Source organism: Periplaneta americana, chromosome 7, assembly GCF_040183065.1.
Source record: "Periplaneta americana isolate PAMFEO1 chromosome 7, P.americana_PAMFEO1_priV1, whole genome shotgun sequence".
NCBI lineage: Eukaryota > Metazoa > Arthropoda > Insecta > Blattodea > Blattidae > Periplaneta > Periplaneta americana.
This window is the reverse complement of record NC_091123.1, coordinates 55,543,028-55,687,206: the sequence shown is the minus strand read 5'-3', so window position 1 is coordinate 55,687,206 and position 144,179 is coordinate 55,543,028. Positions and strand designations below refer to the sequence as shown.

The 144,179-nt window shown below is 36.3% G+C and overlaps 1 non-coding gene across 1 annotated transcript; it reads right to left on the bottom strand.

Annotated features, from left to right (window-relative positions):
* Positions 1-46,624: 46,624 nt before the first annotated feature.
* On the bottom strand, positions 46,625-46,696 carry TRNAF-GAA (transfer RNA phenylalanine (anticodon GAA)). Its single transcript has one exon. It is a non-coding gene; the product is annotated as a tRNA-Phe (tRNA).
* Positions 46,697-144,179: the final 97,483 nt, after the last annotated feature.

Below are 144,179 nucleotides of genomic sequence, written 5' to 3'. Positions count from 1 at the left end.
TCCTTATTTCTTTCTTTGCTTGTATTATCTCCTGTCCCTTTGTTTATTTTATCTCCTCTCCAACTCTTCATTTCATTTATTTCCTTCATTTTTTTTCTGTTTCCTTTATTCCTTGCTCCTTTTTCGTTACTTCTTATTCTTCTGTTTTTCTTCACTTGGTTTATTTATGTCTTTCACTCCTTGCTTGTTTCTTTTCTTTGCTTTTAGCTCGTGTTTTTATCAACTCCTTGCTCCTTTCTTTTGTTCACTCCATGTTCCGTTCTTTTCTACAATCCTTGTTTTTTTTTGTTTTGCTTCACTGGATTATTTCTGTCTTTCACTCCTTGCTTATTTGTGTCCTTCAGTCCTTCTTTATTTGTGTTCTTCACATTTTGCTCCTCTGCTTTCCTTCACTCATGGCATATTTTTGTCCTTCACGTCTTTCTTGTTTGAGTCCTTTATTTCTTGCTTATTTGTGTCCTTCACTCCTTGCTTATTTGTGTCCTTCACTCCTTGCTTATTTGCCTCTTTCACTCCTTGCTTATTTGCGTCCTTCAGTGTCTGCTTATTTGCGTCTCTCACTCCCTGCATATTTGTGTCGTTCACTCTTGTCCTTCACTCCTTGTTTAATTGTGTCCTTCACTCCTTGCTCAGTTGTCCTTCACTCCTTGCTCAGTTGTCCTTCACTCCTTGCTCAGTTGTCCTTCACTCCTTGCTCAATTGTCCTTCCCTCCTTGCTCAATTGTCATTCACTCCTTGCTTAATTGTGTCCTTTACTCCTTACTCAATTGTGTTATTCACTCCTTGCTTAATTGTGTCCTTCACTCCTTGCTTTATTGTCCTTCACTTCATGCTTATTTGTGTCCTTCACTCTTCGAAACATTTGTTACATTTGAGTGAACTACTGAAGCAGTGTTTGAAGAACGTGCGAAACTCTGTAAGTCTTTATCACATTATCATAGCTACTACTGTCGGACTTTGTAACAAACTCGAACAGTCTGTATAATCGTACTATAGTACCACTGCAGTGTACATCTAAAACCGTAAGCAAACATCATATTTGTAGCACTGACGAATATACCACTGACTTTATAACCCATTAAGCTGCATTCTGCCAATGGTCTTCTTACGATTTGAACAAAATTTCGTTATGCCGCTATGTGAATAGCCTATTTTGCTTTCGTGGGGCGCACCAACACAAACGTATATATACACGTTTAATACACCGAATGAACAAGGAACATGAGCAATTATACAGCTCGTGTGATATTTTTATAGCGAAGTTCAATTCATCTTCTAGATTTATTCCAGCTATTTCTATGTCACGTTGTTCCTTTATTAAAACCGCTTTTGTATTTTATAGTATTATATGCTTTATGAAATCTGATAATTTCTCGTCTTACTCCTTTAACTAGGCCTAATGTAAGTTTCGTTATATGCATCATTCTGTGATACGAATGAATGAAAAATACAGACCTCCCACTTTTCCGCATCCAGGGCCTTCATGAAATTTTAAAAATAATTTACCGCCATTAGTCTTGGAAGAATTTGGGGAATAAAACATACAAGAAAATTGTATGAAATACGTGGCTGAATAATGTAAATTGTTCAAATAAGGTTTTTGTCTCTTGAAAATTCAATTGGTTATCCTAATGTTTCATATTAGATTCAGGTATAACGTCCTCACTATTCTGAAGATGGGACTGCTTTTCAAATTGATGCCTTAAGTCACTTTTGCTGACAGTTCCAAGTAAACGGCTTGTTCCGTGCGTTTATATGATTAATGATAGATGTGATATAACAAGACACAAAAACAAGGAAGAAAATTGGTGATCTCTCTGTTCACTTGCTGCTCTGATTTATGTATGGAGCGAATTATTGACAGCCATGGCTCTAACGAACCGACAATTTTGGCTGGAAAATTTCTCAAGCTAGCCGAAGTGATAGCTATAATATATATTAGCCAAATTCTGTAAGGGACGGAATGCTGCTACTCAGACCTGAGTTCGTGTGTATTCGTAGGTGAGCGAACAATGCAGACTTTCAGCCAAATTTTCATAATTATATGTGAATTAATTATTGAAATTCATCATCATCATCATCACCACTACAATTACCAGAGCCACATTAATTTTAATTAATTAAGTTCTAATTGTCTATTTCTGGCGCTGCCAGCAGAATATTTTTCTCCATCATCCTCATTATCATTATCACTTTCGAAAATTACATTCATATTTCACATATCTAATTTTTTTACATAACATATATCACCATCACCTGGATCTCATTTTTATCATCTCCATCTTCATTGTTCATGATCTCTTGATCCTCTCCATTTTTCACTTTCTCAGTTTCTCGTTCCCGCCTCCCTTAACCTCAGCCATCTCCCTCATTCTGATTCAGTCTCCCTCGTCTCGTCTCGTCTCCGACTCCTCCTCCTCCTCCCATACCTCTTCCCGTCTATGGTCCGTCCCAGAAATCTGTGGAATAAAAATACGAAACATGACCTCTGCGCAAGTAGTATGTGGGAGAGCTAGAGCCAATGACTGCTCTGGGAGAGGTACTGCTTGAACGAAGCGAGCAATCGCTTGCAGGATGAGGTAATTTCTATCTCAACTCCACTCTACCTTCTACCGCGAGCATCTTACTCCTTAGGAGACTCGAGCTGATGCTGCCCGTAATACTCTCGGGCACAGATAGACTCCGCCCCCATATGCGCGAAGTTACTCCACAGATCCCTGGGACGAACCATAAGTCTCCGCTTCCCTCACCTCATCCCGTCTCCGCCCCCGCCTCCCTGAACTCATCTCGTCTTCGTCTTCGCCTCCCTTACCTCCTTTCGTCTCCGCCTTACTCACTAACTCCGTCTCGTCTCAATCTCCGCCTCCCTTACCCCATCCCGTCTCCCCCTTCTTCACCTCGTCCCGTCATCGTCCACGTCTCCGCCTCCCTCGCCTCATCCCATCTCCGTCCGCGCCCCCCTCACCATCCATCTCTTCGCCTTCGTCACCTCGTCCCGTCTCCGCTTCCGTGTTCCTCACCTCGTTCCGTCTCAAACTCCGCCTTCGTCACGTCGTCCCATCTCCACCTGTGCCTCTCTTACCTCGTCCCATCTCAGTCTCCCTCATTTTGTCACGTCTCCACCTCTCTCCTTGTCCCGCGTTCGCCTTCCTCACCTCATCCGCGTTTTCATCTCTTCGTAAATTTTTTTCCATCTGCTTCCTTTTTTCTCCATTGCCATGTAGGCTTACTTTACCTTTTCCATCTCTCTTACCTTCTCCAACTCCTCTGTATGTACGGCAGTTTCAATATTGTAATTATTGGATTTGACTTGGGATGACTCGGAACGTTCTCTTACTGCTTTCAATACAGATATCTCGTTTAGAATCTGCTACTGTGTATGGTGAAGGAGGAATATAATTTTATAACCGTATTTCCTAAGCTTTGTCAAAGCTGCGTCTCAGCTCTCGTGTAACCCCACCGGCTAGTTGCGTAACGAGGCTGATATTACTATTATATTTTATATGTCATTATTTTTCTGAAAGGTACTTCTGATAATTTTTAATTTCCTTTGAAACTGTGTATACATTTTAAATTAGATTAATTCTACAAAGAGAAGATAGCATATTTAAATCACAAGTTTCTTGCCATTAATTTCCACTATTGGTTCATTTTGGCCGTATTGTCTGAGAGTTGTGAATAAACTTTGAAGTTTTCATAGAACGTTAAATTAGCAAAGCTGTGCGTGTCTTTTTTTCATAATACAGAGATTGGGTAGAAATGAATTGAAAATATATAAAACTTCACCCTCATCTATGTTGCTGTAATGAAATTATTTTTAAAATCCTAGGCTCAGCACGAAATTCCATAGGTGTACGTTGATTTAGAATATTGTTAGAGATAACCTGAAGCTATCAGCCGATAAGTTGACTGTATTCGTGGAATGTAATTATGCATCCAGAATTTCGGGGCGGAATCGCTCCATAATCTTGTAGTTAGTGATGGAATGAAACGAGACGATGAGGTTAGGTTTGATGGGTGGAGTTTTAATTGGAGTCCATACCGAACTTCCTCAAGGATTTTATAGGTCCCTTGAGACTTAGAAGAAGGGGCTGAGGTGGAACAGGTACATGAGCGAGTGTACATCGTTAAAAAATTAAGCCCCTACTTCTCTCGTTCAGATGTGTAGCCTGTTACATTAATTAAATTCTTTATGTAGAACTAGTTCGATGCTTGAATGCTTAGTTTCTTGCGTACATGTTAGCTTGATTAGTTTCTGACGTATGAAAATACTGTACTACTCTTAAATCTTCCTGAAATATGCTAGTTTGATATCGTCATAAATTACATTTCTGAGGTTAGACATTATTAAGGTGGAATTCATGGTCCCTGATAAGACAAGCGAGGATTATCATTAGCAGAGAAAGGATTCATTTCATTCTTATTTGTAGTTACTAAAGGACACCACTTTTGGTTACATGTCAGAGACGTGTGCACTTCTAAACAGAAAATGTGCCTAGATGGATGAGCTATAAATGAAGGGGTAGGAATGATATATTCGAAAACCACACTTTTAACAACTTTGTGCGGATTCATTCCTTAAACTTACGAAGGAGCCACTAGTAAAATATTGTATCATAACTACTGGGTGTTCATTTCAAAGTGTGTCATGACGTCACTGTTGATGAGTCAGCGATTTGAAGCGAGTTTCAGCTTTTGTGTCAGAGAAGTTGCCTATTAATCAAGGCATTCAATCTGAACTTGAGAACGTGTACGGTATAACTTGAACGTCGTAGCAACAGATGGCGGTCTATACGGTCTGTGTGCTACCATATCCTCTTTCGAACTGTGTTTTGCGCGGCCAAGTCGTACGCAGGGTATTTGTTGTCATCGGTTGAGTACATTCCACAATACAAATCAAATGCTCCGTGTCCATGATGACCGTCGAAGTTAATGTCAACAAATCGTTCGTGGGCTGCAATAGTGGCATAACTAAAAAATTCAGGTTTTGAGATAAATGAGTTTGAAGTTTCACCTTGTATTGAAATGCATCATGCATAGGATTCTTTGATGGAATAAGTGGTAAATGGTACTAAGTGGCTCCGTAAAGGTTCAATTAATAATATCATAAAAATTGTACCCCCTCACCTTCCTTGTTGTTTCCATGACTGATGTTTTGAGATGTGTCACTATTGCTGAAAGTTTCTAATACATTATGTTGGATTATCCAGGACGTTTGTGGTTTATGAAACAAATGTACAGGCAAAAAAGTAATCTTTATTAATGATGTAAACGAATTATTAATACAGTGTAATCAGTAACGAAGACAGAACACAAAAAATAATAACAAATAAAAAAATAATAATACAAAATACAAAATAAACACCAAGAAATAATATCCATATCCTTGAAATTTTAGAATAGATCTTGGAAGAGCTTTGATGTAATTCTTTTTTATTGTATTATGAATGTTCCAATAGGCCTACCACATTATTAATCTTCACAACATAAACAAGAAGCAATACCACGGAAATTCATAACTTTATGTAAGTTTCAAAGTGAAACCTATTCTTAGGATTCAAATGTTAGGTTGTTGTAAAATGTTGAATAACATCTTGGTACTGCATTGCTGGCGATCAAACTTTGTAGATCGTCGAATTTCTTCTTAGATATTGGAAGAGGTTTGCTGTAAGCTTTTTTCAGTGTTGCTTCCTGAAACAATTCCAAACTCCTTCTGGATCTTGATGCTTTGATGTTCACAGTTTTAAACTCTGTTTCTTTGAAAGAAGTTTTGTAGAAAAAGCAATCCAATGATTGGTTTTCTACCTTCAGTACAGAAATGTTGTTGAAGAGGACTTTATCATTGTCAGTGTTTACAACAAAATTATGAGATGTCCTATCTGTGAGGTCCTTTACATCAACAAAGTCATCGTATCCCATTTCGAACAGTTGGAAAGGTTTGCCTTTTTTTCTTGCCATCCTAATTAAAGTTGCATATTGTGATGGGACGTATATTGGACCTGATTTGAGTGATCGTTTAATAGTTTTTTCTATAACAGACTGAACACAATCACCTTCGTTTTGTGTGTGTCCCACGACCAAAAATTTGTGTGTTATCCTTTTAATTTGATATCTTGACACGGCGTACAAGTAGCAGGCAACAATATATTTATTTTTTTGTTGTCCGCAGCAATTGTCTGAATACAGTGTTATTTCTAATTCATTTGTTTTGCATGCAGCTGCTTTTTCTTCCAAAAATTTTAACAAACATGTTCCAATTTCAGTAGCACCTTTCTTTCCATCGCCTTCATGCCATAGGTAGCAGTAGACATCATTCAGCCCATCTTTTTTCAAGTCACAAATTGTGAAGTTGTAGGTGGACAATTTGGACTTGTAATAAAATGATGACACTTCTCCACGTGGAGTAGGCAGAGCAGCTTGCAAATCAAAACATGATACTTGGAATGAGGAATTGATACAATTCTTATCACTTTCTTTTTCTTTTCTGCTTAATTCCTTTTCTTCTATATGTCTATCAAACTCAGTTTTGGCTTTGTTTCTATCATCTTCACTTAGATTCATGTAACTTGCACACTGTTGACACTGGTCCTTTTTAGGAGAGAAAAATGCCAAATTAAATTCATAATTGAATATTCTGGTGTACATTGTTAAATTTCCGACAGACTTCCCTTCTTTCTCACAAGCCTCTTTGTAATCTCTGTACAACTGCGCTATTGTTTTGCCACCCTCAATATACTGTTTAGAGGAAGTTGCACGTGTATAGTGGCTTTCTAACACAGGAATGGATGAAATGTGTGCACGAATGCCTTGTTTTATTGTCTCTGAAACTTTAACGTGGTGTTCATGCTTTCCTCTCAAGTCATTGGCTAAGAAACCATCCGCACTTTTGGACATTACTGTTCGTATACACCTGTTGGAAATATCGAGAGTCGCTGTAAAGAAAGTTTTGCATACTCTGTCTTTCTTCATTCTTTGTGAAATGAAAGGCACTATTGAACTTTCTAATTGGTTGTCCTGTATTTAACAAGGAATGTCTATACTGCGGGCAGATTTTTTGTGTGGCCTGCAGAATGAAACTTCTTTGAATATTTACGTCCCCTAAGGCCCAGTACTTATCAAAAATGTTCATTCTTTCCTCTTCAGTAAATTTAGTAGAACACTGCAATCAACATTTAATATCACACGGAGGACGCAACCTTCTCGCGCTGACTTCCTTCTTCGTTCGCAGAGATTTGTAAGACTTACCACTATTCCTCAACAATTTACACTGATTTCTTTTCCATTGTTCGGGGGCTGCTTTTCGTTTCCGACTTTTTTGCTTCTGGTTATCATCATTTCTTTCCTCATCAGATGGAGGGATGTCTGTTGATGATGATGATGACTCAGAATAGGAATAATCCGGATCTGCATCCGAATCGTCCATATTTTCTGAAGCTGACTCGGCACTGCCTGAAACCGATGCAATTTCATTCCGACACTCTTCTCTTTTGTCAGATTGCCTAGCCTCTGAAATTAATATTATTAATAATAATAATAATAATAATAATAATAATAATAATAGTGTGTAATAAAAGAAAAAGTCATAAAATAATAATTGTTCAGAGATAGAGACAAAATAGTATGATAACTCCTCAGTTTTCGATGCCTACCTATTTCTGCAAAAGTTGTTACTGGTACTGTAGAATCATCATTTTTTTTAGAGTTTGGACTCGATGTGGCACAGGACGTTATGCGCCAGCTACCTTCATTCCCATCTTTCTGCATGCTAAAAAAAAAGCATTTACCACATTGCACATGGAAAAGTACACAAAATCAAGGAAGAAACAATCAACACCACGCCACACTTATACTCACTGTATGCCAAGCGTGGCAAGCTTCTGTTCTCCTCGGCTATTCATGTTAATTACGCCTTTTGACGGATAGAACACAGATAAATTGGGAATATTTTATCTTCATGTAAAGCTGCAACAACGGCACAATTAGAGATGTCCTGCAGAAAACTATTAAATACTTCTGCAACACTGGCACAACTTGAAAAGTGTCACTATTGACGAACAGAACACGCTCCTTCATTGCCAAGGACCGGATGCTAACTGAGAAGTGTCGGTATTGCAGCCAGTGTAAAGAACAAAGCAGACAATGCAACAGGGATACTTCTGCCATCTCGTGATGGAATGTTGTACTATAAGATATGCCGCTGTTGTTGCTAGAAGGTAGACCAATCCTCAATTCTGGAGAGTGCATTAACTCAAAATTCGTATTTTTTGAGTTGTGCCACTATTGCAGCCCACGAGCGAAATACGTAAGTAATCGTCTTAACCCTCGCCCCATATCCCGACAGTAAGAAAAAACTCACCTCAGTACATGTTTCGAAACAGTTCAGATTCCTGCCACTACCGGCTTTACCGTACGTATCGGTAAGTACTCTTCTGAATGAACGCCGTACTTGGTAGGCAACTTCTCTGGCAGATAAGTAATACACCTCTGCGGAAGTGTAGGAAGATTGAATTCTCTAGGCTCATCGACTAGCCACGTGACGGTATACAGCGAGCCATGACACACTTTGAACTGAACACCCAGTATAGTCGCGAAGCTGTTATTTCCGGCGTGACTCCTCCTCTTTGCTCACGTCTTAGGAAGTGAAGGCTCTATAAACTCTAGATAGGTAGTATCGTACGCCATTTTTGTTCTTTCGTTGCCGAGCTACCATACGAGGAATCTATTTGCCACACCGTTAAACATTATCATGTCGTAGCTCCTATGATAATAAATCAAACGCACTGTAATTCAGCAAATAATTGAGCGGCAAATAACGTCTTCGTGTGCTTTCTGCGAACGCCAACGAAAGAGCCAAAATGGCGGGCGATTATATTAAGTATTTATCTAGCCTTAAGAAATGAATAACGTCTTCCTCAGCGAATCACAAGACGCACACGTTTAAATGTAGCCGATCTGCAACGCGAATTAGAGCGACGGGACTATAGGGACCGTATTTTGTCCCATGGCGTACGGATATAAGGTTAGCTGTTCATAGAATATATTAGTGTGGCGTTATATTTGATGCGTGCCACAGTATTTTGTTTGTGCCTAAGTTTGACATTCTATTCATGATTCAAAACTAGACCTCATAGAGTGTCTACAATTCATTATATTGATAAAGTCTCATACTACGATGATGTTTTGTACATTTAAATTATTTCTTCACTTATTTAATTCATTTTCACTTGCAGAGTCAAGATCATAAGGCATTCTCTATCATTCAACCCGTATACAAATGCACAGCAAATATAAATAACAGCAACATAGAAAACAGTGGAATAATAATAATAATAATAATAATAATAATAATCATCATCATCATAATAATCATAGTACTTACTAACAAATGGCTTTTAAAGAACCCGCAGTTTCATTGCCGTCCTCACATAAGCCCGCCACCAGTCCCTATCCTGCGCAGGATGAATCCAGTCTCTATCATCATATCCCACCTCCCTCAATTCCATTTTAATATTATCCTCCCATCTACGTCTCGGCCTCCCCAAAGGTCTTTTCCCTTCGGTCTCCCAACTATCACTCTATATGCATTTCTGGACTCGTTTTACGTGCTACATGCCCTGCTCATCTCAAACGTCTGGATTTAATGTTCCTAATTGTTAGATGAATACAATGCGTGCAGTTCTACGTTGTGTAACGTTCTCCATTCTCCTTTAACGTCATCTCTCTTAGTACCAAATAGTTTCCTAAGAATCTTATTCTCAAACACCCTTAATCTCTGTGCCTCTCTCAAAGTGAGAATCCAAGTTTCACAACTGTACAGAACAACCGTTAATATAACTGTTTTATAAATTCTAACTTTCAGATTTTTTGACAGCAGACTAGATGACAAAAGCTTCTCAGCCGAATAATAACAGGAATTTTCCATATTTATTCTGCGTTTAAATTCCTCCCGAGTGTCATTTATACATATTTGTTACTTGCTCCAAGATATTTGAATTTTTCCATCTCTTCAAAGGATAAATCTCCAATTTTTATATTTCCATTTCGTGCAATATACTGGTCACGAGACATAATCATGTACTTTGTCTTCTCGGAATTCACATTCAAACCTATCTCTTTACTTGCTTCAAGTAAAATTTCCGTGTTTTTCCTAGTCGTTTGTGGTTTTTCTCCTAACATAATCACGTCATCCGCATAGACAAGCAGCTGATGTAACCCGTTCAGTTCCAAAGCTTCTCTGTTATCCTGAACTTTCCTAATGGCATATTCTAGAGCGAAGTTAAAAAGCAAAGATGATAGTGCATCTCCTTGCTTTAGCGCGGAGTGAATTTGAAAAGCATCGGACAGAAGCTGACCTGTACGGACTCTGCTATACGTTTTACTTAGACACATTTTAATTAATCGAACTAGTTCCTTAGGAATATCAAATTCAATAAGAATGTTATATAAAACTTCTCTCATAACCTAGTCGTATGCCTTATTTAAATCTATGAATAACAGATGTACTGTACCCTTATACTCCAATTTTGTTTCCAATATTTGTCAATAATGATAATAATAACAATAATAATAATAATAATAATAATAATAATAATAATAATAATATGTGGAAGTTAAGGCTGATTCACAATAAACCAGGAACGGAAACGACAAAGAAAACGAGAACGGAAATAGTATTAAAATAAATGTATTTAAATGTGAGCATACACAATAGTTAATTGTGAATGTTCACATTTAAATATATTTATTTTAACAATATTTCCGTTCTCGTTCTCGTCGTTTCCGTTTCCGGTTTATTGTGAACTAGCCTTTATACCTTTCTGTCAGATTTGTAAGCGCGGTGTTGCTGTATCCAAAGGTACGCACGATAATCACGTGACCACGAACGATAGCGACATAATTGAAGTTATTTAAAACAATCTTCACAGTGTAACTATGAGGACGAAATGTTGTAGCTATTAAATCTTTTGTTTCTGTTTTTAATCTTACCTTTTGTTTTCCACGCAAGAATTTGCCGTGTTAATCGAGAATTTCCACATCTTTCTAAAGCATGTGCTTCATTCAACTAGTTGTTAAAGCTTCTGCTTAATATGAGAATTTCACGGCATCGTAGCTTGTGAGAAGTATGGATTCTCAAGTTAGCACCAGACCTGTACGACAAGTCACTTCTGTTTTATGAACTTTGCCTTTACGCTGGAGGGAAAGAAGTTTTGTGCATTTGAAACAGAAATGGAATCCTGTTTTATATCTCGTTTTGCTTCTGCCGTACTCTGCATGTGTTTGGTTTCTGAACTCTGTGCGCATTCAGAGATAGCTTAAATCCAGCGTTGAGACCTGTCATCCAACTGTAGAGCTTGGAGTTTTGTCTACTTCCTTTATTTTGTTTTTGGTCTAGTACACATTCGCACAACTTGAGAAGCAAGCACCTTCCTCTCCCAATATGATGTCGAGGAAATGGTCGTCTCCGATGTTCAACATTTTGACGAGTTCACATGTTATGTGCGATTCTATTTTCTATGGCTGCATAAAGATAAAGATTTATCCAACCAGAATGTTCATTTGTTTTCGGTATGGCTCCGAACATTTCTGCATATTTGACTGCACATGTGTCAAGATAATATATAAAAAGTTAACTTCGCGGAAGGTTAGGTGATAAACCTGCAGAAAGCGTTCCCTATCTCGATTAATGATGATGCTGGAAATATTAGTCTACCCATATGAGTAGTTGAAACGGAATACGAATATAAATGTGTGGCAATGCCAGTGAAAATAAATGAAGGTGTTCTTGATGCTCTAATCTTCACGGTTGTATTGCGGTTATCATGGACCCGATGTTTACCAGTTAAAACCCGTTCGAGGGCAGTGGATTGTAAAGGATAATAAGTAGGGCTCCTATTTTACGGTGAATAAAAGTTCTAATTTCAGTATAAAACTTGTTTAAATTCAGTATTATTTCACACAGGATAGGGACCGATGGCGGACTTATGTGAGATCGGCAATGAACCTCCGGGTTCCTTAAAAGCTATAAGTTGGGAAGTAATATCGGTATTTCAAACCACCTTAGATGAGTTGTCAATAATAGTGAACTCAGAGTGCGAAAGATTAATTGCAATAAAAAATAATAGAAAGTATTGGTTCTGTGGCAGGAGAAAACCTTCAGTATTGAGGAAAGTTCTCATTAATTTAATAAAAAGGAGGCATAATAGGGCTTTAAGCTAGAAAGAAGGAAACCATTAAAATAGGCAATTACAGACACTAGAAAATGAATATATTTTGCTTGAGGAAGCACGAAACGTATTATATGTACACAAATTCTACGAAACAAAATTCTAAAGAAACAAAATAGGCAGATAGGCAAATTATGAGCTGTAGACTATCTATAACCTAACATGTAGCCGTCTTAACGAAGCTATCCGCTCGCTCATTTTCTGTTTCGCCTACATGACCGCGAATATTACAAGTTTATCAACAGTAATCTCACTAGAGGTTTTGATTTATCTAGAGAAAATCAAAACTCGAGTGGGATTTAATTGACTATTGCACGATTAGAAGAAAGTATATAAAGATTAGAAGTAACGAAGTACTCCAATACAATAAATATTAATTGACTTACGAAAATACAACTGTCTTTAAATGTATTATTGTACCATCTATACATTACAGATATTACACTAGATGCATGGTAGATGGCAGTGGTGTATTATGATTATGTGATGTTATCAGGTGTGCCAACAGTGCCAAGTATGGAATTTTCATTGAACTCTGTAGACCAGAGGTCTCCAAAAAGCGTATCGTCATTCGTGCTCTCGATGCTGCCCGCCGAACACAGTGTGCTGTAAGGCTAGAGAAGGGGAAGAGACTAGTACCTCAACAGACGGGAGCGGTCAGTGGGGGGCCGCGGCAACGGTCTGCTTATGTTTACAAATAATACCATCAAAAGAATAAGAAATATACGTTTGTATATTATTTTGACATACTATGAAGCTGGAGCCCCGTCTGTTGCTATTGACACAAGCCATTGCAAATTCAACCTCTTCTGTTCTATGGTGCCTTTCAGTGCCTGGAAAAGATCTTCTCCAGTTGTATTTTATAATTACATCTAGAACACATTCAAACACAGTAAAATTTTCATTAACACCTCGGATGAAAATGGCTAGGTGAACTTTGTCATTTCTATCTGTGCTTTCGTCCAGTGCAAGTAAGCTACAAACTGGTTCATTGTGGTCTCGACTTCAGATTCAATTACATTTACAATCTTGAAACTCCTTCTCTGAACTGTAATTGGAAACAATTTAATTTTCTTAAACTTTGACTTTGTTCTGGACACAATATTTTTGTAACGTCCTGTATGCACGATTTTACAAATGATGCTTCTGTAAAGGGCTTCATTGATTTTCCAATATTCCAAGCTAGAACATAGCTAGCAAGAAGCTTTTTCTGTTTAAGACTGAGGACACGTGTGTGATTTGTGTTTGTATTTCCTTGTTTTATATTTATCAAAATATTTGAAGGGCTACGCATTTCACCTAAAATTAAACGAAAAACTATATGTTTGTCATGCCGAACTGAGTGTAAACGTATTGCAATATATTGGTTATTATGTATAACCAACAGTTATGCAGATAGCCCCAAAATAAATTATTTCCATATGTCCAACTTGCCTGTAATTGTATGATAGTCTTTGTGAACAGTCGAGTATTGTCGTCGCATGTTGAATTTTAACACACCGTTAAACATTTTCGAACAAATTAAGCATTTCACATTCTCCTCACTAACATAAAAAAAAATTCCCTTCCTATTCATCCTTGAACGTACTACGTCCATGATTAGAAGACATTTTGAAACGGTGGAACACTCCGACCAACACAATGATAATGGCAGTCCGCCACTGCTCTTCGTTTGCGCATATAGATTGAGTACAGTACAGGTGGAGATGGGTGAGGCGGAGCGCGCTCATTACGTACTGACTTCGGTTCCATTCAAGGGCTTACTCGCGAGTACGCTTTTGGAGACGTCTGCTGTAGACGGTTAGTAGTCAAGAAGGCTTTGTTGATTCAATTTCATTTTTATTAAAACAGTTGCATTCCACTTCAATTATCCGGATCCCAGTAATTAACGTCACTTTACACATGATTTCAATACGTGACTATCCATAATATCATATAGCAAAAGCTATAACATAACCTAAATAATATAAACAAGTGTTAGAAAAGTTTTAATTAGGGATGATGAAATAAACAAGACAAGTTTTAAGTAACGATGATGACATAAAAAATATACATGACTAATTTTAAAAGAAACACTTATTGAAAGTACAATTTTCAAATTTGAATGTTTTAGTGGTTGGTGTTAGTGTTTTATATTAGACGTTTGCTTAAAAGAAGTGGAACTCGTTGATGTACATGGTTTATTCCTCAACTTATTCAGGATTTCCGAATGGTGCTCTTAATTTATTTCTAACTAGGATTTCAGGGAAGATGCATAGGTTTGACCAGTGATCTTTATTAATTCTTGTTCTTGAATGCCAATGCGAGTCATGTATGTATGTATTTATTTACACTGCAAGTGGGCATGCACCCGGTGGCAGTGGTATACACAATATAAACAATACACAATAAAGAAATGATAAGCAATACACAATAAATTTACAATACACAATACAATTATACAATACACAATAGGCCTACAATTTTATACATAATACAATAAGAATACACAATATAATTTAACACAATAATAATAAAAACATTACAACCTACATTATTATGTATAGGCCCTACATAAGTTTCAATAGTCTTTCACTTTACTCTCATCTCACTCACTGTAGTGGCACTATGACGCATTTCACTGACACTTTAGCACACATTTCACTGACACTATAGAACACATTTCATTGACGCTATAAATTATCACTGATCGGAACTATTCACTGCACTGTAAAACCATAACTTCACTGACTCACCTCGCTTCACTGATACAACAGTTCAAATAAGTCAAATAATTACACCCTTATGCATACTGTACTTATAAACAGAACTACATTTAAACTAAAATTTCTAGTCTAAGACCCTCTTACACGCTATTTTTAAATAATTTACAATTCAAACCAAGGAAGTAACTCGTCAGGCTAAATAAATACATGTCACCTTAAAAAAATTAACTGTTAAATGTCGCCTTAATTTTAATTTGCACTTTATACGCAACTTTTTAAATTATTCTTGAATCTCCTTAAGGAAGGACAGCCCTCAAAGACCGCTGCAGGTAGGTCATTCCAATCATTTATAGTTCTATTTAAAAATGAGAATTTACCTACATCCGTTTTCTGTTTCCTACATTTGATTTTAAAATCATGATCGTTCCTACCATAGTACGTTGGCTTTTCTAACCGAGCCGTTATGTCTACCCATGCTTTCTGACCTAGATGTGCTCTATACAATGATGTTATTCTAGTTTTCCTACGTCTGTTTTCCAAAGTTTCCCATTTAAGTTCTTTTATCGTATCGTTTCCATCTTCTCTTTTACCTTTAACAAATTTAGCTGCCCTATACTGGATTCTTTCTAAGGAATTTATCTGATATATTCTATAGGGATCCCAACATGTAGTTCCATATTCCATTAACGGTCGCACTAAAGTTAGATATGCTATTTCCCTCGGTTTGGGGCTAGCCTTTCTCAAGATTCTCATAATAAAGTGAAGTGCCCTCCATGCTTTACCCGTAACATTATCAACATGCTCTCCTCAAGAAAGTTTGGAGTTTAAATACACTCCTAGGTATTTACATTGTACTTGCGGAATTACAACACCACTGAATTCGTAATTAAGACTAGTTTCCTCTCGGGTTTTACAAAATGTTATAGATTTACTTTTAGAACCATTTACTGTCATCCTATGCATTAACGCCCAGTTATAAATTTTATTCATGTCTGTTTGAATAGCATCTACATCTGAATTATTTCTAATCTTTCTATAGATAATGCAGTCATTTGCAAATAGCCTCACATTTGATGTAATATTCTGGCATAGGTCATTTACGTTTATTATAAAGAGTAATGGACCCAGAACGCTGCCCTGTGGCACCCCTGAACTTATATTTCCAATTTCTGATATTTCATGACCTACTCTAACTCTCTGGGTTCTACCTTTTAGGAATTCTTGGATCCATAGCACCACTCTTTTATCTATTCCTAGCCTACTTAACTTATCTATTAATATGTCATGTGGCACCAAATCAAATGCTTTCGAAAAATCAATCACAACTGCATCGATTCTTCCGCCTCTATCTACCTCTTCAGCTAGATCCTGAACCAGCGACGTAATTTTACTATCACATGAGAAGCCTTCCCTAAAACCATGCTGGCGGTTGTAAAACCAGTCTTTCGCATTTAGAACATGACAAATATAATCCGATATCAAATGCTCCATGACTTTACATACGGCAGATGTAAGGCTAATCGGTCTGTAGTTTCCGACATCTAGTTTATTTCCACCTTTATGTATGGGTACCACTATAGCATATTTCCAGTCACATGGAATAGCTGCATTGTTTATGAAAACATGAAATATACGCATTGAGTATGGAATTATGGCCTCGGAACCTAATTTAAGAATCTCTGTAGCAATACTATCTAGTCCTCTAGACTTCAGACTTTTTAATTTCGTTAGTCTCTCTCTAACCCCTTTGGAAGTTATTTTGAATGTCCAATTTGGTTCACATTCACGGTCTGTGACACAACCACTCCTATCAGCGGGATTATTATTATTGTTATTATTGTTATTATTATTATTATTATTATTATTATTATTATTATTATTGAAAACCGAAATGAAATAGGAATTTAATAAGTCGGCCTTTTCTTTGTCATCAGTTATACTTTCTCCGTTTTGATTTCGTAAAAGCACTACTCCATTTTTTTCCTTTTCTCCTGCGTACATAATTATAAAACTGTCTCCAATTGTTACTTTCATCTTCTTTTAAAATGGTTTTTAGAAAATTTTCCTGAGCTATCCTTTTTTCACACTCAAGTTTCTTAATTAATTCGACATATTTTTCCCAATGCTCATAGCTTCGTTTACGTTTACTAAATGCGCGCCTTGTCTTTTTCTTTAAGTAGCGAATATAATTAGTGTAATATTCAGGGTCCGGATTTTTCTTAATTATTTTAGAAGGTACACATTTTACTAATGCCTCGAAAATTATGCTCTTAAATTTATGCCATACATTTCCATATTTCCTTCAGTCCTTAGAAAGTCATCATGCTTTTGTCGTAGAAACGTTTGTAATTCATGGACATCGGTTTTGTTGAAGTTCCAGACAGACACTGAACTTGACCTCGGATTTACTGTGTTTTCCCAGAAGATTTCTAATAAGACTTCTTTCATATTTGAAAGTGCTATGCATCGACTGGAGTGATTTGTAATTTTTTTTTTTTGACGTCCAGACCAGTGCAGTTTGAAATGTTGGCAAACAAAGAAACAAATGCTAGGGTAGTGATAAAATTAAACAAATGCTAGGGACGCGATAAAATTGTGCGATAAGCAGCCATGATTGGTTGAAATACGTCCTTTCGTACCGTTTTATTGGTCAAAAGTAGTATGACGTAGTGAAAGTGTAATAGTCATAGTAAAATGTATTGTTTCTCATTGCAACTGGAAATAATTGTAACTAAAACGTGTTAAATTGTATAGCTAATTGTATGACATACAAGCGCTACAGAATAAGTAACAAAAAGTCGACGTTTGTATTTATACTTGTTTATTGTAAAGCAAACAAAATAACATTTTTTAGGTGTTAGCTATTAGTGCTGGCACACTGTCCACTATTTAAATACATGCACTTTCACGCATGCAAATTGTAAATTGACGTGGGACCATCGTTTGACATGCCTGTACCGGAACATCTAACACTGCAAAGTGTAATCGATAAAAATGTTTTTTAGCATGGGACATAAAAAATGATACACGACGGCGCGACGGTTGTGAAGTTCGGAGTATCCTCGTTGCCTAGTAACCTGACCCCCACACACGTCTCCTCCGAGTGTGTACATGAAGCTAGTCCGGACAACACAGATTTATCATTGTTATTCGCAGATACGTGAAGCAACTGCCAATGTAAGCAGCTAAAGCTAATGATCTATGTTTCCAAAGCCGATTAGTCTCCAACCCCTGGGAATTGGCCATGTTCGTTTACTCTTCAAATCTTAACGCATTATGGATTTCCAACGTATTTAGAACTAGAATTTAAAAATGTAAATAAAACTGTAGTAGAGAGCTGAAAAGAAATCCGCAATAATTTTAATAACACACTTCGAAATAAGTAATTTGTCACAAAAGCGGACCTGTCAGCATAGAGTTTTAACTCTCAAATCTGTACAGCATGAAAGGTTTTGCATGCATTTTTAAATTTATGAAAGTGAAACGTATACATCAAGGTATATTGCATTCAACATGGTTACTGGGTGTGTTATTGAGAGATCTTATTAGGGGAAGTTTCTGCCTGCAATCGAGATACCCCACTTAGATGATATTCAGAACAAATTCCAGAACATGTTTACGAGCAAAGACAGAATCATCATAAAAAATAGTGTCTTAACTACGCATCGGAGCTCTTACTTCAGAATTGTCTGCAGTGTAATGGTTATCATTCCAGTCTGGCGCTTGTGATATACATAATGATGCAAGTTTCAATGTTAATTCCTTATATCTGATCAGAGTTGTTATCGGTTTGGTTTACCGATGGACCAGTGCGCGGGTCCCCGACGAGGACTGCAGTTGCGGCTGCCAGAATTAGAGCCGTAACAGCGTAATTAAACTACAACACAATTACTTTATAACAGATGCTGAACATGTCGACCATCTTGCTCCGCGTAAATGGAACATCGCGTAAATACATTTTCGTTCATTCTCCTCAGATCTTCCAGTGAAATTCTTACAATTTTTAATTCAGTGTTATCTATCTTCCAGTTCCTGATATCAATTGAATCGGTTGTTTTTAAAGGGTGTAAGTCAGGAAAAGTGAATTTGTGGAAAATTGAAAAAACTATGTTAGAGGAAAACTATTTGGAAATTTAGGTTATAATACCGGACATATGAGCTGATAGTCTATGTTACAATTTAAATTAATTATACGTATTATGCGGATTCTTAAGGTTTTTATGCAGATTTAAAATATAAAAAAGTCACTCTTTAAAAAATCAATTTATAACGAGTAAAATCAAATACGACACAGATATTTGCGTTCTATATTATTTTACTGGAAATTATACACAATCAGCGAACAGAATGTGTATAAATTACTTACTTACAAATGGCTTTTAAGGAACCCGGCGGTACATTGCCGCCCTCACATAAACCCTCCACCGGTCCCTATCATGTACAAAATTAATCCACTCTCTATCATAATATCCCACCTCCCTCAAATCCATTTTAATATTATCCCACCATCTACGTCTCCGCCTCCCCAAAGGTCATTTTCCCTCCGGTCTCCCAACTAAAACTCTATATGCATTTCTGGATTCGCTCATACGTGCTACATGGTCTGCCCATCTCAAACGTCTGGATTTAATGTTCCTAATTATGTCAGGTGAAGAAAACAATACGTGCAGTTCTGCGTTGTGTAACTTTCTCCATTCTCCTGTAACTTCATGACTTTGCGTTTTCAGTATTTTAATATTTGGCAATGTTAATACCCACATATTTATTGTAATTATGCAGTCGCTTAAAATATTATTATTATTATTATTATTAATCCAGAAATGCATATAAAGTGTTAGTTGGGAGACCGGAGGGAAAAAGACCTTTGGGGAGGCCGAGATGTAGATGGGAGGATAATATTAAAATGGATTTGAGGGAGGTGGGATATGATGATAGAGAATGGATTAATCTTGCACAGGATAGGGACCGATGGCGGGCTTATGTGAGGGCGGCAATGAACCTTCGGCTTCTTTAAAAGCCATTTGTAACTAAGTAAGTATTATTATTATTATTATTATTATTATTATTATTATTATTATTATTAATATGCAATTACACACCATCATTATTATGTATAATAGATATTGCTTCTATAATTGTGATGATGCTAAAAAAAAAAAGGCGAAAACGTTCATTATTAATCATTATACCGATAAATGCCTTCATTGTATTGAAATTTGAAGAAATAGGTAAGTTCTATAATATGATATATGATATGATATTTATTCCACCAGCTTACATCGGTCGTGATGGCCCTTGACATTTCTGTATACAGTGCCATCACTCCCTTGGATACATATTCTGCTTATACGCGTTTTTAAACATCCGGCTATTACATATAAATGACACTGATCACCAGGGAACGGATTTATATGGACTAAAAATATATGAAATATGTAAATATATATGTAGTTATTTTTACCAAAATATGGAATTAAATATGGATTTTTACCAAAATATGGAATTAAATATGGACTTAAAATTATAAAAAAATGACTATGTACGTTAAATATTGGTACATTTTAATCAAACTAAACAAAAAATATAATGGACGTACCTTATCTTCCAATGTAGTTTCAACAAAACACAATTTTTATTGTCTGTTACCATAACAATAGGTTACAAACATTTCTTTCAAGTGCTGAAAAGTGAATCTTCTTCTATTGTCTCTGAGGATAGATTTATACTGACTAAAAGAGCGTTCGACGTCACAAGAAGTAACTGGTACATAATTCAATTTCACAATGTCTGCTGGGGATAAGTCCAAGTTAATCTTCACTGTTGATTCACCACTCATCACAGCAACAACCTTTTGTAGTTCTTCATATCCAGGGTTTTTTGAAAGTACAGTGTCCACCTTAGCTCTTACTGCATCTGCAACTTTACCTCTACCACGATTCAGTTGTTCCACAGTACTATTTATAATTTCAAAACTTTCAGATAGTGAAAGGTGCCTATTTTGGAGACTTTTGAGCGTTTTTATGATGCATGAAAATGTATGCTGAATGTGAGCTAAGTCATTCTTCACACTTATGTCACAGGTAACTGTTTTCGCAGTATCAATTGAGACTGCATCTTCAGAGTCCAATGCAAGGAGAACATTGTTAATAGAGTCTATATGTTCGGCATAATATTCAACTGCTTCTAGCCATGTACCCCATCTAGTTAAAATTGGCTTTGGTGGCAATGGAATTTCAGGGTACATTTCTTTCAACACGTTAACTCTACTGGGAGCTTTGAGAAATACTTTTTTCACTGATGAAATCAACAAATCTACTTTAGGGAAATTGTCTCTGACCACTTCTGCCACACGATGAAATGCATGCGCCACACAAGTAAAATGAGTCAATTTAGGATATACAACAGATAATGCTTGTCCAGCTTTGACCATATAAGGGGCAGCATCGCTAATAAAGAATAACACATTATCGTACGTAATACCCTTTGGCCACAGGATACCCATAGCTTCGTTGAACAGTTTAACTATAGTTTTGTTATTGCACTTTTCTAGAACATCACAATGTAAAAGAATTCGTTCAGAATATTGTTCACTTAACAAACCGATAACTACATTACCAACAAGTCTACCTTCTTTGTCGGGAGTCTCATCAATGGAAACCCAAATTGAACTATCTTTAATTTCATCTCTTATCTTCTGTATTGTCTCATCGTAGATGGATGGAGCATACGTCTTCCTAAGTGTTGACTCATCCGGGATTGTATGTTGAGTATATTTTTCAAGGAATTCCCTGAAGACCTTATTCTTTAGTTTGTAGAGAGGAATATCAGCAGAGATGAGAGAACGGCACAGGTCGATGTTAAACTCAGATCTTACATTCGATGTTGTTGGTTGTGTTAAAAACAATTGTCTCTGCTTGGAATTTAGTTGTTTGTTGGCCTGATGTTTACTAGTTGTAATGTGTTGTTGCACCAGGAACTTTTGTGTAGATGATACTGCACACTGACACAAATTACAAAATAATATTTTATTGTCAGTTGATAAACCATCTTCTTTAAATTCTGAAATGTAACTTGTTAGTTTTGATTTTAAATTGACTGAATGACGTACTTTTGGCATATTTACCGTCTTTATAGTATGATTTACAAAACTGAACCTATGTGTACTCTGACTGGCATTTAACTGTTGAGCTGCACAACTGAAGTCTGTTAAAAATTTTAAATTAAATTAATACAGTTTTGTAACTTACTTTCCCATTGTTGATAGGACTGCTAATTTTCAAATAACTCTGATGTTAAAGGGATTACTGAACATGTGTTTAAATCTCTATTGTTGAAATGTATTTTTAAAAGTTAATGGAATTTTGTTTTGTTTTATTGTTAAACCTAATATAATATGGACTGTTTTATATGAAATATGGAAAATATATGGAAATTAACGAAAATATGTACTAAACTCTAAAATATGGAAAAATATGGAAAATAAAAGTAGGATTTTTCAACCCTACACATTGTGAAACATAAAGATAATGCAAAATATAAATTATATTAGCTTTATAAGTAAATATGTATTTACATATAAATCCTTTCCCTGCTGATCACTGTTCTATCACTTTTCTCATCTCTGTTTCCCTCCCTTTCCCAGTTATCTATCTTATTCTTACTAATCTCATTTAACTAAACGATCACTCCTCTCAATTCCGTAGTCCTATAAATCGTTCCCATCATTGATTACATTAATTTGAACTCTTCCATAGTTGTCATCTTATTTATTCACTTGAATCACTAACGTTCACTGACCACTTATTCCCACTAATCTAATCTGTATTTTTTCAGACGAAATAGTTTCTACACTTTCATTACATTTCCATTCCTACTTTCTTTATTATATTTGTATAACTACTTACTTATTGTCACTCCCTGGTTATTACTTGTATCTTATCCTTTTCCACTATTATTCCCTTGCCTTATCGTCTTTCCTGTCACCATCACCATTTTCACTTTATCACTTTCCTAAGTTTTGCCACTCATGCATACTATTTTCACTTTATCACTTTTCCTATGTTTTTTCACACATGCACCAGCCTAAATAGTTAAGTTTTAGACTGAAAACAAAAATTGTTTATGTTTATCTATATAACTTATCGGAACACTAAACATGAATATTTCAAAATTTACTGTATAATATATTTTTAGATTAGGCAGTCAAGGCTTAGAATCCATAATGGCATAAAATGTTAAAGAAATGGCAAGTTTTTTTAGGTGTAGAGGAAGGAATGACGTAACATTGCTAATAGGGTGGCAGAGAGAGGTGTTAAGAAACAACAGCAAGCGAATTACAATTCTTCATGTACAGTAATCATAGATTCAACATTTTAATATCGTAACATAGAAAGGCGTTTATACTTTGTTGGTAGATACTAGTCTTTAAAATAATTAGAACTTGCTTTTAGATTAAGAAGTCAAGGACTGAAATCTTTAATGTCATACGACATTAAAGAAATTACAAGAGTTTTAGGGGTAAATTTTGCATGTATGAGCCAATTTTTTTACCTGTTTAATCAGTGCGTAATGAAACCAACTTAGAGCATTGGGGACAATATTTTTGTGTTAGTTTTGATCCTCGTAATAATGTCTGCAACTTCGTTCTCTGTTAACACCACTCTGTAGAAGGAGGTTTAAGGTGGTCAGATCTCTTTCTCCTTCGCACTACGTTCGAACGAAGAAGCTGACACTACTTGAACCTCTGTTTTTTTTAAGAAGTTATTTTACGACCCTTTATCAACATCTTAGGTTATTTAGCGTCTGAATGAGATGAAGGTGATAATGCCGGTGAAATAAGTCCGCGGTCCAGCACCGAAAGTTACCCAGCATTTGCTCATATTGGGTTGAGGGAAAACTCCGGAAAAACCTCAACCAGGTAACTTGCCCCGACCGGGAATCGAACTCGGGCCACCTGGTTTCGCGGGAAGACTGCCTTACCGTTACTCCACAGGTGTAGACGAACCTCTTAAAATAAGCTCATTGAAAATGTGTAATTTTCGAACGAAATCCAGTGGGTTTGCCAGAGCTTGATTATTTTATCCACAAGTTTTTTCATACCATTTTATCAGAGGTAATGGCTTAATTACGTCAGTCAGCCACAAAAGACATTAATTCTTCACGCCATTCGTATATCACCACATCATGAGTTGTTCCATATCTTAGTCTGTAACTGAGCCATACGTAAGTTAACTTTATCTAATCTTACAGGTCGGTAAGGAAAAAAAATTCTGGGTAGAAAAACCTGGCGGAGAGTTTTTACTAAAAATTACGTATAATAACACGCAAAGTTATACCCCACGTCAACATCGGTTACAGATTACCCTCGAAGTATGAGAGTAATAACTTAACTGTTCGAAAAATTAATCTTTTCCTACAGACAAGGCTTTTGTATCGATTTTATAAGTGATCAATTGGATGTTGCTAGAGTGATATTTCAAAATCTTGACAGAGAATCCTTGTAGTTACGTTCTTCTGTTTCATTTTCTCTTAATCTACCTTGATATGCTGTTCATGAGTGCATGTGATGCCTCTGTTACGTACTAAATAAAGCTGTAGTGATGATTAGGCTATGGTAGAGAATAATAGAAGTTGATTCCTCGTTTATTCTGCCCTTGTAAAATACAGGATGTATTTCAATTAGTGTCGAATATTTGTGGGCGTATTGCTGTCGACTGAACAATTTTTAAAAGTTCATGTAAACATGAATATAGAAATGCTTAGTTTTTTAAGATGGGGATTTTATTACTCACAAAAAATATCTTATTTTTTTATCTTCCTCTACACCCGAAAGCCGATAGCTTTTTGCGTGTCCATTTTCTTCAGTTTCGGGATATGAATGACATCCTTCTTAAGTTCAGTAAGTGAAGGTTTCTTTTTAAGGAAAATCCAATCGCATACTCTTTTCATTATATAATTTGATGCCCTTAATTTTGTTTGTGTTTCTTCGAATTCATTCTTCTGTCACTAATCCAAAGATTTACAAATGTCAAGCAATTAATAGGCAATTCAGTATTAGTGGGACAGTGGAGAGGTAGGTATTGGATACCGTACACTCACATACACATTAGTGGAGCAGATAGGCCTAATGAAATTAAACAAGACAAAGTTTAACCGAAACCAACAAAAACATTTTGTTATAAAATGTGTTAAAAACGGTCTCCTCCTGCCTCGATAAATTCTCCAACTCTGCATTCCATGATTAGCTCCTACTCTGTTGAATGCATCTGAAGTGTTACATTTATTCAATTCCATTTTCACTACGCTCTCTTAAACCTTAACATCGGTCTTAGCTATTGTCATGTTCACAATGGAGATATTTAGGCATGTGAGGAAGAAACTAAGCGTTTCTAGATCTACGTAAGCTGATATTAACTTATTTTAATCTTTGGTCGATAGGGATATGTGCACAGATTTAAATATACTACATATTGAAAAATCTTAATACATTATTCGAAAGTTAGTGATGATACTACTAGTATTCGAGTATTCAGCTCCCCTAGCGTTGACTATGTAGGCTGGTAGTATGAGATGGAGTGGTGCCTGATACGTGTTGTCTGTAAGTTAAAAGAGAATAATCGCATTTATATTTTATACTTTATATTTTAATAGAAGAACACTGAGAATTTAATATAGAAACTCTCATAGCCTTAATTGATTTTTTAAAAGCATTCGACATGGTGAACAGAAGTAAATTATTTCAAATTTTGGCACATAATGATATACCAGATCAAATAATTTCATCTGTCATCATTATCTACAATTACAACGAAATTGCAGTCAAAACTGAAAACCATCGAACTGGAGTCCAATAAACAAAAGAGTTACACAAGAATGTGCTCTATCTCCTCTTTTATTTACAGTCTACACCAGTCTTGCGATGGTGACTAATATTTGCGGGCGAGAGCTATTTTCTGCCCGCAGCGCGCGCGGAGCTCTTTTATCTGTAAACATTGCTAAAGGATGTACAGATCTTTAAAACACAGCGTATCATGACGGAACAAAAGCGCTCATACAATAAAGTTTCAAGAAAGAGTGGAAGATACAATATTTATGCTTCGAACATGGTGATGAAGTCCAGTGTTTGTGTAAAAAAATATCATTTGCAAAAAAAAAAAAAAAAAAAAAAAAAAAGCAACATAAAACGGCATTATGAGACGCAACATTAAAAAAAATATAGGCATTATTCAAGAGAAGAGAGAAATAAATTGATTTCGGAATTGACATCGAAGATAAATTAATTTACATTTGGGTCAGCAGATTGTATTTAGATTCCTTTTATTTCTTTATTTTAAATATATTGTTGATGTTTTGTTTGTTGCTTGTTTCTGGATATTTATTTTTATTAGACTACGTGTTTCTTTAATTTAGAAATAATATTTTATCTTTGATTGCACTTTAACTTATACTATTACCAAGCTCAAAAAGATACTATTACCAAGCTCAAAAAGCCAATTCACTTTTATTCCAATAACTATTTTCAAGATTTTAAGCAAATATGAACTAAAGTTTTGAAAACTTTGATGCAAGGAGCTTTTTTTTAGTAACGTCAACATAAAATATACTTAAAAATATAATTTCAGAACTATTAGACCTAATTGCACCAAATTTTGTACAGATATTATTATAGATCTGTTTAAATAGTTTAAATTTCACAAATTTTTGGCTGAAAAGTGTGGAAGTTTTAAAAGTCATACATATCCCCTTAAATGATTGACCCCAAAAATTACGATGGCTCTCAATATCTTAATTTAATCAATTTGTTTTTTTTTTGTGTTACGTGCATCTCACAAATCACTCTAAGAAAACTCGTTACATAATCACGACTGGAGAGTAAGGACTACATTTTCACAATCATACAATCAATATTGTCGTTATTATTTTTTCAACAGATACTCAAAATTACTTAGAGATCACCTAGAGATATCATCAGGTAGACCCTATTAGTTTCTCTTAACCAATGAAGTGAAGTATTTACATAATAAATAATTGCTTTTAAAATAAAATGGTTTACATAGCCTACAATTAACTTTTCCTATTTCTCTTTTTGTTCCTAAAACACCCTTCCCATTGCGATTTGTTTATATATGTACATGTATATTAAATAACCGAATAATTAGCCCTATTACATAGCCAGAAATTTAGTAACGCAAGTTATTGTAATAATTGCTGCCTTTATTCGCTGCATGTGCATGTACATCCCTGTTGTCTACGTTACAGTGGATGCGCTATGCGCCCGTGATCAAGGTCGAGCTCTTCTACTGTGATTGGGAGCTAATATCGTCTCATCCCCGGTCTACACGAATGCTCTCGTACAGCAGTGGAGACAAAGTTCTCATGGGAGAATAAACATCTTAGATATTATATCTTTGAACACATTACTGTACGTTGATGACCAGATAATTATAGCCAGATCTGAAGATAAATTACAGAGACCAGTGTACAATTTGCAGGGAACAACAGAAGATTCTGACATGAAAACATCCCCAATTAAAAAAAAAATTATGGCATTTCAAGGAAGTGTACCGATCAGAAGTAAAATCTGCATTAACAATATCATAATTGAGGAAGTCAATACATTCAATTATTTGGGCTATACAATATCATATCTAGAAGAGAAAGACCTGCTACTAAAGAGTTCAATATTTATTAAAATGACTTGTGTAATAAATCAAGTATTCAAACCATCACAAGTTCAACGACATAATAGGCTTTATCTACAATACTTTTAGCTCGTCCAGTCTTAGTTTGTGGTAGTGAACCATGGACATTTAGAAAAATAAATGGACGATTGACATCTTCTGAAATGCGTTTCATGAGGTGGAAAGCAGGATATGCACTTTTAGGCCCTGAAGAAATGAATATATTATCCAGGAGCTGAAGGTTTAATCAATTATAGTTATAGAACTCAATAAAAATATCATGTTGATAGAATGAACAATCTTAGATTTCCAAAATTAGTCATATCATATGCAATAAGACATCGTCGACATCCTGGAAGGTCTAAAAGGAGATGACTAGACACCGTAACGGGCCACTGAGGTCCAATACTTATACGTCATATTTTGTGATTGTTATAATAAGACTTTTACCTATAACGCCCTAAGGAAATGTCTGGCAAATACGAGTGAAGATGCTCCATTAAAATACAGGTCACAAGATGTAAACGTGCTAAGCAATATTATGAAGCATTACAGGAAGCTTGCTATTGGTAATAGCTATCATAACGCACTGTTAGTAGGTGGGAGATTCATTTCGTAGGGGAAAAAAGTGGAGGTGATAGATCAGCACCTGGCAGTGATGATAATAAAATTTGCATGTGAACGCTGTAAAGGCATTACTAGAGGAGAACCGCTGACGGACTTCATAGAACTATCCAAGGAAGATGGAATTGCTCCTCGTATAAACATTTACATACTTGAATTAAATATGAGAAACCGCTTGAATACTCATCATATTACACCTCACTATGATGCTCGTCACATGACTGCCCAAGTGGTTAGTTTATTTAACAGGTAGAACTATGAAATTCTAACGCATCCTCCGTATTCTCCGGATATGAGTCTCTTAGGCTACAAACTTTTCCATAAGATAAATGAATCACTGAAAGGAGTAGGTACATTTTAGAAATCCTAGATGGGACATTATAACAGCTGTACAGCATGGAGGCAGATTGATAACTGATAAGCCACAGTTTAGCTATTTGTCGGCTAAGAACTAAAATATGTTTTATTGTCTAACAATAGCAATCGAATATCTGGTTAAAGACGAAATGTTTATATTTTGTCTACGAATCCGTCTGATAACTGAAGAATCGTGTAGAGCCGTGAGAAGCATTATACAAGGTGATTCACGAGGATTTACCGTCACTTACGGAGCTTATTTCCGAAGACATTCTGAGCAAAGAAGTCACATAACCATATGTCCTAATCTCAATATTTTCAGAGTTACACTAATTTGAAATTGTTAGTAAAATATCTTTTTTCTTTAGTTTTAAGATTAAAAGAATATTACAAATAGAGAATGAACTATTCAGAAGTATTTCTTTAATTGGCTAGTGTTCTGAAGCTAAAAATGTGTTCTTAATTGCTTTGTACGGATTTTGTTTTCAATTTTAACTAAAATTTTATTATTATTACGTACTTACCACAAAAATTGTTACAAATCATACGACTTTAGGAACTTGATTCTTTAAAGTTTAATTGTGCATCTTAATGTTCTTTCTTGAAGAATTTACAAGAGTGGCGTGGTTTGTAACAATTGTTGTGACAAATGCGTAAGGAAAATATAATTTTGTAGTTAAAAATCGAAAAAGAAATCTGTACGAAGCAACTATGGAATTCAGAACACATTTTCAATTTCAGAATAGGCCTACTAGATAATTAAAGAAATGATACTCCTGAGTAGTTCATTCTTTATCTGTAATGTTCTTTTACCCTTAAAACTAAAGAATAATGGTATTTTACAAACAACTTCAAACTAGTGTAACTCTGAAAATATTGAAATTAGGACAAATGTTTATATGACATTTTTTGCTCAGAATGTCTTCGGAAATAAGCTCCGTAAGTGACGGTAAATCCCCGTGGATCATCTTGTATAGTCTAAAACTGAGTCAGTGGTAACTCATGCAGATTTTAGGCTAGTTTTTGAAGCTGATTTTTGTGCCACATAGCTCGTATTGGTAGCTGCTTTTGTCTGTATTTCAGCTTTTATTTGCAGTACCTGTTCATGTAGGCTACATTTACAAAGAGTTTTGACCTTATGATGATTGTGAAAGGTTCCCTTATTTTTCTTGTGCTGGAGATTTGCATTCAAATAATTACATCTGTAGAAACTTAGAACAATACTATGAATAGCATCCGTCGTCTTCCAGAGGCGTGGCGACGAATACGTAATACTGGAGGAAATTACTTTTTTAAGAACTGTATGTACTGTATGTCGATTGTGAATAAATAAGTTTTTGTTCTTAATTAAAATGTTGCCATTAATTTTCAAATGACCGACGTTTTTACAGATTGTTCAGAATTGCTTAACGTATTTATTTATTTATCGTAGCCTTAACTATAACAAAGAAATATTACTATGTAGGGAAAAGAATTGCTAGTGAGATTCCGGTGTGACAAAACGAATCGTTTTCCTGTCACCATCTAACTCAACCTTCTGCTTTTCCGGAAACGTAAATGAGGCCGATTCTACTTGTGACTAGTGATATTGGAAACTACGAAGTAGACAGATAAATAATGTAGCATTACTTTCTCTGCCACTCCGTATACCCTTCTCCTATTGTACTCAACCGTAACACGCCCTCAAAACCAAGCACCGACACTTTAAATAACGTCCCGAACTAAATCTCTCCTTTTTTTAACGACCGGTTTTCGCAACTAAAAAAATACACGGCCACTGATATACTACATACTGTATCACTAAGCCGGGAATCCCATTATGTTTTGTGTACAGATGAAACGAGGAACAAAGATAAAGCCGGTCCAGTGAATCCTAACAATTACTATTGAAAACATCGAGGAAAAAACGGAGATATGAGCTAGAAAGAATATTAAGCTTTTGGTATTCGTTACTTAGCAGGAACGGGCGTCTACATCTAAATCTCGTACACGTGTTGTACTACATGATCCAGTTTCATGTATTTTCTCATTATACGAAATTCAATTTCCAGATTCTCTGGTAGAAATACATTTTTTGTAACATGTGATACAGAAACAAGTGATTCTAATAATATCGAACATCTGCTGTATTCTTACAAGTAAGAGTACCTAGTGTTTTCTTCGAATTCTATAAAGAATGCCCAAGAAAAGATGTTACAATCTTTAACGGTAAATATACTGTACTTCTAATAAACTTAAGTCCACAAAATAGTACCTGCGGAACTACAGTCTCTTTCTTATTGCTACAGGGAGTGTTGTTAGTTATTCGTACACAATGTTTAGCCCTTCGTCGCAGAAAAGTAGGCCTATGTGCTCTTTTGACAATTTCTTGTTGCTCACAAATCTTCTGACAGACATTAAAAATCGTTGATGTAGTATCTTAAGTGTAATTGATTAGCGTAGATATTTCTTTTTTATCCCCACAGACAAAAAGTCTAAGGGTGCTATGCATAGACATTTCGCTAGCCCGAGCTACGAGTGTGCTAAACTAACCCTGGCTATCGGCTGATTACTTGTACAGGATTCATATCATATTATCGCTAACACTGGTTTATGAATACGAAAAACGATAGTTCGCTGATCACCCACCGGAAGCCCGCGCTAAGAATGTCTATGAATATGACCCTAAGATTTTGAGGTTTGGGGACCGTGGGGGCCAATTGACTGGATCTCTCACGTATCCACTGATCACTGCACTGAAGATGTCTGATGATCCTGAGAAAATTGGATAGTATTCCGCCATGCATGAAGCCATATGCTTTGTTGCTGAAGATAACATTTTTTCAGTAGAATATGTAAACACATTTTGATGAACTGTAGCTTTACGTTACTACTCCATCAAATGGAAGAAAGTCATGTAACTTCGAGGACATCGTTCATAAGACTTTTCTTACTTATTTTGGTAAACACAATGTACTATCAAACTCTGCAACTATTTTATACATTGTGTATGTAAGTACCCATTTTCATTCGTAGATATAATGTATGTTGAGGAAAGCAAGGACCAAGAAGATGAATTAATCGATGGTTTGTTTTGAGGTAACAAAAAAAGAACAAGATTATGAATAATTCTTACTAAAAGTTACTTGCTTACAAATGACTTTTAAGGAACCCGGAGGTTCGTTGCCGCCCTCACATAAGCCGCCCTCCTGAGCTAGATCAATCCAGTCTACCATCATATCCCACCTCCCTCAAATCCATTTTAATATTATCCTCCCACCTACGCCTCGCCCTCCCAACTGACACACTATATACATTTCTGGATTCGCCCATGCGTGTTACATGCTCTGCCCATCTCAAATGTCTAGATTTAGTATTCCTAATTGTCAGGTGAAGAATACAATGCGTGCTGTTCTGCGTTGTGTAACTTTCTCCATTCTCTTGTAACTTCATCCCTCCAAATATTTTCCTAAGGACCTTATTCTTGAACATCCTTAACCTCTGTTCCTTTCTTAAAGTGAGAGTCCAAGTTTCAGTTATAAATAAATAGGGCAAAAAGATGGCTTAACAAACACAGAAACAAACTTCTCCTTCCTCTCCCCCCCTACACTCAAGAGATGGATAACCAACCAAACATAGTAATACAATAACAATAAAACCATTCCGATCTCTAGTGAAAGGAAGGAGAATACAACTTAAACCTAAAACAAACTCTCAACATGAACTCTGTTCCTTAACCTCTGTTCCTCTCTCAAAGTGAGAATCCAAGTTTCACAACCGTGTAGAAAAACCGGCAATAGAACTGTTTTATAAATTCCAACTTTCAGCTTTTAATCGCTAATACTTGATAAAACAGGATTTTCAGACTGTCCTATTTATTTTCCAATACAGAAAATGACGCAACGACAAATACACTTGATCCGAAGCCCATTCCATCAAATAATTATCACAGTGGGTGCAAGACCGGTTACCGTTAATTTGGTAGCAACAGGTGGCTAACTGCTGGTGAAAGTACTGGGGTAGAATAGTTTTGTTTTTCAACGACGATGTATCAAGTACAGTGGAGGAGGAAAGACCTGTCCTATGATTTTATCATGTGCCGTGGCTATATTACCAAAGGGTATGGAGGAGGGACGCCTGCTATAGCTGCATATAAAGGACCGACCCTATTGCGGCTATCGTTCACATAATTACTCGTAATTATCGATCACCATCTGGAATTGCAGGTTTTACTCTAAGATGAACTTCCGTCTCGGTAGATTCGTATGTTAACCATCCTGAAACAAACTCTCTTTCTGATAGCTTATTCTTTCTCCTCTCGCACAGCTCACACGGTACCCAGCTTCCATGCCTGTCTCTCTTTCCAATTTCCTTTCATAAGATTCTTTTGGGTCATAATATTCATGATTCCTTGCTTCTATGTGCTCCGTAGTCGTTGTCTTCCCCTTCTGCCAGCGGGAATCCAAAGCATAATATTGTTTTACATAGTACCTCTTCGTTTATACGATTTACATCACCATATCAGATTGATTGCTTTTGCTGAATCTCTTCCATTATACTAAATTTCTTATGCACTAATTGCCTGGTGTACTCATTTCTGATCCTTTCTGAATTTTATTTCATTGCAAATCGCCTGAGATAATCCGTCTCATTTGACATAATTTCTTTGCTATTTTTTTTTTTTTTAATTTTCTACACTTCACATCCATATGTCATGGTTCTATCACAATGAATTCATAAATATGTAATTTCGTTTTTATCCTTTTTTTCCCCCCCGAAGGATTGAATATAATGCACTTATAACTAGAGATCCTTTACTGTGCATAAAAATAACAATTTTCGTTATAAAATTTGCTTAATTGCTATGTTATTTCGCACAAACACACATTCAGTGTTACTTCACATGTGAAATATATTACCTTTTTACTCTCGTCGTGCAAAATACATTAACTACCCTGTACATTCCTGTATAGGTTCTTTGCATAGTTAAAAAAAAAAGATCTTGATGGGAGTCCACCTGTAAGTAGGCAACAAGTTTCCCACGATTGTCCCCAAGTAGCATATATGCAGGCGCTCTTGTTTACGCAATGCGTTTGTAAAATTAGGCGGCCAATTTTTTTTCTACTGGAACTGTACATTTTAACCGTACTTACAATTCGCTATCAGTACATAGATGTTGTGTAGGAAAATTTGCATAACAATCTCCCATCCTGTGTGTAAAATAATACGTCCACACCTGTGGAGTAACGGTTAGCGCGTCTTACCGCGAAACCAGGTGGCCCGGGTTCGATTCCTGGTCGGTGCAAGTTACCTGATAGAGGTTTTTTCCGGAGTTTTCCCTCAACCCAAATATGAGCAAATGCTGGGTAACTTAAGGTCCTGAACCCCGGACTCATTTCACCGGCATTATCACCTTCATCTCATTCACACGCTAAATAACGTAAGATGTTGATAAAGCGTCGTAAAATAACCTACTAAAATAAAAATAAAATAGGCACCACAAAACGTTCATGCTCTTTCTATTTTAAATTTAAATATTAACTGCAAATTAAAATCTCGTAAAAAATGCAAATTCCTCTTGAACAACACAAATTTCGAATAAATTCGTGCTGAAACAAAAATTTTGCCTATTGACATAATCTCTCATTATTCCGCCGGTTTAAATTTACGATATTTTGATCTGGAATGCATTGAAAGATAACATTTTTACTTTCATCAGCTGAAATTAGTGTTGTGGGTTTTAATCGATTAATCGTCCAATTTCTGTTGCAAGATTAATCGACCAAAAATGTTAAATCGAAAAATCGAGTCGATTAAAATTAATCGGTTGTAGTTGATATTAATTATTCTGTTAATACAAACTCAAACTAAAAATTCCGACAATATTTCTCTCTCGGAAATGGCCTACTTAAAAGCACAATAGTACTGTTATCTTCTAACTGTAATAGTACTGTTATTTTCTGGGGAAACTCTTTGCACAAACACTTCGGAAAGAGATGTAGATATGAGGACAGTGACCTAGTCTACCTCTATTGAAAGTTGAAAAACAATACGAAGCTCTTATTAAGTTTTATGGTTTTCCAAGAAAACTTCCACCTTGTTTTCAGCTTATCTTCCTAGCATATGAAATGCATACTTTTCTGGGATTCATTCCTCTCATCCCTTATAAAATAGCCATGTCTACAACTGTGTGTAAATGAGAGCGTAACTACCTTCTTCTTTTCCTAAAATCTGGTAATTCGATTACAGTAGAGGCTAGTCTTCTGTTTCGACCCCTGTAGTTTTGCAATTTCTGTATTGAGTTTGTATATGAAGGTTGTGTGTTTAGTTTGATAAAGAAAAAAATCAGTTTTCTGTGATTTGTGAAAAATGTAAACTCCATTATGTCAAATGAGAATTTGAGAGGTAAACTCGGTGAAGCGTTTGGATTTAAATTGAACGATCGTGGAGTAGTGCTTGACAGAAAAAAGTTTTTTCGTGTTTAGTGATGCAGGAAACATTGTTACTAAACGTAGAGCGACATTTAATTCGGAGCATGTGAATGCACTCACATGTTTAAAATCATAGATGAGGCAATATTAACTAGGTGAGTCTTCATACTTTTTGTTATTTATGTTTGTCTCAAAAATTCCCGAAAAAATTGACACAATAAATTATAAGCCTCACAATAAATATGTTAGTAAGTAATTAAAATAGTTGTTTTGTAATATAACGATACAATCTATACAGATATACAACATTTAATACTTAGGGAAGAGTCGGGTATTATCGGACATCGGGTAATATCGGACAGTGAGTTTCTTTCATCTACCACATGATTATAGTACCTGATTGACATGGTTACGTTTCTGTGATGTCGCATAGAGAAACGTAACCATGTCATTCAAGTACTACCATATGATGGTAGATGAAAGGAACGCACTGTCCGATACTACCAGACTCTCCCCTATGCTAATCACTGAACACAAGTTAAATTTAACAATAATTGTGTATTACAGTATATTAAAACATTTTTTCAACTCTATCAAAGTCGATTAATCGATAGATTAATCGATTAAATTCAAATAGTTAATCGATTAAATATTTTGATCAATCAACAGCACTAGCTTAAATCCATATTTCGCGAATCCATGGTTTATGAAAGCTGTCTCTGTCTATAATATATCTGGCACTAAGTTATTTATTCTGGAATCTATCATTTCTTCGGATGTTCCTTTATGGCACTGTATTTACCTAGTATACGCCTGCATATCCTTGCTACTGTGATAAAATGTTTGCGGGGACACGTGTAGAAGAGGAGACACCCTAGGTAACAACTAATGAGATCCTGAGTGGACACTGATGGGGCGTTACTTGGATGACCCTGGTGTTGGACTCCAAGGAGAAGGGAGGATCTTGGCAGAACACGAGTATGACTGGTACAGTGTTACAAGCTGTATGCAGATTGCCCTTCAATATTGCCCCTGGTGTACTATAACGTTGGGCTGATCTCGTGTCTGTCCTGACATAGGCCACAACCTGACTGCAGCTCCACACCTCATTATCCCAACACCATTAGCTGGAAGCAGGGACTCCTAGACAGTGAAACTTTGCCAATATTTCACTCCCTCCCCCTCCCGCCACTCTCTCACTGCGCCATCCTCCTCCTCAGGCTATAACGATTTGTTTCACTACGTCGAGTATGCTTAAAGCCGCTTCATAACCCTTTGTCCACCGATAGTTTAACATTTCAGTGCTCTGAAATGTGCTTGCAAGAAATAATGAACGAAAAATTAAGATAAAAAACATGGTGAATAATTTCTTTTTCATCCAATCTTTTTTTTTTTTTTTTGGACTCGCAGTATTGCATAATATTCTTTTATATTGTGTATACTTACATAACATTATATGTTTTCTGTTGTTTCTTTGTTCCTCAGTTTCTCTGATTTTAAATTTTGCTCTCTGTACCACACAATTTCTCTTTACTTCGTACTGTCGCTCTCTCAATTTATATATTTTCTCAATGCAACTTATAGTTTTTATTCCCTCAAATTCTTTTTCGGCTCGTATCTTTATAACTTTGTTCTCCTTCCTTTTCTTCGCATTGTATCATTTAAATTCCTTTCCCTCTTTGTCACTTTCCTTCTCTTTTCCCCCTTTGCCAATTTTATTTTCCTCTTTGTCCCTTCCTTTTCCTTTTTATCACTTTTATCATTATGTTTGCAACTTTGTTTTTCTGTTTGCTTGGTTTGTTTTTCTGTGTGCCGGTTTTGTTTTTCTGTGTGCCGGTTTTGTTTTTCTGTGTGCCGGTTTTGTTTTTCTGTGTGCCGGTTTTGTTTTCCTGTGTGCCGGTTTTGTTTTCCTGTGTGCCGGTTTTGTTTTTCTGTGTGCCGGTTTTGTTTTTCTGTGTGCCGGTTTTGTTTTTCTGTGTGGCGGTTTTGTTTTCTGTTTGCCGGTAAAAAGAAATATTATTTATTAAGGAATGTAGTTGAAAGAGCATGATATTGTAAACATGAGTTTCAGCAATAAAATAAAAGCGAGAGAACATGAAAAAGTTAACAAATTTATGAGTTATGAGCGAAACGGTTCATCACTGCATAGGGAACTGCACATTTTGAATTTTGGAAAAAAATATATATAGGGGTTTTTCAAAAATACGGGGCATAATTTCAGGTATGTATTTCCCACATGTAGACAATCAAAATAGTTCATTACAACATGTGTCCGGAAATGCTTTATTTCCGAGTTATGGCCTTCACAACATTGAAATTCACCGGAACGTTTTTCTTTCCGCAGGTCGTTGCCGTCAAAGGAGACATTAAGAGGGCACTCTGACAGTTCATTCCGAGGCGAAGGTTACATTCAGTGTTGTGTAGGCGTTAGACTGTGCGACATGTATTCAAATCAAGAGCTGGCAGAGATACACTTCATGTACGGTAAGGTGGACGGCAATGCTACGCTGGCTCGTCGTTTGTACCAGGAGAGGTACCCACAGCGACAATGTCCAGATCGGAAGACATTTGTACGTCTCCATTACCGTCTGTGCGAGTATGGAAAATTTAACTCTCCTGATTTGGGAAGGGGACAACCAAGATCTGCAACTCCAGAAGTACAAGAGGAGATTCTGGAGGCTGTGAACATGACTCCTCCTATCAGCACACGAAGGGTAGCGTTGCAAGTCAATGTTCCTCATACGACTGTCTGGAGACTGTTGAAAGAGTACCAATTGTATCCTTATCATTTGCAACGTGTACAGGCCCTGTCACCAGCAGATTACCCTGCACGAGTTAGGTTCTGTCAGTGGTTCTTGCAGCAGTGTGGTGTAAATCCGAACTTTCCTGCCTTAGTATTATTTACAGATAAAGCACAGTTCACACGAGATGGCATAACAAATTTCCATAATCAGCATGTATGGGCGTATGAAAACCCACGTGCAACTGTTCCATCTCATCACCAGGTGCGGTTCTCCCTCAACATGTGGGCCGGTATCATTGGTGATCGATTAGTTGGACCCCATGTACTTGTAAACAGACTTACGGGGCAGGCGTACGCAAACTTCCTGGAAAACCCATACCTCATGTTTTAGAAGACACTCCACTGATCAATTGTCAATACATTCACTTCTTGCATGATGGCGCTCCTGCACACTTCAGTCGTACGGCTCGCCGGTACTTGGATCGAAGGTTTCCTGATCGATGGATAGGTAGAGGTGGCCCAATTGTTTGGCCTCCACGCTCACCTGATCTAAACCCTCTCGATTTCTACTTGTGGGGTCATTTAAAATCATTGGTTTATTCGTCTCCGGTGCCTGATTTGGAATCCCTTCGAAATCGAAATGTGGCATGTTCTGAGGACATACGCAATACTCCTGGAGTTTGGGATCGTGTTCGCAGGTCAATGAGACATCGATGTGAGGTCTGTATTCAAGCAGGAGGTGGATATTTTGAACATCTTCTGTAATGACAACGACCTGCGGAAAGAAAAACGTTCCGGTGAATTTCAATGTTGTGAAGGCCATAACTCGGAAATAAAGCATTTCCGGACACATGTTGTAATGAACTATTTTGATTGTCTACATGTGGGAAATACATACCTGAAATTATGTCCCGTATTTTTGAAACATCCTGTATATATATAATTTTTTAATCGTAAAAATATTTTTATGCTCGACCATGCCGAAATGTAGTAATTATACAGCTAGTAGCAGTCCTTTAATGCATGTCGAAGTACACGTATTCGTTTAAGTTCAGGTTTTCGATTATTCTCGTATATGCAATCGAAAGACGAGGAAAGCGTCACGCAGGGTGGAAAGCCAATACTGTCGCAGAAGGTTATGTTCTGTTACTATAATAATTAGCGTTAATTGTAAATAATGTTCAAATAAATTCAATTTGTTATCTCCTTTTTCAATTCTAAATAAATTTCCAGGTTATACATTCTCTGCATTACATCAAGGTCAATGACATTATTGTTCCTCGGAAAAAAATCAATACTTTCGCGTCTGCGCACATCTCACAATTCACGAGCTATGAACAAGGTCACTTCTGATCTTCTGTCAGATACAAATAAAGTGAATACTTCTTAAAAATTTCAAGTTAGAAATATGGTCGAGCATAAAAAGTCGTATGAAACGTGCCTATAATGGTAATTAAGATGCTCGTATGAAAATTATGAAACTCTCTTGCGCTCGTTTCATAAACAAACATACTTGCGTTTTAATTACTATCATTATAGGCTCGTTGCATAATGTACTATTTTCATACAGCAGGACAGTGTATTACACATACCAATTTCATTATTGTACAAGATACAGTAATGGAGGGAAAAATGTTGAATATTTCCAAAATTTTACTGCTGTAAGCTGTACCTAATCCCATAAATTACTCAGTCTAATAGATGATGATTATGACTTATGACGTGGTGGTGGTGGTGGTGGTGGTGGTGGTGGAATTGAAAAACCTTACAAGTTTGCTTTGCAACGTTTTAATTTTTCTGTGTCTCAAAGCATCAGCCGGGAATCGAATATCAGTTACCTCGGTGAAAACTGACAATTGATTGTCCGAGCTGCAATAAATTGAGCAATGCATAACAAGAACACGAGCAGAGGTGCATCTTATGAGTAGCAAATATTATTATGCCTATTTCCATTAATATAAGGTGATGTTGAGAACAAGTTTCAATTATTTATAATGTGATTTGTATTTATTATGCATATTATCTAGGCGTTATTGTTTTATCGCAGCGTTTGACTACAGTTCGAGTTACGAACAATTATTAATTACACGAATCGAGGCAAGCTAAGAGCAGCGCTTCTATATCGAGAACAATACTAATATTAGCTCAGCACGGTAGAAACAAGCAAAGCCTCAGCCTTCATCAGGAAATTAAACAAACTAAGTCAACTATGCGGCAATATAACTATATACAATGTTTGGCAGCCTCCACAGTATTCACCAAGTTCTCAACAGGTAAGTCTTGTGTTTGCGAGTATAGGGAACTACCACTTGTACTTCAATTAAGTCACAACCACTCCTATTCAAGTCTGACGTGATGTGTAACTTGTTAATTGTACGTATTACGCATGATAATTGAAATGCACGCATAGAATTTTAATAACTTGTTCAATTATATTTAAACGGAAGAATAAAACGTTTAATATACAAGGTTTTACCCGGCCCCGGAATAATTTTTTCCTTGAAATTATTCAAGTCTGCTTCATAGGGAGCTTTACTTGAAAGCCAGATTTACATAATAAGCAAGGCTGTTACAAGATATAAAAATGGAGGAAAAATTATTATTATTATTATTATTATTATTATTATTATTATTATTATTATTATTATCGTTATTATTTTCACCATAATTATCTGTTGTAAATATTGCATTCCTGATTGTAGTGATCACCTCCTTTCATGAAGGATGATATATACAACAACTGCAATTTAGGTATAGATAATATACTTGAAACCAATTATCCAGAATACAAAAATGAAAGACTTACGAATTTACTTTACTGTGATGTGTAGTTGCAGAGCTGAATGAAAGTAGAAAGTTGATATCTAATATGCTATGTTAAATAACTATATTCAAGGTAGACGTTCAACGTGTGAATACATTTAATTCTAATAAATGGAAATTAATATACCAATTAAGTTTTGCTATGTTTGAATTTACATTGTGTATTAATTTACTAATACTATTTCTTAGGATATAAATATAATAGTCAATTTCGTATGTTAAAATAAAAATTAAGTTGTATACAGGGTGAGAGGGGGTATCAAATATTTGATATTTAAGAAAAATGCAAGTGAAATGACGCCCTATTTACTTTTTCCCTTGCCCTTATAGTTTTTCCATAAATGTGGCACGTATCCTATGATTTATGAATGGTGGTAGGCCTACTATGAAACGCCTGTCAGTTTAGGCTATACGCACTTCTTTCGATATCATTGTTATGCTCCAGCATAAACAGTTAATGGTGAAATTCGAACGTATTACAGTACAAAATAAATCATGAATGTACGTAATCCCATATTATGCTAATGTAAAAAGCTGATTGTGTTTGGATACACGATAAATTATTTGATAACCTGCTACACCACAAAGACCTTCATGGTAAGCCTGGACAGTAGACAACTCCCACAAGCTTAGACCTCCGCGTAACTACTGAGGCTTTCGTAAAGAAAACAAATCGTCTGTAAGTGTTAACTAACCTGAAAATTTGGTATTTTTTTCATTCTAAAAAAATAACTTCGAAGATTGAGAAATTTGTTACATAATGTGGTTCAGTATACTGTCCCCGATTACCTCGAAAAATATTTATACTCATACCCCTCACATCCTGTATTACTACCTAGTTGACTAATTTCAGGTTTGTCTCAGCCCTTCTGATGATATTCTAACCTATAATCAGTGTCTTATTCCAGTGTCTTATTCCTCTGATTGAGGTCCTGGCTCATATGTACAGCCATTATCTGGCAGTACATCTCACTTGACGATATGTGTCAGAGGAAGAATAATTGTTTGTATGCATCTGAAGTCTGACTAGAGTAATATGTAGCTAGTCGGCGATATATGCAATAGAGGGGAGAAAGGAACTGGCCACCCTACCCCATAACCTCCTGGCCTAGTTGCCTTTATAACTGGTGTCTTCTTGGTATTACATGTGAGGTTCAGACCTGTCTTCGGACAGTTGACTAAACAATAACAATCAGTTTCTTCTAAAGTTTTGAGTATCACGGTCTTCGTGACGCGGTATCTTTCATGACATTTTGTATCATTCAAATTTTCAAAATGTTCGTTTCTTAAATGGTTAACATTATCTCCATCTGGCTCTTTATTTTCGAGTAGTTCCAGATATAGACCTAACAATTCTACGTCGAAACATTCCGCCATTTTGTGTTGCAACTAGTGAACTATTAAAAATTTAGACTGAAATTTCTATCACTAAACTAATGATAGATTTTCTGGTTCGTTAGGGCCAAAGATGCTTGGTGACCTCTAGAAATAATTTAATCAATCAGTAAATAAATTAATGTATCATTGCAAATATAGTGAAGCTTGGTGAAACCGGCTATATGCGAAGTCATTCTTTCTATAGATTTCTACTACTCACTTTGATAACCTTCAATTTCCTCAACGTCTGTTTTTGTAGTTAATTTTTCCCATACTCCACTGCTTTCTAATACTTTACCTATCAGTGAAACATATTCAGCTCATCTGAGGAACCTCATTTTGTGCTATTTCTGTGCGTTTTCTATCCTATTATCTTACGATCAAAAAAGTAAGCTACAAGTTTCGATAAGGCATTGTGGAATCTCGTTAATTGATACTCTATAGTTCTTCCAGAGTGCTTTCTTATTAATCCATTTGATCTGTTATAGGGCCTACTTCTGTATATTTTCTTCCAAATCTAAATTCATTTTATAACATGTTTGCTTTCCATTGCCCATGGGCCAACCTTTGTCTTAGTGTGTGAAATCTTTGTCGCACTCCTTTAGAATGCGATTATTATTATTATTATTATTATTATTATTATTATTATTATTATTATTATTATTATTATTATTATTATTATTAGAGGAAAGTGCCCAAAACCGGACCCCCATTTTGTTTTTGATTTTTTTAAAATATAAAACAGTAAAAAATTATGTTTTAAAAGCATGTAATATTTACTTTATAATGTTATGCACCATTTACATTTTACTTTTAGAAAATATAATTAAAAATTGGTATGAAAAAAATTATTTTCAATAACCTTACACTTTGGCGATTTGAAAAATAGTTGCCGAAATCGGACCCCTTGTAAAAATAATAAAAAATAACACTAAACAAATTTGGGAGAAGTATTAAATAAGAGAAAACATCAACTAGTTTCAAAGTATAAGTATAATAGTACAATTACAGGTTTTAGTTTTTAAAAAGAGATATAGGATGTATTCAAAAAAGATACACAAAACTTACGACAGAATTAAATCGTTTAGCGACAAAAATCGCAAATGTTCATGTCCTTTTCAGTCCCAGCACATAACGCAAATGACCCAACGTTCCCCTTTAGAATCCTCCGAAAATTTTCTGTCACAAAACACACATACCAAGCATCATCTTTGGATGGGAAAACTTTCGAGAAAGATCCAATTCAGATATTCCAGAGGTCACGCTGTTTTCATCTTCAGTGCTTGATTCTCACATTTTTCACAAAATTTAGACGATTTTTCACGAGCCCTTTCCCCTTTCTTGAAGGCTGTACTATACTTCTGAACCACGTCCCTGGCCGCGACTGCTTTTACGTCCTTGAGCACGATTCCGTGCTTGTTGTTCAGCTTCCATTGGTTCTATAGCTTTCTTAGCTTCCACCAATTGGGCTTCATAAGACGTAGATGTGATGATCGTAGAACTGCAGATCTTTCACCCCCTATTCGAGAACCTCTTTTTTAATTTTGGAATGGGAGTGATGTCAAACGGGCTTGTCTTAGAATATGTGGAACCCTGAGGATCCTCAAGTGTAGCTGATGACAGAGGAACATCCTGACCTACCGAAGATGTTGATCGTTGATTTGGGTCAAGCTCTACAATAACTTGTGGTTCGTTAACATCACATTCTTCTCCGTTCTCTGGAAAGCTCTGATTTTCTGCAGTTCGTTTCTTTAACACAGATTCGTAGAAAGAGAAATCTCGTTTTTTGTTTGCCTCTTCAATGTATTCGGCATCTGAAAACAGCTTCTTGTTCACTGGTTGCTTTAAATCCATTGATTGCTATTTGAGCTGTTTGAGATCTAATATAGGCTTTGCCAAACAGGTCCATTGCATCAAAAGCACTGCCTGATTTCCTTGCTGTAGTGAACTTACAGGGGAACCATGAAAGTTTTGTCCAAAGGTTGTAATTTGTGTGAAGATTGAGGTGGCAGCGACACAATTGTAACATGATTTGTTTTTGCCAAGTTGATCAGATCAATATTCTGTGTGTGGCTAAAGTGGCCATCCAAGAGCAACAGCACAGGTTTTTCCTTTGTAGGGTTGACAAACTCGAAACCACTGACTGAAGGAGTTCATTTGGATCCACCCTGAATGGTACGCTGTAAGGATTGTTCCTTCCTTCCCCATTATTCTCTTGAAATTTGGAACAGAATTCCAATAGAATAAGAGTGTGTACAAATACAAGTAGTCTTTAAACATGAAAAAATAAGGGGTCCGGTTTAGGCAACTGAAGGGAGTCCGGTTTACGCGACTATAGCCAACATTTTAACTCGATAGATTGTTAACCAAACATCGAAATTAAACGGTTTAATGACAAGCAGTAACCTTAAACCTTACCATTTAAGGATATATATATATATATATATATATATATATCTCGAATGGCTTACCTGCCAATATCTAGGAGAAATAACGAAAAATGTAGTACAATGTAAAAACTTTTTCCACTGCCAAAACATGTAATTGCGGACTGATAAGCAACAAATAAAGCGGGCGACGTGTGTGCTCCGCTACAGAGTGGTAGAAGCCTAAACTACTATTTACACTTAGTTCTGCTGGAGTTCAAGAGAATGCAGAGCCAGGAGACCGGGGGTCCACTTTAGGGGAGGAGTCCGGTTTAGGGCACTTTCCTCTATTATTATTATTATTATTATTATTATTATTATTATTATTATTATTATTATTATTATTATTTCATTCAGTGTTCTACCCAAGGGCAGGTCTTTCACTGCAAACCCATCTTTCGCCAATCTTTCCTATTTTCTGCCTTCCTCTTTGTTTTCTCATATGATCCATATACCGTATCTTAATGTCGTCTATCATCTGATATCTTCTTCTGCCTTGAACTCTTCTTCCTTTCACCATTCCTTCGAGTGCGTCAGTAGGCAGTTTCCTCTCAGCCAGTTGGCCCAACCAATTCCTTTTCCTCTTCCTAATCAGTTTCAGCATCATTCTTTCTTCACCCACTCTTTCCAACACAGCTTCATTTCTTTTTCTCTCTATCCACTTCACACGTTCCATTCTTCTCCATATCCAGATTTCAAATGCTTTTTTTCGCTTCTCTTCACTTCGTAGTAATGTCCATGTTTCTGCCCTGTACAATGCCACACTCCATACAAAGCAATTGACTAGTCTGTTCCTTAGGTCTTTTTCCAGAAAATGCTCCTTGTTTATTTAAAACTTCCTTGGCCATTGCTATCCTCCTTTTGACTTCCTGGCAGCAACTCATGTTACTGCTTATAGTACATCCCATGTATTTGAAGCTGTCGACTTGCTGTACTGCCTCATTTAAAATTCGCAAGTTTACCATTTTTATTTTTCTTTCTATGATCATGGTATTCATCTTATTTGCATTTATCTTCATCCCACACTGCACACAGCTGTCATTTAGCTCCAGTAGCATGTCCCATAGTATCATCTCCTCTGCTAACAACGCCATATTATTAGCAAATCTTATAGCCTACATTATTATTGTTATTATTAATATTGTTATTATATTATTATTATTATTATTATTATTATTATTACCTTACCTTACCTACCTTTTAAGTATTAAATGTTGGTTTGATTTTTGTCATATTTCGTTGTAGAAGTGCTGGGGAACTGTGTCAAATATGTTCACGTCTTAGGTTTGAACGTTATAAATTAAGGTTATACTTTCGTTGCCTTTAAAAAAAAAAAACTTGAAATCACTGCTTCGAAGATTTCGTACACTAACACTTTTTTTAACGAAGTGGTTTGCTGAAGACTTTCCCATTTTTGTGAATGATTTATAAATATCCAGATAACGTTTGAAGAAACGTATAAAAATCATACGTTAACAGCTCGACAAAACATAATATGAAGTCGTTTAATCCTGTAGTTTCGATCATTAAGCCTAGTAATTGTTTAGTAATATAGTATTGTGTTAATTACTGCTATATTCTGTGCTTATTGTGTCTGTGTAAAGCGCTATGAAGATGTAATGATGAGAACGTTGTTATCTAATATGCCAAGATCGATACAATAATTAGGTCGGTTACATAGTCAAGCGTATTACGCTACGCATTAATCGCTCCCACACGCCTAGTGCGTATAGATATATAACTTTACATTAGGCGGGCTTACTATCCGCAGCAGTGGTAGGCAGTGATTTCAAGTGAATTTGTTCAAAACAGGTTTTGGTACGCTTCTTATATTCTCAAAAGAAGGAAACAAGAAGCAGAAAAACACACTATTTTGAATACATGTTACACTTCCCATGGCCTTAACTCTTACCTGGTTAACCTCTTCAGGCTTGGTGTACATTATAGTTTACATTGAATGTCTTCGATACTTTTAAATATTTTGAAAAATTAAAAGTGATAGACCTGGAGAATATTATTTTTGAAACATTTCTATACCTGGATTAAAAATAAAATTTAAAATTTTGCGGCACCAAGCGTCAAAATTGTCTCCAAATTTTGATTTTCTGTCAAGACTTTATTAGGAATTTTGGATCCCCAGAATGATTGCGACCAGTTTCTTTTTTTCATTTTTTTTTTTAAATATAAATTCAGGTCTGAAGGGGTTAAACAAAACCATTATTCGATGAAAGAGTAATGGAACGGAGAAAAATTCTCTCCGGCGCCGGGATTTGAACCCGGGTTTTCAGCTCTTCGTGCTGACGCTTTATCCACTAAGCCACACCGGATTCCACCCCGGCGTCAGAAGAAGTCTCAGTTTTAGGTTCCAACTCTTGAGTTCCCTCTAGTGGCCGCCCTCTGCACTACGTCATAGATATCTATGAACCTAGAACCGAAGTCCACACATGTGCTGAGGTGCACCCGGCTTCAAATCCCGGCGCCGGAGAGAATTTTTCTCCGTTCCATTACTCTTTCATCTTATGATGACGCAGAATATCTGCATGGAAATATCATATGTACTTCGGTACATTATAATAATATATATGATATGCGTAAATCACTTCGTGATTTAAGACGGCGCTTATTCCGTCGGATCCCGGCCAACTAGTCACTCATTACGAGTGCACCTCAGCACATGTGTGGACTTCGGTCCTAGGTTCATAGATATCAATGACGTAGTGCAGAGGGCGGCCACTAGAGGGAACTCAAGAGTTGGAACCTAAAACTGAGACCATTCTTCCGTCGCCGGGGTGGAATCCGGTGTGGCTTAGTGGATAAAGCGTCAGCACGTAGAGCTGAAAACCCGGGTTCAAATCCCGGCGCCGGAGAGAATTTTTCTCCGTTGCATTACTCTTTCATCGTATGATGACGCAGAATAATCTGCATGGAAATATCATATGTACTTCGGTACATTATAATAATATATATAAAACCATTATTAATATTGTTGTTATTATTATTATTATTATTATTATTATTATTATTATTATTATTATTATTATTATAAAAAGAATACCCCTACCAAATTCACATCTTCCTTATTTTACCTTTGTTAGGTTGGTTGGTCTTGTGTTAAGTGCGTTCAATTTTTGACAAGAATGACGTAATGCGTTTAGTACAGTATTCCGCCGTGCGACTGGACGCTTGGTAACATTATGCGTGTTAGCATAAACAGTTGACAAGCGTGTGATGTTATGTAAACAGTGGCATTTGGATAAGAATGTGGTGGTGATGACGATCAGTGTTGTGTGCCCAATACATAGTCTTGAAAACAAAATTGCAATTGCAGTGTGTTTTTTTGTAAAAGTAATTGGTTTCCGAAATATTGATGTCGCCAAACTTTCACTGACTAATGGTAGCTAGCCATCTTTCTTATGGTTATTAGTTTTATTTTGTTCGCAGAAGCAACTTTTTGGTTAAAGGGTGATTACTTTCGAGTTGACTTCGACATAGCATCGAAAATGGGCTTGCCACTCTTGAGTCGCGGGATTTTCCAATGTCACGTTCATCCTTTCCAAGAGGAAGGAACGTGTCTCAGACTGTGAACATGGCACCATGGCAAACATTGATGTACTGCTAAGAGCTGACGAGAAGAAGAAGAAAGTGTGATGAACCAGCATATATAAAATGTTTGTACTGTCCGTGACTCAGTAGAAGACAAGAGCGGACTGAGGAGGAAGGGATGTGAACAGATAACGTACGACAACACGTGCAATATTTGTACTGCAGTAAGCGGAAACATTAGGTCTCCTTCTGTTCAACTTAGCTTTAATTTCAATGCGCATTGTTACTCATGTTTCCTGCACGAGTAATAACCTGGCTACTGGGATGCTTATCTGAGCGATGTTTAAAACAATCAACAGCGATAGTCAAGAAGGTCACATTCTTTCCGCTCGTCTTCTCCTGAGTAACGGACAGTACTGTTCAATAGTTCTTTGTTCCGACCACTTAGTTTCGAATCCCAATATCATATTTAAATATCACACTTTGTAAGGTGCGCCGAGTTACTCTGTGGTAGCGTGTCGCCTCCAGACTAGCCGGCCCGGGTTCGATTCCCGGAAATTTTATTGTAAAATTTCTACCTCGGGACTAGGAGAGATGACGGTGCACAACTTCTAATCACTAAATTGTGAACCAAATATGCCTGGGTTAAATCCCAAATCTCTCCGCAGTGCATATGAAGGGAAGGCATATGTTACTGTTGATAGTGATTCGTCCATCGGATGGGGACGTTAAGCCTGGAGGCCCCCTTGGTGCTATTCGACAGAAGTAACTACGTGCCGGTACCGGGTTTCCCTTTCTCCCTTCCTCACCATCATCATCCTCATTCCCTACACTACATTTACACGAATACTTAACATACACTTGAAAATGAGTCACAGTTCTGCCTCTATCCGCAATATGCGGAACCCGAATCACGCAAGTGAAGTGGGTAGGCATTGGAAACACACACACACTTTTATGTAACACACACACTGCTCCTCTGTAATATACACATGTTTCCAATATGGAACATTGTTGCAAGAACGATATCAAACTTTCTCATATGTTTCTCCGTCACGACAAATATCTTATAATTATCTACACGTTGCTTTATTATTAGGCCCAAATTCCCCTCTCGGTTCTTGAAAGCATTGTATGTATGTAGGTAGGGCAGGCTATACATTCGTGTCGCTAGACTTCCAGCTGCATATGCCTAAGGATGTAGACGGTGTACGAATGAGTGAAAGATGCCATGGATTGGAATACTACTTTATTAATGTGAGTGTACTTCTTGCATAGTATACATTGGGCTTTTCCCCATTTTGCATCTCTATAAAGGAATGTTATCTTCCAATCGGGTTTAAAACGGTTTGAAGATTTATGCTTCTCTCCTTCCATGTACAGTAGGTCCACACCTGTGGAGTAACGGTCAGCTCGTCTGGCCGCGAAACCAGGTGGCCCGGGTTCGAATCCCGATCGGGGCAAGTTACCTGGTTGAGGTTTTTCCGGAGGTTTTCCTCAACCCAATAAGAGCAAATGCTGGGTACCTTTCGGTGCTGGACCCCGGACTCATTTCACCGGCATTATCACCTTCATTTCATTCAGACGCTAAATAACGTAGATGTTGATACAGCGTCGTAAAATAACCCAATAAAATAAAAAAAAATGTAGGCCTACAGTAGTGGCAAAAAACAGGACCGACCCTTGTAGCTGATTTCAGAGCCTCGTTCACTCAGAGCACGATAGACTGGTAACTAAGACTTTCGTGGTTCGAATCTTGTCTAGGAAGGAAACTTTTTTGTTTTTGTTCCTTATTCAAATTTATTCCCAATACTTTTCGATTGCAGGGATATTTTACTATTTAATTAACTTATTATTCCCAGAACATGAATTTTACCAGCACTCGAAAAGTATTGGGAATAAATTTGAACAAGGAACAAAAAAAGTTTCCTTCCCAGGCAGGATTCGAACCACGAAAGTCTTAGCTACCAGTCTATCGTGCTCTGAGTGAACAAGGCTCTGAAATCAGCTACAAGGGTCGGTCCTGTTTTTTTGCCACTACTGTAGCCTACACCCCTTGTTAGTAGTTTTTCGCTCGTCAGGTGTGCGTATGGGGGCGCGTATGGGCTAGTGACGGACTACTACTGACTCGTGTGCAATTTGCTAATACGTGCGCGTATTGCCGTTGCTTGTCTAAATGTCCACAATTTTGATCTCCATTACTGGTGATCGCCGTTGCACTACTTATTTGCTTCAACGCTTAAGTATTGCTCTTCAACGCGTTTTAGGTAGGCCTACTCTTCCCGAATCCAGCCCTTTGGACGAAGTCTTTCTTCTGTAAAATTTATTTAGTATTCTGTGTGTAAATATTTGTATTTAGTGTTATGAATTTAATAGTTGCATCTCCACGGCTTTCAGTCTTTTAGTGAATTTTTAAAGGTCCATGTATCGGCTCCGTTTGACAACTAGGATGGCGATTGTTTAGTACAATTTTTAACTTTTTTGAGTTTTGAGTTTTAACTTTATTAATGAGTTATAATGTTTTATTGCTTCAGTTAGTTTCTAAAATTTGTGAACTTTAAGATTAACATCACTCTGTAAAATGTGAAAGCATAGTCGAAATAATAATAATTAAAAAAAAAAGATTGGAGGTTAAAATGTCCAATGCAAAATTATCGTATACAAAATTTTCCATATCTTACATGAAAATGTCCGTACTCTATTAATATTCATTCAATTAAATGTCGACTGGAAAAAATGTCAACTTATTCAATGTCCATTAATTTCATTACATAAGTGTCCAATGTAAAAAAGGTCCAATACATTTTTCACAATTTATTCAACCTGTTCTCCTGCGTCTCTGGCTGTATACGAAATTTTAAGTTGTATCTTATAACACACAAATAGCGTATAACGTCGTTGTTTTTGTACTCACTGTAGCTCCTCACTATGTTTTCTGTTCTCCTTTTGTTGGTAATATAATACATCCTGTTTATAGCAGGCCTAATGTTTACTTGTGCTGGGAATTGGGCTATCATAATTTCGTTCTGGATACTCTGTGGTTGAGTTCTATTTTTTCATCATTCTCATTTCTCTTAAGCCTCTTTGTTTCAGGAAGCCATACCAAAATTTCTTCATCTTCAATTTGTCCGATGACCTCTCTTACAATTCTGTATGGTCCTTCGTGTGCCTGTCTGCAGCCCTTTCCCTTAGTGTCGCATTGACTCGTAGAACTTCCACTGTAGAAAGATATTTCTCATGCAAATGTCTTCGTCCATCTTTCAACATCATTTGTTATCCAGATCTGAATTGCTTCTACTTAGGGGGCGGATGTTGATGGCCTAAAATCTACTTAAAATGATCATTAAAATCCTCCTAAACTAATGAAAAAATGACATAAAATTAAAATAAAATGACATTTAAATATTATTCAAAGTACTCGCATCACAACTTCTTAAAAATTAGTCACCTTGTTTCAATGACTGCCCTGCAAATGTCGGAGAGAGGAGGCAACTTTCTGGAATTTGGCTAAGATACAGGGAAAGGGATGCAAAAAAATGAAGTTTTAAGGGAAAACTATAGATTTTAATGAGGGTTTGCAATGTATTTCAATCGGTGGTGGTCCATATCATGCCTTCATTCTCTGTCTCCTCCTACTTCCTTTCTTCACTTTTGTTATCAGATCTTCCGGATGGGGGAGTGTGAATGACAAAACAAATTTTATTGTGGATGCAGTTTGCATTCTTGCAGTCTTTGTGTTAAAAATACTGTCCCTTTCCTTCCATGGGAGGACACGGTGAAAGTTTCTCCCCTTCAAACATAAATTCTAAAGACACCCTCGTACCGACAAAAGAACAGTAGCAGTCAAAGCCCTCACTTAAACTAAGCTGTTGTCAAGCATTTTATATTATTTCCGTTGTGTGAGGCGAAGCCTTCAAGTAATCAGGGATGGTCTTCACAGTTTGTTCCAAACTATAGAACTCAAACTTCCCTGTTATTCACTTATTCAGTAGGTAATTACTACTGACCTAGTTGCTTAGAAAAATATTTAACAAACCTATCGGTAAGGAAAGTAAAATGCATTCCAAATGATCTAAAAGTTCTTCAAAGTATTAAAAATGACCAAAAATACCGAAAAAAATTATAAAAATGACATATTAGTTCAAAAACGTCGAAGAATGCAAAAAATGCAATATACGAAATTAATTTTTTACTTTGATATTAACATAGAAAGGAAATCTATATTAATAGGCATCGTCCTAATGTGAATAATAAGATGACGATTTTTCATCAACATCCGCTTGAGTAATAGTGGTATATGTATCCATCTTTCACTAAAATGTTTTTTCTCTTCTGTGAATAAATGATTTGGGTAATTATGCTGAGTATAGTTTGTAATAGAAGACTTAGTATTCTGAATTATCTTTGCAACGACTATACTGCAACACAACATATTGGAAAATATTTGATATATTTTTCATGGACATTCAGCAGTGGACATTTTCCTCAGTGGATATGTTTGTTCATGGACATTTTACACATGAACATTGTTGCATGTGGACATCTTTCCCTATGGACGTTTTGGATTGAACATTATAACGTGAGCGAAAAATACTTGTTATATGTTTTTGTTGCAAACTACTGTTTTTTCCTTGATTCAATGTCTTCCTTTAAAGGCTAGTAATGTTTATTCTGTTCAATATATTATTAAAATAGGCTAAACGATCATTGAGTGACTCATTTTCCTATTGCGGATATATGCATCTTCAGCAATCTTATATGTCGTACCAACATAACTTATGAGACATTACGAACGTTTGACGCTAGTTTGCAACGTTCCAGCGGGATAGAAATTTGGTCATTTTCATATCTCAGGGAAGTGTATGGGGGTAAGAAAATGGAGTGTTATGACAGGTTAGGTTAATTTAGACTTTTATTATGCTTTGCATATACGAAACTATAGTCGACCTGGTTGGCGAGTTGGTATAGCGCTGGCCTTCTATGCCCAAGGTTGCGGGTTCGATCCCGGGCCAGGTCGATGGCATGTAAGTGTAGTTAAATGCGACAGGCTCATGTCAGTAGATTTACTGGCATGTAAAATAACTCCTGCGGGACAAAATTCCGGCACATCTGGCGACGCTGAAATAACCTCTGCAGTTGCGAGCGTCGTTAAATAAAACATAACATTTAACGAAACTGTAACAGGTTAAGTTAGGATAGTTTAGGCTTTTGTTATGCATTGTATAGGAGAATCTGTGACAAGTTAGGTTAGGTTCCTTTAGGATTTTAGTGACAGGTTAGGTTAGGTTAGGCTTTTATTATCAAGATGAAGGCGAAAGCGATTGAGTGTGGCGCTCTTGAACAGGTAGTGATTTTTTGTTTTGTGTGTTGGCAGTTCAAGTCAGTCGGTGTCTATTCCAAATTCGGCGGAAGTCACTCAACGCTCGTTTCACCTTAAAATATACTTTCACAATATTTTTCAGTACAACTACATGTTTCAGCAAATAATCCACATGTTTTCTAATTCCACATAATTATCTGCAGATATTGTATTTAAAGGAGCATTAATAATTATGGGATTTTATTGTTGGATATTGACAATTAATACTTTAATATAAAGTTTACTTCTGATTTTTTATGACTACGTTTTTAGTCATTGTTACACACGTTAACAAAATGAGATATTCTGCATTACTCACAGCACGTCTACATCACTCGGAATATGTGGTCATTTTAGGAAAAGTATCCTAGTTACAATTCCGGGTCAACCTGAATATTTCACTGTAAAATCCGCTAAAGCCAAGTTGCACGGGAAGCTAATAGCATTCACAGTGATGAGTATAACTAGTCCGCGTAATAAATTTAATCACACAAGTTGTGGATCATTCTGGGGCACTAATTGAATTTTTGTTTTGTTTTCTCATAATGACGAGGTGTACCGTGCTACATTCGTTAGTCTCATCTGCCAACCATTATATATACAGTTTTTTTTTTTAAATTTTGTTGTATAGCCGTTGTGGCTTCCACCACGTTACTATGTGTGGCTGATACATTACATTTCAGCAGGCACAGCAAATCAATTGCAGATTTTATTCATAGTATCAGTTGCGTTTTCATAGAAATCTGATATTGTTCGTTTTTACGTGAAAGTGATTTGTGTTATAGATGAGACTACGTATAGGAGATAGAGATAAGTCTTTGTAAAACAAAGAAATTGGTAATAATTACGTTGAAAGTGGAGTATTGCTTCTTATTATACTTTTAATAGACATTATGATGTATAGCCTGGTTGGTACCAATGAATTCATGGCGGAGAAATGTGGAAATTGTGTTGTGAAGTGAATGGTGGACATTTCGAGCATCTTCTGTGAACTTGCAATGTAAATAACCACGTCATTAAGCAGCACTCTCAGAAAAGTAGCTGTTGTCTTTTTCTAACTGTTCCAATCATTATCTCTCTAATGAAGCGGGCACGACCGTAAGTTTATATGAAAAAAATATATGTTTCATTTTTAGTATAGAATAATCTGCACTACTTTATAATACACAATTACAAACCACCATGTATGTTATATACTTGAATATCCATTTAATCGCGAATGTTTCTAATTCTATAGGGACATCATTTTATTTTTACTTCAATTTTTATTGTACCTGAGTTTTTGAATGTACTTCACTTCCACTCCTTCTACTTCCAATCGTCCTCCACACAGAATCAAGGCCGCGTATACAGTCAAAGTCGCCTTACGGTCATAATAAACTGTACTGAGTTAGTGAGTATAGTACGTTCCAGAAATATATTCGCGTTTTCCAGTGACGAAAGAGCTTTTAATATTGAATCATATTTTCGCACAGGTACTGTCATCCGTTTGCCTACGTCGCATCCCGGTTTCCCCCACTCGCTTCTGCTCGCCCCTCTGTAAAGACTAGTGACTGGGATGTCTTGGCTCTTTTCTGAAAACATTAATTTCTGTTAGGAATTGGACGCCTACGTAATATTACGCAACTGTTTAAAATAACTTAAATAAAAGGGCCTCGTTAAGTAAGTAACTGTCACGTGATTTCCCTCCTTTCTACGACCCTGCTACAAAATCACTTGGACGGACAGTAGATGGCATGTCTGAGTAATTTTATCTTTTCGGATCGGTCAGAAGTGGATTGAATTTACAGTACACTCTTTTATAGAGTAGGTACAAAATTATTTGAACATGAATTACTAGTACGAAGGACGAAACTGGTAATTGGAATTAGGTACAATAGTCTATAGTGCGATAATATGCACAAAAGAACTGAAGCCTGTATCGAAATGAACGGCCACCATTTTAAAAAATGTGTTTAAATATTCATATTATGATTATTTTTCAGTTTAGGTTCATTCTTTAAATTTGCGGCGGTCGTCGTTCGTTGGGGCGCCGAAATATGCAGCGGTCGTCTGTCGTCGTCGTCGTCGTCGTTGCCCACGACGCCTTTCCTTGCCCTCGGCTGCCAGCTCAGTCGTATATGGAAAGTATCTCGAGGATGGCACGTCGATGTCAATAATTAACTACGTACACTGATTAATTTGGGCGCCAGCCTCCTCGAGATTACTCCGGTAGAGGTATGAGATTCCCAGGTCAGCTGCAAAACGGTCGGGACATGGGGTTTGGGAGACGTGCTCGTAGGTTGTAATGATGTAGGCGCACACCAGAAGTTGTTGGTAAGAACTATGAAAACGTTTATTATTATTAAGTGTTCGTTTCAGATTAGCAGAAATGCGCGTCCAAGTGTATAATATCTCGCTCTCACTTCCCGCAAGTTGGTATACTAATTTCTGAGTTCACGTAATTATATCTTTTGTACTATAAAACACCAGTAATATAACGGACAGTTGATAACGTGATGAGAGGAAAGAATTCAGACTTATAATAATAATGCAACACACGACTTCTTACTACACCCACTAAAAAATTCTAAGTCCGTAAATTGTTATACTTCCGAGTTAGGTTTGCCGAGAATATGTGGAGTGCAACTTCTCCGTACGCGTTCTATATGCCTTCTGTCTATCTGCCAAATCTATCCCCTACTTTCAACCACCAAACATAGAATTTCGCCCTCCTATCTATATATCACGTGTCTCTATTAGGAATCCTGATTGGCCATGATTACACTTACGTCACTTAAGACGCGTTCTTCAAAAATTGTTCGTTAACTAGAACATCTCCTACTTCCGGCGTCCTGACAATTCTCTGACATATACCAGATCATCTCTTTTGGAACCTGGCTTGGCGTCATCTTACTGACCACCCGCAGGCAAAGTCCATACATTCCCTCATCAGTCAACTCCACGCCTGGACACATGTTTCCTGTCAGCCTGGCTTCCTTTCGGCCTTCCTGTCCACCTGTTACTTCCGTGTCAGATTTTGAAACTAACTTACACGTCCGCGCATCCTATCCATATAAGAATATTAACACGAAATACTAATCTAATCAAAACCTCCTCATCCTATACGAGGAACCGTCTCAAATTGTACGTTAATGTGCTGTAGACAGTATAATATACACTGAATAATGAATACATCCGAATAGATAGCTCACTCAGTTCGTGAGTAAAAACACTTATTGTTAATACAGTACTGTATTTTAATTAAACAAAAACCTAATGAAAATTATCAAACTCAAAATCGCGATATTTCCTAGTTTATGTAAATTAATAAACTACTTTTCTTCCCTCCTATACCTAGTAAAGTGATTTGTTTGTATTTTACGCCAGTATCATCGAACTCCAGTAGCAAACGGTATTTCCGGTTCTCAACCGTTAATCCAAAAGTATAGCCAGGTTAATATTAGAAATGTTAGTAAAAATAAAATGATGTCCCTGCACATGCCTTAGCGTTGTCACCACGTCCATTATATTTCATTGGCCTACAGTCGGAATCAAAGAAATTATGTAATGCTTCAACTTTAAGTAGGTACGCATATTGTGTGTTTTTATTACCATGCCCATTTCTGTATGGCAGATATCATTCTGCCTAGCTATCGATATAAAAGCTCGTACAGATATGTAGTAATTTTCCCATCTAAAATTTGAGTAGCCCTAGGGTAAAAGGCCGAACTCATTCACCAAACTCTTGGTCCACGAAGCGGTGATCCTGTTTAATCTACTCAGTCCTTTATATGAACCTAAATACTCCCTCGGTACGCTGCAAATACTTTAAACTGCTGTATAAATCTGCAACACAGGGCTTTGAGGCTACCCCCATGTATCATGCATGTTCAGTCCGTGGTAGCCAACGTACACTGATCCCATAACCCCTTTTTAAACTTTTAGTTTTGAGGAGAATGGATTTTATAGGTCATGATGCTTTTTTTTCGTATTAAACGTTTTATACCTATTTACAATGGGATTACATTGTTGTAAATCTTGTTCGAGCAGGAAGATAAAAAAATATGTACGTGATTATTAAGTTACCACAAAACATTTGTGGAATCATTTCAGGTGTTTCAGAACTTAATTCTGTTAAATCATTTTTATCTGAGGTATTCACATTTCGTCATGTAGGCCGATTAGTAAATCGGGTAACGCAAACTGCGATCAAATTTACTCGGTCGTTTCAATACCGATGTGTGTCAGTTTCGCAAATGTTACGGAAATGATGTACCTCTTCAATAATAATTGTTGGTTTTACGATTAAATGGTGAAGCACATTACAAGTATTCATAAGTTCATTTTCGTATATGCGTATTTCACAAATCAGAAATTCATTTTATTTTTATTTATTCATTAAAGACATCAGCTCAAAGAATTTGAGTGACCACAAGACTCCTGAACACAATAAACATGTACAATATAATGTGATTTGAAATATTAAAGAAAAAAGAAAGTTAATTGTTGAAGGCAAATATAAGTGGATTAATTGAAATAGAGATGATGATGCAATATTTGAATAGAATCCTTGAAAATATTTATAAGAATAGACATTAAATAACCAAAAGGAATGGTTAGTTCCTTAAGATAATTCCATGTGAATTTTGTAATTGAACCTCTGCTGCCAAACAGCAAACCAATGATAGACCATTGTTTAAGAAGGACGTTGTACTTTTGAGAAAGATACGGCAGACAAGGTTCATATATAGACTTCTTCTCAAAATCAATTTCGGTGGCCTGATTTAGGTTCCTTTCGAAACGAATAGTAGGGTCAAGAAGAAGAGCCCGTTTTAAGCGTCCGTTAATAGCAATAATGTCTGCCCAGCTAATAGAACCATCTGATGATACACAATGTACTTCCTCATGAATCTCCCAATTTAAAGTTTTTAACGATGTCGCCAAAGCATGTCGTACACGATGATGTCTAGCATTGATCAGCAGCTCGCCTTTAGGGCATTGTCCAAGCACGTGTCCAAGTGTTTCAAATACATGAAAATACAAACTTAAATAAGAATTGTTTAACATCTAAATATATACACATACAAATATAAGGAGAAGTTATTTAATAACACATACAAATATAAGAGTAAATAATTATAGTATGCCAGCATTTTAAAAATTACGAGATTGTACATATCACAACGCTTAACATACTACATTGGCATCGTGATTGTACCGATAGAATTTCGCAATAAAAAATTTTCGGACATGAACAATAATATTTTGAGAGACGTAGGCCCTGTGTTTTAGAATTAATACAATGTTATCTTCAGTGGACGTACGTACATTCACATATTGCATTAGCAACATGACAAAAGTATCATTAATGGTTCATAGCGTTGGCAACTGATGCATGTATATAATACAACGGCTCCAGTGTTCAGACAACTGCAAGTCAGAAAATTTAAGAACAACATTTCTGGGATCTTATTAAATTATCGTGAGACTATATAGGTCAGTCACTTCCAACTGGCCAACCTGTGACGTCGTAGCGCCTTTCCCCTCTCGGAGCAGATCTGGGAGAGCATGTGAGGGAGGGTAATGTTATGTCTCCACTATTTAAACATCTCCATTCTTTCCTCTGCCTTCTACATTGCCTTTTTACCTATACTTCCCTTCTCAAGGAGCTCGAAAGCAGAGACGTAAGACGTCACAGAGCCAGCAATTGGAAATGCCTGATAGGTCAACGTCAGCAACTCTTTGATACTGAAGCTACAATCCACTCGCTATATTCTTACACGAATGTCTCGCCTTCGTAAACGTTCTTGGGCGAATGTACAGACCGATTATTTAGTCCTGACAGCTCGGCGACTCGAAAGAGGGGAAGTAATAGGAGTAGTGGGGAGAGCTCCGTAGTAGAGATAAGGGCGAGCGGTCGGTAGAGGAATGCATTACAGCTTAACTGTATTAGAAACATACCGCTCTACCGCACGCATGACATCCGATCGCTCCGAAGGCAAGCGAGTGACTAACCCAAACACCCCTTGGCGTAACTAAATGGACTCGTCTGACCATGGCGGACATTGCCGGCGATTGTCAGGACTAAATAATCTTACTGTAAAAGCCTACACATTGCGATAAGACAGATCAGAGTGTCTTTTCTTTTTAACATTGCCTACTCGCCGCGCTAATTATCTTTGTTGATTTGAAACATTGCTTCGATGTATCAATTCAACCCGCAGAAGAGCGATGAACATAAATATTTTGTCGGATCGTGATAGGAAACATTGATTTGTTTTGATTAAATATATTGCTAATTTATAGTTCATATTGCTAAAGGCTATTAATTTAGCAAAATGTAACAACACTCATTACTGATTTCTATCAAATATCAATAATCGAATGTTATGTAGGCCTGTATGTGAAAGAGAAGACTAACCACATCATTGGACACCAGTTAGAAGTAGACTAATGTTTGAGTCTCAAAACGAAGATTTGCGTCCGATACATTACGGGCTGTACAGACTGATTATTTAGTCCTGACAACTCGACGACGCGAAAGAGAGGAAATAATAGGAATAGTGGGGAGAGCTCCGGAGTAGAGATAGGGGCGAGCGGTCGGTAAAGAAATGCATTACAGCTTAACTGCGTTAGAAACATACCGCTCTACCGCACGCATGACATCGATCGCTTCGAAGGCAAGCGAGTGACAACCCAAACACTCCTTGGCGTAACTAAATGGACTCGTCTGACCAAGGCGCACATTGCCGGCGACTGTCAGGACTAAATAATCTACTGTACTTTGTCTTTTGATTGTAATGCTCGGATTCATTTCGGTTTTTTCCCGATATAGGTTATGTAGCCTACTCCTTACAAAGAACAATTATATTCCTTAATTTTATGTATCTTAAAACTGTAGAATTTTAACATGTTCTAACACAAATTATAGACGTGCCACATCTTGCAAACAGATAAGTTTTTTTTTTAAATTTCATTGTATTTTCTTTTAGCTCTTATTCCTCTCAAAAAAACTTTTGGATTTCGCACTTGTGTCATTTATTTTAGCGTTTCTAGGCTGTGATTGATTAGTACGATTACTTTTCGGGAGATATCACTTCCTACTGTCAAGAGGGATGGATTTTAAAAGGCGGTAAAATATGGAGAGTGACTTCCTTCGGGAAAGAAGTAAAACTGGGAGACTCGTGTCGTACATTTTCTGTAATAAGACCCTTTCTCTAGTAGAGGGTTTCAGAAAAAAAAACTGACGTTTCTTCCCCGCGCTATATTACGTCTGCAGTTGAAAGCTCCGTTGAATAAAATACTACTATTATATTATATAAATTAGTCATTGTAGACCAACTCTGTATATTCAGACAACCTTAATTAATTTCTGTTTATTGTCCAACCGTATTTAAACTCCCACAACGGAAGTACGACGAGCTAAGTATAGCGTTATTTAACAACGATAACCGGTCAGGTGTTTTAGTCGTACGAAACTTTAATTAATTAAGAGTTCAATTCCGTTGACTACAGGTAGTGTTTATGACTTTCCGCATATTTTATACCATCCCATACCATAACCTTAAAAATAAATTGCACTTCGATTGCGAGGCGAGGCGAGGCGATTCTACGAGAATTATTAGGAGGCCGCTTCTCCTCATCCCCAGAATCCCGACCTTCATTTCGTAGAATTTGCATGTTTTTCTCGTGAGCAGTTGCATTTCGTTGGTTTTAAGCGTGATAATTTAATGATGTTCAGTCTAAAAATATTATTTTATGCGTCAATGATTGCCGTTATTAATGTTTTTCACCTCTTCTTCGATGTGATTGCTTAGCCATCTGGAGGAGTGAAAGTCTGGAACCCTCTATGGAGGGTTGTAATGGCTTGCGTGATACTACGTGAGTCAGAAGACTTGATATAACAGGTAGATATGCTAATAAGATAGCGAAACCTCTATAGTAATGATGCAGTTATCTTTAAATAATTTGTTACGTTCTTTTTTACTTCTAGGAATAAGTAGTAAATAATAATAATAATAATAATAATAATAATAATAATAATAATATAATAATAATAATAATAATAATAATAATACGTGTCCCGCTTAAAACACCAATAAAATAAGTCAGTAGCTCTAATGAATAACTTATTTAATTGAAACTGTTAACATTTTCTTATACCTAAAGAGTTACAATTTCAATACACTTCAACATGAATACAATTTATATCATAGTATAGTAACAGTATATTCCTGCTACAAAAAAGAGTAATTAGAATAACAGTAGGTGCCAAAGCTAGGGAATCTTGTAGGACTATTTAAAAAAAAAACTACAAATAATGCCCATGGCCTGTCAGTATATCTTTTCATTAATAATCTTCCTCTTATCTAATCGTGAAAACTTTGTAACTAATTCATTCAACAGTTCATAGCATAAATACACGTCAAAAATTGACTTTCATACTCCATCGACAAGTCTATCATGCTATCAAATAGGAGTGCGTTATATGGCAGTAAAATTTTTAATAGCCTCCCTATCGATATAAAAAATGAAACTCAAAACATAAGATTATTTAGGGTCAAATTAAAGAAGTACCTAATTTCTCACGCCTTCTATTCTGTAGGTGAATTCATGACATTCAATAACGCTTCATGAAATTGATACTAAAACTTTGTGTTGTACTAGTAGACTATATTCTTCTGTATATACTTCATCTAGATTGTGACTATAAATTAAGGGTGTTATTCATAGATATTTCGCTAGCCCGCGCTACTAGCGTGCTAAACAGGATTCATATATCATATTATATCGCTAACACTGGTTTATGAATACGAAAAACGTTAGTTCGCTGATCATCTACCGAAAGCCCGCGCTAAAAATGTCTATGAATAGGGCCCTTAGACTTTATAATAGTATTAAGTTTTTTGACTTGTTCCATATTCTAGCTGTGAAGCAATGTATGAATACCATGGAATGTTAACAAATACAATAAAATACAATACAATACAATACAATACAATACAGCACAGCAGATGACGAGCCTGTTTTTCACAGAGCAGTGTATATTAGAGAGTACCGCATTCTCGGCGGCGGCGGCCATATTTACTCCTTGCTCGGCACGGAAGCGTATGCAGTAATGCTAGAACGATGGTCATTAAAGGCGATGTCATACATGTTGCTGTGGTTTATTGAATACATGGAACATGGATTGATAAACAGTATTGTCATAGTGAAATGACTCATTAGAGATAACACTTTATTATTTATGTTATGTCCATTTCAATAGGGATAACATCAGCAATTTTCTACTGCAATTCTCATACCAATATTTCGACTGCCATATTTAGCAGATTGTTGTAGTGCATTTACTATAATATTATGACAAATTGGGAACGTATGAGTTGAAGTGTTAATGAATAAAGACTTCAAATTCTTTAGTGTCAACTCATTTTCTACCAAAGCTTCACATTTAGAATTATACCAAACACGAATTTACAAGGGTATACAACTTACATTTTTTGTACGACTGGAGAGTCACTAATGTGCTAATAAAATTTATAGATTCATCTCTGTTATCAGTTATTAGAGATGAACAGTTTTCACAAATACTATATAACTTACTTTCTTTTATTTTGAACAAAACTGATCCCAACAAATAGTAATGAGCTTGTTGTTCACTCAAGTCAATACAATATTTCTATTTTCAATTAAATTACAATTTAGCCTATATTAATTTCCTTTTGCTCACATTCCTCTTCACTAGACTTTTCTGTTTCCGGTTTGCTTACATATAGAAACTCAACTAATTGCACAGAATCGCAAACTGCGTAATTTCCATTCTTCGTTTTTGAGAAAAATTGAGAAATCGTAATTGCAGTTTCGTATTGTTTTGCATTCTGGATTGGATTTATGAAACGGACAGTAGAAAATAAATTTTCTAACGCATCCTGCGTGGATCTATCTAGCATAAGATAGGCATATTTGAAGTTCGCTTTATTAAGACAACTTTCTTGAAAATCAAGAACTGTTTTTGTAACCAATATTATACCAGTTTGGAATGGTTTCCAACGTACGCTATTGCCCACCTTGTTATTTTCAATTATAAATATTATGTCATTACTTACTTACGGCTTTTAAGGAACTCGGCAGTTCATCGCCGCCCTCACATAATCTGAAAGTTAGAATTTATAAAACAGTTATATTACCGGTTGTTCTGTATGGCTGTGAAACTTTGACTCTCACTTTGAGGGAGGAACAGAGATTAAGGGTGTTAGAGAATAATGTTCTTAGGAAAATATTTGGGACTAAGAGGGATGAAGTTACAGGAGAATGGAGAAAGTTACACAACGCAGAACTTCACGCATTGTATTCTTCACCTGACGTAGTTAGGCACAAAAAATCCAGACGTTTGAGATGGGCAGAGCATGTAGCAGGTATGGGGCGAACCCAGAAATTTATATAGAGTGTTAGTTGGGAGACCGGAGGGAAATATACCTTTGGGAAGGCCGAGATGTAGATGGGAGGATAATATTAAAATGGATTTGAGGGAGGTGGGATATGATGATAGAGACTGGAATAATCTTGCACAGGATAGGGACCGATGGCGGGCTAATGTGAGGGCGGCAATGAACCTCCAGGTTCCTTAAAAGCCAGTAAGTAAATTATTATTATTATTATTTTATTTTATTATTTTTATTTTATTAGTATTATTTTATTATTTTATTATTTTATCTTCTGCCTGACAAGTCTTAGGCCACAAGGCCTGTTACGGTCTCACATAAAATTTTCACGCCATCTCTTAGCTGGATAACCCACAGATCTTTGGTCATGTGGTACATAATTATAAATTGCCTTTGGGAGTCTACTATTACTCATTCTTTTCTATTGATGTTTCCAATTAGACTGATATTGAACAATTATTGATTATTATTTTAATTATTATTTTGTTATTATTTTATTATTATTATTATTATTTTATTATTTTATTATTATTGTTATTATTATTATTATTATTATTATTATTATTATTATTATTATATTCGTAAACAATTGCAGAAATAGTTCGTGCTTACTGAAGTTTAATACATCTTGTGTATGCCTTTATGGAAATTCCCTTATATGACAGGACAAAAATAAGAACTTCTCACTCGTCTGCATATGCTCCAGATTGAATTGTGGTATATAATATTAGCATAGCGCGAGAAGAGGCCTTTTTCCACTCGGCATCTTCCAAACAAATCGGGGTATACCTACATAAAGATCCAAGTTTTCAGAACAACTTGCGACGTCATATTTCGGCTGTGGATTACGAATCCCCGCACTATTAGAAATGTGTGTGTTTGTGATGCCACTAGTTTAGTGGCACATAATATAAGAACCGCCAGAGGCCGTGTAGTGTTGTCAGCACTCTTCTCCGCGCGACATCACAAATAACGCATTGGGTATGCAGGCGTCGTTTCCAATCTGCAGTTAGGCAAGCCGGCGCTTCCCACAGCCGCAAGTTAAGAAATGATACACATCCCGTCTCTCTCTGACCTCACAATTCAAGTCGAAATGGGATGAAGACCCGAGGAGGCGAGCTTTGCAAATAAACACTCACTATCTGGAGCGTTTTCTCAGGGAGCGAAGTGGACGGATGCATCTTCCTTGACGTCAATACATTTATACTTTCTCCTATGGGCCTACATTGCCGAAGGACAGTATTCCGATATTGAAAAGAGACGCACACACATTGTATACACACACAATAAAAGCAACGACCTCATTTCCGGAATTAAGTTCATTTTTCAATGAAATTTCACAAACACTTTGCCCCAATTGTTAAAATAAAATTTCATTTCGTCCTCTGCTTCAAGCTGTAGGCTCTCAACTCTGTCAATGATCCTTTATTTGATAGTCATCGCTTTTTGGTCGACTAATTGAAGGGTTCAGAGCCATAATGGGCCAAGCGCCATTTATTAAAAACTGAGAAAGCAAGGATTAAAGTTAAGTGAATGCCATAGTTTTATGAAGATTGACATATCATTTAGTTGTAATGTGTATACTTTATATTACATGCTATATGTTTCCAATTCTGGACTCTCAAGTTCATCGTACTGGAGAGAACACTCAGCAAGAAACTCAGAATAGAAATATTGGATACCTGCGTAACTCCTGTACTGTTATATGGGTGTCAGACATGGTCTCTCACTGCCAAACTTCGTAACAGTCTCCAACTATGCCAAAGAAAGATGCTGAGAAGGATACTAGGCTTATCACTGAGGGACAGAGTTCCGAACGAAGTGCTACAAAAGATGTCAGCAATTAAAGATCCAGCACTGCAAGCCACCAACACCAAATGGAAGTGGGGAGGCCATGTTGCACGACTTAGAGACGGAAGATGGACGCAGACAGTCACACTATGGGATCTCCGCATTGGCAAGAGATCACCCGGAAGACCAAGAAGAAGATGGGCCGACCTCTTCATTGAACGTGTAGGAAGCCATTGGTCAAGCACAGCAAGACATAGGGAAGACTGGAAAAACGTAAGAAGGCGAGTGAACAGCAACTAAAACCAGTGCGACAGAAACAAGCGAACAATACCAAACAGTGCAGAATGTGAACCAAGTGAACAATTCCAAAGTTGTAAACATCTCTTACGCGGAGTAGCTCACCGCGTGAGACAAATAGAGCTCTTCCTCTATAGGAGGAGGCCTTTGCCCTTAACGAGACATTTTTAGGCTAATCATTTCATCATTTCATATGTTTACATTGAATTATAGTAATAACTTCATCTTAGCCCTTGTTTCTACGGTTTTAGTAAATGGCGCTTGGCCCACTATGGTTCTGAACCCTTCAATTCTTCTTGTACAACCTGCTTCATGTTCGGTATTAAATACCCGGTGCCCGCCGCTCAGTTTCATCGGAACAGCCGAAATTGGTCGAACCGTGTTCCCGACGTCATCAAAGTCGACCGCCGAGAGTCATGCTAGCTGGTTTCGTATGCAGTTGAGTTTCTGCGCGGTGTTAGTTTGACTCGTTTCTCTGTGCGTGTATCATTGTACAGGGTGGACACAAAGTCCCGTTACCGCCTATAAATACCTCCCAACGCATTGTCACAGGTTGTGAGATCAGGGCTGCGAGGTGGCCAGTCGAAATGAACTGGTAAGATGGATAACCCACGACCAATCCAGCGTTGTGGAAACACTTCATTAAGGTGCGATTTCGTCAAGAGCATTGTTGCACAGGAAGGATACGACACCATTGATAATTATAGGATGCGCTTTCCAACAGATTACTCCAGCAATGCTGAGGCGAATGTCACACCGAACATGGCGACGATTTTTTTTGTGAGGAAAATGATGGAGCACTACTGCCCCTTTGCACACTTAGGACACACAGTTAATGTAAAGTGGATGTATGTCTACATTATGACCGGAATTACATAAATAGTGTGTATATTTTAGGTATTTATGGGGAATAACGGGAATTTGTGCCCGCCCTGTGTAATGTGATGAAAATTTGATATAACTTAGGACAAATTTTTTAATTTTGTTAAAAATTAATGCTGTTAAATTTCGAAATGGTAAGTGAAACAAAATGCATACCTACAGCAAAAGGGAGTAAGAAATTCATTTATAAGGGGTATATGTACCTCAAACATAGGCCTGTAAAAATGGTGTGCGATATTGAAAGACTGGAAAGCGGACACTCACCACAAAAGAAAAAGAAAAGGTACTCGGATCTCGACAAGCGGGTCGAAAGGGTTGTTGCAAAGTATCAGGAATATCGCGACGAAAACAGGACCTTACAATACCTGCGAATACTTGGGCACAATTTTGCAGTTGTATTTTGAATGGTCTCAGGAATATTTTATAAAATATCTAATACTCGCAATAGATTTATCTGTTTGTCCACAAATTTAAATAAGTGATATATTTTGTAAAATATCTAATACTCGCAATAGATTTATCTGTTTGTTCACAGATGTAAATAAATGATATATTTTGTAATATTTTGTAAAATAGGTTATCTAATACTATCTAATACAAATTTTAATGAAGTGATATATTTTGTAATATTTTGTGAAATACCTAATACTGTCAATGATTTACCTTTTTCTTTAAAAATTTCAGTAAAGTGATATACGCCATATAATAATGCTGCACATAGGACATAAATTCTGTGTGGTGTCAAACTCCCTTGATAAAGTAGCCATGTGACATTCTTCTCCTTATGACATTAATTCCGATGTGACCTAATTCCCTGTGACAACAAATCTGTGACAAGAAGTCCATGGTACTTTTTACCTGTGACAAGAAGTTCGGGAATCGCAAGGTGATATCAGCATCGGCGGTGTGCCGGAATTTTGTCCCGTAGGAGTTCTTTTACATGCCAGTAAATCTACTGACATGAGCCTGTCGCATTTAAGCACACTTAAATGCCATCGACCTGGGCCGGGATCGAAACCGTAACCTCGGGCACAGAAGGCCAGCACTCTACCGACTGCGCCAGCCAGACAGACTCAGTCCAATTATCATTAGTTTTTATTTATTTATTTATTTATTTATTTATTTATTTATTTAAGCTGGTAGAGATAAGGCCATCAGGCCTTCTCTTCCCCTCTACCAAGGGATTACAACTACAATATTAAGAATACAATTACAATTAAATTGACAAATACAATAAAAATCAAAGTACTAAAAGATTAACTGATTAATAATAGCTAGACAGTTTATTGTAAAAGTTAAGAAGGGAGAAAAAAATTTTTTTTATTAATTAAGTTAAAAGTAAACCTGCTCTACGCAGTAACAAAATGCTTAATAAGTGCGCTTTTGAACGCTACTAAATTGCGACAGTCTCTGATGTCACTGGGTAGGGTATTCCACAAGCGCGAGAGCGAGATTGTGTATGATGATGAATACGATGATGTCTTATATGTAGGTATGGCTAGTATGCGGCTATTTTGCGTGCGTGTGAAGAGATTATGATATGATGACAGGTAACTGAAACGGGAGGCAAGGTAGGTAGGTGTAGAGGTGTTAAAGGACTTGGAAAAGGAGAACAAGAGAATAAAAATTTCTACGTTCGTTAAGCCGTAGCCAGTTTAGAGTTCGTGAGCCTTGCTTGTAAGTTCTTCACGTTTAGTACAAATGGTGAGGACAGCACTAAAGGAAGTGGGGTTGTTGTGACATGCTAGGGAAGGGGGTAGGATAGGTCAGGTCTGATGACATCTCAATGAATGGGCGTAACATCAGTGTTTCGCAATCTTAGAATGGAAGTTGCCCATAGAAAACAGGCGGCGATGTATTATCTTTATCTCATGCAGTAGCAGTTCACCTTGTGTACCAGAAGAAAGTATAAACAAGAGAACAAAGATTACTTGCCCGTATTGTGAACGCTGCTGCTGTGCTCGTCAGCCATCCCGAGCTACCAAATGCTACGCGCTCGATTCACATTAGAGTGGCCAAATGGATTGGTGTGGAAAAAGAAATATTTGAAAGTCTGTTTTCAAACTCAGGGTTGCTTACTTTCTCTATAATATAGTATTTTTTAATAATCTTTGTGTATTTTTAATTGATTCCCTTTTATTCTGCTCACAACTGCTTCTATTTTCTTAAAATTCGAACAGCTGTAGCTTCTTAATTTTGATCATTGAACATATGTCCACAGGACTTCCTGTGCTCAAAATGACATGTAGAACTGATTCCCAAAGTGCTGGACATACCTCATGAATCACCCTGTATAGACATGCTCTTTGCATGTCACTCCAGGCTGTAATTAATAACGACTGCCTGTTGTTGGCTGTTTCTGGAGTGCATGGAGTTCTCCCTTCGAGTCTTCTCTACTCATCTCCTCTGTTGTACCTGAGACCTTTAATTAAGAGCTTTACGTAAGAAAATGAAATTTAACGTTCACTTAATAGCTATTTAAAACGTTTTCACTTCCCCTCTTGCAAGAGAGTTTTAAGAGGTCTGCTAATGGAATGACCTAGGGGACGTAGACAACATCCTACTACTCAAGGGGAACTAATAGAATTACGCTACAATAATTAAAGTGTGCTAGGACAAAGAATAGTTCAAAGGACGGGTGAAGAGAAGCATTCTTTCCTTTTTAAGAATGTGTTCTACTATAAATGAACTAGAAAGAGGGAATGTGCTCACAAAGTCATGTCGACTTTGAATTCTGGTAAGAATGGACCCATACTTTAGCGAAATAGAATTTTTAGCCGCTAGTAAAGGTGCATTACTTGAGAATAAAAGACGCATGGTTTTCTGTCTCTGAAAATTTTCACTTGAGTGTACGATTTCAACGTTTTTATTTAAGGGAAGTGTGCCTAATATCGCACCCATTTTGAAAAGGTAGTTTTTCAAGTATTAATATATTACATAAATTTGAAATAAATACGGATTTTTAATACGGGTTTATTATACTTATATCAGTGAGGTCAAATTTAAAAATTACTTTTATTTTACATTTGTTTTTCAAGTACAAAAGAAAAATTGCAAAAACGGTGTAAGGAGAAATAGTGCTCCTAATATCGCACCCCTCATTTTGTGAAAAATACATAGGACAAATATTAAGTTTATTGTATAGAAACAAATTTTATTACATATTTATTATATATTTGTTGTATTTAAGCACAAAACATGTTTTTTTAATAACATACGAATACAACATGGACATTATAAGATTTTCTGATACAATGTGTTTGACAGTAAATAACTATATATTCAGCTATCAAGGTATAGAATGAATAATTTCGAGGGAAAAATTGTTCCGGGGTCGGGTATCGAACCCGGGACCTTTGGTTTAACGTACCAAAGATCCCGGGTTCGATACCCGGCCCCGGAACAATTCTTCCCTCGAAATTATTCAAATAAATTTACAGGGAGTTATACCTGAAAGCTTGATTTATAAGCTATAGAATGTTTGTTAATTAAACATAATCCAGATATTTAGAGAACTTAATCTAACTTTCCAAACAATAACACAATGAAACTTTTGTAGTCATCATCCCCAGAACACTCTTCATGGCACCAAATTCCACATTTAGTGCATATGATCCATTTTTCTCCCCTCTTGTCAAAAGAAAACTTCCCGTTGCAATATAGACATTCTGCATCATTTTCGCTATCTCCATTATCAATGGAGATGTATACTGGCTCATCCAACTCTTCGTCTTCTGAATCTGAAGATACCTGACTTTGTTTTTTCTGTCTCTTCCTCTGAGTAGGTACTTTATCAGTCTGCTTCTTTTGAACGCCTTTTCGTTCATAAGTCTCCTCATTTGTGAGTAATTTCCTCTTAATCATCAGCCAATTCGTTTTTAAATTGTGAACTTTTTAGTAGAGCAGCAGAACCGTTTTACGTCCTCTATCAATTGAACTTTTTTGTTGTAAGTTATTTTAGGAATTGGTGAAATGTCAGTAGGTGTAACAAAAGATAGAGTTTGCCACTCGATTAATTTTGTGAAGTTTTTGGCCCGTTGATACTGCTAGAGCCTGGCCGAGGTTGGGAAGTGTTGGCATCATCTAATCTATTTGGTAAAGCTTCAGATGAATGATCACTTGCTTCATGGGTATTAGGAGAAACTTCTTGAAATTCAAAGTCGCTGAAGATATGGCGGTTGCAAGGAAACAGACCGATATTTCTGAAGCCATTTGTAGCTACAGCAACAGTCGCTCCTTTATTGAAAGCTTCTCCCAATAGCATACCAACCTGGTAGTGAGTCACTACTCTGCCTGCATTTTGTTTGAGCCACTGTTCAATTGCTTGAGCATAGTAAGTTTTGAAAGGTAGCATAAATGCCACATCCAAGGGCTGCATCTTATGCGTGCAATGTGGAGGTAAGCACACAATATGAGCACCATTAACACGTGCTAGCTCGAGGAGTTCAACAATTCTAGTGTGGGAATAATGCTAGAATTACTGGGTCATCTTTTGTAGGTTTCGCATTGCTGAGAATGTGATGACACCATTGAAAAAAACTTTCATTCTGAATCCAGCCAGATTTGTGACAGACCGCTAAGCTACTATTTGGTGCTCCATCCAAAAGTTCGGCTTTCATGTTGACCCTAGGAAAAAACAAAAACGGGGGCAGGAAATGGCCAGCTGCACTCATTTGTGTCACTACAATCACTAAAGACCCCCTCTCTGCTGAAGATACAGATCCAACCTGCCTCTTATCTTTCAGACTAACTAGTTTGTTGCCTTTGTGTTGAATCACTGTCAAATCTGTCTCGTCACAGTTGTACAGTCTGTTTGGTGAATGGTTGACAGTGTTCATCAATGGTTCCCAAATGTCAAAAAAATTAATTACGTTCTCCTGATTGAAACCTCTGATCCTTGCCATAGGCGTGCTTTGTGGTTTCCGGAGACTCAATTCCTGGTGTCTTCTCAAGAAAGTGTGCAGCCATTTCCGTCTTGCGGCTTCATCGTTCTTCGAAAATGGGTGGTTCAGACCTTTCATAAATGCTAACTGAAAAGCCATAGTTTTTAAGTCCTTTGCAGATAAACCATAAAATCGCTACTCCGTTTCTAAGCAATATGAAACCAAAGAATCTTCCAGTTCAAATGGAAGTACAGGTTTTATGCAAAGTTTCATGCTCACTAGTTTATATACACCCCCTTTGTTATTGACTTTATCTTTTAAAGTATACTTGGGAACACTGAAAGTATTTGAAACACGTTGCAATCCCCATGACTTTGTTCCTAACTTATATGATTGCAGCCTTCATAACCTCCTCTTTCCACAGCTTACGACATTTTGGATTCATCTGCAATGGCAATTTTTTAAGAACCTTCGAATTACCGGATTCATTGTAGGATTATATTAGTTTGCAGTAACATCGTCCAAATATCGCACTGTGCGATAATAGGAAAACAGTAAGTGTGCGATATTGGGCAAATAACATACACGAAACATAATAGCTTGTTCGAATAAAAATAAAAAGTTTATAATATTTCCATAGCTGATTAAAAATATTACACGACTAACTAAATCAAACTAACAGTGTATAAAAGTTTTGCTCCTTACCGTTGGCTGTATACTCGTCCCGAACACCGCACACTACAAATACTTTCCCATTGCCTATTCCTGACTCAAGGCGTGTAGTGTGTATTGAAGGCCGTAGCAATCCATCTGCGGGCGCTAACGCTTCTTTTAATTGAACTGAATAAGTTACTACTCCATTCAGGGTCTTATACCTGTTCTGAGCTCGTAAACCATGGGGTGCGATATTAGGCGCATGTGCGATAATAGGCACAGTTCCCTTACTGCTTCTAATTGATGGAAATTCTGCCTCTTTTTGGAAAAAATGCTGCGTTATAAAATACTTAATTCATTATTATCTTCATATTTTCGGTTGCAAAGACGCTAATATATAACATAAATTTAGCTACATAATCTATAGCTACTGTAAGCCACTTTCACATGACGACATGAAACATAGAAATGTTCACTTCGCGTGTTCCCTTAGACGTTATTTTTAGTTCCTTATGCAAATGATCTCAATACAGCTTACATATCATACAGCAGTAAAAAGCAAAATTGCAGTATTGTATATTAAATGGTACTCGTATCATCTTCACCTTGGAGGTGCACGTACATGCCACATTCCAACAGCTCGAGTCGAGGGACTGAAATTCATAATTTCTCGCTACCTTACGAGGACACTTACAGAATTTCACGATTACTTTAGGAGAAGATGCACGAAAGCTTTCATATCTGTATAAGGTGTTTCCAAATGTTTGTTCAGAATTTCAGGAGCATGAACAGTATGCCTACTCTGAATAGTGGGCTACTATATTACAAACCTTGCTAGATTATAAATAACTGAATTTGATAATTCTGGTTTGGATGGAAATTAATTATATAAAAAGTACAGAAAAATCTAAATATACACTGTTTAATAATGATCATGATAATAACAGAAGTAGACGTATTGCACTGTACTGTATTGTATTATATATTATATTATGTTATATTATATTATATGTTATATTATATATTATATTATATTATATTATATTATATAACATATTATAATATATTATACAGGGTGGACCATTTAAGTTTATACTGTACAATATCTCCAAAACTAAGCGTTGTAGAAATGTCTTGAATAAAAGTTGCTTGATATTATGGGGGAAAGTAAATGCCATTGGTCGTGTTTTCTTTGGAGGACGTTGTGATGGTTATTTTAGGGTCAATTTAATTTTTTAAATAGGAACCTACATTTTTTATGTTGTTTTCTCATTCCTCATAAAAAAAACTAAACAACTTTTGTATGAAGCACTTTGCGATTTTTCTTACACCAACGTAAATAACAACAAAAATTATGAATGGCTGTGTACGAAGAGCGCAATGAATGGTTGGACCAATTCGAAACAGTCCAGCATCACAGTAGGCGAGGAGGCAATGAGACATTGTGTCCGTTGTTTTGTTTACTCTCCACGGTAGGACGATTTTCTTATATCTGTCGTTAGTGTACTTGCAGTCGCCTTCGAGTCCAGGTGGATCCACTGGTGGTACGTACCTACAATTAGCGACCATCCATCAGTTCCATGCAAGTCATTTCATTTGAAGCGTACTCAGTTGTCTGTGGGTTGAAATGGACCTACTTTCTCAACAAGAAAAAGTGGAAATGATTCTCATAAATACATCAACTACATGGTGATGATTTTGTGAATAGACTAACGTTCTGTAGGTGGGCAGAATAATAATAACTTTTTTCAGTTAGTATTATTCAGTGACGAGTGTACATTCACAAATCATGGTGAAGTAAATCGACATAATATGCACTATTGGGCTGTGGAAAATCCACGTTGGTTCCAGTCGCAAATGTGGTACCAGCACGACGGATACCCTGCTTACTATGCACATACTGCTAGGGATGTTTTAAATAACAATTACCATGGTCGTTGGATAGGACGCGCAGGTCCCATCAATTGGCCAGCTCGATCTCCTGACCTTACATCACCAGACTTTTTCTTATGGGGTTACCTTAAAGAAATCCAACGACTCGTGACAATATGAAGGCGCGCATACGAAATGCTTGTGCCCGTATTCGAAGAGACATGCTTTTACGTACACATCATTCGTTCATTCACAGAATTGGAAAATGCATTGCGGTAGAAGGGCATCATTTTGAACATTTATTACGCTAAGGTACGATGCTTATGAAATAATATTGTACAATATCCGTACAGTGGTGATACTCTGTGTAGCTACATTTCATCAATGTTTGTCTACACCAGTGAAAGAACCATGTACTACAAAATGGTTTTACAAAATCTGTTTATTTTGTGATGAGGAATAAGAAAACAAAATAAAAAATATTAGTTCCCATTTCCAAACGTTCTCCAAATAAAACACGACAAATGGTATTTACTTTCCTCCATAATGTCAAACAACTTTTATTCAAGACATTTCATTCTACAATGCTTAGTTTTGGAGATACTGGACAGTATAAACTTAAATGGTCCACAAATGGTTACAAAACAACGGACACAATGTCCCATTGCCTCCTCGCCTACTGTGATGCTGGACTGTTTCGAATGGGTCCAACCATTCATTGCGCTCTTCGTACACAGCCATTCATAATTTTTGTTGCTATTTACGTTGGTGTAAGAAAAATCGCAAAGTGCTTCATACAAAAGTTGTTTAGTTTTTTTATGAGGAATTAGAAAACAACATAAAAAATGTAGGTTCCTATTTAAAAAAATTAAATTGACCCTAAAATAACCATCACAACGTCCTCCAAATAAAACACGACCAATGACATTTACTTTCTCCCATAATATCAAGCAACTTTTATTCAAGACATTTATTTCTACAACGCTTAGTTTTGGAGATACTGTACAGCATCAACTTAAATGGTCCACCCCGTATATTATTTGTATTATATATTATATAACATATTATAATATATTATATATTATATTATATATTATATTATATTTCACATATATAATATTATTTATAATTTGAGTTATTTTACGACGCTGTATCAACATCTCAGGTTATTTAGATTCTGAATGAAATGAAGGTGATAATGTCGGTGAAATGAGTCCGGGATCCAGCACCAAAAGTTACCCAGATTTGCTCGTATTGGGTTGAGGGGAAGACCCCGGAAAAAAACCTCAACCAGGTAACTTTCTCCGACTGGGATTCGAATCCGGGCCACCAGATTTCGCGGTCATATATGATATTACATTATGTTTCCACTGCACATCGATTCCTACCTCTTCACTAACGGCGAGATCTTTACAGATCCATAATAAAATTTGGAATTTAAAGAATCGTGGATGTAATTGGTTTATATCAAACAAATTCTTAAGTATTATTCAGTAAAATAGTTCTGATAAATTGAACAAATAAATATGCTAATCACATAATTTTGAATTTTTGTACTTTTGTGTACTTTTTCAATTTCTTGGCTTAAAATATACATTTACTTTCTTCATGAGATAAAGAAATTAATCGTACGCGGAGACTAGAGTCCGTTCCCACGGTGCTTGTTTCTGTGATGGATTCCAAGCTGGGAGTGCTGACGGCTGCACTGCTTGCTTTGCTGGAAATAATGCGCTCTGTTGGTTGCTTTGGTGGCTAGCTTGCTGGATTTCGAGATTAGGTTGCTTGCTACAGTATTTTTCGTGTTGGTTTGCAGGCTGGAACCAAAGAGGATGATATAGTATCACCGCTGAAACCATATCGCCATGTTCGTTGTTTTACTACTAAATCTGTTTTTTTTTCTATATTCCTTAGTTTCTAAGAAATAGCAATTAAATATCAGACTTTAGCCGTTTTACACTTCTGGTTTAATTACCTTATTACGAAATTTACTATTGTTAATGTAGGACTTTAGTTTTCCACTCACGGTTTAGTTTCTTTTTGATCATGAGTGTTGGCAAGAGATGAAACAGCAGATGATTTTCCAATTTGAACTATGAAAAGAGCCAGTTGGGTGTAAAAAAAAACCACACAGACACACACACAAATAAATAAAATTGTTCTTCACCGTCTTCTTCACCCATAAGCTGTTTTAAAGATTAAAAAAAAACTATTGTTACTAGTCGTGAATTGCAGAAACCTCACATGTCCAGGCAATTCAGAATCTTTTCCAGAAAATAATAAAGATAAAAATTATAGTTCATGCATGTCAAATACTAGATGATATTATTATTATTAATATTATTAATATTATTATTATTATTATTATTATTATTATTATTATTATTATTATTATTATTTTTATAAACAAATATAATCACTTAAAAATACCAAAGCTGTTAAATATAATCACATTTTGTGCCTCCTGGACATATACAGTTTCTGCAAATCACGATTAAAATTGATTCAAAATAAAATAATTTTTAACGTGTGTTGTACACTATTTTATCTACGTAGGAGGCTAGTTTCCAAACGCTAGCTATGAAAAAAAGTGTATAATTTAAAACGATAATATTTTATTTGATAGGTACTTACAATTGGTTGAAATTCTAAAGATTCTTACACTCCATTGTTGAATAGATATAGTCTATGAGTAAAACAGTCGATGGAATTGATTTATAGAAGAAGTGAAAATTCCGAGTATGAGAAATTCGTTAAAACATAAATCTCATTTTGCTAACACCAGACCTCTAATGTCTTAAATTCGATTCATTATAGACTCTGTATCAACTACTAGGTTATTTAGCGTCGATGGAATTGGTGTTTGCGTCTTGCGAGATCTTACTTGGCAGAGGATTCTCCATATCGGCCCTGGGCACAACGGGAAAGTGGAATCCGCCCATGTCTTTTCGCTTACATTGCCTTATAAAGAAATGCACAATAGGCACTATACATAGGTGATGCATTTCAGGCGACCAGCGAGAGACGAAAGTAAACGTTATGATACCTGCCTTATGCAATCCGTCACTGTGCAATACTTACCTTCTTGTCTACTCGTCTCAGTCGGAGAAGGTGGAGTGAGGAGTTAGAGAGAAATCTGCAGTGACCTGATTGAGTTATTAGTGCTCAGGCCTGCTCCTTATGATTACTTACAATGCCCCTTACATTAGGGGAAAATCTCTGATAAACCTGACTATGTAATCAATCCAAGCTGACATTGAACCCTCTATATACTATACTATACTATACTATACTATACTATACTCGTACATGATTATGATATAAGATGTGCAGAAACCCAAGTATAGTATAATATACCTGCATTTGTGCCCTAACAACCTGCAGAAGTTTTTCAGCATTTCTTCTCATTTGTGATTTTTTTTTTAAATTGTAGAATTATATTGAACTTTAAAAATAAAACAACAAATATCTCAGGACTCACGGGAATAATCTCATACAGCAGAAGCTATAACATAACCTAAATAATATAAAAAGATAAGTGGTAGAAATGTTTTAATTAAGGATGATGAGATAAACATGAATCATTTTAAAAGGTACAATAAATTATTGAAAGTACAATGTTGGCAAACAAAGAAACAAATTCTAAGGAGGTGATAAAAATAAATGCTAAGGAGGTGATGATAATTTTGGGATAAGCAGCCATTATTGGTTGAAACACGTCGTTTCGTACCGTTTTATTGGTCAAAAGTAGTATAACATAAAAGTGTAATAGTTACATTAAAAGCAGGCAGTGGTATAATTTAGTGGTACAGGATTCGACTGCAGATAGGTCCGCGATTCAAACCCAGATACCTCCTAATTTCGTGTAATTACATTGTTTCCAAGGAATTTATTTAATCTATGTACGTTTTCTATCCAGGAGCCGTTGTTTTCAAAAGTAGACCCATCACTATTTCAATCGTTTCATTGATCGATTGCGATTGCTGCCCTGTGACATCTGGTGGAAAACGATTGATAATCGGTGCAAACAGTTGAAAGTCGGACTAGTGTTAAAAGTGTATACTTTTCGTAAGTCAATTTTAATACTCTTCCTTAGCGCTAAGTGATATACATTTAAAAGTTTTTTAAAAACATTTTCGACATTTTTGTGATCTAGGAAATGTTAAGCTATAGTTAATCATAAAATAAAGAATATTTCGCAGAATTTACTTATTTGAAAAGAGTTTAGGAAGGGTAGAGGATTAATGATTGAAGGAAATGACAGTCATATTAAATTTGTGTTCTTAATTAGTCATTTTTTACATTTTTAGTCCTATTACTTGGGAGTGAAATGATGATTTCAGAGATTTAAAATGTACCGTGATTTTCCAAAATTATAATATTATCAAGACTCATGTTGGAATGTATATATGGTGATTAAACGTATCTTAGTTGGTAGTTGCTTTTTCTCTTCTGATCTTGAAGTTGTGAACGATTCGTGACAAAGGGGCATATCCTAAATGAATAAGCAATCAAGACTTTGGTTTCACTATAGAGCGTCGACGGAATTTGCATATCAATGTGATAAGTGTCATGTTGTTATGAGATATTACTCAGAGAAATTAACATGTCAGAGTTCAGATTTTATTCTTTTGAATCATGTAAAACTTTAAATATCTAGATCATATACGATTACGAAGTGCAGATGTTTGGGTTGAATGTTGCGCAGGAATTATAGTAGCTGTATTGATTACGCATAAAAATTTGAAATTTGTGCCTTATTAAATTTGTAGACTCGACATTCTGCTGATCGCACAGGACGACGTTATAAAAAAGACACTTACACGCAAGATAGACGGTAGACGACGAAGAATAACTGTGATAATGAACGTGTACTTCATGTACAGGGTGAGTCAGGAGAAAAGGTACATGGTTTGAGGGATGATAATATTAATGATTCTGAACAAAAAAGCTTATATGAACATCTGTTCTTAACGGTTTCGGAGAAAACCAATGGAAACAATGAGGAACGGGAAAATTGCAGGTGATAGTAAATTAACACATTGTTACTTTATTTTCTCTTTAATTATGTTCTTTTCTCTACAGAACATGTTCAAAAAGTCCACCGTCAACTTCAATGCACTTTGCAGCTTTTATAGACAGCTGCTGTGTTGCTGATCTGAGCTGATTCACTTGAGCACAAGCATGCAAAATGCGAGCGAGAAGTTCCTCTCTTATTTCTACTTTGCGCTTGTAGTCTTCACTCTTAAGCCTACCCCACACACAGTAATCCAATGGAGTAAGGTCGGGTGACCTCAGTGGCCAAGAGATTATTCGAACACGACCGATCCAACGCCCAGGATACGTTTCATTGATCCTTCTACAAATTGATGTCTATTTGGTTGAGTCCGGATGTGAGTGTTGATGAAGGATATGACACTGACGCCCGTGATTTTCAACAGCTGTATGTCAGATACTGTTAAGAATAGGATATATGTTCATATAAACTGTTTTGTTCAGAATCACAAATATTATCACCGCTCACAGCATGTACTTTTCCTCCTGACTCACCCTGTATATATGATTGTTTGAGATCTCGATCATTATATTTTAAGCTTGTGCATTTAATGCAATGTGATGCCGTAACATATTTTTAAATAATTTCGCCTTAATGTTACATAGATTGGAAACTTTTTATTTGTGTATTTTTCAATAAAGACTTTAAAATGGAGATTTTGTAGTTTAAAGAATGGGATGCCAGCCTTTACCATAATCTCATACAAATCCAGTTAAAATTGTGATTGTTTATTTGAAATGGAATTACCTGTTGGCAGATCTTCATTTTCGTTTTTCAATGCAAGTTTTATATTTTCTGTGTTTTCTACTGTTACAGTGTCTCATGCTGCATGCTTACGCTACACAGTTTGCAAGCAATATATTCCCCATTCACTTCAAAATACTCGCCTTCAAATTCTGTCACAAATTGATGTTTCTTAGATCCCTTTTTCTTCGTCATGATGTATTACAGATGCACTATCTATGCAGATAAGTAGCGTACTGACGGGTAGTTACAAACTATGTGTGTGTCGTGGTGAACAAACAGTTGTTTATTTCATAGTGTTCCTCTCTACATAGTCTGTTGTGTACATGTGCTGCTGTTACAGCTATACACAAGCATGCTTACGCTACACAAGCTCAGTTAACTTGCATGCAGTGTTCCCCTTAATCGGTCCTCAAGATGCTATGTGTGCTTGTAACCAAACCCCGACACGGAACTGCCCGGCCAATGACTGAGCCTTGTTTGTACCATCCGGTCATTGGCTGAGCTTGTTTGTCGCAGTCAGCCAATGACACCACCCCCATCCACCTGCTCCATGGATAAATATATAATAGGATGCGAAACTGCGGTCAGCACCATCTGGCGGCAGGGGGCTCTAATAAGATGATCAGCGCCCAATGTCGTAGGTGGTGAACATTAGAACTACGTGTTGTGTACATTACCCAGAGTTCTCTATTTATTCGTTCGAGATATTGCTCGAAGAGACAAGATGGCAGACAGAAACTGGCTAATAAGTGAACATAAAGTGATACTACGTGTGTATAAGCAGTGTATGTTAAACAGTGATGTTTATGGACATAGTAAAATAGTGTTGTTGAATGTATTGTAAAGTAATAGTAATATAATAAATTGAACTATCTAAGTAGTTCTTGCAGACTTTTCCATTGCGCTGTACAATAAATACCAAAGAATACAATCCCAATTATCTAACCTTTTGCTTTATTTTTTGTCTCTGTCTGGTTATATTTTAATTGGGTAGTGTAAAATAGATCGTCTCTTTTATTTTCCTGTTCGCTCCGGTAAGAATTTTCAGTAGAAGATGCTGTGAGGAATAAAAATGTAAATGTTTTATTTTAAGTTGGGTTAGTTTTGAATATCGATGAGGGTGGGAGGGAATACTCTCTGCACAGTTTAACATTTTCGTCACCAGGTGCGCTGCTAAATGCATGGAGTAATTAGTTTTTGTTTTCGCTACTTGGTGAGCTGCTAGGTGTAATAACGCCCCTCCTCCCAACAGGTGGCAGCAAGATCAATTTCTACAACAGCGCCTGTAGTATGTGTTACGGGAAACTCAGTAAGTTTCGCCTCCTATTATATATTCATCCATGCCTGTTCCTTCAAAGACACTGAGTTACTAGCTCACTCTCTCCTCTAATTCCGCATGAATCATTCTCCCCTCGCAGGATTCCTCTCGTGAAATTTGGACAGTAAATTGCAAGACTTTGGTTTTAAGAGATGAAGCTTTTCCAAATAAGCTACGAAATGTGGAACCAGTGGCCTGGCGTGCTTTCAACACGATGAAGAGAAACGACTTTAAGCATTTGAAATATGGGTATGGAGAAGACTGGAACTTGTGAAATGGACATACAGAATAAGAAAAGAAGCTATGCTAGAAAGGGTTGGTGAAGAAAGAATAATGCTGAAACTGATTAAGAAGGAAAAAATAAATTGGCTGGGTCACTGGCCAAAAAACTGTCTCCTTAAGGATGCACTGGAAGCTATGCTAGAAAGGGTTGGTGAAGAAAGAATAATGCTGAAACTGATTAAGAAGGAAAAAATAAATTGGCTGGGTCACTGGCCAAAAAACTGTCTCCTTAAGGATGCACTGGAAGAAGTGGTGAATGGGAGAAAAGTTGGGGCAGAAGAAGATACAAGATGATAGCGTATACATACATGGATCGTATGCGGAGACTTAAGAGGAAGATGGAAAATAGGGAAGATGGAGAATGTTGGATTTGCAGTGAAAGTCCTGTCCTGGGTAGAAAACTATGAATGAGTGAAAAGGCATTAATCCTTGTACTCTGAAAACCTATTATAACCCATAAATATATAAACGCATTTTAAGTAGAAATACATGCGTAGTAATCGCAGAACTTACGACATAAATAAAGATGAGAAAAGACTCCTTTAAGGATTTATGAAATTTCCATGTTAGATTCTTTCGTGTTACGGGTTTAGCTGTCCAGTTGGTAACAATATTGTTTACATATCAGAAGTAGAGACAACATCGTTGAATTGTTGTTGTTACAGAAATAATAATTGATATTTATATGGTGTAGGTTATAGTGAAACACAGTTTCTAAAAGATTTAGAAAATGATTATGTATAATTTAAGAGAGAAATGGAAGTGATTACACTAGTCAACAAGGTTTTTGTCACAAGGATGAAAATGGTCATTTTAGATCACTCACATGCTGATAGTAGATCTAAACTTGAAAATGCTCCATCACGCACCATTTAAGATGAAAATTGGAAATTGTGAAAAAAAAAAGAATGAATTTACCAAAGAACTCAGGTATCGAACTATGGACTTTATTTAAATGGTTACACAGTAAATTCATACGTTTTATAACTTATTGTTGCTCAGGATATACTAGAAGTGTATTTTAAGGGATAGGTTCTTTCAAATACATGAGTCTGCATTAATAAGGCGCGTAGTGGGTGATATACAGTAAGTTATATCTGTATTACTTTATTGCTTTATGGCGCTAGACCGACAGAAAGCACTGAGAGGGTGGGCTTTTAGAGTGAAATAGATTGCATTTTAGGATTAGTTGAATATTGGTTGAGCTTGTGACAAGTTGTATCGCTGGTTTTAAGTGTTTATCTTCGCGTTCATTTACGCTTTCTCAGAATGAAAAAATCTCGTCGTGCGTGTGTAAATTCGCCGGACAGCTTTTGTTACGTATGTGGAGAATTTACGGCAAAATCGCAGCATCGGCCTTTATCAGCTAAATGAAAACAAGCATATTATTGCCATTTTGAATGTAATGTGTTTGATGAGGACAAATCGTGGGCTCCCCATGTGTGCTGCATAACATGTTACTCAAAACTGATAAAATGGATGCATGAAGAGAAGAATCGAAGTATGTCGTTTGCAGTTCCAATGATCTGGCGTGAACCGACAAGTCATGCAGAAGACTGTTATTTCTGTTTAACAAAGATTACGGGATTTTCAAAGAAAACAGGATCTAAAATTGAATATCCTAACGTTCCATCTGCAATAAGACCTATACTACATGGACCAAAACTTCATATTCCTAATCATCCTTCGCAATTGGAGGAATTGGTTCTTTTAATAGAACAAACAGATAACTTGGCTCAACCATCAACATCCTCTGATCAGTCCTATGGCCCAGAACATCATAAAGAACCCCATTTAATTCAACAATGTGAACTGAAAGACTTAATAAGATATCTTAATCTCACTAAATAACAAGCTGAGATTTTAGGGTCTAGACTGCAACAATGGAACCTGGTAGCACCAGATACTAGAATTTCATTGTACAGGAAGAGACATGAACGGTTTTCGAAGTATTTTATAATGAAGCATTCTATGTGCATGTGTGTAAATACAGACGGCTTAATGGAAGAACTAGGATTTCAGCACATCCCAGAGGAATGGAGGTTATTCATAGATTCTTCCAAAATAAGTTTAAAAGCAGTGTTATTGCACAATGGAAACACTAAACCATCAATTCCAGTGGCGTATTCAGTAGATGTGAAGGAAACTTACACAAATTTGTCAGATGCATTCCAATATAAAACATACTGCTAGCAATTCTTCGGAGATTTGAAAATTGTCGCCTTATTGCTCGGGCTTCAGGATGTATTCACAAAATACTGTTGCTTTCTCTGTTTGTGGGATAGCAGAGTGACTGAAAAACACTATATAGTGAAAGACTGGCCTCCCAGAGAAAGCTATGTCCCAGAGAACATAATATCAAGTATGTCTCTTTAGTAAAACCGGAAAAAGTACTGCTTCCTCCTTTACATATCAAGCTTGGTTTAATGAAGAACTTCGTTAAAGCTATGGATGAAAATGGAGAAGGTTTTGCATATGTAAGGAATATGTTTCCGAAACTCAGTGAGGCTAAAGTGAAAGAGGGAATTTTTGTTGGCCCTCAAATTAGGAAACCTTTGAAAGATGAGAACTTCGAAAAAAAATTAAGTGTTGAGGAACTAGAAACTTGGAATCCCTTTGGAAGTATTGTTAGTGGGGTTTTAGATAATAATAAAGCTGACAATTAATAACAGCATGTACAAGAACTCCTGCATAGTTATCAGAAGCTTGGTTGTCGAATGTCATTGAAAATACATTTTCTACATTCCCATCTGGACTTTTTCCCAGAGAACTTAGGAGCTGTAAGCGATGAAAAAGGGGAAGGATTCCATCAAGATATACACAGGATGGAACAACGATATCAAGGAAGGTGGGATTCTAGTATGATGGGGGACTACTGTTGGTTTTTGTTCAGAGAAGGTGACTCAAACTACAAGAGGAAAAAATAACTGTAATTAACTAAATACTTTTTTTAAAAATCTAGCTTGAAGTCTGTATATTGTTGTTTACTTCAATGTAGGTCTCCTAAGTTATTTGATTTGAGATCTTAATCAATTTAATTTATAAACCTTAAAAAATTATAGTTCATTTGATCCAGTTTTAAATTAATAAAGTAAAAGCCTATTTTGAAGGTAAAAAAGGGACATACGGCCATTTTTACTTATTGTAATTATTATTTATGCAGCGATATTATTTTTCTGTGAAACGTCAGTGTATTTTGTGCATAAATTTTGCATCTTGGGAATTTATTTATTTTCAATGTTGTAATTACGTATTTTGAAATGCGCGAAAACGTTTTTTTTAATCAAAATACTTCCTCTTCTGTCACACAAAAATGTTACGTGTTACAGATTTTTCGCTGCCATTTTCGTAATCAGCAGGGTCGATTTAATAAAAATTAGCTGATTTCATTTCTGTGACAGACAAAAAGTTAAAATTTGTTGACTAGTGTTATCATACGAACAAAAAATAAATGTTTTAACTAATTATCCAGTGGAACAAGACTATGAGGAACAGTCGTAAAAAAATATTATTATCCTTGTCTCCTGTGATATTTACAAAAACTAATTTTGTTTCCTAAAGTTGTTTGTCAGTTCGTTTGTTGTCACATTTCTGTAATTTCTGTGCTGTGAAACGAAGAATACCGAGTGACAAGTGTTGTTCAGATGTCCTCAAATGTCTGTCAGTTATTTGTTTTTTCATAACCTGTAATGTAAATACTGTAGTAATTATACATTTAGGCCTAATATCACAACACCATAAAAACTATGCAATAAATTAACTGATTGTTGAGTGAGATAAGACTGTGATCAAGAGAAATAAAAAATGCTAAGGCGACAAAAACTATCCTTCCGTTTAATATTTATGCTAGTTAATTTTGCTTCTTAAAAATATATAAGTAAATAAATAAAGAAATAGAACAAGAAATTAAAAGATTAAAAAATGTAACAAAAATAAGAAATGACCTATTTTTATATTTCATCTATTATTTCCATGCATGATGTTAACAAAAATGCATAATTATGTTAGGGTCACAAACGACTCCAAACAGGGTTTACGTACTTTTACGTACTGTAATTCTGGAGGAAACAGGGTACAAGGGTTAAATAGCACGACCCCAAACAGGGTTTACGTAATTTTATGTATTGTAATTCTGGAGGAAACAAGGTGAAAGGGTTAAATAGCACGACCCAAAACAGGGTTTACGTACTTTTACGTACTGTAATTGAATGGCTGTCTGGAATAACGTTGTAAGTCAGTTTCTACAGTTTATCAGGAAATTAAAAATATGTATATTCCATACTAACATTGTTAAATATTACAAAATATGACAGTGTGAGGTCTGTATTGATACTTCAGTAAGTGTTCACATCGTGTGTGTGTGTGTGTGTGTGCGCGCGTGCGTGCGTGCGTTTTTTTATCTTCATCTTCCAAATAACTTTTAGAATATTTACAGTAGAAAAACGTCGTATGTCAATCCAGAAGAACAACGTTGTAAAGCAAAGAAACTTAAATACTGTCCATATTTCCTGGTAGATTCTTTATGGTTGTTACATTTGCGTACATTAAATAATAATAATAATAATAATAATAATAATAATAATAATAATAGTAATAGTAGTAGTGGTGGTAGTGGTAATAGTGGTGGTGGTGGTAATAGTAGTAGTGGTGGTAGTGGTAATGGTGGTGGTGGTGGTGGTGGTAGTGGTAGTAGACAAATTTATATTATAAGAACTTGAAGCAAATTTCACAACTTAGATCATATGTTTAGGCATAATTACGATATCAATATTACACAGACAAGAATCCTTTTTTTCTTTATTCTGTTATTAGGACATGATAGAATTCAGAGTAACCATGACTTTATTACCTTTAAATATTCTCCTCTAGCACTCTATAGGCCTACATTGACTTACAACATTATTCTACTCACCAGTTCAGGTCGTTTTACAGATGGTTTAATGTCACCTTTCTTCGAAGTATATTCTTTCCCCTGATCCTTTAGTGTCTTACGTACGTTGTCCTTCCATTGCATGATACTATTATTACTTATTTTCTTTCTATTTACGTTTTTTATGAGACCATGTGACACGCTACAAGTATGATTGTCCGCCATTTTATTTGCGTTACAACAGAGATGGGCATCGTGCCTCAATTGAGAATTTGTGCCTCACTGACCTTCACAGAGCTTATCGCTCTGAGTGACATCATCTTCACAGTCCCCGTTTCTCCCTCACGCAGCTCCTATGCGTGGGCAGGTTCTATATCAGTTTCATAAGCTATATCACTGGTGGCATAATAGCATTATCAAAGCAGAGTATACGCGTTAGAAAACGATTATTTCATGAGAAATGGAAGGAAGAGTTTTTTTGCTGTTTAGAAGGGGAGAACATACGATGTATGTTATGCTCGAAAATCCTATTAGGCATTAATAAATTTAATAGACATTACTCCTAATGTCATAAAGAACATGCTGAATTAGAAGGTAAGACAAATTAAATGTTATTTTTCGTACTATTCCGAAGAAAATTTATGATCTTAACATTTGCATAGTATACTAAATACAAAATTATACCTTAAACACGCTGCATTAAAAGGTAGCCTACGAGGAATTGAATGTTGTTTGTACGCATTATTTCCAAAAGAAATTTATATAAAAAAAATGTCAAACGTGCGTAGAAAACGAAATATGATTTTCTGAAATTATTTTAGGTCGAGAACGTGCAAATCTATGAAGTAATCTTGAGAAACGCCAGAATATTCAAGAAAATAAACGTAGACGTGATGGAATATTATTGGCTAGTTACGCAATTTCTCGACTGTGATTTAAATCAATTCAGCGACGGAGAAACAGTAAAGTGGTTTATGATTAAATCTGCCGAATTAATTTGCCAAGTTGAATAAAAGTTTTCGAGTCTCTCACGTTAACCAAGCGCTTTCCTAATAATTCGCCACTGACCGCCTTAGCGATTACGATAAGATGACGCAGGTCACAGCAGTTTATATTTCCCATCCTACTCTGGAGTCTCCTCTCCTAGTAAACGAACTATTTCAAATCGAGTGCCTCACATAATCGAAAATTGTAGCCATGTATGCGTTACAACGTTATTCAGCTGAGCAACATAATCAAAATACTACAGCTTTTGAAGTAGTGTGAATATCAGCAAGACGATGGCAGCACATGATGCAAGATGTGCTATACAACATTTTTCAGCCGAAAATTCAGTTTGGTCAAAAACGGACTTACAACGTTATTCTAGGCAGCCATTCAATTCTGGAGGAAACAGGGTACAAGGGCTGAATAGCATGAAGAGTAGATAAAGCGGTATTAGATACGTAAGTAATGGAGTTTGTATTATGTTGAATTTATCTGTATTTGAAGGATTTGCAGACTTGACATACTTCATTATTGATTCCCGATTCTCATTCCACCTCGAAAAGATCCAATTTCGCTTGATAAGCAAAACACGTCTGTTGATAAACACATCCCCCGGGCTTGTTCTTGTGAACTCAGTATTCATGCATTGTGTTCCACTGTCACCGGATGCGAAATACCTGCAGGGAATTTAAAGTCTGATGCACTTCGGGACCGAAACTCTTTACTATCGGATTCATAAAATATATTTGCGTGTTCAAAAATAAGGCCGTTATTCTATTCCCACGGGAATGTCGCCAATATTGGTGGACTATCTAAAAATCAATATCTTGGTGGTTGAATATCACATTGCGCCAGTGATGTGATTTCAACAGATGTACGAGAAGAGAAACACTGCCGTCGCTCTTAGTGGAAAGCAGATAAACACCATCGGGTCGCTAAACCCTGCGAAGCGCAATCCCATCTATTGTTTTCGAGACTTCTCCAACATGTTCATATCTGGTGGAAACTTTATAAGATAAGAACGAACTTCAGATTATTTTCAAAATGTACTAATTGTCGTGTGTTAAATAAGGCAGTTTATAAACTTCTGGTAGTTAGAACCTGCGATAAACAGGAACACATCTGAAGTTTAATAATAAGGCGATGTCTTGAGATTCGAATTGTGTTGCATGATTCATGGCCACAAAACTGATGAGCATGAAAGCTGTAAATCTGAAATAAGTAACGAAGTGTGCTAAATATTTCACCTTTCTTGAATACACGTACAAACATAGATCGTGTAATGAATTCGTTCTAGAACAAAAATGTCTAAAGTTGTTTCCTGGCACAATCGACAACAAATGGCCTATAGCTACGACGTTCATCCCGGTAAAGGTGGCCCACAATAAACCGAGAACCAGAACGAAAACGGGAAGCGAACAACGTGAACGTGACTATTTTTATTCACAATAAACCGAGAACTGAAACGGCTTTCCATATCGATATGTAAATAACAGTATGTAAAGTCCATTTTACGCTTTCTGATATTTGTGTATACTTGTACCACAGTCTAGTATATACAGTCACGAAGTTCAATACGTAGTAAATATGCATCCATAGATAGTTGCTGACCACTAGGATCGCTACTATCGCCTCATTATAGACAATGCGAAATACTACCGACAAGTTTATTGTTCCCAGTACCCTCAAAACTCAAGCTTCGCCACTTTATATACTAGACTAAGCTTGTACTCGCCAACCAACATAAACACACTTTAACCAACTTCGAAATTTAAGACACGGAATATTTAAGAATTCGATTGGTCACATAAACGCGTATATATTGAAAGTGATTCTACTGCATTTCTGAGTTAATTACAAGCAATGACTTCACAAAATACTATGTCACGGCCTTCCTTCTCCAAAATATACGACCAAATATCTTTTTGATTATGACAGAATGAATTTAGTAGGCTGTGACTGGAAACGAGAACGGCAAAGTTAAAAATTCGTCAACTCTCGTTCCCGGGCTCCGGCAAGCATTTCACATTTACATACATTTATTTTAAAAAATCCGTTCTCATTCTCGTTTTCGTTCCCGGTTTATTGTGAACTAGTCTTTACTTTCATGAACTGAGAGTAGCATACTGAAATTATTAATAGTAAATATGAAGAAGTTACAAAGAATGGATATGGATTTATTGTGTGAACAGAAATATGTAGAATATAAAAATAATATTGAATTAAAAGCGGGCGAAGAGAAATTGGAAGAAAAAGTAAAGACGAAAAGAGGAAAACACGAAGAGCAAGAACAACGGTAAATTGAAAGCTAGAGGAATTTGAGGATGCAAAGCAGGAGAAATAGGGAAGATAGGGGCAGGAAGAAGAAGGTGCAGAGGGGCAGGAAGAGTATGCAGAGAGGCAGGAAGAAGAGGATGCAGAAGGGGAGGAAGAGGTACAGAGGAGGAGGAAGAGTGAGGATGCAGTGGGGGGGAGAAAGTGTGAGGATGCAGAGGGGGAGGAATAGGAAAGATTCAGAGGGGCAAGAAGCGTATGCAATGGGGGAGGTAGAGCGTGGAGAGGAGGAGGAATGGAAAGAATGCAGAGGGAAGAAACGGTAAGGATGCTGAGGGGGATGAAGATTGAGGATACAGAGGGGCAAGAAGAGCATGCAGTGTGGGAGGAAGGTAGAGGATACAAAAGGGTTGAAGGGAGAGCATGGAGAGGAGAACGGGACAAAATGTGGAGGGGCGGAAGGGAGAGGATTCATAGGGGGAGGTAGAGTGAAGATGGAGAGGAGGAGGAAGGGAGAGATTGAACGCGATTGCCTGCTAATTCTGGACTTCACTTGGACGTGGATTGGATTCCTGCTTGGACTTATTACCTGGTTGGGTTTTCTTTCTGAGTTTTTTTTTCCAACTATAAGAAGAATGTTAGGTAAGGCATAGCGACTTCTGAGTCTCATCTTGCCAAATACCATCTCGCTATCAACTTTTTCCGTCGACTGTAAATAACCTAATAGTAGTTGATTGGAGATTTATCCTTCGAAGAGGTGGAAAAATTCAAATATCTTGGAGCAACAGTAACAAATATAAATGACACTCGGGAGGAAATTAAACGCAGAATAAATATGGGAAATGCGTGTTATTATTCGGTTGAGAAGCTTTTGTCATCTAGTCTGCTGCCAAAAAATCTGAAAGTTAGAATTTATAAAACAGTTATATTACCGGTTGTTCTGTATAGTTGTGAAACTTGGACTCTTATTTTGAGAGAGGAACAGAGATTAAGGGTGTATGAGAATAAGGTTCTTAGGAAAATATTTGGGGCTAAGAGGGATGAAGTTACAGGAGAATGGAGAAAGTTACACAACGCAGAACTGCACAAATTGTATTCTACACCTGACATAATTAGGAACATTAAATCCAGACGTATGGGCGAATCCAGAAATGCATATAGAGTGTTAGTTGGGAGGCCGGAGGGAAAAAAACTTTTGGGGAGCCCGAGACGTAGATGGGAGAATAATATTGAAATGGATTTGAAGGAGATGGGATATGATGATATGGACTGGATTAATCTTTAACAAGATAGGGACCGATGGCGGGCTTATGTGAGGGCGGCAATGAACCTTCGGGTTCCTTAAAAGCCATTTGTTAGTAAGTAGTTGATACGGCGTCGTTAAATAACCAACTAAGGAAAAGAAAGAGAGGATTAGATGATAAAGAGGAAGAGAAAACTGAGAATAAATACGGATAAAGATGATGACGGGAAGGATATGGAGGTGGAGGAAGAGGGCGGCTAAGGGGCTGGAGGAAAGGAAGTTGAGAGAAGAAAGAGGAAGATTGCAGGGAGGAAAATTTTCAAGGGAAGAAAGTGAAAGGATTGTTATTTTACTATCGTATTTATAGAATCTGTCGCGCGCCGTGGCGTCGCGGTCTAAGGCATCCTGCCTAGGACTCGCGTTACGGAATGCGCGCTGGGTCGAGTCCTCATGGGGAAGAAATTTTCTCATGAAATTTCGGCCATTGTATGGGACCGGTGCCCACCTAGCATCGTGATGCACTTGGGGAACTACGATAGGTAGCGAAATCCGATTGCGAATGCCAGCTATAACGGCTGGGGGGATCATCGTGCTAACCACACGATACTTCCGTTCTGGTTGGATGGTCGTCTACCTCTGCTTCGACATGTGGGCGTGAGGCCAGCAGCCGGCTGGTCGGTCTAGGCCCTTCACGAGCTGTAGCGCCACGGATTATAATATATTTATAGAATCTATCACCTTTCTCGTTCTTTTTGAGCCCGTAACCCACACATCTGAAAGGAAAATTAAAGAGACTTCAGGATGAATAGAATATTCTTCCTGTTGTTACTACTGACAGTCATGTCATAATAATTATTTTATAAAAAAATAGAATATGTATCTTTTTTCTAGCAATAAAGTATTATTATTATTATTATTATTATTATTATTATTATTATTATTATTATTATTATTATAGCCATAGATGCATAGCAACGAGTAATCAAAAATTCTTGCCATGGTATCCTTGCTGTTATTTCTTGTATACATAATTATTCGTATTTAACTAGACATCTATCATTTAAAAGATCAGGGCACTACACATCATTACAGGAAGCTGATCCAATAAATAAAGTTGGCGGTGAATGATGTATTACAGCGTGAACAAGACTACCTCCATATCACTTGGAGAAAATTTTCGTTTCTGCTGGTGTACTGACACGAGAAACATACATCCTCGTGGTGTGAACAAAGAATAGCCATGGTTGTATCTACGGGGTTTCGTTTTGGTGTGCTAACCGATATGATATTTTTCTATCTAGTGACATAGTGGAGTTTTGTTCAGTCTTGATAAAATGGTGATTCTTTTCGTTAATTTCATTACATGGGTATTGATGTCTGATAATTTTTGACTGAGAATATTTTCTTATTCGTGACAATGTTTGTACATATGACAGTGATATGTTATAATAATGATCTTCTTGTCTATACAATTATCGTCTCCAATTAATATAAAAGCCGATGCATCAAAATAGGATGTCTCCAATTAAGATTTGATCCCAATGCTATAAACTTAATCATCCACCGGGCTGCTTGTCAGTTCCCATTTCTGCCTGTAGAGGCGTCCCCCAACATATTCGATATTCAACCTGCAGCTCCATCTGGATAGCGGAAGATAATTGATGACTGACGCAACAGTAAATACAAGATATCGTAGCAAACTGTGCGTTATGGATTTCTCCTAGCATATTAATTAGTATGAAATTGGAGATAGTTGCTATAAACATTATAAAATCCCTTGTTTCTTCCTTTGTATTTGTTCAGTGTTATTCTATCTTAATTATTAAAGCACATATTAGTCGGATTGAAATTAATTATATTTGTGATTAATTACATAGAATGGAAACAAAGACACTATACGATACATTTACAGCAGCCATGGTGAAAATGTGACTCGCGAGTACATTGTGGCTCGCAATGTTAGTTATGCATTTCTCTTGCTTCCTACCTTCCACAACCCCCCACCCTCTCACTCCCTGGAGTCAAACTCCGTTCCATTTGTGTTTGTCTCTGACCTGCGAGTGGCGTATCATCGCAATGTCTTTCTCGAAACCATGTACCTCTATAAAAACAATAGTTTCAAGGATGGGAGGACGCATTTTTTTTTTTTTTTTTGCTGCCAATATGATGAGAATATTAAATGTAGATTTGTTCACAAGTATTACAAGGAAAACGGTTGTATAACTTAAAACGACATTATACTACATGTCATTCATGAAATATTAAAAGGTTGTGTTATTATTATTATTATTATTATTATTATTATTATTATTATTATTATTATTATTATTATTATTATTAATATCCTAAGCTTCGTTCTTTCACTTGCCCTGTTGAAGCCATGTTCGCTATAACTTACGTTTGTGAAAAATCATTTTCAACAATGGAAATATTAGGCCCTAAACCAAATTTAGATCACGACTGACAGACAAATACCTTCGTGATCAACTACGACTGGCAGTAAGTGACATAATTCCTAATTTTGAAACTCTGTCACAGAGACCTTCTGAAGACAGTCAATTTTAGGTTGGGATAATGTGTCTTATGTTTTCTTATTCATTTTCTTTCTTCGTTACACGTACTAAATATTAATTTATAACTTTATACCGTATAAAATTATATTTAAGTGCCTGACGTAAGGAAAATGAAAATCCGTTAATAAGTCAGACAGTTGCTTCACTTTCTCTTCGGGTGTCCGCCTTCCTCCATAGGTACTATGTACGTTTGCAGGTTACACAGTGGCTCGGCGCACGATCACATTTTCGTCTCGGCTGATTTACAGTACAGAAATATCAATCTGTATTAGTATATTACGATACAAGGTTAGGAAGTGCTTTATACAAAATCGAGGAAAATTTTGAAAAACATGCAACTGACTGAAGGTTAGCAGTCTGGCCAACGTACAAACTTCACCATCAACTTCAGTGTGAAGGAGTAAAAATGATTCATGTATTTGTAATATCTCGTATTCAGTTGGAATATTTTTTTTATTAATTTTTGTTCGGTGAAGTTTAAATTGTTAAAATAAATTCCAGTACATTTAAAATACAGTGATCTATTTCGTATAATGTATATTAACACTGACTGGCTTTTGCGTATGAATTTTACATGCGTTGCAGGGACATAGAAGGCAGTGGTTTTAATTACAACACTAAATCAGTTATTTGTAGAAGAGAAGGTGGAAATATGGGCTATCGTTTTGTTTTCCTCATAATAATGGAAAATGTTGTGGCATATTACTTGGAAATCTTTATTCTCATACAAAGTAATTATTCATATACAATTTTTCCAGTCTTAAGGGCCATACGTGCTACCACAGAGATTAACTGAGGCTCGCTATCAGGACTTTCTAATTAATGTATTGCCTGCCTTTCTGAAGTATGTGCCATGTCAGTAAAAACTACAGATGTGGTTCATGCATGATGGCACACCAGCACATTTTTTTCCGCAATGAGCGTGAGCACCTGAAGCTGACATTTCAGGACTCCTGGATTGATTGGGGAGGCCCCACACCTTGGCCTGCTCGTTCCTCAAATCTAAATTCCCTAGACTTTCATCATTTATCGAGAACAACCAGGTCAATTTCGAAGAGTGCGTGATTCCTTATGCCGAAGGACAGAGGACTGCATTGCCATGAATGAACGTCACATTGAGCACCTCCTATTGTATTGTATTGTATTGTATTGTATTGTATTGTATTGTATTTATTAACATTATGGTATTCATACATTGCTTACAGCTAGAATATGGAACAAGTCAAAAAACCTAATAGGCTTACTATTATAAAGTCTTAATTTATAGTCGCAATCTAGATGAAATATATACAGACGAGATTTACAATATAGTCCACTAGTACAACACAAGTTTTAGTATCAATTTCATGAAGTGTTATTGAATGTCATGAATTCACCTACAGAATAGAAGGCGTGAGAAATTAGGTACTTCTTTAATTTGGCCCTAAATAATTTTATGTTTTGAGTTTCATTTTTTATAGGGATGCTATTAAAAATTTTTACTGCCATATAACGCACTCCTTTTTGATAGAACGATAAAGTGTTCAGATCTCAGAAAGTATGTGTTGTAGGACCCATGTTTATTAGACTTTTTTTCTTGTTTTGATACATACTGTACTAGCACCTCCTAAAATATTGGATACTTTTTTTAACACCTTGTGTATTATACAAATCTGGTTTTTCAGGTAAAGCTCCCTTTGAAGCAGACTTGAATATATATAATTATATGTGAATTACATAAGTTTCAATGTTTTTATCTTGTCCTTGCATCATTCTTTGTAAATGATGTGTTTATTTCGTTCATAGTTTAATATTTCTGTCACGTAACAAAAAGAATCATAGGTCGTTAATTTCTCGTAGCGATTTGTCCCCAAGTTTGAAAATGACTGCAGCAGTAACTCGTGCACTGCAGTTGTCTTCTATTAAGGATATTGAAATTGACTGTGTCAAGGTTATCTAAACTTGCAGCAAAAATATGCAGTGTTCCGCCGAGTCACGAGGTTATGAGACTCTGCATGGGAAGAAGGAATAACGAAATGCAAGTTTTCGTTTTCTTTTATTACTGATAGCATTCCTGCAAAACCGCTTTGTAAGTTGAAAGACGTATGTATTTTAGAATTCTGGTACATGTTTCAACTGAACTGATTCTTCTAAAAGAATCTTGGAAACTAAATGGTGATAAATCTCAAAGTACATACTGTTCCAAAAATAAGTTGCCTTTAGATTCTTTTTAATAACATTCTGTTAACGTTTGTAGTACTATTAACACTTTTCACATTGCAGATTGTCAAAATGTATTAGGTATGATTTAATAGAAAACATTTTTAATTCAGATGTGGATGCTATTCAAACAGACTTGAATAAAATTTATAACTGAGCGTTAATGCGTAGGATGAAAATAAATGGTTCTAAAAGTAAATCTAATAATAATAATAATAATAATAATAATAATAATAATAATAATAATAATAATAATAATAATAATTCTTTATTTATACTGGTTGAGTTAAGGCCATAGGGTCTTCTCTTACACTCTACCAAGTCACAAAGTATACAAGCACTTATCTATAACATTTTGTAAAACCCGAGAGGAAACTAGTCTTAATTACGAATTCAGTGGTGTTGTAATTCCGCAAGAACAATGTTGTAAATACCTAGGAGTGTATTTAAACTCCAAACTTTCTTGGGGAGAGCATGGAGGGCACTTCACTTTATTATGAGAATCTTGAGAAAGCCTAGCCCCAAATCGAGGGAAATAACATATCTAACGTTAGTGCGACCGTTAATGGAATACGGAACTACATGTTGGGATCCCTGTAGAATATATCAGGTAAATTCCTTAGAAAGAATCCAGTATAGGGCAGCTAAATTTGTTAAAGGTAAAAGAGAAGATGGAAACGATACGATAAAAGAAACTTGGGAAACTTTGGAAAACAGACGTAGGAAAGCTAGAATAACATCATTGTATAGAGCACATCTAGGTCAGAAAGCATGGGTAGACAGCTCAGTTAGAAAAGCCAACGTACTATGGTAGGAACGATCATGATTTTAAAATCAAATGTAGGAAACAGAAAACGGACGTAGGTAAATTCTCATTTTTAAATAGAACTATAAATGATTGGAATGACCTACCTGCAGCGATCTTTGAGGGCTGTCCTTTCTTAAGGAGATTCAGTAATAACTTAAAAAGTTGTGTATAAAGTGCAAATTAAAATTAAGATGACATTTAACATTTAATTTTTTTAAGGTGACATGTATTTATTTAGCCTGACGAGTTACTCCCTTCGTTTGAATTGTAAATTATTTTAAAATAGCATGTAAGAGGGTCTTAGACTAGAAATGTTTAGCTTGAATGTAGTTCTGTTTATAAATATGCATAAGAGTGTAATTATTTGTCTTACTTGAACTATTGTATCAGTGAAGCGAGGTGATTCAGTGAAGTTATGGTTTTACAGTGCAGTGAATAGTTCCGAGCAGTGATAATTTATAGCGTCAATGAAATGTGTTCTATAGTGTCAGTGAAATGTGTCCTAAAGTGTCAGTGAAATGCGTCATAGTGCCACTACAGTGAGTGAGTTGAGAGTAAAGTGAAAGACTATTGAAACTTATGTAGGGCCTATACATATGTAGGTTGTATTGTAAAATTAGGTTATTTTATGTTTTATTATTAATTGTAATTTTTGTGTTAAATTGTATTGTGTATTCTTATTGTATTATGTATATAATTGTATTTTGTATTGTATAATTGTATTGTCTATTGTATTGTAATTTTATTGTGTATTGTTTATATTGTGTATACTACTGCCACCGGGTGCTTGCCCACTTGCAGTGTAAATAAATACATACATACATACATACATACATACATACATACATACATACATACATACATACATACATACATACATACATACATACATTCATACATTATTGAAGCATTTTCCTGAAGAGTAAATGTACATCCGATCTACGATATCTTTATCACAGAACCAGCACCACAGCGTTAGCCGTTTCATTAATAATAAGTGGTTCTCTATCTTCATTGGCAGATTAGAGAATCAACTTTAAGGAAAATAAGTGAAAGAAGAGAAAATTTAGCAGATATTTTACGGACAAAAGAGGAAGTTCAGTTCAAGAAGCAAGTGGAGAAACTTAAAAATGGCCACAGAAAATTAGGGAATGATATATTTCACGAAAATATAGTGGTCGATGATGAATTTAGGAGTACATTTTGCAGTGTATGATAGTGAATTTTATAGACAGATGAGAGATGTTAAACGGTGGTGAAGTCCAGAAGTAGTTATTAGACTGTTGTGAATTTTACGAGTATTAGGCGGTGAATTTTGTGGGGGGGAAATTAGACAATGACTAACTAAAGACTGGAAACAACATAGGTTGTAATTGCACAGAATACAATTTTTCAGGCGAGAGATAAAACTATTTTCTTCCATTCAAGTCATATGCTACTAATGACTGTGATTGCGTCATTAGCTAGGGCCTATTTCCTCTTAGAATTTCACCATGGCTTTTGTAGGTTATTGGGCTTCATGCATACAACCTGGTTAAGCAGTCATTTTAAAAATGACAAAAATGACTCACAATCTGTTACCTACTCTTTTCAATTTTACGACAGGAAATTCGACGATGACTAAGTTTACGAGATTACATTCGACAGTGACTGATTTTACGAGATGAAATTCAACGATGATTCATTTTATGGGAGGAAATTAGGCGATGACTAATTCTACGAGACGAAATTCCACTATGACTTAATTCATCAGTAACTGGTTATACTAAATTAAAATTAACGATACCAAATTTTGCGAGAGGAAATTCGTTGTTGATAAATTTTACGAGAGAAAATTCGTCGTTGACAAATTTTCCACTGTCCATATGCTCTCCCCTAGAAAGTTAGGAGTTTAGATACACTCCTAGGTATTTACAACATTGTTCTTGCGGAATTACGACACCACTGAATTTCTAATTTAGACTAGTTTCCTCTCGGGTTTTACAAAATGTTATAGATTTGCTTTTAGAACCATTTATTTTCATCCCATGCATTAACGCCCAGTTATAAATTTTATTCAGTCCGTTTGATTAGCATCCACATCTGAATTATTTGTAATCTTTCTATAGATAATGCAGTCGTCTGCAAATAGCCTCACATTTGGTGTAATATTCTGGCATAAGTCATTTACGTATATTATAAAGAGTAATGACCCCAGAACGCTGCCCTGTGGCACCCCTGAACTTACATTCCCAATTTCCGATATTTCGTGACCTACTCTGACTCTCTGGATTCTACCTTTTAAAAATTCTTGGATCCATAGCACCACTCTTTTATCTATTCCTAGCCTACTTAACTTACCTATTAATATGTCGTGTGGCACCAAATCAAATGCTTTCAAAAAATCAATCACAACTGCATCGATTCTTTCGCCTCTATCTACTTCTTCGGCTAGATCCTGAACCAGCGACGTAATTTGACTATCACATGAGAAGCCTTCCCAAAAAACCATGCTGATGGTTGTAAAACTAGTCTTTCGCATTTAGAACACGACGAATATAATCCGATATCAAATGCTCCATGACTTTACATACGACAGATGTAAGGCTAATCGGTCTGTAGTTTCCTACATCTAGTTTATTTCCGCCTTTATGTATGGGTACCACTGTTGCTGATTTCCAGTCACATGGACTAGATGATAAATTCTACGAGACTGCATACAGCAATAACTAATTTTACGGAAGGATATTCGACAGTGACAAATTTTACGAGAAAATTCGACGATCTTGCTCTTCGCAGACGCCAAACTGATAATTCAGGAAAATGAAGATGACCTGCAATGACTGTAACCACTGTATGAGCTAAGTAAGGACTACACTCTGAGAATATTTTTAAGTAAAACTGAAACTGTGACATTCAGTAATAAGCATCCCATTAGATAAAAAATATTGTGATTTTATTTTCGAATAAGTTTGTCATTTCCAATATTACGATGCGATGTAACGTATGATGAAGACAAAGATTTATATAATAAATTGCATCGATGCCAGCTGTATGTGAAATAATGAAAAAGTCCCTGAATGGAAAAGCACGAAGAGAAAAAAAGAGAGCGAGAAAAAAGTTCTACAAGGTAATGGCAACTGCATCATTGATGTATGGATTAGAAGTATGGACACAGCTAGAAAGCGGGAAAGATAAAAAATTCAAGCGAGAAATATTAAATTTCTCAGAGCTGTAAAAGGATGCACTTTACTAGATAAAATAAAAATGAAACTACAGTGTAAGAGGTGTATTGAAACTAGACGAGATAAACGAAAAAAAATCTATGAACGAAGAGAGCAGTGGAAAAAAAGACACTAATCGAATGGCAAAAAGAAGATTAGAAAAAGAAATTACTCATATTAAATATAAACCAAATAGTGAAAGACTACAAGACCGACCAATGCTTAGATGTTTTCATAAGAAGCCGGAACAGGCTGTTGGCAAAACTGTGAAGGAAGAAGAAGACTAATTTTAGGAGAGAAAATCCCATGATGGCTATCATTTTAAGAGAAAATTCATCTGTGATTAATTTAACGAGACGGAATTCGACAGTGACTAATTCTACAAGGACAAATTTGACGATGACTAATTAAGCGAGAGGATATTCCAGGATTACTAATATCACGAGAATAAACTCAACTGTGAATGACCAATTCTGAAAAAGAAAATTCGGCGATGACATTTTACACAAGGAAATTCAGCGATGACCAATTTTACGAGAGGAAAGTGACTGGCGCTACCAGACGAAATTCGACTATGACTAACTTTCTGACAAGTGAAAATTAGTCCATGATTAAGAAAACTAAAGTAATGTTCTGAGGTTCATAAGATTAAAGTTGGGATTCGATTAATTTTATGAGATGAAATGAGTGGTTTGTGAATTATTTTATAAGCTGAAGTTAGGTAGCAGTAAATTTTGCGACTATGGAGATTGTGCACTTAGAATTTGCACGGTTGTGAGTTTTGCAAGTATAAAAAAAGATCTTGAGCAATTTTTTGAGTGATGCTGATATAATACTGTACTGTTTTCGTTATTCTTATTTTTCTGTTCTATAACTTTATTATCATCATTATTTTTGTGTGTTATTTTGTAAAAGAATCCTTAATATTAAAATTCCTTCACAGACTAACGTACCTGTAGTTGGTTTTCCTGTACAAAGAATTCATGAAACCATCTATTAAAGGAAGATAATGTGCATATTCATTACTATTACTCTGTGAAACTAGGATTTATGACGTCATTCCTTTCACTAATTCATGTAACAAGCGTTCGTAGTTGTGCTTTCCATTCATACAGGCCGGCTGTAGTGCTGTTCTCTCCCTTCCCACAAAGTGGCCTCGACGCTTTTTCGCGCACTGGTGGTTCGCATTTCAAGCGGCCATTACTGTGTGATGCAGTCACGCTATTCTAACCGCCCCTCTCCTTCTCTTAGACGTAATGCTTGCAACTAATGTAATATATTTTATTAGCCTAACTTCCCCTTAATTACCTGTCCAACGTAACAAGTGAAAGATAAGATAAAGTTCATATTCCTCTGTATCATACTATGTAATATAGACCGAGATTTGAAGCGTTCGTGACGGTTACCTTTCTGTATATTAGTTTTATATGTTGCGATCTCGTGAAGCAATAATCATCGTCATCATCATCATCATTATCATTATCATTACCATCATTAATGTCAGTGTTAGACCCTAGGCCTGTTCCGTCTTCAAAATGTTTGATCTTTCTATTTCTGAGAGGCTTTCTCTGTACAGAGTGTAAGGGCTATAAGTGCCGTCCTTTTCACAGTCGTCGGGGACGGTGTACAGGATCAAAAAATGTCCATACAACATAGGATCAGAACTTGATAGTTTTTCCAGAAAAAAAATATGTCTTCTCTTATTTTATTCGCATTATACTGCTTATATCGTTAGTCAAATTACGAAAACAATTACATCAGTAGGTATATCTAGCAAAGAGTTATTATTAGACAATGGATGCGGGATGACTTATCGTTGAATGTAGGTGCACATTTACTATATGTTACATTTTTTTCATTCAGACCATTGGCTCAACAGGTTTTAAACGTAAACAGACGACGTCAACATGCAACTGTATCTCCGTACAGTCAGAAGGAAAAAAAAATAACGTACTGTAGTAAATGCCTTGCAAGTTCAGTCCTCGTCATCATTGATGCAATTACCAGCGTTGCAGCAAACGACGATATATTCTCGTAAGTTGTCGAAGCTGAATCGTCTTCGCCTATCGCTTAAACAGTTTTTGTATCGAGAGAATTTCTGAAGAAACACTCTAAAATGGGGATCACTCAATTTCTTTAGAGGAATATTTGCACTGAGCATCATGTTGCACGTGTCGTTTAGACCCGCACAACTAAATGATGATGATGATGATGATGATGATTAGACTTCGTTGAATTGCCACACGCAGCATGCAATCAGGTTGCCGATGTATGTAGTATAGAAGAGGTGAGCGACCGCCTGGTCTCGTAGTATTAGCAGTTCATGTTAAAAGTTGTGACCGGTCCAAATAGATAGAGCAGCTACAGCTAATGTATTCCTATGTAAGCACTTGTTTTTGCACTACTGTGGTTGGAATAGTCAAAGCTTGTTCAGTGCAGACAAGAATTCAATCAAACATACTACAATGAGAGTGTTGCTGTTCCAAATAATTGCCCCTGGAATACCCTTACCCCCGCAGCCAGTCTTGACCCGTTGGGGAACGTGGTTGGATGCTGGTAATAATAACATTACGTCAAAATAATGGAGGTCATTGATGCATTGGATAGGACAGATAGTTCCGCTGTTGCAGCTGTAAAATCATTGTCTTCTGAACAGCTATTGGAAGATATTCTGTTCATTTATTCTAATTTTAAAATCATGTCCAAAAGCATCATCCTGTTAGAATCGTCTAAACTACAACTCTCAGAAGTCCTTAATATAGTGGATAAAGTATCACAAACCGTTATCCAAAATAACAATTCACTAATCTCAGAAAAAGTGAAATGTAAATTGAGAAACATTATTGCTAAAAATGCTGGCTATTCACAACTTCATATTATAAATGATGTACTATCAGGTCACGACAAGACATTTGAAGTTGATGTACTAAAAAGTAGTGACTTTCCGTTCTTCAAATATGTACGTATTACATCGTGTGATGTCGAACGTACATTTTCCCAAAATAAAAACTGTTTAAGTGACCATCGGAGGAGGTTACTTTACAGTCGCTCAAAATGTACATAACTCTTCACCGCAATGCACATATTCAAGGATGATGTGAGCATCTTACATTAAATTTTAAGAGTTAATATATATCACTGTAAAATAATTGTGTATTTACATGTTTAGACATTTCCTACTTCAGTGATGATTCATTATGTTTCTTGAATGCAGGATACAGGTTTTATTGTAACCGCAGTATACTGCTCAGTGTTTACATTAGAGGCATAATCTATCCTTTGCACGCCCCCTTTCTCATACAGTCTATACCGCGTGCGCAGTAAACCTTACGATTCTCGTGGCAATTCCACGAAGTCTAATGATGATGATGATGATGATGATGATGATGATGATGATGATGATGATGATTCCTCAGATTTCATTTCAACGCATTTCCTGTGCGATGTACTGTTGCAATGTTTCTCTATAGCCTCAGTTGTTCTGCTTTTTATTTCATTTTACATACATTACACACGATATTGTCTTCGTTACTTAATCCATAGTTTTGTTCACCACTTTCTTGTTCTTCCCTCAGTCAATGATAGTAAATATCATGTACTAGCATTAGACAAATAAATAAATATTGTCTTCGTTAATACATAAAATGTCACTCTCATACTTCTTAATTGCATTTCATATCTCTAAGCGAATTTAACGTTTTGACTTCGACATTATGAATGGATCAGCACTACACTATTCAACTCGTACTAAATACTTGAGCAGGATAACACAACTGCACACATTGCGTTGCAATGTTACTATGAACGGACAGGGGTTCCTTCGTTCTTTACTCTGCTGCACTCGCCAGTACACAAAAGAAGGAACGTTCCTTATACTCCGATACGAAATAAATTCACTTTTCCTTAAGTCATCCCGCATCCATTGTCTGGTTATTATTGGTTTAAATACATGTTTGTGTGTTGTATTACGTTTTCGTGAACTAAAATAAAATTGCATGCTTAAATTTCTTAATATTCTGGCGTGAGAGTAGGCAGTACTCTGCACAGACAAGTACGAGTCAGCTGAGTTCAAGCTTCCTTTCCATAGGTCTACTACCGAGTGGATGACAATTCGGTACCAGGTATTCGATAAACAACTTACAATGTCATTCAACGTTTAGGAATATCATATGTTATTAATTTATGGAGAAAGTCGTCGTAATTCAAGTGAGGCAAGAAGATGTACCGTCAATGTTTTCCGCATTGAAGGTTACCTAATCGACGAACTTTCGCAGCGGTTTCTCAACAATTATTAGAAACTAGGAGTCTCTTACCTCGTTTCGAAAGTCACACAAACTGAAATTTCTTTAAAAATGGTACTGCTTTATGGAAGCAAGCGAGATTAAAATGTTGCATTAAAAAAAAAAAAGTTAGTGTGGTCTTGTGCGGTAAACCATTATTGTTTATTTTTTAGACATACAATAAAAAACTGGACCAATATTGCCAATATTGTTAAATAAAATGGAAATTTACCATAAAGTTCTATTAATGAGATGGAAAGTTTGTATTTGCTGCATTAGAACAGAGCATCTGTTTTGTACCGGTATGTCTGTATCCGCTTGAGCTGTACTGTCTACTTGTAAACTCCCTCCTCCCCATCCAGCAACGTTGCCAAACGCCTAATATTGTAAACTTTAATAATTAGTTAAATATTGCAATTATAAAAAAATTGTAAGGATATTTTTTCTTTCTTGTGACTTGAATAATCATCAGTTAAAATAATGGCACTTATACCCCTTACACTCTATATATATTCTTCTTTAGAATGATACTGTATTACTTTTCTTGAGTTGGATGCGACTATCATTAACTTCAAACACATGTTAGTACCAGTCATTCCAGTATATGAATGTGTTGTCAAGTAAATTTTGGTCGAGGAATGTGCATCTTGGTAATGGTCGTAACAGTCGCATCTTCAATCCTTCTGTTTTACTTTAACGTTAAGAGCCACAGCTCTAATTCATATGTGAACGCAAAAACCGTCATGGTTTTATAAAATGTAGTTCAATAGAATGAATTCATATAACATAATTAATTTTCATACCGATATCTATTACATACTGAGCTATAGGCATATTGAATCCTTTTGAACACATGATCTCGAAAATCCACATACATAGAATCTTACTGTGTGAAATAACTTCCGTACAGTTATCAGCAGGGAAAGGATTTATATGTAAATACATATTTACTTATAAAGCTAATATAATTTATATTTTGCATTATCTTTATGTTTCACAATGTGTAGGGTTGAAAAATCCTACTTTTATTTTCCATATTTTTCCATATTTTAGAGTTTAGTACATATTTTCGTTAATTTCCATATATTTTCCATATTTCATATAAAACAGTCCATATTATATTAGGTTTAACAATAAAACAAAACAAAATTCCATTAACTTTTAAAAATACATTTCAACAATAGAGATTTAAACACATGTTCAGTAATCCCTTTAACATCAGAGTTATTTGAAAATTAGCAGTCCTATCAACAATGGGAAAGTAAGTTACAAAACTGTATTAATTTAATTTAAAATTTTTAACAGACTTCAGTTGTGCAGCTCAACAGTTAAATGCCAGTCAGAGTACACATAGGTTCAGTTTTGTAAATCATACTATAAAGACGGTAAATATGCCAAAAGTACGTCATTCAGTCAATTTAAAATCAAAACTAACAAGTTACATTTCAGAATTTAAAGAAGATGGTTTATCAACTGACAATAAAATATTATTTTGTAATTTGTGTCAGTGTGCAGTATCATCTACACAAAAGTTCCTGGTGCAACAACACATTACAACTAGTAAACATCAGGCCAACAAACAACTAAATTCCAAGCAGAGACAATTGTTTTTAACACAACCAACAACATCGAATGTAAGATCTGAGTTTAACATCGACCTGTGCCGTTCTCTCATCTCTGCTGATATTCCTCTCTACAAACTAAAGAATAAGGTCTTCAGGGAATTCCTTGAAAAATATACTCAACATACAATCCCGGATGAGTCAACACTTAGGAAGACGTATGCTCCATCCATCTACGATGAGACAATACAGAAGATAAGAGATGAAATTAAAGATAGTTCAATTTGGGTTTCCATTGATGAGACTCCCGACAAAGAAGGTAGACTTGTTGGTAATGTAGTTATCGGTTTGTTAAGTGAACAATATTCTGAACGAATTCTTTTACATTGTGATGTTCTAGAAAAGTGCAATAACAAAACTATAGTTAAACTGTTCAACGAAGCTATGGGTATCCTGTGGCCAAAGGGTATTATGTACGATAATGTGTTATTCTTTATTAGCGATGCTGCCCCTTATATGGTCAAAGCTGGACAAGCATTATCTGTTGTATATCCTAAATTGACTCATTTTACTTGTGTGGCGCATGCATTTCATCGTGTGGCAGAAGTGGTCAGAGACAATTTCCCTAAAGTAGATTTGTTGATTTCATCAGTGAAAAAAGTATTTCTCAAAGCTCCCAGTAGAGTTAACGTGTTGAAAGAAATGTACCCTGAAATTCCATTGCCACCAAAGCCAATTTTAACTAGATGGGGTACATGGCTAGAAGCAGTTGAATATTATGCCGAACATATAGACTCTATTAACAATGTTCTCCTTGCATTGGACTCTGAAGATGCAGTCTCAATTGATACTGCGAAAACAGTTACCTGTGACATAAGTGTGAAGAATGACTTAGCTCACATTCAGCATACATTTTCATGCATCATAAAAACGCTCAAAAGTCTCCAAAATAGGCACCTTTCACTATCTGAAAGTTTTGAAATTATAAATAGTACTGTGGAACAACTGAATCGTGGTAGAGGTAAAGTTGCAGATGCAGTAAGAGCTAAGGTGGACACTGTACTTTCAAAAAACCCTGGATATGAAGAACTACAAAAGGTTGTTGCTGTGATGAGTGGTGAATCAACAGTGAAGATTAACTTGGACTTATCCCCAGCAGACATTGTGAAATTGAATTATGTACCAGTTACTTCTTGTGACGTCGAACGCTCTTTTAGTCAGTATAAATCTATCCTCAGAGACAATAGAAGAAGATTCACTTTTCAGCACTTGAAAGAAATGTTTGTAACCTATTGTTATGGTAACAGACAATAAAAATTGTGTTTTGTTGAAACTACATTGGAAGATAAGGTACGTCCATTATATTTTTTGTTTAGTTTGATTAAAATGTACCAATATTTAACGTACATAGTCATTTTTTTATAATTTTAAGTCCATATTTAATTCCATATTTTGGTAAAAATCCATATTTAATTCCATATTTTGGTAAAAATAACTACATATATATTTACATATTTCATATATTTTTAGTCCATATAAATCCGTTCCCTGGTTATCAGGTTTATGTGTATCCTACAGAATAAGGTATACTACACTGAGAAACAAAGAATTTGGCATGATCGCTACCAGCAAGTTACTGACGAGCCGCTCCTACAGCCGTGGCTGACATGACCGCTACCAGTGCCATTAAGGACATGACCGCTACCACCGTTCGTAGTTACTGACATGACCGCTACCACCGATCGTAGTTACTGACGTAGCTATCACATTAGCGTACTACCACATCTAGTATTAGCGTCGCGCTCTCATGGTTAACATTCGGCAGGTCTTTGAGCGGCCTCGTGCATAACATTCGGCAGGTCTTTGAAATTTAATTGTATTATTGTTTTCAATTTCTTATGTCGCCGCTCCAGTCACTCGCCTCAATTTCAATATTGCAACCAATAAGCTGCTTCCATTATTAAATGACACCTACTTGTCTAATCCACGTGGACTAAAACCGAGGTTGCAATGTCTTGTGCTGAGGACGAACATTAAGATAATATGTGATTAAAAATTATTGTTAAAGAGTTATTATTAAGAGTTAAGAATGTCAACGTACTCGTATATGAAATAATAATAATAATAATAATAATAATAATATAATAATAATAATAATAATAATAATAACCATTTAACAATATAACAAACTAGTGCTTATTCTTATCGAGGAAGTAGACGTGACAACGTGACGCTTAAGAGTGAAACCTACAGAGCAACAATCGGTCGGCAAAATTATGTTTTAAAAGCACACCGCACATTATTGAATGATGCCGACATGTTAAGCATGAGGCCGCGGCGATAATACATAGTCACGAAGCTTGAGGTGATTTTTTGCATTTCTCGCGATATAGCGGTCCAAGCGGCTAGCGACCAGGAGTAGTCTACTAGGAACAGTCGGTTAAGGCGATTGCCTGCCAGTCTGAAGTTGCGCTCGGGCGCGGGTTCGATTCCCGCTTGGGCTGATTACCTGGTTGGTTTTTTTCTGAGGTTTTCTCCAACCGTAAGGTGAATGCCAGGTAATCTATGGCGAATCCTCGGCCTCATCTCGCCAAATACCATCTCGCTATCACCAATCTTATCGACGCTAAATAACCTCGTAGTTGATACAGCGTCGTTAAATAACCAACTAAAAATAACAGTAGGCCAAGACTGTGTTTATTTCGCATTGTGAAGAAAAGGAAAAGTTGTGTGAACTGTGAAATGTTCGTTTTATCGGTTGTAATAAATATTAATGGCTAAAATACAATAATTGGAATTGTAATATGGGGCAAGAAGGTGACGTTTGTAGTGCCAGAAATTGTAAGAAAAAGAGACCAGAGTTATCCTTCTTCCGAAAGATCCAGTAGGGTGAGTTTATAAAACATACTATGTACTTCATGAAAATAATAAATAAACCTTATTTACCGGTATTTAATATTTTAATAATGGAAGGAAGGTGTTAGTGACGTTCGAGATGGACAGGTCATGTAGCACGTATGGGCGAATTCAGAAATATAAGAGTGTTAGTTGGAAGACCAGAGGAAAAGACCTTTGGGGAGACTGAGGCGTAGATGGGAGGATAATATTAAAATGGATTTGAGGGAGGTGAGATATGATGATAGAGACTGGATTAATTTTACACAGGATTGAGACCGATGGAGGACTTATGTGAGGGCGGCAATGAACCTGCAGGTTCCTTAAAAGCCATTTGTAAGTAAGGAAGGTGTTAATTTTTCGAAACGAACTCGATAACGAAAGTATTACATTTTGTCGTCTGCTAGGGAAGGGTCTGATGAGGCGATAATAGCGATCCTAGTGGCTAGCAACTAGCAAGCTCAACTGTCAGTGGATACGTATTGAGCTTCGTGATTGTACTGCTACCTCCACCGCGGACATTTTCAGTTGGACTTATCGGAATCTGAACCCGAGTCTCTCACGTAGAAAGCGTACGATATTATCCGTTTGCCTATTATTGCGCCAGCATGAGAAATTCTGGAACCTTTCATATGTTAACTTGAAAGATGACGGCCTGGAAATGGTACAATTTTGACACTATTTAGATAAGAATCTGGTAGAATACTTAATTGATGATAGCATCAACTTCTTGAAAGTGAGTGGAAGGAAGAGCGACTGTCGCTTGCAAACAATGCGCATCCGCGCGTACTAATTAGCGAGGCAGCAACAATCCATTGCGATGTCTGTGTATGATTTAGGAGTTGCAGCTCCGTGAACTGTTAACTAACCTAATCTTGAGCTCGCGAGTATTTCCCTCTTTGGTGGCTTGGCAACGAAAGTGGAAGCACCGCCTCACACGTCAGACACGCTTTCCCCTCACCAAGAAAGATCTCCCTTGCTCGATTCATTAGAGGACTTGAGTGCTTGTGAAATTCCCCCTCATTGTTATGCAACGTCATGTTCTGTTGTGATACCCAGTGACGCTCCTTTGTCCATCTCGTCGTATAATGATGTAACACCTTCACAGAAGAGTTTCTCGCTGTTTGAAAGGTTGCAAACTCGAGGCTTAGCGGCGCTTGACGGCCTGTCACATAATTAATAGCGTTATTCCTTCGTTACTAACCGTATTTTTGTCTTCTTTTTTGCCCAAATGAACTTCCCTTCACTTTATGTATAAAACACCTTGATGCGTCTGGCCTCCCAGAGGAAAAATAACTCTGAGCTCTATGCTAATCTAGTTTCTCAGAACGTGACAGGCTCTGCAGTGAGTCAGTCAGTGGACCCAGGACCAGAAGAAAATTCGTGTGGTTAAATTTAGTTAGTATATTTTAATTTCATTTCCTGTTTATTTGCTTGGCTATCTCCATGTCACTACCTCGACAATGTTAGAATGAATTTTTCAGTAAATAGTTTGGTTTCTTATTGTACTTAATATGTCCAGTTTTCTACTCAATTACTACTATTTAATTTGCGTTATTGTTTATAGAGTGAAATTTCTCAATAGCGGACACTTCCTGGGAATTAAAAAACTGCCCGATGTTTGGAAGAGCCCTCTACTGGGAAAATAACAAAAAATAAAACTACAGTATTTTGACAGTTTGTAAAATAAATATTCATTCGTTCATTAATTAATTAATTCGTTCATTAATTAATTCGTTCATTAATTAATTCATTCGTTCATTAATTCATTCATTCGTTAATTCATTTACTTATGTATTACTCAGATACTTATTTCGTTATTTCTCGACCGAGGCCAGTGGAGTCCTGCAGCCCGGAGCCGTGGCGCTACTGTTTCTGCGTTCGTAATACCGCATCGCGATAGTTCACATTATGTCCGCGGGTGCACTCGCCTCGGTCGAGTAATACCGGACTTATTTATTATTTGTTTTTATTCCTTTTTATCTTTCCTTTTTTATTTCATTATCTGTTTCTTTTTTCCTTTTCTTTCTTTCTTTCCGTTTTTTATTTGTTTTTTTCTTTTCTTTATTTATTTCTTTACTTTTGCTTATTTAATTCTTCCTTTCTTTTTTCCTTTCTTTCTCTCTATTTATTTATTTATTTATTTATTTATTTATTTATTTATTTATTTAATCTGGTAGAGATAAAGTCATCAGACTTTCTCTTCTCCTCTACCAGGGGATTTAAAATCAGAGTACCAAAACATTACCTTATTAATAAGGAAAGACTGGGCAATTTACTGTAGAATTTATGAACAAAGAAAGTATTATATTTGAGCGTAGGCTTTCACGGCCGGCGTCAATAAAGAAAAGTTTTCCGGGCTATCAGGCCGTATTTCTACACAACTGAAGATGTTCACCGCAGCAGTGAACGAAACGTTTGGTCACACAACCAACGGACCAGGCCTGATAGCCCGGAAAACGTTTCTCCTAAAGAAAGTATTAGTTACAGAAATACAAATTAAACGTAGAATAATATTACAGATGGATGAAACTACCGGAGATTAAAACATTTAATGCTACAATAAGAGAATTATTTGAATAAAGAACAGAGCAAGTACTCTCACTACATTTAAAGTGATTCAAGTTTTCCAGTGAGAGAAACGGTTTGTTTCTGTAAAAACTGGCCAACGTGCCGAATGCTTAGTATGTGGACACTCTGTTATATAAATTTGAGCCGCATTACAACATCAGCATGCTCAAACATATAGGCCTAATAATACTATAGGAGATGACAATATGCAACTACTAGAAATTTTAAAGCAATCCGTCGTCAATGAGGTAAGTTGTGTTAGGAAAATAAATTATTATTTCAGACATTTCCCTGTTTATTGCAAAACACAGAAAAAAAACGTATAAGAAAATACATAAAGCAAAATCATAATAGCATTTTGTTGTGTAGATAATGTAAATATATTGCTATCTAATTTGAAAAGACAAATTGAAATGTAGTAATTAAATATTGTCAAAAACATGAAAGAGAATGCATAAAGCAAAACATTTTGTTGTTTAGTTAATGTAAATATATTGTAAATACAACTTTCTAATTTTAAAAGATGTGATATTGAAATAAAGCGATGGAATATTCTTGTCAGTGCCACAAAGACGGTGGTTTTTAATCTTTTTTTAAGTCACTGTTCCCGTCGAAAATCTGCTGAAAGCTGTAGAGCCGTCTCTAGAAACATGTAAAAAAAGTGAGTTTTAGATACGTTTCTGATTTTTACGTTGAAATACATTGAATATAGATGTTAATTTTTTATGACTTTCACGAACCCCTGAAGCTCATCCAAGGACCTTCAAGGGGTCCATTGACTCCAGGTTAAGAATACTTTCACTAGGATGTTAGCCACTGAGTGGCCGCCACTGAACTCCTTGCCTGTCCGATACATGCACACCTCGTCCAGGACACGCCCGATTCCTGCCCACCGTGAGCATCTCTGCTGTAGAATCTTAAAATAGTCACAGTGGAGAAAAAATAGGCATTTTAGGCACCCGTTAAATCCCTTCCAAACGTTCGTATTTTATATAAAACGTGAAGATACTTAAATTAGTTTGTTTATACCTATAGATCCACACCCGTGGAGTAACGGTCAGCGGGTCTGGCCGCGAAACCAGGTGGCGCGGGTTCGAATCCCGGTCGGGGCAAGTTACCTGGTTGAAGTTTTTTCCGGGGTTTTCCCTCAATCCAATATGAGCAAATGCTGGGTAACTATCGGTGCTGGACCCCGGACTCATTTCACCGGAATTATCACCTTCATATGATTCAGACGCTAAATAACCTGAGATGTTGATACAGCGTCGTAAAATAACCCAATAAAATACCTATAGAAAAAAGTAAGCATTTAGCCTAAAATTCAAGGTCTCTTTTGTAGAACCAGTGACCCTATAGATGCCGTGTTTTCGCTGCGCTAAGAACAATGTAACTCGCATATCCTACGTTAATTAATGACAAGTTATTATCACCCATTAGTAATATACGGACATAATAATTATGTGAGAGTAAAAAAGACGGGTATTCAGGAAATTCTGACCAGAATTCTCTCACATTAGGGATTTGGTTTATTAAAGACAAAGGCCTCTGGCTCAGCTTCTCTTTGGAGTATTCAAAATGTTTTGTCACTTTTTAAAAATCTTTTTAAAAATGATTCATCCTCCATCAGTTTTGAATCTATGACCGTTGGATCTAGTGGCAAGTCTTACTTACTTAATTGCTTTTAAGGAACCTGGAGGTTCATTGCCGCCCTCACATAAGCCCGCCATTGGTCCCTATCCTGAGCAAGATTAATTCAGTCTCTATCATCATATCCCACCTCCCTCAAATCCATTTTAATATTGTCTTCCCATCTACGTCTCGGCCTCCCCAAAGGTCGTTTTCCGTCCGGCCTCCCAACTAACACTCTATATGCATTTCTGAATTCCACCATAAAATGCTACATGCCCTCCCCATCTCAAACGTCTGGATTTAATGTTCCTAATTATGTCAGGTGAAGAATACAATGTGTGCAGTTCTGTGTTGTGAACTTTCTCCATTCTCCTGTAACTTCATCCCTCTTAGCCCCAAATATTTTCCTAAGCACCTTATTCTCAAAAACCCTTAACCTATGTTCCTCTCTCAAAGCGAGAGTCCAAGTTTTACAAACATAAAGAACAACCGGTAATGTAACTGTTTTATAAATTGTAACTTTCAGATTTTTTGACAACAGACTGGATGATAATAGCTTCTGAACCGAATAATAACAGGCATTTCCCATATTTATTGTGTGTTCAATTTCCTCCCGAGTATCATTTATATTTATTACTGTTGCTCCCAAGTATTTGAATTTTCTCCTCTCTTCAAAGGATAAATTTCCAATTTTTATATTTCCATTTCGTACAATATTCATGTCACGAGACATAATCATATACTTTGTCTTTTCGGGATTTACTTCCAAACCTAGCTCTTTACTTGCTTGAAGTAAAAGTCCCGTATTTTCCCTAAACGTCTGACAAGACAAAAAAAAAAAAAGACGATAAAAATTTCAGGTTAACCTAATAATCTACTGTACTGTACTGTAGTAGATAGGCGTACACGTGGTTTGACTTACACAGCTAATCGGAGTGAAGGTTACCACAGTTTGCGTTACATTACCCAAATCCATGCTGTAATGCGACATAGTCACAGTGGTAAATTCAAACTGTACATCAGGGGAGAATTAACGCATTTGCGCCATCGCTTCTTGGTGTAGACCTATTCCCTTAATACGTTGTTGGAATCAAAATGACATGTCAGACAGGCGAAATGGCGTTTATATTACAACTAACATGACTAACTATACAATCACGACATATTAACAATGAGCAGGAGGTAACAGGATTTTAAAATTAAAGCAGTCTGGCTAGAAACGTATTCATAATTAATCGCTTCTTAGTGTATAAATACAAGAACCTATCCAGGATAAAAGTGATATAACTATGCAGATTGAAGAAAGCAATAGAATAGTGAAAATAAATGAAATAACTGTTGTGTGTTCTGTAATTAAGTGCATGCAAATCGAAGGTGCGTATAAAGAATACTCACCGAAATGTATTTTTTTTTTTCCATATCTTTCATCCGGACACTCGGAACGTATTCGGTTGATACAGGGACATCATTTTATTTTTACTAACATATCTAATATTAACCTGACTATACGTTTGGATTAACGGTTGAGAAGCGGAAACACCGTTTGCTATCCCCTTCCACGACCGAAGTTCGATGATACTGGTGTAAAATGCAAACAAATCTCTTTACTAGGTATAGGAGTGAAGAAAAGTAATTCATTTACGTAAACTAAGAAATATCGGTTTTTGAGTTTGATGTTTTTCATTAGGTTTTTGTTTAATAAAAATACAGTACTGTATTGACAATAAGTGTTTTTACTCACGAACTGAGCTATCCATTCGGACGTATTCATTATGCAGTGTATATTATACTGTCTACAGCACATTAGCATACAATAGGCTATAGAGAATGAAGTTAAATTGAAAAATAATCATAATATGGATATTTAAACATATTTTTGAAAATGGTGGCCGTTCATATCGATACATGCTTCAGTTCTTTTGTACATATTATCGCACTATAGACAACTGTACCGAATTCCAGGTACCTGTTTCGTCCTTCGTACTAATAACTCATGTTGAAATAATTCTATACCTACTCTATAAAAGAGTACCTTACGTACTATAAATTCAATCTTCACTTCTGTCCGATCCGAAAAGATAAAATAAATTACTCAGACATGCTAGCTACTGTCCGTTCAAGTGGTTTTGTTGCAGGATCGTAGAAAGGGGAGAAATCACGTGACATTTAATTACTTAACGAGGCTCTTTTATTTAAGTTATTTTAAACAGTTGTATAATATTACGTAGACGTCCAATTCCTAACAGAAATTAATGTTTTCAGAAAAGAGCTAAGACAGCCCAGCCACTAGCCTTTACAGAGAGGCGAGCAGAAGCGGGTGGGGGAAACCGGGATGCGACGTAGGTAAACGGACGACAGTACCTGTGGGGAAAATATGATTCAATATTGAAAGCTCTTTCGTCACTGGAAAACGCGAACATATTTCTGGAACGTACTATACTCACCAACTTAGTACTGTTTACTAGGTGACTTTGACTGCGTACGCGGCCTTGGTTCTGTGTGTAGTACGGTTGGAAGTTTACTAGTAGAGGGGGTGGGAGTGAAGTACAATAAAAAAACTCGGGTACAATAAAAATCGAAGTAAAAATAAAATGATGCCCCTGTATAATACTTCATAGCGTCTTTCTGCTGTGACGAAAGTTTTTCAGATGAATAGAAAATTAATTAATGAGTAATATATTCTCCTACATTATCTATGACTTTGTACGAACGCTGCGGTAGTATTCCGATTCCACGCCTGAAGAAATTGCTGATTTCGAGTTAAAGAAGTTGTTAAATTCAGTTTGTAAAGCATCTTCATTATTAAAGAAGTTTTCATGAAGGTTGTTGAATAGATAACTGAAAAAAGTGAAAATCTGAGAACGCAAGATCGGGAGAATATGGGAGATGTGGAATTAGTTATTAGGGATATCGTTGACATAACGCTCGTTGCTTATTGACCTACAAGTACATTAGACAAAACTTGACAGATGGCAGAATGTACACGCTTTGGTATGTGCAACATCTAGAGGAGGCTTCTTGAACTTCGTGTTATGCTAAAAATGCGACATTTTCCCAATAATAGACTACTACCTCGAATAAAGACGTATTCGCGTCAAAATGGTAAACTACAGAAATAAATTGAAATTCTGTCGGAATACCAATAAATGAATCGGTTAATTTGAAAAGGGGTCATCTCCAATTTTTAAAAAAATTCACTTTTAGGTGGATTTGCATTCCTAGAGCGTCTATTCATATATTCCATATGAAAACGGGATCACAGCAACTCATTCGACGTTGATGTTTTCTGGGGTACGTACAGATCTTTGCCTACCTGGAGACTTCTTCTTTAACGCAGATCCAATTACTTCAAAGTTCTGAATCCAGTTTTTATGGTATTGCATGGGCTGATGGTATCGGATCATTGCGATGGATGTTGTAATGACGTCGAAATAGCCGTTGTGCAGCAATGAAACTATCATTATTTTTGTAATATGATTTAATAGCAAAAGCACGTTGTTCACCCGTCCAACGATCCATTATAAACAAATGCTATCGAATGAAAAATAGATTATTGAATGTAACAAGTAAAATGTCCGGCAACAGCTGAAAAGACATGAATATGAAAATTACCCGTTTCATTGGCTCACCTTGTACTTGTAAGTGTCGACCTGGTTGGCAAGTTGGTATAGCGCTGGACTTCTATGCCCAAGGTTGCGGGTTCGATCCCGGGCATTTAAGTCTGCTAAAATGCGACAGGCTCGTATCAGTAGATTTACTGGCATGTAAAAGAACTCCTGCGGGACAAAATTCCGGCGCGTCCGGCGACGCTGATATAAGATCTGCAGTTGCGAGCGTCGTTAAATAAGACATAACTTTAACTTTACTTGTAAATCAATAAGCAACGAGCCTTATGTCAACGATATCCTTAATAACTAAAAATTAAATGAAATGGAAAACAATAAAACACAGACGTAATAATAATAATAATAATAATAATAATAATAATAATAATAATAATAATAATAATAATAATAGTAATGTTTTATTTAACCTGACATAATTAAGGCCATAAGGCCATCTCTAACACTCAACCAGGAGTAAAACTACGTTACAAAAACACTACAAATTTACAAAGTAAACTACAATTTTACACACAAAACTGAATAAGATAATAATAATAATAATAATAATAATAATAATAATAATAATAATAATAATATAATGTAAACAACAAGTAAGTAGGAATCAGACATAATATATAACATACAGAAAGAAAGGAAAAAGCATAATAAAAATGTGAACAGCAGGTCAAAATAAATGAGACATACGAAGTATAAAAAATGAGACAATTATTGATGATAATAATGATAGTTGTGGTAGTGGTGGTGGTAGTACAATGAATACAATATTTTTAGGTACACACAGTAAGGAAAATTATGATTTTATATATAGCTCAAGTTATCATATTATAGATACCCTGTACCATTATCGGGAAATATGAAAACAGAAAGATAAAATAAGTTAAATATCACTAGAACATAAAAAATGTGAATACGTGGAAACATGCAATACAACACTTGTCATAATAGGAAGTTAGTTTGGCAACTCGTTATTAAATAATTTTCTAACTTGGATTTGAAAGATTTCAATGTTCGGCAGCCCTTGACTTCAGGCGGCAGAGAGTTCCAGTGACGAGAGGTAGCAGCAGTGAAAGATTAGGAATACAGAGATGGTGTATGAAATGGAATTTCTAGCGTGTTATCGCGTTGTGATCGCGTATTAATATTATGATAGCGAGAGAGAGTATGAAAACGGGCGAATAAATAAGAGGGGGATAATTCGATATAAGAGAGAAAGCGAGTGCAGATTTCTCCTCTCATGTAACCTAAGCCATGATAACTTCTCGACGTGTAGGTATACACGAAATTATCAGGATTTTGTAAATCCCCTGTCATTTTTTTTCTGTGGCTCGTTTAAGAACGGCTATCCTATAGCTACATAATGCGTGTCGTAGTATGTAGGAAGTAATGAAAGGCGAGAGTTAAAATACTAGTGGCCAAGTTAGAAACCGCGAACTAATGACTAGACGTGGAGGGGTCGGCTGTAAGAGGACAGAGAGCGGATGTGAGAGGTTTTCTGCAGTGCGCGTAAGGGCAGGATGATGAATAGAGCACTTGCAGGGACACGAGTCCCTGGCAGCCTTCTCCATCCTCTTACGAAACGAAACTCTCGTTTTGGAAACGAATTGCGCAGCTCTCAATCAGACCTAAAAAAATTACCGCATTGCATTCCTCTAAATTAGACTCGCGAGAATTGCACATTACATTTTTACGAAACGATTAATTAGTTTCTTCCATGTATGAGGCAGTACGAGGCCTATTGTGTAAATATTATTTGCGGAGGAAAATGTATGTGTTTTAAAATTGAATCGATAATTGTATTTGTGAATAGTCTAATCTTAAGGGAATAAATGCGTACAATTGACTGAACTTGGTTCGCAGAAAGTCATTGCATGGACTCTAGATTGGAGTGTAGACTGAAGAAATGTTCTGCGTTTGGTTTGTTTTGTTGCTATTTATTGTTTTATAATAATATGATGCAGACAATTGAAGGGTTCAGAGCCATAGTGGGCCAAGCGCCATTTATTAAAAACGGAGAAAGCAAGGGCTAAAGTTAAGTGAATACCGTAGTTTAATGAAGATTGACATATTATTTAGTTTTAATGTGTATACTTTATATTGCTTGCTATATGTTTCCATTGAATTATGCTAATAACTTCATTTTAACCCTTGTTTTCTACGGTTTTAGTAAATGGCGCTTGGCCCATTATGGCTCTGAACTCTTCAATTGTTGATTATAGAAACAAATAAGACACATTTTGAAAGCATGGAACCAAATATACTATTTTTATTAGCCTATTTGTTAATGTACCGATTCAGATTCGACCGGTCAGTGAACATCCGTCAAGATAGAGCAGTCCGACCGAATGTTAGAATTTCAATCGATTACCCCTTATGTTTTGCAGGCTAGACAGAACACCAACATCAGGCATACTTCATAATACCTGAAACTGACATTTTCGGAGTAACAATTGAAGGAAATTTACTTTGTCTTGTTAAAAAAATGTATTTGCTTAATATAGGCCTACAAATTGTTGATTAGACACTTTAATACATTTATCTTCATAAGTAATACATAAATAAACAAATTGACACCGGTAACAGCAAAGAAAACATGTGTAATGCATAATATGAAATCTGGTGTGTAAAGAAATGCAATAATACAGGTTGGGAAAAATAAAACTGGCCCGCGGAAAATATATATGAAATATAAGAATTTATATGTATGAGACTGACGCAGAAATGACTCTGACAATGCAGAAAACAGTGATTTAGATGCAATTAATATTCTTCAAAGAATATTCATTGTTACAGACCCATAATACATGTATTTTATTTTAGTAGGTTATTTTACGATACTTCATCAACATCTTAGGTTATTTAGCGTCTGATTGAGATGAAGATGATAATGCCGGTGAAATGAGTCCGGGGTCCAGCACCGAAAGTTACCCAGCATTTGCTCATATTGAGTTGAGGGAAAACCCCGGAAAAACCTCAACTCGACCGGGAATCGAACCCGGGCCACCTGGTTTCACGGCTAAACGCGCTAACCGTTACTCCACAGGTATGGACCATAATAAATGTAAATATTACAGATTTTCCAGGACAGTTTTATTTTCCCCACCCTGTATAATAAATTACAAGTACTTACCAAATAGAAGAGCAAGAAGTAAGTAGAGGAAGCGCAAAGAAAGCTTGCCCATTTGACCGATGCGCAGAGAACGATATTTGGTCCTCGTGCCGCCATGCTCGTTACAGGGCTGCTATGAATCACCTAATGCTGATTACAGGGCGCATTCGAAAGTGTGGTCTTGAGCTGTTCGTATCGTGATGTGTATTGTGCAGAGCGGGTAGAAGCCAGCGTGTGCGTTACATATTCTGCGTTTTATCCCTGATATCAGGAGTTTTATGTAGTTCAAAGTGTGTTTGTTAAATAACAGAGTTCTGTATAACATTCTATGTACATAACAGTGACCCCCGCTTCGCTCTAAATTAGGAAGTGCTAATAAAACTTCACACAGTCAAACTAGGGAATTATTGATAACGTTTATAAATTTATGAAAAACGAAACAGGCTGCGCTCGTAACATAAGGAGTATATACAGATTAAAATAAACCGACCATAGTACCCTAGTTATCGGAACATTTTAATAAAATCACATAGTATTAGTCCTTAGTGTTTTATAACATCTTTGTCATTTCATTCAGTGATTTTATATGTAAAAAAAATTCATGCTTCTGCATTTTCAACAATTGCATATTTCTTATAACATCTTTCTCATTTCATTCATTGATTTTATATGTGAAAAAATCGTGCTTCTGTATTTTCAACAATGTTATGTTACTAGTTACTCTGCAACAAGGTTTAGGTTACGTTACATGCGCTGTGATAAATCTCGCTCGAAACAAGCCAGCAGATGACTGAGAACTGCCGACAGTTTGCCAATCGAATCGAAGCGAGGTCGAGTGCACCCGAACGTTTCCGAAAGTTTGCGCAGCTTTCTGTGGCAAGCTCTTCTTGCGTCTACTCTACATACATTCTAGTGTAACATTTACATTTTAAACTCAAAATTCATACCTCTAAAACATTAGTTGTTAATATAATAATGGCTTTTAATTACTCTAAACAGCTGCATTATTATTTCATTAATAAATCATTTTTAAGAAGATATGTCATAAACAAAAAGAAAAGTACCCTCAAACTCTAATGCTTGTAATTTGAGGATGCACGTTGTTGATACAAAACTGTGATACATAGATGAATGAATCGACTAATGAATTAATGAATGAATTGACCAATCAGTAAATGAATCAATCCATGGATGAATGAATGAAAGAATCGTTGGATAAATGGATCAATGAGTCGATGGATGGATATATGATAGAATGAATGGATGAATCGGTGGATGATTGATTGAATGTAGTGGGAGAGGAAGAATTATCAATTAAATGATGGATGTAAGGGCTCTTGATACTCCTGCAATGTGGTCTGCCTTTGCCATCCACCCACAAAGAGTGAGAAACAACTCGAATATTCGTTAAACAGAACATGAGACACTCTGAGAGACGGAAGAGGTTTGCATATTGTCTACAGCGCCAGGCGTTCAATAGCAGTATATAATTTCTATTTTCCGTAACCGGTTGTGCACGACTGTAATACTAATAAATATCTGGCTGGTTGGCTAGCTTTTCGAGGGCCGCATACGGAATGGATCCATGCACTTAGGTTTACATAGACATTGTTCCGAAGTCCCATTGTGCGCCCTATGTGATTATTGTCCCTGTTCAACAGATGGCCTGATTGACATTAGTGAATCTGTTGCTATCAGACAGTCCATTTTGCCTCAGCCGTAATAGATCCTGATCCCATCACCAGTCGAGTACCTATCTGAAGAACACCAAGGCTTGGAGACCCAAGCCATTTAAATTCCAGATGAGCTTCGGGCTACCAGAGACTTCATGCAAGAGAAACATTTTGCAACTTATGCTTTGTCCACCCCAATTCTATCGCGACCAGACCGGGGATTGAACGGTGGCCAACTGGATGGAAGACAAACGTGTTAGTGTTACGTAGCTATCAATGACTATCAAGGAGTAAACGCATGGAATTCAGAGCACAGTGTAGAATTTTTTCGACGTTTCCAAATAGGACTTTTGCAAATATACGTGAACGAACCTTTACATTTGTACAAGAATTCACGTGCATCCTTTCTCTTGTCGGGAAATAAAACTTCTTTTTTTTTTTGCTACCTTTACAAAAATAAACGGACAATGAATGTCATTCAAATGCTGTGCTATATATAGATTTTTTCTATTGACAAATCTTTTCTTCCAGTCAAAAGCGCTTGTTGTAAATACAGCATATAACACTCTGCAAAATTGAAGTTACTTTGACTTTTAGTGAAATTAATACTATTCGCTCTTCCTAGAATTTTAACGTGTTGGTCGTATTGACAATGAAATCTGTTGATTTGAAGAAAAAAAATTAATCCGTACAGCAAATGTAATACAAGAAAAGTTTATAAAAATGTGACATTACTACGTCACTTCAGTTTTACAGACGTTTTCAACCGTTATAATTATTATAAATGCATAAGTTGTTTTTGACAATGTGTCCCTGTTAAATTAATTAGTTAATGTATGTAAAATAAATAATATGCTTTATTTAACGGCGCTCGCAACTCCGAGGTTATATCAGCGTCGCCAGTGTGCCGGAATTTTGTCCCGCAGGAGTTCTTTTCCATGCCAGTAAATCTACTGACATGAGCCTGTCCCATTTAAGCACATTTAACCCGCTGAAGACCTAGTATAGTAAATTACGTTGAAAACCATATGGGGTGTTTTGACATCCCATCCGTTATTTACATAATTTGGTTGTTTTCTTAATCTAAACTTATTTAATTTTCTTAATCTAAACTTATTTAATTTAATTTAATTTAATTTAAAAGTGCTTAAGATAGACAAGTAAATACTTTAAACCTTACACGATCTAGTCCACACCTGTGGAGTAAAGGTTAGCGCGTCTGGCCGCGAAACCTGGTGGCCCGGGTTTGATTCCCGGTCGGGGCAAGTTACCTGGTTGAGGTATTTTCCGGAGTTTTCCCTCAACCCAATATGAGCAAATGCAGGGTAACCTTCGGTGCTGGACGCCGGACTCATTTTCACCGGCATTATCACCTTCATCTCATTCAGACGCTAAATAACCTAAGATGTTGATAAAGCGTCGTAAAATAACCTACTAGAAAACCGATCTATTTTGGTGTCTTCCGAAGGTATCTTTCGGTCAATAAAAAATTACTAATGTGACTGTTAATGTTTTAAGTTTGTAGTATAATTGTAATAAAGGGTCATTCCACGAGATGAGGGACATGAAGACAAAATTTTATATTTAATCGAAGAAACTGTTCTTTTGCATTAAAAAATTCTCCAATTCATTGACTTTATACAGCATGGTGTAATTTTAATTTTGGCGGCATAATTTCTTTGTTCCCAACAAGCAAAGTCGACATGGCTGCTACAGAAGGATTCTGGTAAGATTACGTCATTTGATTTTAGGACATAGCTATCAGAATATTAAATTCCATGAAGTTAGTGCTATATTACCTTTGAAAGTAATTGTTTCAGTGCCTGTATGTAGTAACAATGAGTGGAAATATAATCTATTAAAGTAGTTATCCACTGTTAAAAGAAATACTTAGGTTATGTAACGTTTGTTACAAAAATATTAATTTTATTTCATAATTAGAAAACTGTTTTTTATTTTAAAATGAAACTTTGTATTATCTTACTTCCTCATGTAAGCTACATAAATACTAGACATTCTGATTTTTAAAATAATAATGTTATATAAATTCTGTGTAACAAACGTTACATCAAATAGTAACAATCATTACATAACAATGTGGTAACGTTTGTTACACAAAAAATAATAAGACAATCAGATGTAATACATGAAATTATTGATTAATGGCCTATGTTTGGTAAGCTTATATTTAAAATAAGACATGTTTTAGTACGTTTTCATGTTTGATGGGCCATATATGCATTTCAGTATGAAAAAAGCTCCAAAATCTGCTGCTGAGAGAATGCGTGAGTACAGAGCTAGAATGGACACAGAAAAAACTCAAGAGAGACTAGAAAAGTGTCGTAACATTATGAGGAAGCTTAGGAAAAAGCCAAAATCAAAATCGGAAAAATCTACAGAAAGAGAAGCCACTAGGAAGAGAGTACAAGAATATCGTAGAAGACAAAAAGCAAGAGTTTTAAGTTCATGTATTTTGAAAGATGTTTCTTCAGGAAGTACTCCTTATAAGAGTGCAAATTCTTTTGGAAAGGCTATAAAAAGAGCACAAAGAAACCTTCCAAGGAGCCCTCGAAAACAAACAGCCATAGTAAGAAAGCTTGCCGAATCATTTAATCTATTAGTACAGCCAGCAAAACATTCCACATCTTCTACATTGTCTATTACTGCAGATACTATGAAAATGGTGAAGGATTTTTATGAATGTGATGATGTTTCCCGCCAACTCCCTGGAAAAAAAAGATTTTATTATAATACGTGAGGATGGAAAGAAAGAATATATGCAAAAAAGACTGCTTGTATATCATTTGCGTGAAGTATACACACTTTTTCAAGAGCAGAATCCAAATGTAAAGATTGGTCTATCAAAATTTTGTGAAATGCGACCGAAACATGTCAGGTTGGTCTCTGATAAGGATCAGATAATGTGCTGCTGCCCTTACTGTGAAAATACGCAGTTAATGATTTCAGCAGCGCCCTGGAAAACAAGTGAAAAACCAAAAACCATCCAGGAGCTTCTGAAAGAAACATTTTGTCAAACTGAAAATAAGAACTGTATGAAAAGAAGTTGCCAAGAATGTGGAGATATTGAATCCACGCTGATTACAAAAATTGATGATGACTGTGATGAGGTTCACACCAAGCAATGGGAAGGTGGACATCTGGTTCAAAAAGATATGTCTATAAATGAATTCTTCACTTATTTCAAGAATCAGCTAACGCAACTATCCAATCATATATACAATAAAAGAAGACAATGGAAGGAACAGCAGAAACAAAAATCATCACTACAACCAGGACAGCTGATTCTCCTAACAGATTTTGCTGAGAACTATGTAGCAAAATTTCAGAATGAAGTTATGGCAGCACACTGGACACACACATCAGCTGAAACATCAACGACAATCTATACTGCAGTTTGCTATTTCCGAAAATCTTCTACTGATGATGTCACAACAATATGTTTAGCAGTCATTAGTGATACACAGAGTCATGGCACTGCTGAAGTTGCTGCTTTCAATGAAATCCTACTAAACTACCTCTCTACATTAAAGCAGTCTCCTATAACTTCAGTTTATCTGTGGACTGATGGTGCTGCACAACATTTTAAAAACCGGAAGGCAATATCATACTTGTGCACATTATCCAAAATTCTAGGATGTAATGTTGAGTGGAACTATAACGAGTCTTACCATGGTAAGGGCCCACATGATGGTGTTGGAGCTACCCTTAAACGCAGTGTATGGAAGCGAGTTTTACAAGGAAATGCTACCGTGCAAAATGCTGAGCAATTTTATGACATCACAAAATCTAACATTTACAACATACATTGTTTTTATGTCCCTGCTGGTAATATTGACTCAATTGCTGCAAAATATGTAGAAGAATGGAAAAGTGCATTGCCAGTGGTAGGAATCCAACAAGCCCGATGTGTGAAAATTACTGCACCAAACACAGTTGGGCTCTTCTCAAATACTGGAGATGTTGAACCATTTAAGAAACATAAAATAAAAGAAACGCAAGAAGAAACAAGCAGTCCTACAAAATCTACTCATTCCATTGATCATGCCATGAATTCAAAATTTTCAGAACTATCAGTTGGTGATTACGTATTGGTTCATTACCCACAAACTGGACAATATTATGTTGGACATAAAATCCTTCTCAATTATGTGAGTAATATGTGTAGTGTACAATTCATGAGAAGAAGAGAAGAAAAGAACACTTACTTTGTGTACCCAACAAATGACGATATAGATGAAATATCCCCAGACCTAGTTTTAAGCACATTGCCTAAACCTAAGGAAGTTAGGGGAAAATTTATTTTCAACACAAATTTTACTGTGCTAGTTGAGTAAGAATGTTATTGTACTCTCAAAAATTACCTTTTTTTTAAATTATCACTAGGATGTTCTTTACAAACTGTTCAATTGTGACTCTGTAACGTTTGTTACACTGTTGTAACGTTTGTTACTCTAAGTTTTTAATTATTTTCAAGTAACATACATCTGTAGAATTAAAAACGTTTATGTCATTTAGTTCTGTAATCTTCCTAGATTCAAGCTGTATTTTTTTTATCTGACATAAAATATTGTAAGAACAGAGAATCACAACAGTCTTTCACAACTTGAGAATCCATGTCCTTTGATGTAACGTTTGTTACATCTTTTCAAATTGTAAACCCAAGAACATGAACCATCACAGTATTATATTTTTGGTACTATATAATCTTCACACTATCCTCTATTACCAGGTATGTTCCAAAGCATTGCTCTTGTCTACAGTTGACTGCAGTAAAATGTCAAATGTTCAAATCCATGTAAGAATGTAACGTTTGTTACAATGGAATGACCCTAAATATTTATCCTAATGTTTTAGAACATTTCAAGAAAGCAATTTTTGTATGCTAGAAACAGAATTCAAGCTTAAATAAACATTTAAACCGAAATGGAATTTGTAATTGTCCAAACAGTGTATCACAAAAAAATACTGAAATACATATCAACGAGGTTATTTGACGTTGGTGGATTTGATGATAGCGAGACGGTATTTGGCGAGATGAGGCCGAGAATTTGCCATGGATAAACTGATAGTCACCATACAGTTGGGGAAAACGTCTGAAGAAATCCAGTCAGTCCAAGCGGGAATCGAATTCACGCTCGAGCACAATCCTGAATTAACAATAAAACGCATTTACCATGTGAGCTACGCCTGTGGTTTAGTAATTTATTACAGACTAAAGAAAAAAGATAATCCACACTATTGCACATAGTCGTCGTTGACTTTAATGCATGCTATGTATCATGCTTCAGTGCTGCGCAGTAATTTGGTCCATCTTTTGGAGCTTGCAAATTCATTTGTAGTTGTAAATAGATTTTACAGTAAAGATCTCAACGTTTCGTCTCAGTTAGCTACATTCGATTCCCTACTTTCCTGCTGTTAACTAAACAAGATTACATTTGATCTAGCATTTTCAATATTCTTCATTCGGTGCATGTCAATAAAAGTGAAGAATTCATAATTTTAAAATAATTTCTTTGCTGGTTTCAGCAATTGTGATTTTGGTACACTTCTTTTAAGAGAAGAAATTCGAGTTGCATTTAAACGTGTATAATGAATTATTCATATATCTTAAAATATAAGGAACAGTGATTTAATGAGAAGGTATTCGCAAGCTTGTTAAACAAGCACACACATGAATTTCTGTCGTAGCGAATGTTGCTGTATCAGCGATTATGATACGACGATGACAATGATGATTATTATGAATAAAATGATATTATTGATGATAATCATAAGTGAAAGTATCTCGTTTGGCACACTAGCTGAACTAGTGAAGTTAGATTAGCTCGGCTTGTTTAATCATGACATAAGGTCGTATCTGGAGCGTGTTCATTTCCTTGGAGAAGTTACTGCGGCTGACGCATAAATTCTCCATAAAAGCATGATTAATATGTACGACTTCCAAGAAGAAGAAGAAGAAGAAGAAGAAGAAGAAGAAGAAGAAGGCAGTACGCTGTCACCTTAAGCCTCCACGATTTTGTACGCATGGCTACCAACTGTATGCGTAGCGCAGTGCGCTTTAAAATAGAGATACAAATTTCTGAAGCACTTTTAGAATGTATTTAACCTAAGAAATTCACTTTCCGATACCACTGCCATCGAAGACATAAGGGAAGACAAATACAAGACCAAAAGAAGGCTATAACTGTGAGAAGAATGGAAAAGGAAAGAAAGGATGGGAAAGAAAATAAAGGAAGAATGGAAAGGAAAGAAAGGGAGAAAAAATAAAGGAAGAGTGGAAAAGACAAAAAAGAAACAGAGGAAGAGTGGAAAAGAAAATAGAGGAAGAGTGGAAAAGAAAATAGAGGAAGAGTGGAAAAGAAAATAGAGGAAGAGTGGAAAAGAAAATGGAGGAAGAGTGGAAAAGAGAGTGAGAAAGGAAAGAAAGGAATAATGTAGAAAGGAAAAAAAGGAAGAATGGAAAAAGCAAAGAAAGGAAGACTGGAAAAAGGGAAGGAAGGAAGACTGGAAAAAGCAAAGAAAGGAAGACTGGAAAAAGCAAAGAAAGGAAGACTGGAAAAAGCAAAGAAAGGAAGACTGGAAAAAGCAAAGAAAGGAAGACTGGAAAAAGCAAAGAAAGGAAGATTGGAAAAGGGAAAGGAAGGAAGACTGGAGTGGGAAAGGAAGGAAGACTGGAGTAGGAAAGGAAGGAAGACTGGACGTAGGAAAGGAAGGAAGACTGGAAAAAGGAAAGAAAGGAAGACTGGGAAAAGGGAAGAAAGAAAGACTGGGAAAAGGAAAGAAAGGATGACTGGGAAAAGGAAAGAAAGAAAGACTGGGAAAAGGAAAGAAAGAAAGACTGGGTAAAGGAAAGAAAGAAAGACTGGGTAAAGGAAAGAAAGAAAGACTGGGAAAAGGAAAGAAAGGAAGACTGGGAAAAGGAAAGAAAGAAAGACTGGGAAAAGGAAAGAAAGAAAGACTGGGAAAAGGAAAGAAAGAAAGACTGGGAAAAGGAAAGAAAGAAAGACTGGGAAAAGGAAAGAAAGAAAGACTGGGAAAAGGAAAGAAAGAAAGACTGGGAAAAGGAAAGAAAGAAAGACTGGGAAAAGGAAAGAAAGAAAGACTGGGAAAAGGGAAGGAAAGAAGATTGGAAAAAGGAAAGAAAGGAAGACTGGAAAATGGCAAGGCAGGAATACTGGAAAATGGAAAGAGAGGAAGACTGGATAAAGGAAAGGAAGATTGTGAAAAGGAAGACTGGAAAAGGGAAACGAAGGAAGACTGGAAAAGGGAAAGGAAGGGAAGGCTGGAAAAAGGAAAGAAGGGAAGGCTGCAAAAAGGAAAGGAAGACTGGGAAAAGGAAGGAAGACTGCAAAAAGGAAGGGAAGGAAGACGGGAAAAGGGAAAGGAAAGAAGACTGGAAAAGGGAAAGGAAAGAAGACAGGAAAAGGGAAAGGAAAGAAGACTGGAAAAGGGAAAGGAAGGAAGACCGGAAAAGGGAAAGGAAGGAAGACTGGAAAAAGGGAAAGAAAAGAAGACTGGAAAACAGAAAGGAAGGAAGTCTGGAAAAAAGAAAGGAAGGAAGACTGAAAAAAGGAAAGAAAGGAAGACTGGAAAAAGGAAAGAAAGGAAGACCTAAAAAAGGAAAGAAAGGAAGACTGGGAAAAGGATGGAAAGGAATACTGGAAAAGGGGAAGGAAGGAATACTGGAAAGAGGAAGGAAAGGAAGACGGGGAAAAAGGAAGGGAAGGAAGATGGGAAAAAAGGAACGGAAGGAAGATGGGGAAAAAGGAAAGGAAGGAAGATGGGGAAAAAGGAAGTGAAGGAAGATGGGGAAAAAGGAAAGGAAGGAAGATGGGAAAAAGGAAGGGAAGGAAGATGGGAAAAGGAAAGGAGGAAGGAAGATGGGGAAAAAAGGAAAGGAAGGAAGATGGGAAAAAGGAAGGGAAGGAAGATGGGAAAAAGGAAGGGAAGGAAGATGGGAAAAAGGAACGGAAGGAAGATGGGGAAAAAGGAAAGGAAGGAAGATGTGGAAAAAGGAAGGGAAGGAAGACGGGAAAAAGGAAAGGAAGGAAGATGGGGAAAAAGGAAAGGAAGGAAGATGGGAAAAAGGGAAGGAAGATGGGGAAAAGGAACGGAAGGAAGATGGGAAAAAGGAAGGGAAGGAAGATGGGAAAAAGGAACGGAAGGAAGATGGGGAAAAGGAAAGGAAGGAAGACTGGAAAAAGAAAAGAAAGGAAGACTGGAAAAGGGAAAGGAAGGCAAGGATGGAAAAAGGAAAGGAAGACTGGGAAAAGGAAAGGAAGGAATACTGGAAAAGGGAAAGGAAGGAAGACTGGAAAAGGGAAAGAAGGGAAGGCTGGAAAAAGGAAAGAAGGGAAGGCTGGAAAAAGGAAAGAAGGGAAGGCTGGAAAAAGGAAAGAAGGGAAGGCTGGAAAAAGGAAAGGAAGACTGGGAAAAGGAAAGGAAGGAATACTGGAAAAGGGAAAGGAAGGAAGACTGGAAAAAGAAAAGGAGGGACGAATGAAAAAGGGAAAGAAAGGAAGATTGGAAATGGAAAGAAAGGAAGGCTGGAAAAAGGAAAGAAAGGAAGGCTGGAAAAAGGAAAGAAAGAAACGCTGTAGAAGGAAAGAAAGGAAGATTGGAAAAAGAAAAGGAAGGAAATGCAGAGGAAGAATGGAAAAAGGAGAGAAGAAGAAGTGGAAAATGTAATGAAATAAAGGAAGTGTGAAGAATTAGTAAAAGAGATGAAGAATGAAGTTTGAGGGAAAGGAAGGGGAGGGAAGATAACGGGAGGGAGGGGAGGGAAAGAAAAGGAAATGTAATGAAAGAAGGATGAAGAATGATAGAAAATAGATAAAGAGGAGAAATGAAGTCGAAAAGTGAATGCAGACGAAAGCAAGGAAGATAAGATTAGAATTAATAGTTCAAGTAAGGATTAAATGAAAAAAATAAAAAGGTAAAGTAAAGGAAGTACGAAAGGAGAGAGGAAAAATGAATGTGATGGAGAGGGAGAAGGAAGTAAGGAATGGAATTAGATCCTATGTTTATAATTATTTTAATGAATAATTATTTCATTACCTCGGACGTTTTGTAATGGGTTCAGGAAACATAAGTTAGGCCTACAATGTTTTCAAATTTCGAATTCATTATATTAGGTTACGGTAAATTATGAGTGCATATTATTAAAATAGTGAGCATTTTAATATTTAAAATAAAACATTTGAGTATTATTCCATTAGAGATATATATCTTTCACACTCTGAATTTACATGTGATGTTTACCTTTTTTTCCCTGTAGCTATAATATCAGGTCTCTTCATAAAGTATTGTAATTTATATGAAATAATTCCATTAATTTGTGAGCTAAGCTTGCAAGTTATTGGACATGGGGCGCGTTCACGTTTGACAATAAATATCACGACAGATTTTTAGAGTATTGTATATTTACCTGTGCTTTTATTGGGCATAAATCCTTCATCCGGAATCGTAGCATGTGAAACCGCCTTCATGCGTTTTATTGGACGAGACCCTGACACCTGAGTCGCCATTTTATTTATAACGTTTTTGGGAAGGGGATTCACTTTAGTCCTCTGGAAAACAAATTTATTACCTGCACGTAAAATGGAAAATATTTTGACACTTCTCTTGACAGTTTGCTTCTACGATTCGCACAAAATTGTGGGTTTGCGGATATTTTTATTAATAAATTCCATTTAGCAGCCTCTAACCTTTTGTAGAAGCTTCTGAATCAAGGCAGAGACAAAGCTGTTGGAAATACTTTGATCGTATTATGAAGGTGTAGGTCGATATGCTATATAGACGTGGAACATTTTCTGAAAATTAACTGCTGAAACGAATAGCGGGGTAACTGTGAATGGTAGTGCAATAAATGTTCTAAATCCCACATTTTAGACCACAAAATTCATAAATAAACACGAAAAAATTTGTCAAAGGCAATTGCAACTACAGCCATTAGAAACCTAGCAGATTCTTGAACTCTAACTTTACGTGTACAATAAAAGAAAACAAACATTGTCTGAGAAAAATGAACAAGAATATTAAAAACACATTTATTAGATTCAAATACAGTTAAAGGATTTTAACTAACTGGTATATAAGTAGTGGTGATGGTGGTGGTAAAGATTTTTCAGGGGGAATATTCTTAATCAATTAATTAAATTAATTATTTTTTACGTTTTGGGGTTGCACGGCAAACAAGTTTGAAAACAACTAGTAGTTTTTGGATTAGGAAAGAGAATTCTGCAGTGCTTGGGAAAAGTGACATAAGTCAGGTTCTACAAATTTTATTTATTAATTTATTGACAACTTACGGAACATCTGCTCGCTTTCTCAAAATTAGAATAATTCATACAGAAGAAAATCAAACCGACATAAACCAGTGTGAATACAGTTTTTTCCTTCTGTAAAATTAACATTTTTGATTTGTGCTACTTTTCCCGACCACTACAGAATTGTGGAAGGGAGAGTTCTCTCTTCTGTATTTCAACCATTTTTTTTTTCTGTTCTGACGAGAATCCACAAGAAGATGTGTTGGAAAGAGTGGATGAAGAAAGAATGATGCTGAATCTTATCAGAAAGAGAAAAATAAATTGGCTGGGTCACTGGTTGCGAAGAGACTGCCTACTGAAAGATGCACTGGAAGGAATTGTGAACGGGAGAGGAACGGCAGAGCACTATGAATGAATGAATGTAGACCAAGAATGTCAAGTGATCTTATATGACAGTCCAAGCATACGTAATTTCAAATAGTCATTACTTACTTACTTGCATTTAAGGAACCCGGAGGTTCATTGCCGCCCTCACACAAGCCCACTATTGGTCCCTATCCTGAGCAAGATTAATCCAGTCTCTATCATCATATCCGACCTCCCTCAAATTAATTTTAATATTATCTTCCCATCTACGTCTCTGCCTCCCCAAAGGTCTTTTTCCATTCGGCCTCACAACTAACACTCCATATAGGCCCCTCTTAGCCCCAAATATTTTCCTAAGCACCTTATTCTCAAACACCCATAACCTATGTTCCTCTCTCAGAGTGAGAGTCCAAGTTTCACAACCATAAAGAACAACCGGTAATATAACTGTTTTATAAATTCTAACTTTCAGATTTTTTGACAACAGACTGGATGACAAAAGCTTCTCAACCGAATAATAACAGGTATTTCCTATATTTATTCTGCGTTTAATTTCCTCCCGAGTATCATTTATATTTGTTACTGTTGCTCCCAGGTATTTGAATTTTTCCATTTCGTACAATATTCTCGTCACGAGACATAATCATATACTTTGGCTTTTCGGGATTTACTTCCAAACCTATTTCGTTACTTGCTTCAAGTAAAATTCCCGTCATAACTACGCGAACAATAAATAATTGTTAAATTAAATAAGTACATGACATCTTTATTTGATGCCTGTAATTCATTAAAAAAAAAAAAAAAAACTGACCATTTACGAACAGGTCGTGTTTTGTCGGTGTATGATTTGACGTGGAATGGGCCATATGTAAGTTAATTAAGAATTATTTGTTCATTACGCAGAATTTGGTATAAAGAATTGACTGATATCGGAATTATAATCTTTTATTAAAAAAAACATTAAAATTACATCGCATTTATTTTAAGAGCCTCCTACAAAACAATAGAAATAAAATTAAGCGTTGGCAACACGATCTGGATTAAAATGGATTTAAATAAGGAAGTGTATACGTCCACTCAGAGATTAAGGAATAAGAAGGGAATGATAGTAATTGTTGAGTGACTTGTGAATAGAGTTATTCGAGTATTAAGTTGATAGAATAAAACTTGCTGATACTCATCTGGGAAAGCTCTGCCATAACCATTTCCTCTTGCTTGCGCATGTTTAATTCTATCTTTTGTGTGCAGAAAGTACAGTTTACATAATTTTTAAGACAATGGAGTCTCCACTAACTGTTATGAAGCGATCTCTCCGGGGAGCAGTTCCTTGTGCGTTTAGAAAGCTCGTCAAGTCGAGTCCACTTGTTGAATTCAACTCGTAACGAGTCTTGGGCTAATTGCGGTGAACAATTAATTTGCAAGGAACCTGGATGCAGCTTCTTCTAATGCCGACACCTGAATTGTAACGCTGTCTGTTATTCTCTTCCTGAATTATCCCTGAGACTTAATTAGGTCTTTCCCTGCCGCCTTAGGTGCCTTCCTTCCTGGAGGTTGTTTAATTCGTTTAAAGATGACAAATCGATTATGACTGTGTTTTTCAGTATTTGAGAAATAACAAGAATTATAAATGGCGTAAAGGAGATGAAAGCCTATATCATACAGCATTCACCTAGCAGTTTCAACAAGCATTTGAACATTATATAATTATGTAGTTTGACGTGGAATTACGTTTTTCTCCTTACTAAGTATGGAGATGGTGACTTCAGAATTCGTAGCTGAATCAAAATACAACCACAGTCTAGTATATACAGTCACGAAGCTCAATACGTAGTAAATATGCATCCGTAGATAGTTGCTAACCACTAGAATTGCTACTATCGCCTCATTACAGACAATGCGAAATAATACCTGCACAGTCTATTGTTCCCAGTACCCTCATAAACTCAAGCTTCGTGACTGTATATATTAGACTGTGATACAACCCCCTTTTCTCCTCGTCTTCACCTATCCTCCTTGTCTTCGCCTTGTTCGCCTTGTTCTCGTCTTTCCCTTTTTCTCTTCTTCCCTTTGTTCTTATCTTCCCCTTGTTCTCTTCGCTCAATCCTTATTATAATTGTCTTCCCCTTATTCTCCTTGTCTTCCCCTTGTTCTCCTTGTCCTCCCCTTGTTCTCCTTGTCTTCCCCTTATTCTCCTCGTCTTTACCTTGTTTTTACTTCATTCTTTAATGACGCTGTGTCAATTACTGAGTTATTTAGCGTCGATGAAATTGGTGCTAGCGAGATGAGGTCGTGGATTCGCCATAGATTATCTGACATTCGCCTTACGTTTGGGGAAAGGAAACCAACCAGGTAATCAGTCTAAGCGGGAATCGAACCCACGCCCGAGTGCTATTCCGGATAAGTAGGCAAACGCGCTACCGTCTGAGCTACAGCGGTGGCTTTCTCGTCTCCACCTTGTTATCCACGTCTTCACCTTGTTGTCCTCGTCTTCACCTTGCATTCCACGTCTTCTCCTTCTCCTTATCTTCTCCTTGTCCTCACCTTTACATTGTTGTCCTCCTCTTTACATATTATTGTCTTTTTCCTCACCTTGTCTTCATTTTCGCCTTGTCCTCATCTTCCCCTTGTTGTCCTCGTCCTCGCCTTCGCCTTCGTCTTCGTAGTGTTGTCTGCGTCTTCGGATTGTTTTTCTCGTCTTTTCCTTGTAATCCTTGACTTGTCCTTATTCTTCTCCTCCGGCGCGCTGCTCGTCAACATCCCGTTTGACTTAAAGCTATGTGGTAATAGTAAAAATATTCACCTGTCGCCAAATGGCTTTATTTAAATAGCAGTTGACTTAATATTATATTATGTCAATATATATATATATATATATATATATATATATATATATATATATATATATATATATACGTGTGTGTGTAACATGGAGTAAGGCCACAAAGGGAAAAACACTAGAGGAGTGGGATTCGATCTGGTGCTGTGGATTGAACTTCGACGTAGCTCAGTGATTAGAGCGCTTGGTACGTAGAACCAAGGACCCGGGTTCGATCCCCGGCGCCAGAGCGAATTTTTCTCCTCTAATAACCATTATTATTCGTGTTTTTGTGACGATTGTAATATTAACTCCTATTAATTATGCTGAAGTAAATATGATTGTACCATAAACACTGCAGAACCTATGAAGGACATGAAATTGCCCCAAATATTGAACAAGAAACAGTGGTGAATTGCACATTACAGTTTAGATCAACCATGGGGAAAAATGGCTCCGAAGGGCCACTGCAATCAAAGCCTCCTTACCTTACTCCACCGACCATCCCCTCCGCCTGGTGCTTCCTACAGACACGCTTCATTCAGTGGCGGGTATGGCTTCGATCTCGGGACATCAGTTTCAGGAAGAGTGACAGAAAGAATTTTTTTTACTTACAAAAAAAAAAGTTTGCTGCTTAATATGTGGGTTTAAAATTGCGCATATAAAACGCTTCAATATTAAACGCTACTTTGATCGGAAGCATAAAGCGAACTTCAGTGATCTTACAAGTATTTATTTATTTACAATTTTAAAAGCTACTTTCGTAATATTTGTGAAAATATACAAAAGAAGATAAGTTTATGGTATTTTCGGGGTTTAGTTACTTATTATTTTATTAAGTATCTGGAACTGAACTTGCTTATTTAAAACTTTGAGTGCATATTAGGCCTACTTGATGCGTCCTCTTTCAAAGAAAGATTTTCAGAAGTAACTGCAATGAACAAGGAGATGTGTCTGTTCAATAATTAATTTGTATTTGATGTTACTGAAGCATCATAGCCACTATAGAGCTGCAAACGAGCACGCCAGTAACGTGTTCAGGAAAAAATGGATGGGATCTTTTTAAATACCTAAATTCCCTAATCTGCGCACATTTGCAATGCGTATTATATATATGTTTGGCTCAACTTACTGTTGTTTGCATTTTTTTCCCCCAAAATGAATATGACCAAAAGTATCTCCAGGTCTAGGATCACAGACATGCATTTTAGTTTCAGCATTACTGTTGAGTTGTTCTACTTCAGAGCTTGAGTTGTTCTACTGTAGAGCCAAATGTATCTTTTTTAGTTAATAACAAACTCCGAGAGCCATCAACAAAAAAAAAAAAAATGAAATTTAGCAGTATAGGCTTACAGTAGTATTTCGTTTCATTCATATCTCATATATTTTGTTTAATATATTTTAAAGTTAAATGACAATGGAGTTTAGTTACTTTTAGTGTTTTTACAAAGAAACAATATTATGTTGATCATTATATTGTGTTTAATATGTTTACAAGTAAATGACAATGGAGCTTAGTTGCTATTTTATTGATTAAAAACAATTTATTATATTGATCATTATATTTTTTAATATATTGTACAGTTAAATGACGATGGAGGTTTGTTTTTTCTGTATTGTTTTTAAAAGACACAATTTATTATGTCGATCACAAGGCAGTTCAAGAATTTTTCGTGCACATGTAAAGGAATGATTATACAATTGAAGAATATATAATTTGCCTAATAACAGTAGGTGGCTGTAATAATTATTGTATGGCACATGTATTTCATATAAATAAAAGACTATAAGGATTTTGAAACAAGAAATAACTGCGGAGAAATTACTGATGCGCAAAGTGTATCGAACTCACCACTGCACTTGACATAGCAAAACAACTGTGTTACCCCTCGCCTGCCAATCAAACGAATGTGGGGTGAGTAGGAAACTTCCCTCCCTACTTTGCTTATAGTCCCCATAGCTGGTTTAGACAATCAGAGAAATTATAAATTCAAGACATTTAATTTTATCCATGCTTTAAATGTAAAAATCGGTAATATTGTATACAGAACACAGGATCAATATTTGGTTGTTCCATGCGAAAAAACATAAAATGAATTATTAGAATGGAATGGAATTTCGAGAGAGGAGCATTATGACCCAGCACAGCAACCTTTCACGATCTATTGCGCTAACCCTCTAGTTAAGTAAATTCCCAAACTCACACTGGCTGACTACACTAGGTTCGCTGCGTACCCAGGTTTCGAGCAGGCAACCCCACTCGTCCCTAGGCCAGCCCTCTCGAGGAATACTATGGAATGACGAAGAAATATTGATGGAATGAAGTAGATACATAATATGGGGAAACGGAAGAAGTCCGAGAAAAACCCCAACTGTGACCTTGTCCGCCACAAGTGTCACAATGAAAAATCCCAGTCCTGACCGGGACACATCCAGACCGTCTGTTAGGCTGAAGATGACCATTCAACCACCGCAAGGGAAAATTAATTACTTCTCTTCGAATTAGATTTTCACGGCCGGCGTCAATGCGGTGAGTGTTTACCGGGCTAAGAGGCTGTGATCTACTGACGATGTTAACTAAGGCCACTTAACCCGAAAAACACTCGCCTGAATTATCACAGATCAAAGCCCACAGAAAAAAAAACTTTGAAATTTTAGTAGTTATGTCAGAGATTACATGGAATGACCCAGGTGCGTTATAATTTATGTATTTGTTTTCCAAATTTCAGAAACCTTTATTGCAACTTATTATGCTCTTACAATTTTCTCGAATGCTTTTCAATTGAAATAAATTGTTTGGTATTCATTGTCTCATGGCAACCTGTAATGACAGATTAGTTGAGTAAATTAAGGGGTTAGGTACAGCTTACAGCAGTAAAATTTTGGAAATATTCAACAATTTTTCTCCATGACTGTATCTTGTACAACAATGAAAATTAGTAGGTGTAAAACACTGTCCTTCTGCTATATGAAAAAAATATTTTTAAGATTTAAAAAAATTATTCACATTATTTTTTTATTTTTTTTATTTTTTTCAAAATTCAGTTCACTCTGGAGTGATGAAGCGTTTCCCTCATAACTAAAAATCTATCCAACATTCTGTGATGCAATTTTTTGTATGTATTTATGCATTCATACTTACAATATGATGCAAGATCATTTCTCTAACTTTGATAGATTGTCTGATAAAAAAATTAATTCTTTAAAAAAATAGTCAAATATCAGTATTTCCTTCTAACAAAAAAATAAAAAAATATATATATTATTTGTTAAGGAATGTAGTTGAAAGAGCATGGTATTGTAAACATGAATTTCAGCAATAAAATAAAAGAGAGAACATGAAAAAGTTAACAATTTTATGAGTTATGAAGGAAATGCTTTATCACTGCACAGTGAACCACCACCATTATGAATTTTGAAAAAGAATATATATATAAATAATTTTTTAAGTCGTAAAAATATATTTTTCATATAGCAGAAGAACAATGTTTTACACATACCAATTTTCATTCTTGTACATGATACAGTAATGGAGGAAAAAAATGTTGGATATTTCCAAAACTTTTACTGCTGTAAGCTGTACCTAACCCCTTAATACAATATAAGTTATGGTGTTGCTTTTTATAATAAACTTTAATCTTTATTGATTTCAAGAGTTGTGCTTTGAGTCTTAGTGAGTCTGTTTGTTCCTTTCTGGCATGAAAGACTTCACTGTACAGTAGAGTTTCCTTGATAAAAGAAATTTCTGCGAACAAAAGAGAATTTCACTAATGGGCATGAGAATAACTGAAGATGATCTCTTGTTACTTTGAAAGTTCTGAAAGAAGCTCTTCCGTTTTTTTCTGTACTTATAAATATGTATAACTTGCGATTAATCTCTCGCCTTCCAGTACTCATTGTGATAATCCATAATTTTACAATGTTATTAGCATAACTAATCTCCAACCTTTTGTAATCAACCTATACCATCCAGTTCATGTTACGTCACTCATGACCTTTCAAGCCAAGGTGTCTAGTGTTCATTATGGAGGATGTTAATTTATGGCAAAGTAAATAAAATTGGGCGAAATGGGGACAGTAGTCAGATAGAGTTCCCATGCTTTAATATCCTCTGCACTAACGAATAGCGTCGTGGTCTTCCTCTTCTGCTTCCGCCTTTTTTCTCTATTGGTCGGACTGTAAATTAATGCTCATTTTAGCCATCGGTTTTCTGCCATTCCCATCAGGTGTCCACACTAGTGTCGTGCATTGTTCGGACATGAGAGAGATATCAAAATACTAACTAACTTCGCCCTACTCCATAGGCATTCCAACAGTACGTATAAGTGAAGCATGTAAATTAAAATAACCCAGTTCATTGAAAACCGGTTAGAGGCCTCATGTTCGGTCCATGTTTGCCGAGTCTCTGTACAGTAGAACCGAAGCTCCCTTTGCATTTGTTGAATCTTTCCTTTCCTTACACATGTTCGGTGCCTTTCTCCTTAGTTCCTCCTCTCCCTGCGCCCTTATGCTTTAGCTGCATAAGGATGTCAGGCACATATCCTGCGAAGTTACGCATAGTAATGAGTATGTATAGGTAATTTTTCTTGATATTAATATGACTCTATACATTCACAAAAATATACGCATAAATAAATCAAAGAAAATAAAATATATATATATATATATATATATATATATATATATATATACAGGGACATCATTTTATTTTTACTAACATTTTTAATATTAACCTGTCTATACCTTTAGAGAACCGGAAACACCGCTTGCTCCCCCCTCCAAGACTGGAGTTCGATGATACTGGCGTAAAACACAAATCACTCTACTAGGTATAGGAAGGAAGAAAAGTAGTTCATCCATTTACGTAAACTAGGAAATATCGCGATTTTGAGTTTGATAATTTTCATTAGGTTTTTCTTTAATCAAAGTACAGTACTGTATTAAGAATAAGTGTTTTTACTCACGAAGTGAGTTATCCATGCGAACGTATTCATTATGCAGTGTATATTATACTGTCTACAGCACATTAGCGTACAATATAGAGAAAGAAGTTAAATTGAAAAATAATCATAATATGAATATTTAAACACAATTTTGAAAATGGTGGCCGTTCATTTCGATACAGGCTTCTGTTCTTTTGTGCATATTATCGCACTATAGACTGTTGCATCTAATTCCAATTGCCAGTTTCGTCCTTCGTACTAGTAACTCATGTTGAAATAATTCTGTCCCTACTCTACGTACTGTAAATTTAATCTTCACTTCTGCCCGACCCGAAAACATAAAATTACTCAGACATGCTATCTACTGTCCGTCCAAGTGGTTATGCCGCAGGATTGTAGAAAGGGAGGAAATCACGTGACAGTTAATTACTTAACGAGGCCCTTTTATTTAAGTTAAATTAAACATCTGTATAATATTACGTAAACTTCCAATTCCTAAGAGAAATTAATGTTTTCAGAAAAGAGCTAAGACAGCCCGGCTATTACAGAGGGGCGAGCAGAAGCAGGTGGGGGAAATCGGGATGCGACGTAGGCAAACGGACAGTACCTGTGCGAAAATATGATTCAATATTGAAAGCTCTTTCGTCACTGGAAAACGCGAACATATTTCTGGAACGTACTATACTCAGTAACTCAGTACTGCTTACTATCTGCGGTCTTGGTTCTGTGTGGAGTTGGAACTTCCTTAGTAGAAGGGGTGGGAGTGAAGTACATTAAAAAACTCAGGTACAATAAAAATTGAAGTAAAAATAAAATGATGTCCTTGTATGTATATATATATATATATATATATATATATATATATATATATATATAAAACGCATATGTTCAAAGTTCCGGCTAGTATTGTGCAATGTTCAAACATGAGAGAGGATACCAAGACATTGCAAACTTCGTCTTATTCAATAAGAAAAATCTCATAAGCAGGCTTCGGCCTAGGGACACAGAGTAACCAGTATGAGGTTTAGAGTACACGGAGTATAAATGACGTCATGACCCGTGTGGAGGGGTGACTGCAACAGCACAGGTGGGTCCGTAATGTGCATTATCGTTGTGTGTATTGCTGCTTGGCTGCGGTGTAACAGGTTTAGGCATAGGGACACCTGATTGAAGGTTACAACCTACGTTAATACTTTAATGGTAGACATTTATTATTTTTTTATTTTGTTTGGTTATTTAACGATGCTATATCAACTATGAGGTTATTTAGCATCTATGGGATTGGTGATAGCGAGATGGTATTTTGGCGATATGAGGCCGAGGAATGGCAATAGATTACCTGACATTTGCCTTACGTCTGGGGAAAACCTCGGAAAAAACTCAACCAGGTAATCAGCCCAAGCTGGAATCGAACCCGCGCCCTTGCGCAACTCCGGATCGGCAGGCAAGCCTTAGCCGACAGAGCTACGCCGGTGGCTGACATTTATTATCTACACTAGAAATGTACTGTATATACTGCATCTGTACAGAGTGAAATATATTTTGTGCCGTACTATGACGGACTGTTTACATGTTAAGACACGCAGTAACGGCGCGTTCCATCTCCCACTCCATTCGACCAACACAACACTATCCACCGTGCGTTCTGAACTTCATGCGTTTCTGTGCCCAGGACCGAAGCCTGCTAATAAGATATTGGCTCAAATCCTTAAGTGGTTTAAAATGGTGTCCTACAGTGTTTGAATATGAGAGGCAACCAAGACATTAGAAACTACTTCTTATTTTATATGAAAAACTAATCGCAAGATCTGTGTTAAACATGGAGAGGTGAAAGTGGAGGACAGCGAATAGTTTTATAACAAGATGGAACAAACACGACAGGCCTTTTTTTAAGAGGGAACAGTGAGGAATGTCGAACTTCGCCTTACTCGACCAACTTGAATCGCACATAGTGCCGGTATAATACTTTCGTCCCGGTGCCGGAGATAATTTTTCTCCGTTCCACCCATCCTTCATTTTATGATGACGCAGAACTTCTGCATGGAAATATAATATGTACTTCGGTACATCGTAATGTATTATATGCAAAAATAATCACTTAGTGATTTAAGACGGCTCTCATTCCGTCGGGTCCCGGTCGCTTAGTCACTCGTAATGAGTGCACATCTGCACATTAATGTGTTGGACATTGTGCCACTATCACACATCTGTGACACAGTGCATGAAGGTTGGCCACTAGAGGGAACCTAAGAGGTGGAACTTAAACTGAGAGGATTCAATCCGGCATCAGAATGGGAATCCGGTGTGGCTTAGTGGATAGAGCGTCAGCACGTAGAGCTGAAAACCCGGGTTCAAATCCCAGTGCCGGAGAGAATTTTTCTCCGTTCCACCCATCCTTCAACTTTTGTCAGGTTTACTATGCTGCCATTTAGTTGTTACATAAGGAGTCACGTCATAACTCCCATTTGAATTGCATTAGCGACTATACTGTCATCTCGTGTTCGTTTACAGCGGACGGGTGGCGATCCTGGCGGTTGTTCTCTTCAAAGTGCTACCGATTTTAACATAGGGATGAGCAATCTATATGTGATCTGGGATGTTATCTAAAAATTCTGATTCATTTTCAATTCTTCGTAGCATGTTACAGCGAATTTACCCCACACACATACGCACACGCACACGCACATGCGCACGCGCACGGGCACGGGCACGTGTCTAATATCTTGACTGATTTGTCAGTGCACTTGTGACAGAAAATAAAAACACATATAAATGCAACCTTTCTGAGTCACAGAATTAAATAAAATACTTTCAGTCCATTACTGTGAAGTATGTGATGTGTAACGTCATGAAATCCCAACATTCATTCTTGGAAGTCATATATGAGCCGTTCAGAGCAGAAATGGTGTAAGTCAAAATTGGATAATGAGGTTTAAAGTAAAAATTCTCTAAATTCAGCGCAAAGTAGCAATTAATATTCAATTTATTTAAATTATTAGTAGTCGGTGGATAGCACGAAGGACATATTAATTGCTACTTTGCGTTGTATTTTACAGAATGCTTACTTTAAACCTCATTATCCAATTTTGACTTACACCACTTCTGCTCTGAACGGCTCATATATTTGTTAGGTATTTTATCAAGAGCTATTCTCATGATGTCTCTCTTTGATGATGGAGCCGAAACGTAGTTTCGAAGTTTTGGATACTTTTGCTTCTCTGATACTGCGAAAACCTCACACACATTATTCCCATGTACACTGAGAGTCTTAAATCATAACTAAGTTAATAATTTCTTTTGTCGTTTGTTTAATCTCAGTAGATGGAACGCACAATGTCCGATTAACAAGAACTAAGAGCTACAGAACATTTTAGATGGCGTTGAAGAGCAGGAGAAAGAAGAGAACAGTAATATTAATTTAAAAACTCGTGGTATTAAAAGTAGCTTTCCTCATTATAGTATGTAGCGCTTCATTTGTCACATGCGCCCTTAGAATCTCCTACCGTTTTCTTTCACTTGTTGTTCTGCAAGGCAGGAGGGATGCTTTATCTTGCGGTGTAGGTCTCGCCCCTCGTTCTCCACGTGTAGCTTCTTATCTTTAATGAAACGTTAATGGATGCAACAGAGTTGTTGCAGTTTTTCTTGGCACAAAATAGCTGAGGGGGATAGTCTTTTACGGTAAACTCCTTTGTTTAGCATGTTTCTTACTCAATTTACTTAATGGTGAGACTTGTATTATTTTTTTATTCGCAATAGACACAGAAATGTGTGGGTTGTTTCATTGTCATCTGATGGCGTGGCACCGCCTAACACCATTCTCTTGTGGTTCCCAGCGTACAGCTTTCATTTTTTAACGCAGTGATAATAAGACAATTTCGTTATAGCTTAATTTTCTCCCCTGTCACTATGGCTAACAACAAAAAGGCGTAGAAACATCAGAAATGACATGAACTCTTGAATGTTAGACTTTACTTGAGCATGAACATAAGAATTTGTGAAAAAAATTAACAGTGGATATTATGCCGCCTTGGTAACTCAATTGCCAGAAAATACGACAACATGGACCAGAGTTCAAATCTCGGCCGTGGCGAAGTTGTATTTGTACTTGATAAAACCAATGTTGTTAATGTTTTTCCCAGCTTGTCCCATTTTACGATGAAAGAGTAATGGAAAGGAGAAAAATTCTCTCCGGAGCCGGGATTTGAACCCGGGTTTTCAGCTCTACGTGCTGATGCTCTATCCACTAAACCACACCGGATACCCACCCCGGCGCCGGACAGAATCGTCTCAGTTTAAGTTCCAACTCTTGGGTTCCCTCTAATGGCCGCCCTCTGCACTACGTCATAGATGTCTATGAACGTAGGACTGAAGTCCACACATGTGCTGAGGTGCACTCGTTATGAGTGACTAGTTGGCCGGGATCCGACGGAACAAGCGCCGTCTTAGATCACAAAGTGATTTCGCATATCATATATATTATTTTAATGTACCGAAGTACATATGATATTTCCATGCAGATATTCTGTGTCATCATACGATGAAAGAGTAATGGAACGGAGAAAAATTCTCTCCGGCGCCGGGATTTGAACCCGGCTTTTCAGCTCTACGTGCTGATGCTCTATCCACTAAGCCACACCGGAGAGAATTTTTCTCCGTTCCATTACCCTTTCATCGTACGCGTGTGATGACGCAGAATATCTCCATGGAAATATCATATGTACTTCGGTACATTAAAATAATATATTTGTCCCATTTTCCTTCTTCATTCCATCAATCTCTCCACAGTTCCCCTT